The sequence below is a fragment of the Equus asinus genome, chromosome 1 (genome assembly GCF_041296235.1).
Source record: "Equus asinus isolate D_3611 breed Donkey chromosome 1, EquAss-T2T_v2, whole genome shotgun sequence".
Classification (NCBI taxonomy): domain Eukaryota; kingdom Metazoa; phylum Chordata; class Mammalia; order Perissodactyla; family Equidae; genus Equus; species Equus asinus.
The window spans coordinates 101509402-101618484 of NC_091790.1; the positions used below are offsets into that span (position 1 = coordinate 101509402).

Consider the following 109083-nt stretch of genomic DNA (forward strand, 5'->3'; position numbering starts at 1 on the left):
TTCAAAATATTTAGAATTTTCCCAGATAGCTTTCTGTTACTTATTTCTAATTTAATTATATTGTGATAAGATAACATATTGTGTATGATTTCAACCTATTTAAATGTATTGAGATTAGTTTTGTGAACTAGCATAAAGCTGAATATTCTGTACACTTAAAAAAGGTACATTTTGCTTTTTACAGTGTGTTCTGTAAATATCGATAGGTCAAGTTGGTTGATAATGTTGTTCCAATCTTCTATCCACTTACTGATGTTTTTGTCTAGTTGTTCTAACAACTGCTGAGATGAATGTTAAAATCACCCACCACAATTGCTGAGTTTTCTAATTCTCCTTTCAGTTTTTGTTTCATGTATATTGAACTTCTGCTATAAGTTGCATACAAATTTAGGATGGTTATATCTTCTTGATGACCTAACCTCTTTATCATTATAACTGTCCCTATTTTTTACAACCAGCATATTTGAACAGATACAATTTCCTATAACAAAACTATAGTAGATCCATGAAATTTCTTATGACAAACATAGAGCAAGCATAGACTTTGGATTAAAGATGACATTTTGTAAGAGATAATAAAAAGCATTCCCAGGGTAAAAAATCAGGATATCACAGAGGAATTTCTTGTAAACAAACTAGTCAGGACTCAATTTCATGATGATAGTATATAAGATAAGTAAGAAAGAACATTCACCCCAACCTAGTTAATTTTATTAGTGTCCTTGAGGCAAATATTGTCTGGTTTGCGTTTACTTTTATGACAAGATGTAATGGCATGCTCAATGCTTTGTTTTCTTAAAGGCTCTGTGTTCAATTATTCCCTATTCTCTCAATAGCTGGATACGTCCTTAACATGATGATAGATATCTACCTCAGTCCCCTAAAGTAGCAGCATGCTTAATGGGAAAATTCTAGAGATATCCCATTAAAGACAGGAATAAGACAAGGAAGCCCACTGTCTTCACTATTATTAAATATTTTTACTGAAAATACTAGAAATGCAATTAGATATGAGAAATTAGAGGTAAAGTCATGCAATGTATAATGAGGTTTTGGTCAACGACGGACTGCATATGTGACGGGGGGCCCATAAGATTGGTGCCATATAGCCTAGGTGTGTAGTAGGCTATACTATTTGGGTTTGTGTAAGTACACTCTATGATGTCCGCACAACGACGAAATTGCTTAACGACGCATTTCTCAGAATGTATACCTGTCGGTAAGCGATCTATGACTGTATAAAATTTGGAAAGGATTAGGTAAAACTCTCACTGTTTCAATGATATGACTGCAATCCTAGAAAATATAAAAGAATAAACTCCAAACAATAGGGCAACTTAGTAAGGTGGCAGAGTAAAATATTACTATGCAGAAAATGATATGCCCACGTACATAAAAAACTACCATGTATAGTAACTCCATTCAGATTTGATAGTTCCACGCTGCTGCCAAAAGACTGGATATGCTGGATTGGCTCCTGCTGTTACTGAGTGCATTTCTCAAAGTGACCATCTCACCACTTAATAGTACCCCTCATAGCCAACCCTCCTCCACTTTCCACCTCCTACCCTTGCCCTGGCTCCTTAGAAGTTAAGAGGGAGGTAGAGAAATAGATTCTTTCCTTAAATATACAGAAAAGAGAGTATGAATCAGACAGGATATTCTTGGCTATAAGAAATAGAATCGTTGTCTCAAGCTTACTTAACAGTAATAACTAACATTTTTGATACTTAAAACATTACCTGCACTATTTTAACTCATTTCATCTTACTATCTCTATCAGAAAACAATAAGGAGACACTAGATATCCCTACAAGAAGTTCACAAAGAGGTTGAGCTCCAGGCTTAGGATAATATTTCTATCACTTTGTTCAGTTGTCCTCAGAATCAGCTTTATTCCCTTGTGGCAGGCAAGACAGCTGCAGTAGCAGTGTAGGCTAGATGTTTCCATGTCAAGAGGAGAATGTGTTAGAAACTTTCTCCTAAGCATGAAATGGAAGTCCTTCTCCTTCATTGTGATTGAGCCAACTAACACCACTTGCTCATCCCTTAACCAATAACTATTCCTAAAGGAATTCTGTATGGTGATTGGTTAGATTTAATCAGCATCATTTTCTAGTGCTGGGAATAGGGTGGCTATCTGAACAAAATGTGAGTTTTGTTACAAAGGACTAAGAGGGGAATAAATATCGGATACATACGAACATTATTCACTATAGAGTATTAAACCATATTAAAACCATATTTAAAATTTAGATAAAAACTTTAGTGGATGTAAGTCCAGTTATAGACATGTAAAATTCTGACTTTTCAAGCAAATGGTCAGAAAAGTCTATTTTATGCTTTCTTTTTACAAAGTAAACACGTTTCTCTTTCTGGTATGGTATAGGAGCTAAGTGATCCAGGGTTCATTTTGAATATTGTACGAAACACATATACACAAAACCTCATTAGCTTTTTGTTACTTGATTTATTCTATGAAATCTCCAGCTTGGTGTAAGACATTGCAATCAGTCTCTTTATTTGGATTTTAAGAAGTCAATAATCAATGTCAGATCAATGAAGATTACTTAATGGATGCCTTTTTTTTTTTTTTTTTTTGACGAGGATTAGCCCTGAGCTAACATCTGCTACCAATCCTCCTCTTTTTGCTGAGGAAGACTGGTCCTGAGCTAACATCCATGCCCATCTTCCTCCACTTTATATGTGGGACGCATACCACAGCATGGCTTGCCAAGTGGTGCCATGTCTGCACCTGGGATCTGAACCAGAGAACCGTGGGCAGCCGAAGCGGAACGTGGGGAACTTAACCGCTGCGCCACCAGGCCAGCCCCTGGGTGCCTATTTTATTTCTTCATTTCCTCTGATGTAAGAAACCATCCAAATAGTCCTTATAGTTCAAACACCTCAACATCTGATTAGTTTCCATTAAATTTTATAAAAGAGCTATTCTGGGGATCCATAATTTAATGACAGGCCGCTTTGATAATGTGCTGTTTTAGCCAGTCGACTCCAAAGTGATGGAATGTATGCATGGCAACCTATTTGTTGCATGGGTAGAAAATAATAGAACTTCTATTAATATTTTTATTTCACCTTTTTGAAGTTCTATTTCTTGCGAAAACCTTACAGTATGCATAATATATATCAATATCATACATAGTACACGTATATAATCTTTTCTCATAGGGATGTGTGATCAAGAGTTTGAAGACCACTGCCTTGTATTAAACCTGATTAGTCTGGTTATGGAGCACATCAAATTTAGGTAAGCCAGCAATCGTGTGACTCATTGCTTTGTGGAAGAAAGGTACTTGGACTTTGTTTAACATTAAAAATGTAAATGATGATGATAATAGTGGTGATGATGGCAATGGAATTAGCAAGATGAAAATAATAGCTAACGCTTATTGAATACTTACAAAGTGCCAGACTATTCTAAATGCTTTACATTCTCGTGACAAATCTGTGAGGTAAATACTATTATTATCCATCTCACTACTAAGCTCCATAAAAACAGAGACCATTAGTTTTTTCTTACCCCTGCATTCCCTGGAGCACAGCAGGCATTTCATAACTACTTGGTGAATAAAATAAAATTTAGTGTTTCCAAACTTCTCAGCCGAATAGGGCAAGATGGACTTCAGTGCCAGAACGGGGCTCAGATGGACCATGGTTTCCCGTCCTTGGAGGTTGGCCGAACCGTCAGATACTTGCGAGGAGCAATAAGCCAGCGGGTTAAACTTGCTCAGCAAGCCCTCCCAGACTGAATGTATATGTTGGGGGCTAACGGGACGCATAAACACAAAACGTGGGGATTTGAGGAGACGAACCGCTTCCCAAGGAGAGTCCGAACGTCCCGGAACCTGAAGCCAGGCCGCCCAGACGATCTCAGCCTGGGAGCAGCCGCTCGCAGACCCTCGCTCGGCCCTCCGCCATCAGCTGGAGAGTTCCGACGCTCTAGCCCGCGAGGTGAAGACACCGGAAGTCTCGACTGCTCCGCGCTGGGCGGGCCCGCCGCGGGCTTTTCCCACGCACTGGCCACGTCCGGAAGGAACTGTCACGCCTTCTGCAGCGTGGGGCTTCTGTCCCTGACAGGTTAGATTTCCCCCGCTCGCCCCGGGAGACTGAGCCCCGTTTCTCCTATCACCAGAAGCGCTTGTTCCCGCACTCCGGGCGGTCGCGTTTGCGCTCCGGGTGAGCGGCTGCGAGGGGAGTCCCCTCAGGGGTCACCTCCCGGCGGCTCGCGACCTCCCTCTGCTGCATGGTTGGCGCCTGCGGCCGGTGGTGGGCTCCGCGCCTGGGGAGGCTACAAGGTGCCCCTTGACCCCGGAGTTAGGAGGCCGTGTGTAGCTGACGGTGCCCGCGCCCTGCAGTCCCTCCTGAGCGTTCACAGCAGCCCATTTATGAAGAGTTGGGTCCTCCCGCAGAGGTGAAACTGGCACTTTGTTGGTACCAGGTCCTGAATTACAACACTAAGAAGGACCCTGCCCAGAGGGTTGTACAAAAGAAGTTTTTGGCTCAGTGGTCATTATAATTTTTGTCTCCATCACACCTGAGCTCCATACAGGCTGATTCTTTATTTTCAGTGTGGGGCGCGGGGCGCGTGTCTGTGTATGTATGAGTGTCAGTCTTTCTGTGTGTGTGCGCGCGCCCCGTGCTGTGTGTAATTTTAAAAATCCATAAAGATTCTTAGATTTTGTTATTTGCGTCTCCTCATATCTCCCCCCAACTCCTCCCCGTTCTCACCTGGGGAGCATTGCTCTGCTTCACCTGTGGACAGAATAGCAACACTACTTACACTTTGCACATTGAAAACGCAGATCTGATTGTTTTATTCTCAGAATCTCACTGATCTTCCCATTGATTCAGGATAATACAAATTCCTTAGTCTGGCATCAAGAGCCTTCAAGATCTTGCTTCTGCTGACTTTTTCAGTCTCATCTCCTTTTATGAGAAACACACCCATACATACACTCTGTATGCTCCCGCCGTGCCAGCCTGCAGCAATTTCATCACTTTGACTATGATAAAGTTTTATAATGGTTTACCCACGTTTTGAAATTTATTTTTCCATTTAGTCAGAATTTGTTGAATTCCTAATATTGCTAGGCAGTGTTTTAGGAACTGGGGTTATAATGGGAAAAAAGATACAATCTATAGTCCTTTTAAAAAATAGCTTGAGATGTAGTTCACATACCATAGAATTTACTCATTTAAAGCACATATTGACTTTTAGTAATTCACAAAGTTGTATAGCTATCACCACAATCAATTTTAAAACATTTTCGCCACCCCCAAAAGCAAGCCCTGTGCCCGTTAGCAATCTGTTCTTATTTCCCCATCCCACCCTACTTCTACCCCCGTGCAACTACTGTACTAATCTACTGTCTATATATTTGCATATTCTGGACAATTCATATCAATGAAATCATATAATATGTGGTCTTTTTTGGTGGTTTTCTTTCACTTAACATTCATGTTCATTCATTTTGTAGTATCACGACTTCATTCCTTTTTTTTTGCTAGGTGGTATTTCATTATATGAACATACCACCATTTATTTATCTATTGGTCAGTTGATGGACATTTGGGTTGTTTTGGCTACTATGAATAATGCTGCTGTGAGCATTCATGTACAAGTTTTTGCGCAAACGTCGTTTTCATTTCTTTTGAGTATGTACCTGAGAGTAGAATTGCTGGGTCATCTGATAACTCTGTGTTGAACATTTTGAGGAACTATCAGACTGTTTTCAAAAGCAGCTACACCATTTTATATTCCCGTCAACAGTATATGAAGGTTCTGATTTCTTCACATCCTTGCCAACACTTATCTGTTTTTTTAAATTCTAGCCATTCTAATGGGTGTGAAGTGTGTCTCATTGTGGTTTTGATTTGCATTTCCCTGATGGCTAATGCTATGGAGCATCTTTTCATGTGCTGTTAGCCATTTGTATATCTTCTTTGGAGAAATGTCTATTCATATCCTTTGCCAATTTTTAAATTAGGTTATCTGTCTTTTCACTGTTGAGTTATGTGTTCTTTATATATTCTAGATACAAGTCCCCTATCAGATATGTGACAGTCTTGTAGATTATGCTGTAGTTCCTTTCAATGAAAAGCACGTGAGGTTAGTATTTACTCTTCCTGGAGACCATATTATAGGTCTTTGAGGGTAATTCAGAGACTGAGTTGAATATAACTTCTATCTCTGGAAGACCGGGCCCAGGAAAAAATGCTGTGAAGAACTTGTGAGCAGCACTTTAAGATTTGAAAAGTGAAGCAGGGGGAAATAGTTTATAGTCTATTCCCTATTGAGTTTTGTCTTTTCTTTATTGATCTGTAGGAGTTCTTTGTGTAGAGATATTAACCCATTGACTGTTACGTATGTGGCAGATATTTTCAGCCTATTTGCCTGTTAACTTTGTTTTATATCTTTTACTATACTAATGTTTTGAATTTTTGTGTAGTCAGGACTGATCGTATTTTCCTTTAAAAGACTTCTGGGTGGTAGTTTGGGGTATTAGGGTAAGATACTGGATATCTTAAATTGCAGGAATTACAGAAATTGACACAGTAGTTCCCTGGTTAGTATGATGTCTGAGTCCCTGGTACCATATTTAACTTTATAGCGTTCATTATTTCAGACACTGGTGGCTTCCTCTCTGCCTTGAAAAATATGCTATAACCTGCCTCAGCTTTGTTGGTTCATTTAATTTTCTATGTCAAACAGACTCCTAGAAGTTATTCCCTTATTCATCTTTAGTATAGTGCATTAGATTTGTGAGAGCCATACTGGACAGTGGTCATCAAGTAGTAGGCACTTATTTCATGCTAACAGAAGGTTATTGGAAGACTTTGTGTGTGCGGAGCTTGAATGTAACTGTACTGGTTCTATATTGATTGGGGCAAGCTTGGAATACTAGTTTTATAAAATCCTGTTAACATTATCTTGCTATTTGTTTTTCTCATTTCATTGGTTTAATGGTAGTAGTAATTCAGATGTTTTTAGGATCTCTGAACATTTTGAGAAACTGAGGAAAGCTGTACCATAGCTCTCTAGAAAAAGTTGCATCTCTACTTTACATACAATGTGCGAGGCTTCATTATTTCCTTATGGCCTGATTTGTTAGGAAGACCCTGTTTCTTGCTTCAATATTTGTTTGTTTAAATTGTGGTAAAATATAGGCTGGCCCGGTGGCTCAGTGGTTAAGTTCAGACATTCTGCTTTGGTGGCCCGGGGTTTGCTGGTTTGGATACCGGGTGCGGACATGGCACTGCTTGGCAAAAGCCATGCTGTGGTAGGCATCCCACATATAAAGTAGAGGAAGATGGGCACGGATGTTAGCTCAGGGCCAGTCTTCCTCAGCAAAAAGAGGAGGATTGGCAGCAGATGTTAGCTCAGGGCTAATCTTCCTCAAAAAAAAGAAAAAATTGTGGTAAAATATATATAACGTGAAATTTAGCATTCTAACTATTTTCAAGTGTACACTTCAGTGACATTAAGTACCTTCACATTGTTGTGCAACTATCACCACCATTTTCTTCAGAACTTTCCTCTTCCCAAACTGAAACTCTGTACCCGTTAAATAATATCTCCACATTCCCCCCACCCCCGTCCCAGCCCCTGGCAACCACCATTAAATTTTTTGTCTCTGAGTTTGACTATTCTAGATACCTCATATAAATGGAATCATACACTATTTGTCCTTTCATATCTATTTCACTTAGCATAATGTCTTTAAGGTTCATCCATGCTGTAGCATATTGCAGAATTTCCTTCCTTTTTAAGGCTGAATAATATTCCATTGTATGGATATATAACATTTTGCTTTTCCATTCATTAGTTGATAGACATTTGAGTTGTTTCTATCTTGTGGCTGTTGTGAACAGTGCTGCTATGAACACTGGTACACATATCTGTTTGAGTTCTTTTGGGCGTACATCCAGAAGTAGAATTGCTGGATCACAGGATAATTCTGTTTAATTTTTGAGGAGCTGCCCATATGCTTCAGTGTTTTTTGACATTCACATAAAATATGAGATTTAAAAGACTCTGTAATTTAGGCATGTATTACCACATTTACTTTTCTGAAAATATAAATTCAGAGAGCCATCTCATAACTGAAGGGATGTAGAGGTTTTTGTCTTAGGACTTGGAGATCTTTGTTTAAAATTATTAGAATTCAGACTAAATAAAAGGTTTACCTGGATCATTTACCAAACCCTAAACTTCTTTATGATTCAAGCTCTTGGTTTTTTTGTATGTTTTTTCTTAATTCTCCCTATGTTTTTAGTCTGTTTGGGCAAATTACCCGTGATGGCAGAGGGGATTTTGCACACTTGTGTAGTTCCAAAGGTTGGGATTGCTCTGTATCATTCTGCTGCTTTAGTTGGATACTTTGGCAGTTACTCTGGTTTTCTGTGAATACTGCTCCTTCTGATAGGCAAATTCCACCCCCCACCTCCCCCACCCCCCGCCGTGCAAAGATAGCCATCTTATTAATTAGTGAACAGTGGGAAATGACCAACATTATTCTTTTTTATTACTGTACCATTACTTCTCAACTATGTCTAATGTTGGAACTCTTAAGTTGTGGTACTGGGGTCCTTCTCAACTGTGGCCTTCTTGAGATCCGTGGGGAAATGCAGAAAACAGACAACAGTATGGCTCAACCAAATCTTAGAAAACTGACATCTCATGCTGCCTGCCAGACTCTCCGTACCCACCCCTCGACCCCTCCAATTGCAACATAATCTTTCATAAACTCCCTGTTTAATATTCCCTCTTCACATGCCCATGCCCCATAGTACACAGCAAGTGTGTTACCAGGAGAGATGGGAGGAACAAGTGTGGTTAATGTGACTTTTGCTCTCAGTTTGGGTCCATTTGTCATCTGTGCTCTCACCTGGTCATCTCTCTTCTTGTGGACTCTTGGCACCTTATGGCATTTGGCATCTACAGATGGACTAGAAACCTCCCCAGAAGGATTTGGATGCTCCAGACTCTTGGAACTTTAATATAGCTTATATTTATATATTACTTCCCCAGCATCCAGCAAATACCAAGATTACGTAGATGCTGAGCACCCAGCTTAGCCTGTTCATGCCTCAGCTTTTTGAGGGAGACAAAACACAATCACATAAAAATAACTTTACAAAACTTCTTTGGAGGTTACCAGAGTTGGAGATGAATATTGATTCCTAGTTTTTGGTAATAGATTACCTTTCATCAGACCTGTCAATGCTAGAGACAAAGTGATTTATGTCTAGTGTACATTGGTAGCCTTTAGAAACACTTCCAGGTCTATATTTAAATATTTCAACATGCTTGTGTCAGATTTGGACCTTTCTCATTTTATTTGGGCCTCAGACTTTGGGTTATAAATGGCAAAACTGTTGAATTTTATGTGAATACTTTTGCATTCTAACTTTTTATGATTTTTCTCCTTTCTATAAACAGGTGGCACTATCTTTATCCTCTTATTCTGTAATTGTCTTTAAAAAATTATCATGTAGTAAAATTGACTGTTTTGCCTTTTGGTTTACTGTTCTATGAATTTCAACACATGTATAGATTGTGTAACCACCACTATAATCAGGATACACCTCACCTCAAAAACTCTCTTATTCTGTCTCTTCTTCATCACACCTTTCCCTCATCGAAGTGACCACAACGGAAAAGTAAATGTCATTTGTGCTTTTTATTGTGGGAAGCAGAATGGTTGCATCCCTGCCTTTTCTCTTTGTTAATGGTTTTTTATCCAAGTGTGATAGACTAGAAAGGATAAAATCAATATAGTCCCTTTTCGTTTTCTTTCAGAAACTCACAAACTTTCTCACCAACTTGGTTGGGAATAAAAACATTTTGCTAGTGATGTCTTCCAGCAGGTGGCAGTGTTGTGTTATAATAGGACATATTAATAAAGATTGTGATGCTTCTTGTCAGCTGGAAAATAATTGCTTTGTTTTTAATTCAGAAAAACATTAATTGAGAATTAACATTTAACGCTCGAATCTATTTTCTTGAATCTATTCCAAAATCTGTCTTACTCTTGTAATGTTCCTAACAAAGCAATCTGTGGATAAAAGTATCCTGTCCTTAATACTTTCGTATGTGTTTTCCAATGGTTTTAGATGTTTGCACACTTAGAAGTTTAGCTCTTTCCTTATGGTTAACCTTTGTGGCAAGAATACCTCCAGTGTTATGGATGAATCTGTGAGTCAGAGAATCTTATCAGAGAGACTTGAGGTGTTTTCTGTTCCAGTCTTCTCTAGCACTTGTAGAAACCCCAACTATAGCATCCTTCACAATTGGTGGCGTTAATTCATCAGCAAATGGAGCAGATGCAGAAGAAAGATACAGATTTTGATTGCCAGCATCCTGAGTTTGAGGCTTTAATAGAGATACTCAGTGAGAAATGATGAAGTGGAGCTTGTGAGGCGTTCACACTTAGATGATTCATATGTTTTCAAACCTAACCCACCCAAAAAATGTTTCCCTTTTTCCTTATATTTCTAGCAACTTACATCTGGCACTATATACTTTCCTGGGACCTGGGGCCACCATTTATCCAGATGCTCATGCAAGATATCTGGGATCGTCTTTAAGGCCTCTCAGCATTCTCTTGATTCTACCTTTTAGGTAGAATTTCTCAAATGTGGTCACTTCATCTCTACCTCTATTGTCCTAGTCCAAACAACAGTTATCTCTCACTTGGGTACTGCTTCCTAATTGGTCTACCAAAGTGTGTTAATGCCTCCATTTTATTTTTCACACAAAAGCCATTTAAAAAAATATAAAATCTGATCATGTCTATCTCCTGCTTGAAACTTTTCTATTATTTACCGTTATACTTAAAATAAACCTGAAATGTTTAACTTGACCCACAACGTTCCTCCCTCCTGTTCCCACCCTGGGATCTGACCTCTGCTCACTGCTACGACTTCCTGTCATGCCACTTTTCCCTTGTTCAGTGTGCTCCATCCTCTCTGGTGTCCTCTTTGTTCCTTGGTTGGAGGAGGTGAGGAGAATAGAGGCAGGGAAATGTGTTTTTAAGCCAACATGCATTTGAGGTAAAGAAAAAATGCTTACTAATATATTAAAGTTTGTGATTTATAGGAACATTTTCATAATATCGGGAACCCATCACTGGTCACTTTTCAAGTTCTCAAATTAAATCTAGGGATAAATGCACATCTGAGTGCACATTCTGTGTGGGGAAAATATATATATTCTAACTGAGAAAAGGAAATTTGGGACAAGGGAGCCATTACCTGTTATATTCCAAGTGTGGATAATCCTTTACATTTGGTAGCTTTCATTCAGTGTGCCTAAAATGACTTTATTGTTGTAATTTGATCTTTCTAGCATTTAATTATGCATTAACTTGGCTTTTCATGTGGGTTAACCTTGCCTCACCAACAGTTGGACCACACACCCATCTAGGGCTTAAATGCTCTTAGTGGCATCCCCAGGAAGCGATAGTTGTGCAGCCTGTTCTTGAGTTTCTTATTTCTGGAGGCAGTTCATACCTTCTTGGGAGAGTTTTGTCTGTTGAGGAATTCTTCTCTATCTCGTGCCCAATCTCTCGCCTGCAGTTTTTCCATACTGGTTCTAGTTTTCCTTGGAGGCATAGGGAACGAGCCTCACTTCCCTTCCCCCAAGCCTAACTTCTTTTCTAATGCCCGTTAGCTACTGAAGTAGCTGTTGTAGCTCCCAGAGTATTCTTCTTGACAAATATCCTCACCCTCAACTATTTCTGTTTGTATTCCCTATTCTGGACACTTTTCTACTGATTGTCCTCTAGTCCAGTGTTTGAAAGTGTGATTTTGGGGCTACCTACATTGGAATCAACTGAGATACTTGTTAAAAATGAAGATTCCTGTGGGATTAAGATAGTGAACTGAGTCTTCTAATTTTGCTCCCTGTGGAAGCCCACTAAAACTATAATAAAGATCCAAAGGACAAGAACATCAGGAAAGGAGACCATACAATTTGGAAAACTGAAAGCTTAAGAATGAATGGAAATTAACTTAGATATCCAAGACTCATGAATCTTAAATGGCAGAGGGAAAAACTGAAACGAATCATATTTACCCTGTAAATCCTCAAAACCTCAAGAACTGGCATTACCAATATCTCTGGAAATTGGGATACAAGGGAGTTAAAATAAGAAAGATTGGAATATTGCCGGGGAGTAACTCTCCCAATGGGTCCTCTTCACCTTGGGTCAAATTCTGGAGGTTCAAAGCAGATGATTTCTGGATAAAGTATCATTTCCATATAGGCAGGCATTCCTAGCGTTTCTTAGGAAATTTATATGTTTATTCAAATCCCAAATCCTAAGTAAAGTCATTACAAAGTCAGGAAAACAGAAAAAATTAAAGTTTTCCTGAGAATTAAAGCTCAACTATCAGTCATTGGTTCTAAGAGCTCCATTGACATCAGGAGGAAAGCAAGAGCAGGACATGCTGACACACTGAGTAGAAAGTAAAGGTGCGTGTTTCTGGGAACTGAAACAGGAGCATCCAGGAGAGAAGCATCATGATGTAATCAGTCAGTCAGTCTTGTAGTTGTTGCCATCTTATAAAAACGTTTCCATGCTCTATCTGCTGCTAACAGTGAGTTATTCTTACATATAAAATAAGTATTAAGAAGTTTATATGCATAATATACTTCATATAAATCTATGAGCAGTGTTCCAAGAAGTTTGGGAGCAAAATAAATCTGTAAATTGGCAGTTACAACATGTTATTCTGTGTACTACTGTTAACCTTGCTATGAGATCTCAATGTTGTGTATGTAAATACTACCCTATAATGTTTACTGGTGTTTTCGACTTCTGAATGTTCAATATTGACTATAGTTTTCTGTAAATACTTTACAGAGGAATTGCAAAGAGAAGAAGGTATGAATGTTTTTGTGGAATATTCCAACATGAAATGAGAACTTAATTTAAAATCTGAATTAGCAAAAGTGATATTGATTTTAAAGGCAAAACCAAAATCAGAGTAAGCAGATAAAATAGTTTATCATTAAAAAGTAAAGGAGCTTATACAAAGCAACGTGTACCCTAACACTCAAAGATGCTTTTTGGTACACTCTGGGTTTGACCAACGTCAAGACAAAATGAGTGGAATTTTTCTACATCTGGAATATTTAGCATGAAAGACTATTGAACAGGATACTAATGATATGTTTTAAAATTTCACTTTAAGAATGATAACTTCTAAATATAGTATTACCTTTCCATTTTTACATGGATTTTTATTTGGCATTTTATGTTAATGTTCCTTTTTTAAGGTCTTTTATTTTTTCTCTCAAGTTTATTGAGATATAATTGACATATAGCATTGTGTAAGTTTAAGATATACAATGTGATGATTTGATACACAGATAAATTTCAAGATGATTACTCTGGTAGGGTTAGTTAATACCTCCATCACCTCATGTAGTTACCATTTGTATGTGTGTGTGGGGTGAGAACATTTAGTATTTACTCTCTTAGCAACTTTCAAGTATATAATACAGTGTTGTTAACTATAGTTACTATTCTGTACATGAGATCCCCACAATTTATTCCCCTTAAAACTGGAAATTTATACCCCTTGACCAATATCTCCCCATTCCCCCCACTTCCCGCCCCTTTGCAAACACCATTCTACTCTCTGTTTCTATGAGTTTGGCTTTTTTAGATCCCACATATAAGTAATATCATACAGTCAGTGTTTTCCTCTAGCTCATTTCACTTCATATTGCTCTCATGGTCCGTTGGTATTGTCCCAAAAAGCAGGATTTCCTTCTTTTTTAATGACCAAATAATATTCTTCTGTGTGTGTGTGTGTGTGTGTGTATGTATGTATGTGTGTGTATATCACATTTTCCTTATCCATTCATCCATCGATGGACACTTAGGTTATTTCCATGTCTTGGCTATTGTGAATAATGCTGTAATGAAAATAGGAGTGTGGATATCTCTTTGATGTAGTGATTTCATTTCTTTTTGATGTACACCCAGGACTGTATAATAGTGATAATTATGATAACTATAATTATTGATATTTAGTGATATTACTGATAATTAGTGATGTTGAGTATCTTTTCATGTACCTTTGGGCCATTAGTATATCTTCTTTGGAAAAATGTCTCTTCAGATCCTCTGGCCATTTTTTAATCAGATTATTTGGTTTTTGCTATTGAGTTGTATGAGTTCTTTATATATTTTGGATATTGGCCCTTATCAGATACATGATTTGCAAATATTTTCTTCTGTTCTATAGATTGCCTTTTCATTTTGTTGATTATTTCTTTTGCTCTGCAGAAGCTTTTTACTTTGATGATGTCCCATTTGTTGCTTTTTCCTTTTGTTGCTTGTGCTTTTGGTGTCATATCTAAAAAATCATTGCCAAGACTAATGTCAGATGTCAAGGAGCTTTTCCTTTATGTTTTCTTCTAGGAGTTTTGTGGTTTAAGGTCTTATATTTAAGTCTTTAATCTACTTCTAAATTAATTTTTGTGAGTAGTATACGATAGGGTTTCAATTTCATTCTTTTGCATGTGAATATTCAGTTTTCCCAACATTTATTGAAGAGTCTTTTCCTCATTGAGAATTTTGGCTCCTTGTCAAATATTTGTTGACTGTATATGCATGGGTTTATTTCTGGCTCTCTCTTAGGCTCCATTGGTCTGTGTGTCTGTTTTTATGCCAGTACCATATTGTTTTGGTTACTATAGCTTTGAATATAGTTAGAAATCTGGAAGTGTTTTGCCTCCAGATTTGCTCTTCTTTCTCAGGATTGCTTTGGCTCTTCAGGTCTTTTGTGGTCCCATGTGAATTTTAGAATTTTATTTCTATTTCTGTAAAAAAATGCCATTGGAATTTTCATTGGGATTCCATTAAATCTATAGATGGCTTTGGGTGGTATGGCCATTTTAACAATAATAAGTCTTCCAATTCATGAACATGGGATGTATTTCCATTTATTTGTATTTTCAATTTCTTTCATTACAATTTCACTTATTTCAGTTTTCATTACAAAAACTGTAAGACACTATTATGGTTTTTTCAGAGTACAGATCTTTTACCTCCTTAGTTAAATATATTCTTAATTACTTTATTGTTTTAGGTGCTATTATAAAGGGGATTGTTTTCTTTGTTTCTTTTTCAGATATTTCATTGTGAGTATACAGAAACGCAATTGATTTCTGTATGTTGATTTTGTATCCTGTAACTTTACTGAATTCATTGATTAGTTTTAACAGATTTTTGGTGTAGTCTTTAAGATTTCCTATATATAAGATCATGTCATCTGCAAAAAGAGACAATTTTCTTCTTCCTTTCTGATTTGGATGCCTGTTATTTCTTTTTCTTGCCTGATTGCTCTGGCTGGGACTACCAGTACTATGTTGAGTAGGAGTGGTGAGAGTGGGCATCCTTGTCTTGTTCCTGATCTGAGAGGAAAAGATTTCAGCATTTCAGGTTGAGTATGATATTAGCTGTTGTCTGGTCATATATGGCCTTTCTTATGTTGATGTACATTTCTTCTATACAGTATTCGTTGAGAGTTTTTATCGTGAAAGGATGTAGAATTTTTGTCAAATGCTTTTTCTGTATCTGTTGAGATGATTGTATGATTTTAAACTTTCATTCTGTTAAATCACATTTATCAATTTGCAGATGTTGAACCAACCTTGTATCCTAGGTCTAAATCCTACTTGATTGTGGTATATGACCTTTTAATGTGCTGTTGAATTGGCTTTGCTAGTATTTTCTTGAGAATTTTTGCATACGTGTTCATCAGTTACATTGGTCTGTAGTTTTCTTTTCTTGTAGTGTCTTATCTGGCTTTGGTATCAGGATAATGCAGGCCTCATAAAATGAGTTTGTATGTGTTCCTTCCTCTTCAACTGTTTGCAAGAATTTAAGAAGGATTAGTGTTAATTCTTTTTCAAATGTTTGGTGGAATTCCCTAATGCAATTAACTGGTCCTGGTTTTTGTTGTTGTTAGGAGTTTTTTGATTACTGATTTAACCTCCTTACTTATTATTGGGCTATTCAGATTTTCTGTTTCTTTTTTTTTTTATTTTTATTTTTTAAAGATTGACACCTGAGGGGGCCGGCCCTCTGGCCGAGTGGTTAAGTTCATGTGCTCCGCTGCGGCCCAGGGTTTTGCCAGTTCGGATCCTGGACGCGGACATGGCACTGCTCATCAGGCCACAACTAGAAGGACTGGCAACTAGGATATACAGCTACGTCTGGGGGGGATTTGGGGAGATAAAGCAGGAAAAAAAAAAAAGATTTGGCACCTGAGCTAATAACTGTTGCCAATTCTTTTTTTTCCCTGCTTTTTCTCTCCAAATCCTCCCAGTACATAGTTGAATATTTTTTAGTTGTGGGTCCTTCTAGTTGTGGCATGTGGGATGTTGCCTCAGCATGGCCTGATGAGCGGTGCCATGTCCGCCCCCAGGATCCGAACCGGCGAAACCCTGGGCCGCTGAAGCAGAGTGCACGAACTTAACCACTTGGCCCTGGTGCAGGCCCCAGATTTTCTGTTTCTTCATGATTCAGTCTTGGTAGATTGTATGTTTCTAGGAATTTGTCCATTTCATATAGGTTATCCAATTTGTTGGTGTATGATTGTAGTCTCTTCTGATCAGTTGTGTCTGTATGGTATCTGATTAATGTCTCCTCTTTTATTTCTGATTTTATTTGCCTCTTTTCTCTTTTTTTCTTAGTCTGGCTAAAGGATTATGAATCTTGTTTATCTAAAATCAGCTCTTAGTTTTGTTGATCTTTCTGTTTTTCTGGCCTCAATTTCATTTATTTCTGCTCTCATCTGTGTTATTTCTTTCCTTCTGCTAACTTTGGGCTTAGTTTGATCTTCTCTTTCTAGTTCCTTGAGGTATAAAGTTAGGCTGTTTATTTGAGATCTTTCGTTTTTCTTATGTAGGCATTTATTGCTATAAACCTCCGTCTTAAAACTGCGTTTGTTGCATCCCATGAATTTTGCTATGTTGTACTTCCTTTTTCTTTTGTGTCACGATTTTTAAAAAATTTCCCTTTTGATTATTTCTTTGGCCCATTGGTTGTTCAGGAATGTGTTGTTTCATTTCCACATATTTGTGAATTTTCCGGTTTTCCTCCTGTTACTGATTACTTGTTCCATACCATTTTGGTCAGAAAAGGTACTTGCTATGATTTTATTCTTCTTAAATTTGCTAAGACTTGTTTTGTGACCAAACATATGATCTGTCTTGGAGTATGTTTTGTGTGTGTTTGAGAAGAATGTATATTCTCCTGCTTTGGATGGAATGTTCTGTGTATGTCTCTTAGGTTCATTTGGTCCAAAATATAGTTCAAGTCCAAGGTTTTCTTATTGATTTTTTGTCCGAGTGACCTATCCATTGTTGAAAGTGGGGTATTGAAGTCCCTTACTATTATTGTATTGTTGTCTACTTTGCCCTTCATATCTATTAGTATTTGCTTAGTATATACAGGTGCTTTATTTTTGGGTGCCTAGATATTTATGATCAATATATCCTTTTGATGAATTAATCCCTTTATCGTTATAAAATAACCTTCTTTGTCTCTTGTTTCAGCTTTTGAGTTAAAACCTATCTTCTCTGAAATAAATATAGCTATTTGTCCTTTCTTTTGGTTTTCATTTTCATGAACTATCTTTTCTGTCCTTCATTTTGAGCCTATATGTGTACCTAAAGCAGAAGTTTGGCTGTTGTATGCATGACATAGTTGGGTCTTGTTTTTTAACCAAGCAGTCACTCTGTGCCTTATGATTGGAGAATTTAATCCATTTACATTTAAAGTAATAATTATTGATAGATAAGGACTTATTAATGCCATCTAATAAATTGTTTTCTGGCTGTTTTGTGGTTTCCTCATTCCTGTCTTCTTCTCTTGCTGTCTTCCTTTGTGAATTGATGAATTTCTGTAGCTTTGATTCCCTTCTCTTTATCTTTTATCAAATGCAAGTTTTTGCTTCTTAGTTACCATGAGGCTTCCATAAAATGTCTTGTAGATATGAGTCTATTTTATGCTGATAACGATTTAACTTCCAATGCATACAAAAACTCTACTGTTTCATCCACCCCACCATTTTTTTTTTTTTTTAAGATTTTGTTTTTCCTTTTTCTCCCAAAGCCCCCCAGTACAAAGTTGTGTATTTTTAGTTGTGGGTCCTTCTAGTTGTGGCACATGGGATGCCGCCTCAGCATGGCTTGATGAGCAGTGCCATGTCCACGCCCAGGATGCAAACCAGTGAAACTCTGGGCTGCCAAAGCAGAGTGCGTGAACTCAACCACTCGGCCATGGGGCTGGCCCCCCATTTTTGTTTTTTTATGTCACAATTTATAAGTAATTTACAAATTATTGTAGCTATAGTTATTTTTCATACTTTTATCCTTTAACTTTTATATTGGAGTTAAGTTGTTAATACACCAACATATTACAGTATTAGAATATTCTAAATTTGACTGTATACTTACCTTTACCTGTGTGTTGTATGCTTTCATGTTGCTAATTGGCATCTTTTCATTTCAGCTGTTAGAACTCCTTTTGGCATTTCTTGTAAGGCAAGTGTGGCGGTGATGAACTCTCTCAGCTTTTGGTTGTCTGGGAACATCTTTATCTCTCTTCGTTTCTGAAGGTCAACTTTGTTGGGTAACGTATTCTAATTGGAAATTTTTTTCTTTTGGCACTTTGGATATATCATACTGTTCTTTCCTGGCCTATATGGTTTCTGCTGAGAAATCTGCTGATGGCCTTATGTGGGTTCCCTTGTAAGTAAGGATTTTTTTCCTCTTACTCCTTTTAAAATTCTCTCTTTGTCTTTGATGTTAGACAGTTTTGTTTTAATGTGTCTTGGAGAAGGTCATTTAGGATTAAATCTCTTTGGGGAACAATATATTGGCTTCATGAACTTGGATGTCTAAACCTCTTCCCAGATATGGGAAATTCTCAGTTACTTTTTAAATAAGCTTTCTGCCCTGTCTCCCTTTCTTCTGGGACTGTAATAATACTTAGATTATTTTTCTTAATGGGGTCCCATAATTCACATAGGCTTTCTTCATGTTTTTCCATTCTTTTTTTCTTTGGTCTCCTCTGACTGGGTAATTTCAAAAGTCCTGCTTTCTATTTCACAGATTCTTTCTTCTGCTTGATCCATTCTCCTATTGATGTGTTCTATTGTATTTTTCATTTCGTTCATTGTATTCTTCAACCCTTGAATTTCTGAGAAATCTTGTGTGATTTCTCTCTGTTAAATGTCTCATTTTTTTTGTCTGTTGTTTCCTGATTTCATGGAATTGTCTATGTTTTCTTGTAGCTCACTTAGTTTCCTTAAAACAACTATTTTGAATTCTTACTGGGTAAATTACTGATCTCCATTCTTTGGGTTTAGTTACTGGAAAATTATTGTATTCCTTTTGTGTTGTTATATTTCCTTAATTTTTCATGTTCCTTGATGTCTTGCGTTGCTGTCTTCATATTTGAAGAAGCAGTCACCTCCTCCAGTCTTTACTGACTAGCTTTGGGAGAGAAATACTTTCTGTCAGCCCTGTTAGGGATTCTGAGGCTTTCTCAGACCTCTTCTATGGGTACGCTTTCTCCACACTTCTTGCTTCCTCTTGTGGCAGAATTCTTAAGCTTGTGTGCCTTCTCTCAGTCCTGCAAAGCTAGACTGGGTGTGACAGCCTCCCTTTTGCTTTCCCTAGGGCAGTGCTGAATATTCAAGATTGTAGTTTCTCCTGGACTGGCTTTCTAGTCACACTCACTAGCCATCTGCAAAATCTTGCTGTCACGGCCATGGGGGGCACACGGAGCTGTCCACGGGTGGTGGTGTGTGTGGGTGAGGCATGCAGAGTGCTGAGGGTGCCCATGGGCCAGTTGTGAGAATCTGCAGGTGAGGCATACGCAGTTGCTCATGGGCAGGACCCTTGATGGAATCCATGTAGTAGTTAGTAGGATCTGTGTCCCTTTGATATGTTCCCTTCTGAGCCCTGGCTGTTTTTCCCTTAGCCACTTACTGCCCCCGTTGTGCAGCTCACAGCTCAGTATTCTGGATGGGGCCTGAGAAATGGGCCTCTTTGGCAGCATCCAGCACAGCCAGGGAGGCCGAGTGCTAATTTACACACACTCACTTTCTCCGGCAGGAGAAATCACTGGCAAGTAAGGGTTTTCTTGGTACTGCGCTGTGTCCTCTTGTGGGAGGGGTGACACATTAAGTCAGACATTTCCTCTTACCCTCTTCAATGCGTGCAATCTCGGACTTTTTGTTTCAACGATTTCTGGAATTTCTTTGCTGGACTCCTGGACTTCCACAAAGGCGCTCTTGTCTGTGAGGGGTTATCATAATTGGTGTTCTTTGGGGAGATGACAGTCAAAAACTCTATTCTGCCATTTTGATGATTTCACTCTCTCCTAAAACTTTTTATCATCAAACTATAATCAAAGTTTCTTTTTAAAGAAAACTCTTGAAACTTTTATGATAACTGTATCACAGAAAAATGATTCACTGTATATTTTTATGGTCGCTCATTATTATTTAAGAATCCGTAAGTGAAGTCTTATGAAAGGTACACAATAACTTGTGATTTGGGAAATTCCAGTTTCTTGTTCCCAAATCTCAATTATTAATGTCTGTCTGGAATTTGGAAATAACATTGGGAAATATAATCATTACCATACTGAAAAGAGAAGAATACATGATTTTACACATACTGAATCTGAGAGCAGAGTTACCTCACCCCTACCCCCGTCCCCCATTTCTCCTCTAGGTTCACCTAATGCTGGTAGCCAGATATGAGGTTGAAGTATTAGTGTCAGGGCTTTCTGAGTAGCCCTAGAGAAAAAACCTGACACGGGTTTCCTTGAAGATCTAGGTCATAAGCCCCACCCACAAGTTCAGGATAAACATTTTAGTCCCCTACTGTTAATCATAAGCAAACACCCTAGTATTACTAGTTATTTGAGGAAAGCCTCTTACGTTGAAGGTGGGAGATGGGAACTAAAACAAATAAACAGAGAAAAGCCACTTGGATGAGACTTTGCAAAGAGAAAAAAACTACCAACAATTCTCTGCCCCCAATTATTAATATATTAAGAGAGACAAGCGATGAGGGTGAAATAAAAACCGTATGCTATAAAGACATAATTAGAAAACAACAAAAGAATTTAAAACATGATGGTAGAAATGAAACCTTAGGAGGATTGTAAGGGGAAATTTCCCAGAAAGTAGAGCAAAAAGACACGTAGAAAATAAAAGAGAGAACACTTAGCAGACTCTTCTGGAATTTAAGTGTCCATATGATTAAGTTCCAGATAGAGTGGCCCGCCCTGTGGCCAAGTGGTTAAGTTTGTGTACTCCTCTTTGGCGGCCTGGGGTTCACTGGTTCAGATCCTGGGCACGGACCTACACACCGCTCATCAAGCCATGCTGTGGAGGCATCCCACATAGAAGAACTAGAATGACTTACAAGTGGGATATACAACTGTGTTCTCGGGCTTTGGGGAGGAAAAAAAAGAGGAAGATTGGCAACAGATGTTAACTCAGGGCCAGTCTTCCTCAAAAAAAAAAAAAAGTTCCAGATAGAGAAAAAAGGGGGACATGAAAAGGAGAAAATAATAAATAACTCAAGAAAGTGACCCGTAATTGAAGGTTAGACTTTTCAGATTGAAGGTACCCACTGAGAGCCCAACCTAATAGATGAAAATGTACCTGTGCTAAGGCACATCATTAGGAAATTTCAAAATAATGGGAAGCAAAGAGATGAGTCTAGGGTGCAAAAAACAGGTCACGTATATAGAATCAGGAATCAAAATGGCTTTGGATTTCTCTGCAGCAACCTGGAAATGAGAAAACAGTGGAGCAGTGCCTTCAAAATTCTGAGGGAAAATGATTTTGAACTTTGAAGTACAGTCATGCACCGCATAATGACATTTTGGTCAACCACATATACGACCGACCACATATACGACAGTGGTCCTGTAAGATTATAATGGAGCTGAAAAATTCTTATCACCCACTGACATTGTAGCTGTTGTAATGGCATAGCCCAGTGCATTACTTATGTGTTTGTGGTGATGCTGATGTGGACAAACCTACTGCTCTGCCAGTCGCGTGAAAGTATAGCGCATACAATTATGCATAGCGCATAATACTTGATAGCGATAAATGACTGGTACTGTTTTATGTATTTACTATACTGTTTATTGTTATTTTAGAGTGTACTCTTTCCACTTATAAAAACAAGTTGATTGTGAAACAGTATGCTATGTTGCACTAGCAGCAGCCTCATGCATCTCACATTAACCGCATCTTTAGATCGCATCATTTTCTCCTGTGCTTGATTTACTCTCATGTTGTTTTGTTCATCTTGGCCCCTGAGAGTACAAAATCCACTGCTAACGTCACCAGTAAGAGGCCACATCAAGTGATTGACATGGAAGCAAAATTAAAAGTGATGAAGGACTGCAAAGGTAAAAAGTCAGTGATAGTTATTGCTCGCCAGTCAGGGGTGTCCCACTCCATCATAGCTACGATCTTGACGAACGAGAGCCAAAGGATGGAAGCTGTTAAAGGATCTGCTTCATTAAAGACAATGAGACTCACAAAAAAATTCAAGAAAGGCCTATATCAGACATGAAGAAACTTCTAATGACCTGGATTGAGGGCTAGACACAGAAGCATGTCCTTCTCAGCACCATGACGCTCACAGCCAAAGCAAAAAGTTTGTTTGCGATGTTGAAAGAAAAGGCTGGTTGAGTTTACTGCTAGCTCTGAGTGATTTAAATGATTCAAAAATTGTTATTCATTACATAACGTGAAAGTGAGTGGTGAGTCTGAGCGCTGATGTGAAGGCAGCTGAAGGATTTTTGGAAACTCTAGGTAAGCTGATTGTGGAGGAAAATTACTTGCCGGGGCAAATATTTAATATGAATTAAACCTTCCTGTTCTGGAAACAGATGCCTGAAAGGACTTTTATCCATAAGGAGGCAAGTCAATGCCAGGTTTTAAAGCTTTTAAGGACAGGATAAAAGTCTTGCTTGGGGGCAGTATTGCAGGCTACAAATTGAAACTCTTTGTGATCTGGCACAATGAGAATCCTAGGGCCTTCAAGAATGTCAGTAAGCATGCATTGCCTGTGAACTACAGGAGCAATAAGAGGTCATGGATGACCTAGTTCGTCTTCCAAGACACCCTCCTGAATAGCTCTGCCAGTGAAATGGAGAAGTACTGTTTGGATACTAACATACCTCTCAAGACTTTGCTTATTGTTGATAATGCTCTGGACATCCTCCTTATTTTGGTGATCTTCATCCCAATATCAAAGTCATGTTTCTCCCTCCAAACACAACCTCTTTGATCCAGCCAGTGGATCAAGGAGTTATAGCAGATTTTAAGGCCTAATGCCTGAGGAGGACCTTTGCACAGGCTGTTGCTGCAAATGAGGAAGACGCTGAGAAGACACTGATGCAATTCTGGAAGGATTACAACATCTCTGACTGCATCAAGAACTTTACTTGGGTTTGGGGTGATGTCACCAAGGAGTGTAGGAATGGCACCTGGAAGAAGACATGCAAGAGCTTCGTCCCTGACAGCAAGGATGAAAAGGTTGCAAAAATCAACAAGCCTGTGGTTGAGATGGCAAATAACTGTAACCTGGTTGTGGGTATGGATGACACCGAGGAGCTCCCAGAGGTGGTTCCTGAGGAATTGACTAATGAGGAGTTGTTGGAACTAGAAGAGGAACCCATGGCTGAAGAAGCAGCAAGAGCAAAAGGAACTGCAGGAGAAGAAAAAGAACCCCCAAGGAAGTTCACAGTTGAAGAGTTTAGCAGAAGCTTTTGCAGACCTCAGCGAGCTCCTTAAAAAGTTTGAAAACATGGATCCCAATATTGAAAGGTTTTCATTAATAGAGAGGAACGTTTATGGTGCTCTATCTGCTTACAAGCAAATCTATGATAAAAAAAAAAAATAAACCAAGGAAACCACCACGGACATATTTCTGAAGAGAGTAATACCTCCTCAAGAAGAGCCTCAGGCAGGCCCTTCAGGACGCATTCCAGAAGAAGCATTGTTATCATAGAAGATGACGGCTCCATGTGTGTCATTGCCCTTGAAGACTTTCCAATGAGACAAGATGTGGAGATAGAGGACAGTGACATTGATGATCCTGATGACTGAGGTCAAGGCTGATGTGTGTGTTTGTGTCTGAGTTTCTAACAAAAAAGTTTAAAATAAAAAATTTTAAAAATAGAAAAAAGTTTATGGGATAAGCATATAAAGTAAAAATATTTTTGTACAGCTATACATGTTGTTTGTGTTTTAAGCTAAGTGTTACTACAAAAGAGTCAAAAAGTTAAAAAGTTTATAAAGTAAAAAAGTTACAGTAAGCTAAGGTTAATTTATTATTGAAGAAATAAAATATTCTTTAATAAATTAACTGTAGCCTAAGTGTCCAGTGTTTGTAACGTCTATAGTAGTGTCCAGTGTTTGTAACGTCTACAGTAGTGTCCAGTGTTTGTAACGTCTATGGTAGTGTCCAGTGTTTGTACCGTCTATGGTAGTGTCCAGTGTTTGTACCGTCTATGGTAGTGTCCAGTGTTTGTAACGTCTATGGTAGTGTCCAGTGTTTGTAACGTCTATGGTAGTGTCCAGTGTTTGCAACGTCTACAGTAGTGTCCAGGAAAGGCCTTGGCCTTCACGTTCACTCACCACTCAGTCACTGACTCACCCAGAGCAACTTGCGGTCCTGCAAGCTTGATTCTTGGTAAGTGCCCTATATAGGTGTACCCTTTTTGATCTTTTATACCCTATCTTTACCTTTTCTATGTTTAGTTATGTCTAGATACCCAATACTTACCAGGGTGTTACAGTTTCTTACAGTATTCAGTACAGTAACATGCTGTACAGGTGTGTAGCTTAGGAGCAATAAACTATACCATATAGACTAGGTGTGTAATAGGCTATACCATCTGGGCTTGTGTGAGTACACTGTGATGTTCACACAGTGATGAAGTCACCTACTAGTGCATTTCTCAGAATGTATCCCATTGTTAAGCAATGCATGACTGTATGTACTCCGCCAAATTATGGCCAGTTGGAATAAAGCTATTGTCAGACAGGCAGTGTCTCAAAATAGTTACCTCCCTTGTCCCCTTCATTAAAAATTATTGGAGGATGAGGAACACCAAATCGAGAGTAAACTAAGAAAAAGGACGACTTGGGATATAGGAAACAAGAGATTCAACAAAGAAGGGAGATGAGCGGAATCCCCAGAATGATGACTAGGCGATTGCAAGGTGCCAGCTGTGTGTTATATGTAGAGGTCACCCACTCTAGTTTGGAGGGCTGTGAATCAAGACAGAAATGTTAAGACAGTAATTACCAAGATGCTTGCTGTCACTGGTAGACCTTTTAAACCCGAGCACAGAATTCCCTGGTGAGCTTGACCCAGGTTTGTCTGTTCTTAGCTTGTTTTGACCATGTGCTACAGAAGTTCTTGCTCTCCCCTCATGCCCTGCCGCCCGGCTCAGCTGAGGATGCTTGTTTCACCTCTCAGATGTATTTGCTTTGACCTACTCCTAGGTCCTGGTGGATAGCCGTGGTGAGCTTAGAAACAATGATGCGCAGGAGCCTGCTCTCTCGCCTGTGTTCTTGCTGTAAGTTCAATACTAACCTACACTACCCTGGTAGAAGCCTTGACTGAGCTTGACCTTTGTGTTTTTCAGGATTCATTTCTTTGCCTGCTAACTTTTCCAGAGAGGAATTCTGTTAACTTTTTGGACAACTGAAACTGGACAGTGATGCAGAGACTGTTCAGTTTATCTTTCCCTATCCTTCTTTACTTACCTTCGTTTTTAAGGACACCGTGCTCTTGTGTATCTGGGTTTATGATTTCTCATCAGGTTTTCAAAACTGAAAATACATTGTTCAGAGGAATATGTATTCGTATGTATTAGGGGTAAAACTAATCAGAAAAGCAAGGGAATGATTAACAGAGAATCGGGATAATGGTTCCCTTCGGGGAGGGAAGGAGGTGGGATCAGGGGGCTTCTAAAGTCTTGTTGAAGATCTTTTTAAAACAGGGCTGTGGATCTATGGGGGTTTGTTGAATTAATTTCTCTTCATATGCATGTATATTTCGTATATTCTTATATGGTTGAAGCACATCAAAATATCTTTTTATTGAGATATGATTGACATAATATTGTTACTTTAATTTATTTATTTTTATGTTACTTTTAGGTGCACAACATAATGATTCAATATTTATATATATTTTGAAATGATTACCACAGTAAGTCTAGTTACAACTGTCGCCATATGTAAATTTTTTTTCTTATGAGAACTTTTTATTTTTAATTTATATATATTCCTGTTTTTTTTTTAAAGATTTTATTTTTTTCCTTTTTACTTCCCAAAGCCCCCCAGTACATAGTTGTATATTCTTCGTTGTGGGTCCTTCTAGTTGTGGCATGTGGGACGCTGCCTCAGCATGGTCTGATGAGTAGTGCCATGTCCGTGCCCAGGATTCAAACCAACGAAACACTGGGCTGCCTGCAGCAGAGCACACGAACTTAACCACTCGGCCACGGGGCCAGCCCCTTGTTATGAGAACTTTTAACTCTCTTAGCAACTTTCAAACATGCAGTACCGTATTGCTAACTGTAGTCCCCATGCTGTACATTACATCCCCATGACTTATTTATTTTATAACTGGAATTTTGTATCTTTTGACCCCCTTCACCTATTCTGCCCCCACCCTCTGCCCCTGGCAACCACCAATCTGTTCTCTCTGTCTATGAGCTCAGGTTTCTTTTTTCAGATTCCCTATGTAAATGAGATTATATGATATTTGTCTTTTTCTGACTTATTTCATTTAGCACATTGCCCTCAAGGTCCATCCATGTTACCACAAATGGCAAGATTTCCTTCTTTTTTATGGTTGAATAATATTCCCTTGTATATATACACCACCTTTTCTCTATGCATTTGTTCATTGATGGACATTTAGGTTGTTTCCATATCTTGGCTTTGGTAAATAATGCTGCACTGAACATAGTGGTGCATGTATCTTTTCAAGTTAGTGTTTTTGTTATCATTTAATAAATACCCAGAAGTGGAATTACTGGATCATATGGTAGTCTATTTTACCACCTATGTTTTTTTCTAGGAACTTTATGATTTCAGATCTTACTTTGAAGTGTGTAATCCATTTTGGTTCATTTTTGTGTATGGTGTAGGATAGAGGTTTGGTTTCGTTCTTTTGTATTTAACTCTCTGATTTCCCAGGACCATTTATTGAAGAGACTATCCTGTCACCATAGTATATTCTTGCCTCCCTTGCTGTAAATTAATTGACTGTATATGCATGGGTTTATTTGTGGGCTGTCTATTCAGTTCCACTGATGTCTTTGTCTGTTTTTATGCAATACCATACTGTTTTGATTACTATAGCTTTGTAATATGATTTGAAATCAGGGAGCATGATGCCTCCAACTTTGTTCTTCTTTCTCAAAATTGCTTGCCTATTTGGGGTCTTGTGTGGTTCCATACGAATTTTTGGCTTGTTTGTTCTAGTTCTATGAAAAATGCCATTAGAATTTTGGTAGGGATTACATTGAATCTGTAGATTGCTTTGGGTAGTATGGCCATTTTAACAATATTAATTATTCCAGTTCATGAGCATGGAATGTCTTTCCATTTATTTGTGTCTTCTTCTGTTTCTTTCATCAATGTCTTATAGTTTTCAGTGTATAGGTATTTTACCTCCTTGGTTAATTTATCCTTAGGTATTTTATTCTTTTTGATGTAATTGTAAATGGGATTTTTTCCTGAATTTTCCTGTCTTTAGTTCCTTATGAGTGTATAGAAACTCAAGAGATTTTTGTATATTGATTTTGTATCCTGCAGCTTTACTGAATTAGTTGATTAGTTCTAACAGTTTTTTGGCAGAGTCTTTAGGGTTTTTTATATATAAGATCATGTTATCTTCAAATAGTGACAGTTTTACTACTTCCCTTTTTTATTTGAATACATTTATTTCTTTTTTTTTTTTTGCCTAATTGCTCTGGCTAGAACTTCCAATACTATGTTGAATAAAAGTGGGGAGAGTGAGCATCTTTGTCTTGTTTCTGATCTTCGAGGAAAAGCTTTCAGCATTTCACCATTGACTGTGATGTCAGCTGTGAGCTTGTCATCAATGGCCTTTATTATGTTGAGGTACATTTTCTCTATACCCACTTCATTGAAAGTTTTTCTCATAAATGGATATTGAATTTTGTCAGATGCTTTTTGTGCATCTGTTGAGATGATCATATGATTTTTATCCTTCATTTTGTTAATGTGGTACATCACATTGATTCATTTGCAGAGTTGAACTATTCTTGCATCTCTGGAGTAAATCCCACATGATTCTTTAAATGTATTGTTGAATTCAGTTTGCTAATATTTTGTTGAGGATTTTTGCATTTAATTTGCAAAATATAGATAGTGCATCTATAAGGGAAATTGGCCTGTTACTTTCTTTTCTTGTGGCATGCTTGTCTGGTTTTGGTATCTGGGTGATTCTGGCTTGGAATAAAAGGGTTTGGAAGTGGTCTCTCCTCTTCTGTTTTTTGGAAGAATTTGAGAAGAATTGGTATTAATTCTTCTTAAATGTTTTGTAGAATTTACCAGTGAAGCCTTCTGGTCCTGTACTTTCATTTCTTGGGAGTTTTTAAATTATTGATTCAATTTCCTTAGTAGTTATTGGTCTGTTCAGATTTCCTATTTCTTCATGATTCAGTTGGTAGGTTGTATCTTTCTAGGAATTTATCCATTTTTTCTAGGTTGTCCAGTTTGTTGGCATGTAATTGTTCATTGTGGTATCTTATGATCCTTTGTATTTCTATGCTATCAATTGTAATGTCTCTTATTTCATTTCTGATTTTGTTTGAGTCCCCTCTCTCTCTCTTTTTTGTTTTTTGATGAGTCTAGCATAAGGTTTATCAATTTTGTTTGTCTTTTCAAAAAATCAGCTCTTAGTTTCATTGATCTTTTATTGTCTTTTTAGTCTCTGTTTGATTTATTTCCACTCTGATCTTTGTTATTTCCTTCATGCTACTAACTGAGCTTCATTTGTTCTTTGTTTTTTTAGTTCCTTGAGGTGTAAAGTTAGGTTGTATATTTGAGATTTTCCCTGTTTCTTAGTGTAAGCGTTTATCACTATGAACTTCTCTCTTAGAACTACTTTTGCTGCAACCCATATGTTTTGGTATGTTGTATTTCCATTTTCGTTTGTCGCAGGTATTTTTTTAATTCTCTTTGATTTCTTCTTTGACCTATAGGTTGTTCAGTAGCATGTTGTTTGTGAATTTTCCAGTTGTCTTCTTGTAATTGATTTCTAGTTTCATAACATAGTGGTTGGAAAAGATGCTGATATGATTTCAATTTTCTTAAAGTTATTAAAACTTGTTTTGTGGGCTAATATTTCTATCCTGGAAAATGTCCCATGTGTACTTGAGTAGAATGTGTATTCTGTTGCTTTTGAATGGAATATTCTGTATATGTCTGTTAACTCCATATGGTCAGTGTGTCATTTAAGTCCAATGTTTCCTTATTGATCTTCTGTCTGGATGATCTGTCCATTGTTGAAAGTGCAATATTAATTATTATTATCATATTGCTGTCTGTTTCTCGCTTTAGGTCTGTTAATGGTTGCTTTATATATTTAGCTGCTGCTATGTTGGGTGCATAAATATCAATGTTATGTCCTCTTGTTGGATTGATCCTTTTATCATTATGTAATGACCTTGTCTCTTATTATAGTCTTTGTCTTAATGCCTATATTGTTTGATTTAAGTATTCCCAGCTACCTCAGCTTTCTTTTGGTTTCCATTTGCATAGAATATCTTTTTCCATCCCTTCACTTTCAGTCTGTATCCTTACATCTGAAGTGAGTCTTTTGTAGGCAGCATATAGATAGGTCTTTTTAAAATCTATTCAGCTGCTCTGTGTCTTTTGATTGGAGAATTTAGTCCATTTACATTTAAAGTAATTATTGATAGGTATGTCATTATTCCCATTTTGTTAATTGTTTTCTGGGTGTTTTGTAGAAACTTTTTAAAAAGTAGATTCCGAGGCCTCACCTTCAGACCCATTGAATCAGAAACTCTCTAAATACTTTCCAGGAATCTGCATTGTAAATTTTACTGTTGGGTAAGAATTATTACTCTGGTTGATCTGTTGTCCTTATTAAGCGTGTTGCCCAGTATTACTGATGTGGTCTGAAGAGTACAGATTGAAGTGGGGCCATTTCTTTCCTACATGTAGTTCCTATGCTGTCATGTATATGAGGAAGTTGTTCCCTTCTACCCACTTACACCAAGGTCTATCATAGGGATCCCTTATCTTTTCATGAGCCTGTATTACCTCATTTTAATTTATGTTAGAATATGTTAAAAACCAAATTACAAGATTTCTGCTGTCACTGCAGTGGGGTTGTAAAAAGTGTAGAGTGAGATATTACATGGTCTCTAATGTGTATTAAAGATGTAAACTTTTTTTTAAGTTTAAGGTGCCAAAGTTTTTTTTAAAAGGAAAGAAATAAAAACCCAAACAAACAAACGCAGTATTGTTTTCAAAGGTGACTTTGCTAGGGGCAGTAATGTCAAAAGGCTCCCATGTGACTTACTACATTTGGACACAGTGAAATCCTGACAGCTGCCTGGCTGTTGTTTTCGTGTTACTTGTATATTTCCTGGTGGAAAATCTAGTCTTTCAGGTCAGTTGTGAAACAGATATCACATGGATATTAGCAGTTTGCTGTGGTGGAAAGGGCTTAGCAACTGAATATTTCATTTAAGATCTGATATCCAGTGCTTTCTTTCTCATCCTATTTTTTTTCGTTTGTAATTTGGGGCAGCGATAATACCTGCTCGGTTGGGAAACTTGGGAGAATGAAATGACATAATTTATGTCAAGCAGTTACCACACTGCCTAGAAGAAATATTAGTTCATAAATATTAGTTCTGTGGGCACCCTTTGCTCAAGCCAGACATCTGGAATTGTCCATGAATTTTTTCAGTCCTTCACCTATCAAAAATCTATCCATTTCATCTCCTTAATAGCTCCAGAATGGGAGTGAGGCATGACCCACATTTTATAACAATTGGGCTTTAAGCTGGCAGTAACTAAACCAATCTTTCAGGACATCAAGTTCCCTTGCACTTTTATTAGTAGTAGTTACTATTAGTTTTCTAAAACTCTAAAAGGATTGTTGTGATTTTCACTTCTACTGGCAAAATGGTATTGTTAGTACCAATTTCATTATAAATTTGCCAGCATTGTCAGAATTAATTATCTTAAAGTTACCCATGATACGTTGAACAGGTATTAAAATAATACCTTTTTTTTTTTTAAACATCGGCACCTGAGCTAACAACCATTGCCAATCTTCTTTTTTTTTTTTCTGCTTTATCTCCCCAAACCCCCCTGTACGTAGTTGTATATCTTAGTTGCAGGTCCTTCTAGTTGTGGGATGTGGGACGCCACCTCAACGTGGTCTGACGAGCGGTGCCATGTCCGCGCCCAGGATCCGAACCCTGGGCCGCTGCAGCAGAGCGCTCAAACTTAACCACTCGGCCACGGAGCTGGCCCCTAAAATAATACTTGATTGTTATTGTTACTTGTGGGTCTTTTTACATTTAAGGTTAACATTTTCACATGTGAATTTATAGGCATGCAGGATATTGTAGTGTAAAAAGTGTACGCTTTGCACAAAGACACTCCCAGGTTCAAATCTAGCCTCTATGGTTTTATGACCTTAGGCAAGTTATATACTTTTTCTAGACTTCCTTTATTACATTTTTAAAGTAGATTAATAAGATTTGGTTACATACAGGATTGTCACAATCATTAAAAGAGATAAATTTATATGAAAATGCAAAAGACTAAAAAGAAGAGCCAAGATGCTTTTCAAGTACAGAGTAGAACAATTTGTTTGATCAGATGTCAGGATTTTTAATGAAACTAGATTAATAAAGACAGTGTTGTATTGGTGCAAGGTTGCACAGTATTCTTGGTTCAGTAGATGAATGGAACAGAATAAGGAATGCACAAAAAACCACATGCATATGTAGACATGATTTATTGGAAAGGTGGCACGCAGAACAGCAGAAATATGATGTTTCAGTAAGTGGTGCTGAGACGTCATGTATGTTCATATGGAACAAAGTGAATCAAGACCCTGCCGCACCACACCCATAATAAATTCCCTGTGGATTGTGGACCTACTTGTGGAAGGCAAAACAATAAATATTTTGGGAGACAGTACAGGAAAATATCTAGGTGAACTTTTATGAAAATTTTTCTTGAATAGGACACAAAAAGCATTAACCAGAAAGGAAAAAAAACGATAAATTGGATTTTATGAAGAGTAAGAACTTCTGTTCATCAAAAATCACCTTCAAGAGAGTGCAAGGCAAGCCATGGAGTAGAAGATATTTGCAGTACTGTGACAAAGGGCTCATGGATAGGATATAGGTGGAACTACAGATCTGTGAGAAAAAGACATCCTAATAGAGAAATGGGTGAGAGACTTGAACAGACAGTTAAACAAAAGGATATCGAAACGTCCAGTAAAAATAAGAAAAGGTGCTCAAAACCACAAGTCTTTAGAAATGCAGATTAAAACCATAATGGCATACAACTACTACACACTCACCAGAACATTAAAATGGATTAACGATAGAGAGTTTGTGGGAATATGGAGCAAAGAAATTCTCATACACTGTTGGTGGAATATATGTTGGTACAAACACTTTGGTAAATTGGTTGGCAGTGTAGAAGCTGAATATATGCATATTCTGTGAACCTGCAGTTCCACTCCCCACAGAAATGGTGTGCATGTGTGCAACCAAGTGGTGTGTGTATGAATGTTTATAGCAGCGGTATTTGTTCTAGCTCCATAATGAGTTGGGGGATTGTGCATCAACAGTATAGTAGGTGAATAAATTGTTGTGTGTTCCTACCTTGGAATACTATACTGTAATGAAAACGAACAAACTGACCTCATACAACAACATGGATGTATCTCAAAAACAGTGTTGAGCAAAAGAACCCACACGTAAAAGAATAGTTGCTGTATGATTCCGGTGTTTAGAAGTCGTGATAGTTACCCTTGGAGGGGGAAGGCTTAGTGATTGGGAGGGGACAGGAAGGGACTGCCAGCTACTGGCAGTGCTCCATGGTAGTTACATGGGTGCTTGCTGTGTTATAATTTATTGAGCTGAACATATATGTTTTTGTGCTTTTCTTTGTGTGTTAAACTTCAATAGAAAAATAAGAACCACCCAGCTTTATAACACCCAGTAAATATTCAATACAAGATTTTCTTTCTTACCTCTCCATCTAATTTGTGAGCATTTGTGTATGTCCTTTGATTAATGATTAATTTGGAGCTTGATATTATAAATTTGAACCCCTTAAAGATTAGATAGGGACAGTTTTAGCCAGCACACTTACAGAAAGTAACTTTGCCCTTGAAAATTCAGAGCTCCAGCTTTTTGTGTGACCCACAAACAGTATAATTTTTTTGAATATGACAGAGGTGTAATGAGACTCTCTTATGACACATTTGTTGTTTCTTTAAATTTTCATTGTAGAAAAGTCTTAATTGTAAGTAGTTGAAACTGTCACTTTTTTGGGTACTTTTTTCTATTGTTCCAAACCTTATTTTTGACCCAAGAGTTCTGTGGCTTTATAAATGTTACATACGTTCCCTGTTGAATTTAAAAGTTTTTATATATATATTTTTCTAGTTACAAATGGAATATTGTTTTGAAATTTATATGTTCTAATTGTTGAGTATTTACAAGAACATTGTTGGTTTTTATGGGTGTCGTTTACATCACGCTTGATTAAACTCATCGATTCTATGGTAATGGTTTTGAGTTGTTCCTTTGTATTGTCTTCCGATACAGTCATATCATTTATATCAACCAGAATTAATAATGGAGATTTTTTAAAACTTTAAAAAAAATATCCTGTTGCACATCAGTATTCTTAATACAGTAAATGGTAATTGAAGTCAGCTTTATTTAGTCCTATCTCTCTCCCTTTTTTAAATAAGTAAAATTTCTCTGTATTTTCTCCACTAAATTTAAGTGGCGTTCTTTTCTAGATTATGCATTCACTCCTGAATACCTAGGAAGGCTCATGGAGTAAATCAGGGGCTCAAACCAGAATTGAAACAGGTTCCAGGCCTAAACCAGGAAGGAGGATCACCCGAGATCCTCAGAGTGCAGACAGTTTTTGCTTTTGACTCAAAATACTCTAAGCATTCGTGTAAAAGAGGTTTTCTTTTCGGTAATGTAAAAGACAAATTCTTTTCTCTACTTTTATTTGTTACTGAAAGAGTTTTATACTTTATTCTTTAAAAATAATTTAGTAGTAAAGAAGTGTCTTAACTTATGAAAGAGATTCTTTAAAGTAATATTATTGCTCTAAGTCTGCATAAACTTGTCGGGTTTTGTAGCTTGCTTTGCTTTGTAGGAATGAAAACAGGTAAGATAGGCAGGATATATCAGCATAGACTCATTAGTGCTGCTGACAGAATGTTATGTTAGTGCATACTATAATTTCTGCGAGGCAAGGGACCCCTTTGAGCCTCCAACGGCCTGAGAAGTTCTTACTTCTTTACAGAGCACCTAGGAGAGAGGTGTGTGTGTTCTGGGTGCAGAGGCCAGCGTTGCTATGGGTTCATTTTCTTAACTCTCTACATTTGTAAACTGTGAAGAATATTTACCATTCCATTTTTTTTTTAATGAAACTGTTGTGATAAAATGCAGTAAGGTCAGTGTGAACATTGAGAATTAAACTATAAATTTAAGGTTTTTTCCCCTCATAAATGTACAGGGATCTTCCTACAGTTTTAGAAAGCTGATCAGGGTTTTTCTACCAGTTTTTTGTCTGTCATGTTACCAGAAATTGTATTTGCAGTCTGAGTCCAGAATGAATTAGAATGTGGGTCTGAAGAAAGTTTCCATGACACAAATCAGGCTGCTTTCAGAGGCTTGCGGTTTTTGTTCTTTTATTATGGGAAATTTCACACATACACAAAATTAAAGAGCATGGGATAACTACACCCACGTATCTATGATCCAAGTTGAACAATTACCTAAAGCTTTAATTTGCACTGATGTTGGAATATTATTATTGATTTGAGGGTTTACATTACTTGTTGTGGTCTATGCTTTTTTCTCCAATTTAAAGAATAAATTTGCCATCAGATGATGCTAAATATTTAGAGCCTAATTTGGACAAGATCCATCAGAAATCATGGAGCATCCTGAGTTTGCTGGGGCAGGTTTGCTTTTTGTTTAGTGGAGGACGCTAAAGAGGTAGAAGTTACCCTTAAAGTGCTTACAAAGTGATGTAAGTATACAAATATACTTAAGTATACTTACATACTTAACATAGATCTACCAGATGAAGAGGCGAAAGGCAGACCAAAAATCTGTCTAAAATGGCCCCTAGTTCTGGCATTTGTATACTGTCATGCGTGGCTTAACAATAGGCATATGTTCTGATAAATGTGTCATTAGGTGATTTTGTCATTATGTGAACATCATAGAGTGTACTAATATGGAACAAAATTTGCCACCCCAAAATGTGTCTCTGTAACATGAAGATTATTTTAGGCTGGTTATTTATTTTTTTTGAGGAAGATTAGCCCTGAGCTAACATCTGCTGCCAATCCTCCTCTCTTTGCTGAGGAAGACTGTCTCTGAGCTAACATCCATGCCCATCTTACTATACTTTCTATGTGGGACATCTACCACAGCATGGCTTGCCAAGCAGCACCGTGTCCACACCTGGGATCTGAACCTGCAAACCCCGGGCTGCCAAAGTAGAACGTGTGCACTTAACCGCTGCGCCACTGGGCCAGCCCCTAGGCTGGTTATTTTTAAGAAACAAAAGACTCAGAAGGGCCAGCCAGGTGGTGTAGTGGTTAAGGTTGCACACTCTGCTTTGGTGGACCAGGGTTCGAGGGTTCAGATCCCAAGTGTGGACCTATACATTGCTCATCAAGCCAGGCTATGGTGGAGACTCACATAGAAAATAGAGGAAGATTGGCACAGATGTTAGCTCAGGGACAATCATCCTCACCCCCCCAAAAAAAAAAGACTCAGAAGGTTTTTCCTGTTACCTTTTCCTTAACTGCCTAAAAGAATTCAGATTCAAAAACTTTTCTCAGGAAGGGAGCTCTCACCTCAGCATACCATGAACTAGGTGGTAGACAAGGAGGAACCTCGAAAAGGCTGTTTGTTGGGCTCCTCTCTGTGTTCTTCTGTTTCTTTGTGCCCAAACACTTGTTTTACAAATGTTTGCTCCTTTTCACCTACCTGTGAATTGCCTTCCTTCCCTTTGAGGCCCCTGACTCTCCCCACCCCCAACATCTTCTTTTGTCTTTAGCTCAGGATGGTTTTTAATGTGAGGGCTTCAGCCATTTTGGCCAGTTACTTGGTTTTCCTGGGTTTCTTCCCTGTATAGGTGTTACTAAACTTTAGCTTTTCTCCTGTTAATCTTCTCATCTCAATTTAATTCTTACATCAGCCAGAAGAACCTAGAAGGGTAGAGGAAAATTTCTTTCTCACCTGCAGTACTTACACAAACCTAGATAGTATAGCTTTCTACATATCTAGCTTATATGGTACTCATCTTATGGGGCCATTGTCGTATATTTGGTCCATTATTGTCCGAAACTTCATTGTGCAGCCCATTACTGTATTTGAAAAGTTAGGCTGACTCTAATCATGCCCCAAGGATTCCCCACCTCCTCCTAATTTCTGTTTCAATATATTTGTCAAATGCCTCTGGCCATAATTTCTAAGATAGATCTCGTTCTGCAATGATAGTGTCTATGATATGCTAATTAGATGTTGGGATGTTAACAACATCCTAAATATGCGTGGTATTACTTGTAAGACATCAATAAACTCTATCTAGGACGTATTGAATCAATTGAAACATTCCCTAACAGAATTGTTTCATATTTCCTTTTTGTGGCGTGTGACAGTGGTGCTGTCTGTGGTAAACAGAGTCAAGTGGAAATCTAGGCAGTCTTTCTAGACTCGAAACTGTGTTAGGAGCAAATATGAAACACTCTCATGCTAATTAGTACTTAGAGGAAAAAACCTTCACTTTTTTTTTTCTTTACAAATAATAAGTTTACTCTGCAAGTCCCACAGTTCACTTTAAACAGATATAATTAACTCTGTAATTAATAAAGTGAATAAGAACTTTAATTAAATCATAATAACTACCTTGGGTGCAGCCAGAAAGGTGCATGAATTTCTCCTTTCAGGGACCTATGAACTATGCGCCCCTCGTTGTATTTCCTGTGAAACTCACCAAGTGAGGGGGTAGATATGACTTTTTTCTGCATTTGATCCTAGTGTATCAGAGTGTAACATTCACCTTTAAGGGTTGTTCTTTTATGAGTCTCTCAATTAATGTCTTTACCTCCCACTCCTATAATTGGATGAGAGCAGTCAAGATATAATTGTAGCTCTCCTAACCCACCCTGTTCTGAGTTTTCCCAGGCCCTAGATGTCTCTTCAGTGCTAAAATAAAGACCTGGGGAATTTGAAACTTTCTGGCTGACAATTGCAAGAACGTTTATGCTAACATAAGGTAGACCACTTATGCTGGTCTTTCAAATGTGGTGGTGACTTTCAAATGTGCAGGCGCTTTTCAGAATGGATGTATCAGACCTTATGCAGATGGATCCTTTGTGTGGTGGAAAAGTGTGTGCTTGGTGTGTCCTCCAAGCAATATCTAATTGTAAAGGTTAGTTATTTAATCAGTAACAACTGATAATGGGCTTTTAAAGCACATTGTAGCTTAGATTACTGTCCTTGGAATTAAGTACTCAAGATCATGCGCAAGTATGGCAAGCTACTGATGATTCACACCTCAGAGCCACTAACACAATTTATACAAATCATTAGCCTAATAGAGTTGTTCTCCTGCTAACTGGCTGTCGTCATTTTTGACTCATGGCTGCCTGGTGCATCAACTCTAAACCTTCACTATGGTTGTAAAGCAGGTTTCGCATTGCCTTTTGTCCTGCGATTCTCAGAGGTTCTGTATAAATAATAGTGGGTGGCAAGTATTCAGTGTCTTTACAGTGCAAAGAAACCACGGACTTGAGAGGTGTGTTATTTAACCGGTCAGCTGGCTTTATGCCTCTGCATCTGCGAACTGTGTAGCAGTTTTCAATGTTCAAGATTTTTAAAAACAATCTTATAAAAGTTGGTTGTATTGGTGTCACTGAAATTTAACCTGTCTGATTTATCTATGGGCTAAAATTTGTTTTTCGTGTTGTATGTGATTCCATAACTTTTGTTTTGATCTTGCAAAAGTCAGTCTTCCTGAAGATTATGCTTTAGTGTTCTTGGAGTTTCATCCTGCATTAATTTAATTAATAAGTGATTGTAAGGGGAATTTTTCTACTGAGTTCAAGTTACACGGACACTTTCTGGATTGGGTACGAGATCTGAGAAGACAGAAGAGATATCACTGGTCCTGCTGTATGTGGTTCAGAAACTAAATGAAAGAGCAGTTGTCTACTTTTGCATTAGTCATTTTACCAACTGATGATTTCAGCAGCTCACGAGAGTCTTGGGGCCTTTTGCTATGTCTGCTTCAAATTGCGTTTCCACTTCACAGCCCTCACCTAGGGCAGTGTATTTATGTGGTAGTGTTTACAGATGATTAATATTTAAATAGAAATGTGCCGCTTAAAGATCTTTTTAAAGAAGGGAAGCTGAGGTGGAATAGTGAGTGGGATGACAGTCAGCCCTTTTCTTCTGGGATTCCAGAATTTTCAGAAAAGCCCTGGCTGTCTTGCCACTCATTTCAATTAGAAGAGGCTTGCCATTGTTATTTATGAGGTTTGGAAAGTGTAACATTTTAATCATCTAAGTTTCTTAGAATGTAATATGCTTGATTAAAATTAAGAATATTTTAAGCGTAAGAAGAATTTAGAGGGGCTGGCCTAGTGGCGCAGTGGTTGAGTTCGCACGTTCCACTTCTGCGGCCCGGGGTTTGCCGGTTTGGATCCCTGGTGCGGACATGGTACTGCTTGGCAAGCCATGCTGTGGTAGGTGTCCCACATATAGGGTAGGGGAGGATGGGCATGGATGTTAGCTCAGGGCCAGTCTTCTTTAGCAAAAAGAGGAAGATTGGCGGCAGATGTTAGCTCAGGGCTAATCTGCTTCAATCAATCAATCAATCAATAAAAATTTAAAAAGTTAAAAATTTTAAAAAAAGAAGAATTTAGAGAATAACATAACAAATACCCATGTATCTGATCTACTTCTATCAAATCTTGTTATTTTCTCATACTTGCCAGGCTTTTTCTTTTTTTAAGAAATAAAACCAAATGGTTACAGTTGTAACACCCTGCCTAATCCTCCCTGAATCTCTTTTTCTCTGTTCTTTCTCAGAAGTAACCACTGTCCTGATACATATTATTATATATAAATGTAGCTGTACACAACATAACTTCATTTTCCATGTTTTCAATAATGTATATACATAGCATCATACTTTAATACATATCATTTTGCAGCTTGCTTTTCATTAATTCAGCATGGTGGTTTTTAGCTGCAGACATGTTGATATTTGCAGGTTGGTCATTCATTTTAGTGTTATATAGCATTCCATTAAATGTATCCATTATAATGGGTACATTTCCTGTTGGTAGGTATTTAGGTTTTTGGTTGGTTTGCTTTAACAAAGAATGTGGCAGTGAGTATTCTTGCTGGGGTCTCTTTGTCTACTTGTGAGAGTTGCTCTAGGCCCTAGAGTCTAGGACATATATGCAGAAGTGCACTTGCTAGGCTGAAGTGTATATGCATCTTCAGCTTTACTAGATATTGCCAGATTGTTCTCTAAAGTATTTGCATTAATTTATACTCCCACCAGTAGTGTAAAAAGTTTCTGTTCCATATTCTGATCATTCTTGGTTTTATCAGGCTTAAATTTTTGGCATATGATTGGTATGTAATGGCTTTTCATATTGCTCTAATTTGCATTTCCCTAATTATTAATGAGCATAAGCACCATTCATTCTTTCAGTGGATGAATTGATACTGCTAAATGACAGGCAAAGTCCCATGTGCTTATGTTCTAGTAATGGGAGATGAGAAATGAATAAACAAGAAAATGCATAGCATTGTCAACCTTAAAAATAAAACAGCCAAGGGGCTGGCCCCGTGGCCGAGTGGTTAAGTTCGCACGCTCCGCTGCAGGCGGCCCAGTGTTTCGTCAGTTCGAATCCTGGGCGGGGACATGGCACTGCTCATCAAACCACGCTGAGGCAGCGTCCCACATGCCACAACTAGAAGGACCCACAACGAAGAACATACAACTATGTACTGGGGGGCTTTGGGGAGAAAAAGGAGAAAAATAAAATCTTTAAAAAAAAATAAATAAATAAAACAGCCAATTATTTTACCAGCAAAAGGAGTTTATTCAGAAATAGCCAAAGAATTGCCGTTTGGGTTGTGTGTGCTATGGTGGACCATAGGCAAATCCAACAAACAAGGGAGAAGAACGTAATTTTTATAGAGGAAAAAGGAGGAAATTGGAAGAGGTGGTTTTGAACAAACATCCGTTGGAGAAAAGCAAGACTTCAGAGTGGTGATGGTTTCTCATTGGCTGACTTGCTGGCGTAGTCACTTTCTGTTTGGGATGCAATATACATTTCTTCCAGTAATTGACAATTCTTTCCTGTTGAGACTTCTTTCTCTGGGGTCTGTAATTGACTATCTTTCCTATAATTGAGCTCAGTGGTACTACATGGGAGCTCCTCCTTCAGGCCTCCTGACTCCATTTTTAAATAGGGTTTCCCTTTATTAATTTTCACAGTATCTTAGATGGCAATAAGTGCTATGAAGAGAGAGAGAGAAGAGAGCAAATACCATGTGGAAAACTGAAGGAAGAACATTCCAGACAGAGGGAATAACAAATGGGAAGGCCCTCACGTGTAACATGTTCACAGAACTACAAGGAGGCCAGGGCAGCTGGAGTAGAGTAAGTAAAAAGGATAGAAGGAAATGAGGTGAGAGAATTAATAGGGAGCCTTATAGACTATTGTAAAGACTTTGTCTTTTACCTTGAGTGTGATGATTACGATGTGTTATTTGAGGGTTTTGAAAAGAGGGGTGACATAATTTCATTTAGGCTTTAACAAGATAACTCTAGTTGCTTTGTTAAGGGGACACTGTAAGAGAGGCTAAAGGAGGAAATAAGGAGACTAATTAAGAGACTGTGGTTATAATCCAGGCAAGAGATGATGGTGATTTAGGCCTGAGTGGAGATGAAGGTGGTGAAGTGTTCATAGTCTGGATGTGTTTTGAAAGTAGTGTCCATGAGATGTGCTGATGTGAAAGAAAAAGTACAAAGACTTTGGTCTGAACAACTGGAAGCCTAGAGTTGCCATTCATTGAAAGGGATCTGTGGGAGAAACAAATTTGAGGAGGAGAAAGAAATCAGGAGTGTGATTTTGAACAAGCAAGTTCTAGATGCCTCCTCAGTATTGAGATTACGATGTTGACCCCGCGGGTAAATACATGAGTCTGCAATACAAAGAGGCTGAACTAGAGGTTTGGATGTCAACATAGAGGAGTGGTTTAAAGCCATGAGACTGGGTGAAGGAATGAGTGTAGAGATAGAAAAGAAGTCTAAGAAGAGCCCTGGGCCAATCCAGTGATTAGAGGTCAGGAGGACAAGGCTTACCAACAAGAGAGACTGAAAACGAGTGCTTAACAAGGAGAAGGAGAACCAGGAGCAAATAGTGTCCTAGAAGCTTAATCTAGAAACTGTTTCAAAGGAGTGGTTGGTGGTATCGAATAAGCTCTGATGGATCAAGTACGATGGGTGCTGAGATTTGACCTTTGGTTTTAGCAATATGGATGCCTTTGAAGACTTTCACAGGAGCATTTCTGTCGAGTAGTGAGGAGACAAAGGCTAGGTTGGTGTTCCCTCAAGAGAGAATGGGGACACAGGAATTGGAGACAGCAAAAATAGATATCTCTTTTGAGGAATTTCTCTCAGAAAGGGAGTAGAGAAATGGGACTGTTGCTGGAATAAGATATGGGATTAAGAGAATTTTTTTCAAAGATAGGAGCTATTATAGTGTGTTTGATGCTGATATGAATAATACAGTAAAGAGGGGAGACTTGCTGGAATGAGCTTGAGTAAAGGAAAGGAGATGGAGGGATTGGTTTTAGTGGGAGCACAGACTGTTCATCCACAGTGGCAAAGGGAAGGCAAGAGGACTTTGGCACAAATACGGGTAAACTGATAGATTCTCATTGCTTTTATTTTCTCAGTGAATTAGGAAGCAAGATCACCTGCTGAGCCTGAGGAGGGGGAAGGAGATACAAAGTGAGAAGAGAGGAGAAAGTGTGACCTACTCATCCAGGAACCTAGAGAAATGGCCTGTGATTACAAGTGTGATTACACTTGCAGTCAGTGGTCATAGGTATATAGTGAGGTCGGTCAGCAGAGTTTTCCTCCAGCCAGATTCACCTGTGCAGATAAGGTAGAGAGTAGGATTGACCTAGGATTTATCTATGATTGGGGTTTGCCTGGTGATAATGATAGAGGAAGAGGGGGCAAGATAGTTGGAGTGGTGTTCAAAAGAGGGGGATTATAATGATGGACCATGGACTCTAAGCTGGGTGAAGGACAGTGAAAAGATCAATGGATTCTAGAACTGGGGATTAAAAATATTGGAGTAAAGATATTTGAGGAGGTGAGTTGAAAAGATAGGGGGTGGCTGGAGAGTGGGATGCTAAAAATTGAGACTGTGGAGGGGTTCAAGTTATTGGTAATGACAAGTTCTAGGGTATGACTGGGAAAGAGTAGCTGTGGTCAAGTGAAGGACTGGATTCTGAGAAGAGAGGAGGATGTCAAGGATCATCTTTGCAGATATTTAAATCATTACACATTTCGTTTCTAGGAATTTATCCATTTCTTCCAGCTTGTCAAATTTGTTGGCATATAATTGTTTATAGTGGTCTCTTCTGATGCTTTGTATTTCTTTGGTATCAGTTGTGATGTGTCCTCTTTCAATTCTGATTTTATTTATTGAGTCCTCTTTTTCTTGGTGAGTGTAGCTAAAGATCTGTCAATTTTGCTTATCTTTTCAAAGAATCAGCTCTTAATTTCATTGATCTCTCCTGTTGTCTTTAGTTTTCTATTTAATTTATTTCTACTATGGTCTTTCTTATTTCCTTCCTTCTGTGAACTTTGAGCTTCATTTGTTCTTTTTCCTAGTTCCTTGAGGTATAATTTTAGGTTGTTTGTTTGAGATTTTTCTTTTTTCTTGATGTGGGCATTTATCTCTATGAACTTCCCTCTTAGAACTGCTTTTGCTGCAGTCCAAAAGTTTTGGTATGGTGTATTTTCATTTTCATCTGTCTCAGCTATTTTTTTTTGATTTTTAAAATCATTATGCATTTTGATAAGAACAGTGTTGGAGAGAGTATCATGGCCAGGAGCTAAAATCTTTAAGGAATGAGGTTGGAGGTGTCATGTTAATGACTGCCACAAGGAGAGTTAGGGATTGTGTGGTCTGATAATGTGAGATTGAAAGATGCAATTTTAGAGAGGTAGGTGAGACCATAGTTTGGAAGTGGCAACAAGAAATGAGAACACCTACTCTGTCTCCAGGCCTGATGGAAGGAGGAGTGAGAATGAAGACAGCCAGGACTGAAGAGGGCTGCAGAGAGAGCCAGGTTTCAGTTGGCAGTGGCTTTCAACCTTGGCTGCATGTTAAAATCACCAGAGAGGCCTTGTAAACATACCATTTCCTGGGTCCCTGCACCCTCTGAGATTCTGACTCAGATAGTCTGGGGTGGGGCTCAGGCTTAGGTAATTTTTTTAACTCCCAGGTGATTGAGTGTGCCGCCAGGGTTGTGTCCCAAGCAGGAATGTTCTGAGAGAAGGCTGAGTAATTGGGGATGATAGGATGTGTTTCTGAGGGCCTAGAGAAAGGGTTCTGGAGTTTGAGATGGGTGGGGCATCTTTTCAAAGTTTACTGGCCCTTCAAATTTCTGTGAATTGCCTATTCATTGCATGACTCTTTTTTTCTATTGGTAAATATTTGATTTTTTTTTTTTTTTTGGTTTGAGCTTTTTATTGAAGTATTACATGGATATTGAAGTACACCTGCACACATCGTGTAATGAGCACCCAAATCAACAAACAGAATATTACTCTTACCAGTTTCACCTCACTCCAGCGGGACTCCCACCCACACTTGGAGGAGCTCTGAGGAGGGGCCCACGGGTGGCCGTGTACCCACAATCCATCTCTTTTTCAGAGGGTTCTTTCCTGTTCTGTGTCTCGAATTTGAAACAAAACCGAATCTGAGCCTTCTACAGTGCAAGCTTTATTCAATGGCCAGAGAATGGAGAAGTGGGAACTTAAGTTCACAAATCAACTTCTCAGCTCCTGGGGTGATTAAGCAATTGTTGTAAGGGGTCTCGGTAATGAAGGGGAGGAATATTCATAGTTATTTGGGGAAATGGACAGGCTTTTCAGGGGAACAAGGGTGCCACCTCTTTTCTTTTTTTATTTGGTTATATCCTGCTGTTGCCATGGCAGCTGTAAATTATAGCACCTGTGGGTGTGTTGTGTAGCATGGTAATATATGACAATGAGTGTATGATAAGCTGTAGGGTCTATGTCAGGTCAAGTCAGGCTGCCATGTTGCCTTCAGCTGGTTTTAACTGGTTTCAACTATATGTCTCAGTCATCTCCTTCCTCTCTTTGTGGTTTCCTGTAAGCTGAAGAGAATGTGTTAGGCTTGTTCTGAGCAGGGCTGTGGTTAAAGTCTTATGGGGTTGGTGGGCTGGGTAACATTACTAGCACCCAGAAGCCACACTTGCACCGCCCCCCCCACCCCCCCCAACACTTCTATTCACTATCCCCTCTACTTGGGAAAATTTGATTTTTAAAAAGGATCTTATGCTGCCTACCTTGAACAACAAGATAGATTTCGTATCAAACTGTACTGGCCTTAGGTTATATGGTAAACCATATATATTTCTCTTTTGCTGTTAAGGTACATAGGATACATACAAAAGGGCTTGAAAAAATTTAAGATAATGTTTTTTCATCTGAAAACTTGCCTCTTGGCAGTGCAGTGGAGTTGGAGACACATAAGAGACCCTGTCCTTTTCTGCCTGGTCTTTCATTAGCTCTACCCCTGCCTGATCGGAATGAGCTAAAACTTCTGGCAGGTGGAAACGTGCTCTGAGTGGTAGGGCCTCACCCAGTTGGCCAGGACAGTTTGGGTCTTCCACGCCTGCCTGACTGTGGTTCTGAGTCTAGGGTTAGGGCTTGCAGAACAACTGTAAGCCACGTTTGAGTCAGAGAAGAGCTCTGAGGAATAGTTACCACCGTTTTTCTTAACTATGAAATATATTGAATAAATGTAAATTGTCAGATTCTGCTTTTGGCATTGGTACCTATTAATTTCCAGTATTTTGACCACGCTGTTAAAAAAAAAAAAAAGCTAGATTTTTTTTTTTGATTTGTGATGCAGCTTTTTTTCTCCCCAAATCTCCCCAGTACACAGTTGTATATTTTAGTTGTGAGTCCTTCTAGTTGTGGCATGTGGGATGCTGCCTCAACATGGCCTGATGAGCAGTGCCATGTCCGTGCCCAGGATCCGAACTGGCCAAACCCTGGGCTGCCGAAGCAGAGCGTGCGAACTTAACCACTCGGCCATGGGGCTGGCCCCCAAAAGCTAGATTTTTGATCTGTAAAATGACCAACACAATGAACTTAATTTTTCATTTCTTGACAGAAAGCTGGGAAGCAAAAGCTGGTAGGCCATTATGATGAAGACTTTTTGCTACTGTCAGGAGCAGGGAATAACAGTTTCTTTTATTTTAGCTATACCTTTAGCATCTGCTGAAGAATAAACCTGATTGAAAATAACACTGTAAATATTAAAGACAATTGGAAAAAATGGTAAGGACAAAAATACTGCTTGCTTGCTTTTAAATAGTCACTTTGTACCACATTCTCTACAATTCTTTGAAGTTTAGATGAGTACGATATCAGAATATTGTTATAAATAAATGTATCAATAACTTATCAAGTTTCTTGAGTGAAGTATTTTCATCTTCATGTCCGTCTCCTTACCTGTTATAATAGTGACATAGCTCCGGTGCTTTGTGAGGTTGTATGATAGTGAGTAAAGACAGCTTAGTATGTTAAATGGTCACATACCAAGTCTTCCGAGGTCTGGTGCAGGATGTGGATAGTGGGGGAGGCTGTGTATCTGTGTGTGGGGCGAGGGGCAGGGAACATGCGGGAGCTCTCTGTACGTGCTGCTCAATTTCTCTGTGAACCTAAAACTGCTCTAAAGATAAAGTTTACTATTAAACAAACGAAAAAGTAATTTTCAGCCTTTGTTGATGGAATGTTGCAATCTTTAACAATACTTTGTAACATAAAGTTATTTCCTTATCCATCATAAGGCTTTCATTTGACAGTATACGGCTGTTTCTTAATATTTGCTGTCAGTGAATATGAAAAATAACTAGCCGTCATCCTCTCAGATATTCGAATCTTGTTATTTTACAGGTGAGCAAACCTAGGCCTTTAGAGATTGTGGGGACTAGGGCTCAGGTTTCCGAAGTTTTAATTCATTGTCACCAGAACCACGAATTTCATTCCATGATCCTTCCGTAAATACTCTATTCCTAAATCTAGCTGATGTCCTTAAAAATGTTGCCTCCATATAGTTTTCTTTTGTACATTCACTTTTTAGAACAGGCAATCATTTATAAAAAAATAAAACTGTAGCTGTCTTCTCTCTGTGTAAGTTACCTGGGTAAATTTATTTCTCAATTTTCAAAGACTACCTTACTAATATTTATATATGTTAATTGAGGCCAAAAAGTGGACATCTGGATTATTATATTGGAGGGGATTTCCCTTTACTTTTAGGTTGACTGTAATTCTCCCTACTTTTTAGTGTTCCTCTGGTAAATTTGGGTAGGATGTTAATAACCATAATCAGTTCTTTCCAGGAAAAAGAGCCTAGGTAGTGTTTCTAGGGGTTTAGTTGTATTGAATACCTGAGAATTGCTACAGTCAGTAAGTATTTACATATCATGGATAATGTTCTTGTGTAATAGGGATTAACTACATAATATATTTCAATACTTTACTTTTAAAAATTAATATTCTGAGATCATGTAGAATGGCCATTCATTTGATTAATTTTTCCTTTTAAGGTTGTGTTCTAGGTGTTTATTAATCTGCTGGTTAGCAGTTTCATAACTCATAAATTATTCATCCTGAATGATACTTTCTACTCCCTGGGAACTGGTTCTTTCACCTTTCCCAGTCCTTCCTCCTGAACGCAAAGATTGGTTAACCTTCTAAAATTTTATTTCTTTTCTAATAGTACAATATCATCATTTTATATATTTTAATTATTGGAATCATCAAATATGTCATCTATTGGCTGTTTTTTACTTAAATGGATTAATTTGAAAATTGAAGTGATGAAGATGCTATAGTCCGATGTTTCCACACACTTACTGTTTTCAAGGTATTATTTGTTTGGCTTCAAAATTAAAAAGTCTATTTTTCTGTTCTTCATTGCCCTGGGAGGATGAAATGCTGAGCCCTGGTTTCAAATATAAGGAAAGTAAACTTCTGGTCTCTCTTTCTTTCTCCTCTGTATTACATCATGGCATTTTGACTTGGAAGAGACTTTCAAGGATGATTTGGATCAACTTTTTCAATTTAAAATGAGGAAAGTAAGACCCAGAAGTTAGGCGACTTGCTTGAGTAAGACCTTATTGCTGGTCTCAGATCTTGGACTCTGGTATCAAACCCTGACCCTCACCCCCTTTTTTTGCCTTTTGTGGCCCTGATGTTTCCCAGCCACTCTATTCTGGGCCAGTCTAATTTGCAGTACTGTTGTTGTTTTCTTGGCAGCCTTGTCCACACTTCTTCCTGAAGACCTATAAAAGCATAGACTTGGAACCACAATGGTTACCCATATTTCCCCCAATCTGTGCTGTTTTCCCCCCTATATACAACATTGCTTTATCCATGCCAACCAGCGGAGAAAGCCCTATGGAAGCTGCTAGGGGCACTGTGGTGCCCCCTCCACCCTTTCCTCTGCCCCACCAAGATGTTCACATCCTCATCCTTGGAACCTCTGAATGTTTTAGGATACATGGCAAATAAGGTTGCTAGTCAGCTGGCCTTAAAATATGGATGTTATCCTGGATTAATGTAGTGATCCCAGTGTAATCACAGGGTCCCTAAAAGTGGTGGAGGGAATTGGAAGACAGAACCAGAGAGATAGCAGCATGAGAAGGACTAGGCCTGCTAGCTTTGAAGATGAAGGAAGGGGCTACGAGTTAGGGAAAGTGATGACCTGTACAAGCTGGAAAAGACAGAAAAACAGATTTTCCCATAGGGCCCCCAGAAAAGAATGAATCCTACTGACACCTTGATCTTGGCCCAGTGAGATCTGTTAGACTTCTGATTAACAGAACTGTAAGATGATAAATTTGTGTTGTTTTAAGCCACTAAATTTGTGGTGATTTGTTAAAGTAGCCATAGAAAACTAATACAAGCACTTATACTGCTCCTCAGAAAAAGTCACCCACTTTGCTTCTCCCCCTTCCCTTATCATCTGGTGATTTCCTTGGCTACCTTGATTTCCCTTACATATCCTGGCTCCATGTTTCTCATCTAGATGCTTGGATAAAACAACCCACTGTAAGACTGTTGACTCTAAATGAGCTGTGACTGTCCTTAGGACACCTCAGTATTCGCTCATTGACTTTACAAAACATAACCAATGTTAAGAGGATACATAAAATTTCAAAACTGTTCTGCTGTTGGCTGCCACTTTCCAGGAATTCAAGGTCAGATACTGATCCATACTCCTAATTGCCCTGCCCTAATCCTCAAGAAATTATTTTTGTCATCTTGTGATGTTTATCAGGGAAACTACCTGTTTGGTTACAAATGCAGCTGCTCATGGCGTTGTTATTCATGATGGAGACTGAGCGAGACACGTATCTTGTTTCTTACCTGACAGAGGGAGAAAATGCTGGGCCGTTCCCTGGTTACCTATTTTATTGGGCTGACTTGCTCAGCAGGCTAAAGTGCATGTTTGACAGCTCAACTTGCCCAATGTGGCCAACACTTCTATTAGCTCCTGCAAATGATATGTTCCTTGACCTGATGCAGCACCAAGTTTTTTCTCATTGCCCAATGGCTGTTGTTGAGTTAATTGGTTTTGGTGGCTCAATTTTTAGAAGCCTCAGTGGGTCAGTGTGGATGAAATAGGTCAACTGACTTTCCCATCCCTTTTCAAACGAATGTAATTCTTTCTGTGGCTGAAGGCTTGAATTCACCCAAAGTTTCTGTCTTCTCAGCAGATTCTATGTTAGGGCTACCAGAAAGGCAGAATCCATAATTCTGAGTTTCTGCTCTTGCTTACTTCCTGGCAGGGAAATTTTTTTTAATTGATGTCATAATAGTTTATAACATTGTGAAATTTCAGTTGTACGTTATTATTTGTCCGTCACCATATGTATGTGCCCCTTTACCCCTTATGCCCACCTCCTAACTCCCAACCTCCTTCCCCTCTGGTAACTACTAATCTGTTTTCTCTGTCCATGTATTTGTTTATCTTCCACGTATGAGTGAAATCATACGGTGTTTGTCTTTCTCTGTCTGGCTCTATCTCAATTAACATGATACCCTCAAGTTCCATCCATGTTGTTGCAAATGGGATGATTTTGTCTTTTTTTATGGCTGAGTAGTATTCCATTGTATATATATATACACACATCACTTTTTCTTTATTCATTCATCCGTTGCTTCCACGTCTTGGCTGTTGTGAATAATGCTGTAGTGAACATAGGGGTGTGTAAATCTCTTTGAATGGTTGATTTCAAGTTCTTTGGATAAATACCCAATAGTGGAATGACTGGGTGCTGTGGTATTTCTATTTTCAACTTTTTGAGAAATCTCCATACTCTTTTCCACAGTGGCTGCACCAATTTGCGTTCCCACCAGCAGCGTATGAGGGTTCCCTTTTCTCCATATCCTCTCCAACGTTTTTTTTTGTCTTGGTAATTATAGCCATTCTAACAGCTGTAAGGTGATATCTCATTGTAGTGTTGATTTGCATTTCTCTAATGATTAGTGATGTTGAACATCTTTTCATGTGGTTGTTGGCTATCTGTATATCTTCTTTGGAAAAACATCTATCCTCTGTCCATTTTTTTATCGGGTTGGTTGTTCTTTTGTTGAGTTGTATGAGTTCTTTATATAGTTTGGAAATTAACCCCTTGTTGGAAATATGATTTGCAAATATTTTCTCCCAGTTAGTGGGTCTTTTTGGTTTGTCTGTGGTTTCCTTTGCCTTGCAGAAGCTCTTTAGTCTGGTGAAGTCCCATTTGTTTGTTTTTTCTTTCATTTCCCTTGCCTGAGTAGACATGGTATTCAAAAAGATCCTTCTAAGACCAATGTCAAAGAGTGTACTGCCTGTATTTTCTTCTAGGAGTTTTATGGTTTCAGGTCTTACCTTCAAGCATTAATCCATTTTGAGTTAATTTTTGTGTATGGCAAAAGATAATGGTCTACTTTCATTCTTTGCGTGTCACTGTCTAGTTATCCCAGCACCATTTATTGAAGACACTTTCCTTTCTTCCATTGTATGTTCTTAGCTCCTATGTCAATTAGCTGTCCATGTGCGTGTGGTTTTATTTCTGGCCTTTCACTTCCGTCCCATTGATCTGTGTGTCTGTTTTTGTACCGGTAACATGCTGGTTTGTTTTTTTGGGTTTTTTTTTTGAGGAAGATTAGCCCTGAGCTAACACACCCCCCCCCCCAATCCTCTTTTTTCTGAGGAAGATTGGCCCTGAACTAACATCTGTGCCCATCTTCCTCTATTTTTATGTGGGATGCCTGCCGCAGCGTGGCTTGATAAGTGATGTGTAGGTCTGTACCTGGGATCTGAACCAGTGAACCGCAAGCCACTGAAGTGGAGCACTCAAACTTAACAGCTACACCACTGGGCTGGCCCACTGTGCTGTTTTGATTACTGTAGCTTTGTAGTACATTTGAAGTCAGGGATTGTGATGCCTCCAGCTTTGTTCTTTTTTATCAGGATTGCTTTAGCTATTTGGGGTCTTCTGTTGCCTCATGAATTTTAGGATTCTTTGTTCTGTTTCTGTGAAGAATGTCATTGAGATTCTAATTGGGGTTGCACTGAATCTGTAGATTGCTTTAGTTATAATGGACATTTTAACTATATTTATTTTTCCAATCCATGTGCATAGAATATCTTTCCATTTCTTTATGTCATCATCAATTTCTTTCAATAATGTCTTAGAGTTTTCATTGTATAGGTCTTTCAGGTCCTTGGTTACATTTATTCCTAGATATTTTATTCTTTTTGCTGCAGTTGCAAATGGGATTGTATTCTTGAATTCTCTTTCTGTTAGTTTGTTATTAAAGTATAGAAGTACCACTGATTTTTGCAAGTTGATTTTGTACCCTGCAACTTTACTGTAGTTGTTGATTATTTCTAATAGTTTTCCGATGGCTTCTTTAGGGTTTTCTATATATAAAATCGTGTCACCTGCAAACAGCAAGAGTTTCACTTCTTTCTGGCAGGGAAATTTTTTATTGATGAAAAATTTCTTGATCGACTGTGAAGTGAGGACCTTGCTGGGCCCTCCTTCCTGCACTATCCAGGAATTTCCCAGTTAAAGGGAAGAGGATATTCCATATCTTTGTAGACCTGAGGGACGTTAGTCAGTGTCACAAACCAATGAATTCACAGAGACAGTGTATCGTTGAGTCCTGCTTTTTTCTTTTATCCATTATGATAATCTCTGTCTTTTAATCATAGTGTTTAGACAACTTACATTTAATTATCCGTATGATCAAGTTTGAATTTGCCATCTTGTTCTTTGTTTTCTGTGTGTCTCATCTGTCTTTGTTCCCCTTTTTTTCATGTTTTCCTGCTTTCTTTTGGATTAATATTGTTTTGTGATTCCATTTATTTTTTTTTAAAGATTTTATTTATTTCCTTTTTTCTCAGCAAAGCCCCCTGGTACATAGTTGTGTATTTTTGGTTGTGGGTCCCTCTAGTTGTGGCACGTGGGATGCTGCCTCAGCGTGGCCTGACGTTTGCACCATGTCCGAGCCCAGGATCTCAACCAGAGAAACCCTGGGCCGCCGGAGCGGAGCCTGTGAACTTAACCACTCGGCCCCTTGTGATTCCATTTTATCTCCATTATTGGCTTATTAGCTATACCTTTGTTTATTTTTTAATGGTTATTCTAGGGTTTATAATATATATCTAACTTTATGAGTTTACCTTTAAGTAATATTCCCTTTCCTTTAAGTAACATACCATTTCACACCAGAACCTTACAACAGTATACTACCATTATACTCCTCCTTTGTGCTATTTTTGTCATATTTTACTTCTACATGTTATAAACCCATATACTTTGTTATTAAGTTTGATTTAAACAATTAAGTTTTTTTCCTGCTTTATTGAGGTATGGGGGAAAATATAATTCATTCATTAACTGTTAAAGAACCTTTATCAGGTATTTTGAATTTTCATGTCAAAATTATTGTTGAGCACACCTAGGGAAAATTAAATTCAATTTACATTTTTGGCTTTATTTATTATAAAACTTTCAAGTGATAGTAATTTTGGAGTATAGATTTCACTTGGCTTTTTTATTCTTCAAGCTATTCAAAGAATTTTTAGGATGCCGGTATATTTTTAATCTATTTTCTCTCTCTGATCTTTCTCCCTCAGGACAAGTATGATGGATTTGTGGTTGTAGTTTTAAGTTTGAAGCCATCAAGGAAGCATTTAAAATGTCTTTAGGCAAGCTTGTTTTCCCTGTCTTCTTGTCTTGTAGTGATGAAAGCTAAGTGTCTCTTTTTATGCCTTTTTTAAAAATATGTCATCTCTAGATGCTGGCAAACAAGTTGGAATTTGAATGACCTGTGAAATCTTTCACAACAGTGACTGCAATGAGGGAAAAGGAAACGCTAGGGCAGATTCCGAGCTAGAGCCGATGTAATGCATCCCTGGGAGGCAGTGCTGGAACTCAGTTAGCTTTGAGCAGGTGAGTTAATAGCAGAGGGTATTTGCGAGAAACAAGTGTGGATAACAGAAGAAAAGAAATGGAAACAGTAAGACCATTGATAATAAAATACAGGCAGGAGTAGGATTTGGGGCCTCTGTGGAAATCTTTAGAGGCCAAAGACTCTAAAAACCAAGACTGCTTCATTTTTCTTTTGATGTAACAGTCATTAAAAAATAATAATAAAGCTCAGGCCTGTATCAAAATGGAAACTCACCTATATTATCTCAATGTTGTTTTTTAATCTTTGTATTATAGCATAGAGCAGCGTCATATACACAAGGCCTTGTGCATTTCATTGAAAACAAAGGCAGGCATACTTGGAACTGAATCGACCGTTGTGGCTGTGAAGATAAATATAGCACTTTTCAGGTAGTGAACTCATGAATAATCAATGATCCAGCAGAGGACAAAAAGTGACATATGGCAGCCTGGTGTGGATTAAGTGTGATTGTCACATTCCCCTCCCCACCTTTTCCCTTCTCTAATTTACTGAAAGAAACAAAGCCAGCCTCACACAGCCAGAACACAGAACCTCTGGAAAATCTACTTAGGGAAAGTGTTAACAGAGGAGTTTATTCATTAAATATCTCCTCTACTGTTTGGTTGTTTTAACAGTCCAGCCCGTTGTTTGTGTTAATTGAAATTTTATTCAAAATGAAAATTTGACTTGAATTCTTCAAATAAAGTTAAACTGGTAAAGTAGTTTTTTTTTTTTTTAATTACCACTACATCAGTATCTCCAAATACATAACACTCAACCAGTTTGCTAATTTTGTTGAATGGTTCTCTGTAAATAAACCACAAATGCATTGTAGCTGTGTATAAACAAAAATAGAAGGCCGCCTTGATTTTTCCCTTTGTGTCAACCAACACTTCCTTGAAGATACTGATTTTATTATTTTTCACAAAAAATAACCAGATTTAATGGAAATTCCTTGGTAACACTGATGTTTTTAGAACAGTGTTCTGAGGAGCGGTTAATGGGGAGGTGTTTGTTCACAGCCCAGACAGTAACTCTGCTGCTTTAAAACATCAGTCTGCCGTGGTGGCTACTGAAGGCTCGAGTGTTTAGTCCAATAAGTCAGTTCCCACCTTGGATTTGCCTGGCTTTGTACCACGAATTTGATTCTGAAAGATTTAACGTTGGAGATTCTCTAAATAGCCCAATTCTCCAGTTCTCTAAATTCCACTCTAGTCTTTCCAAACCCTTGGAAATTGGCAGAGGAATTAACAGTAAGTTTTGATTATGTACATGTGATATGAAGTCATATAAAGAATTACTTTTTGTTCTGAATGGCTCCTCCGACTCTCCCACAACCCCAAACAAGGTTCAGGAAACTCGCTGTTAGAATTGTAGATTCCCATCTGAATGTGAAATATTTGTTGATTTGTTTGTAAATAATGTGTATCTTATGTTGTGGAAGTTTTAATGAGAACTCAGAAATGAAGGTCTGATTTGGGTTAGAGCTGTAATATTGGACACCAGGTGATGGTGAGTGGGCCAGAATTCAAGTCTGTGAGAGTAGGATGTCCATGGCGCATCTCTGTCCCTCTTTCAGAAGCACTTAGACAGTGATTTCTGTGATACAGTTGGCCACCACTGGGAGCTGCCATAGTGGAGAGATTACTAGAGACACGCTTTTTTTTTTTTTCTTGGTGGCTTAGAGAATCCTCTGACTGTCTTCACTGATGGCTTCCAGAGGGAGTAAACATGAAGGGAATATAGTCTAAAGTTTCTTCAGAACTCATTCTCCCCTTGGTCCTTTTGCCCATTCCAGATGCTGAATGGTGTTGCAGGCTACACTAAAGCTTTTGGATTAGATCAAGAGCATGGTCATTAGCACTAGAAAGAGTGCCACTTTTTGAGCTAGTAGTCAGGTATGGTAGTTAAGAACATGCACTGTGAATCTCTGCTGAAAGATGGTGGTGATATATTGTATTTTTCAAAGATGGCTGTACTTCTAACCGCCTGCTCTTTATAGTCTGTCACCTTGGCACTGCTCCATTGAGAGGAGGGGGTCTCTGTCCTCTCCTCTTGAATCTCTACAGGCTTGTGATTTGCTTACGACTGATAGAATGTGGCAAAAGTGCTCATGATGTCCGGGGCTAGGTCAGAAGAGGCAATTCAGCCTCCACCTTGTTTTCTGGGGCACTTGCATTTGGATCCCTGTGCTGCCATGTAAGGTGTCCTGCTATTTCTGAAATTGCCATGCTGTGACAAAAGCCCAGGCCACAAGAGAGGCCATATGTAGGTGCTCCAGTTGACAGCTCCCGCGGAGATTCTAGCTGATGGTAGCATTAATAATCATACATGTAAGTGAAGATTTCCCCAGTTGATTCCAACCCCCAGCCATCAAGTCATCCCTAGCTGTTCAGTCTTCTTAATTGTAGCCTCAGACGTCGTGTGGTACCTTTGTGCCCTGTCCACATTCCTGACCCACAGAATTTGTGTGTGCTAAAATTGTTTCTCAAACCACTATATTTTGCTATAATTTGTTATACAGCAATAGTAACTGGAATAAAAACCTTGGCAAATTACTTGACTTCTTTGTCCCTTAACTTCCTGTCTTTAAAGGCTGATGATAATAATAGCATTCCCTCAGAGAAATGAGTTAATACACGTAAAGCACTTATAAAAGTAACTGGAACGTAGTGAGGATTTATTAAATCTTAGCTATTAACTAAGAGAAATCCAGTAGATTACTAAATGTTTTGGGGAGACTAGTCATGTTAGAAATAGTGATTCAGCTTGACTTTATTAATGAAATGTTCATTATGATATGTAAAAAGGAAAAAAATGACGTAATTTTTCTTAATTTGGAATCTTTTCCATCCATTGAGGAGATGGGGTTCTGGTAATTGTCCTTAAGAATATCAATGGGTATGGTTTGGATGTGTCCTCAAAATAGCCATGGCTTTCCTTAATTGTCTATTTAGAGATACCATCTGTGAATTAAACTGAATGCTTTTGAAACCTCTTTGTATCATTGCCTTTGATCACATTCTGGAATAACAAATTCTCTATGTTTACTGGGTAGAGTGGTTAGAGTAGAACTTTAAAAAATCATCCTAAAATGATCTCTTTCAAATTTTAAAGTGATATGGAGAAGAAATGTGTTTACATCACCATGTATAAAATCATTATCGTAAGCCATTTTAAATGTGTACGGTCATTACAGTAAGTCCTGATCTTCATCTTTCTGGTGTGAAAGAATTCTAATTATTTCACTCTGTGTGTCACTTCCTGTCACCATGACATTTTGGTTGACTATCTTTTTAAACATGGAGAATAAAATATCAGTTTCTTTGTTTAAAAAAACTGTACTTCATGGGGATGGCCCAGTGGCGTAGTGGTTGGGTTTGCATGCTCTGCTTCAGCAGTCTGGGGTTCATGGGTTTGGATCCTGGGTGCAGACCTACACACCGCTCATCAAGCCATGCTGTGGTGGCGTCCCACTAGAAAATAGAGAAAGATTGGCACAGATGTTAGCTCAGGGCCAATCTTCCTCACCAAAAAACAAAAAAAACCCCCAAAAACTGTACTTTAAAAAATATTTACTTTAAGCTATCTATGTGTGGTATGCCTTCTTCCATCTTCCCATTAGAATACTCATATAGTCCTGTAATAGCACTGAAGAGTAAAGTAGCAGTCAGCCATTTCTTAGTTTTAGAGGCATTTCCACTAACTACTTGCTATGTTGAATTTGGAGCAGACTGAGAAGGCCTTAGTGGTCTGTTGATGCTTTGACTTCTAAAACAGGATAATAAAATTAGATGGGAAGATCAAAGAGGCTTTGATCTATTTCCATTGTTTATTTATACCTTTGAGACACAGGTTAGCATGAATGAGCATTGGAAACCTGTACTATTTCCTTCATATTATGTATTTCATGATATATCACAGGTTAATTAACCTGACTAGAGATTCCTCTGTCTAACCCCCACTTCCCCACTCCCAACCCCTCCAAACGCCTCCAAACCCACCTTCAACACCATGCTTCATACATCCATTCATAGACTAAATTGCCAGTATGCAGTATGGAAGAGAATGAAAAGAAACTGTTAGAATATTGCGTTCCAGGGCTGTGATGCAGCTGTAGAGGTGTTCAGAGGAACCCTGAGAGAGTTGTGTTCTTAGCATTTCGTATTAGCATTTATTTTTTCTGTTAAAAGACAAATTACAGCATATTCCTAATAATATAGGAATGAATTCTCCTCATAATATGAGAAGAGGGAGTGATAGAAGATCCCAAATCAGTCCAGCACGATTGTGCTGTCTGCACTGTGCTGTTTGTACTGTAAATTCAGCCATGGCCTGTGTACATCAGGCTGTACACATTAAACTTGATCAAATTAAAATGTGAGGAAAATTTCACCATCCTATAGATAGTGATGAGAATCAAGGGTAGTCTGCATACTCTGCCATTTTAAACATTGTATATTTTCTTTTTGCAAAGATAATAATCTTCATGGAGATTAAGAAAGAAATATGTAGCATAAAAGAAGAGAACCATTACCAAAAGATGAGGAAAGACTTAAAAGTAATTCTGAATATGTTTTATGGTATACAGAAGATATTTATGGAAAATCTCAGGTTTTATTCTTAGCAACAGAGCAAAAAATATGACCTCCAGGAAACCAAAATGGAAAGGCATAAGGAAAAATCAGAATGAGATTTTAGGAGTCAGAATGAAGAACAACAAAATAAAGTGAAAATGCAATAGCAAAATAAAAATCTGCAATGACAATTGTAAATAGCAGGGCTGATCCTGCAGAAAATGGGATCAATCCTATATAGAGTGTTTGAGATTGTCTAGAATGAAGGAGAAAATGGTGACAGGGAAATGAAGCGATGAGGGTGAAGATAACAGATACTGAGGACAGAGAGAGAACCTACTGATGAATAATAAGGTGTTCCTAAAGGGGAAGTCAGAGTGAGTGTAAGAGAGGCAAAAAATAAAAGCAGAAGAAAACTTTCTTAAACTGAAAAGATTCTGAATCTGCAGGTCCAAAGTGTAGGCTTCATTGTATTCTAGGCAAAATGAATGAAGATAAATCCCAGTCTTTCTGAATTCTGGTAACATTTATAATTCTTAAAGAAAAAAACTCAAAGATTCAGAAACAAATAGTTTACTCTAATAGTATAGAAGTCAGTCTTACTTTACAGAAGATTTTTATTTATTCTTTAATGGATTCATTGGGCTTCTGAAATCTATGATTTGATGATTTCATTAGTTCTAGAAGAACTTTAGCCATTATCTCATCAAATGTTTTTTACTTTTGCCATTCTGTCTTTCTTCAATTTGTTTTGAAACTCCTATTAAATGTATTTTGGACCTTCTCACGTATCCTGTGCATTTTTTATCCTCTCTTCTGCATTTATCATCTTTTTGTCCACCTGTCCTGAATCTTGTATGGTTACTTCCAGTGATATGCTGATAAACTGGCTCACCAGAGAAAAATAAGCCCAAATTTGTGGCATTTGTTGATTTCCGTAGTGTAAATATTCTCAAGGGCAGTTTCAGGCAGCCAAATGACTTCACTGAGGCAGAGTCAGAAGGAGCCACATAACTGGCCCTCACAGTGTGGCTCACGCAGGCTCCAGCGTACCTCTAGGCTTTTCTCCTGTCCTCCTGTCATTAAGTATCTCTTAAACTGCATCAAATCTGCTTTTAAACCTCTCCATTCAGTTCTTAATTTGGGTTATTATATTTTATTTTTAGTTCTAGAGTTTCTAGGGTTTTTTTTCCTTTTTTCAAATGTGTCACTACTTATAGTTTTCAGTTCTCTGCTAAAAATTACAACTTTTATTTATCCTATCATAGAAAACACAGTTGTTTTTTAGTCTGCATCTAATAATTCCAGTTTCTAAGGTTTTTTCCTGATCGTTTTTTCCTGCCTGCTGTTTCTGCTTTTTTTTCATTCTTGTTTAGTTTCCTTGTGTACTCCATTATTCTTGACTGGGGTCTGGACATTGCATTTGAAAAATTATTTATGAATATTTTTAGGCCCACAGGGTAGGTATTTAGACAATTTGCATTTGCTTCCGATAAACACTTGGGAGTATTCCAGTCCAGACGGGTTATAAACCAAGTTCAAAGTATGGTAAAAGCAATCTGCTCCTAGGCTGTAATCTTCTTCCGGTTATTCTCACCCTAAGGATGTAGCCCTTTGGGATTCCAGCTTATTGTGAGGAGGGTCTTAGGTTAGATGTCCCTCAGCTTTATTTCTATATTGATCACCCCTGAGAGTTAGTGAAAGCAAAGGTTCTAATTTTTCAAGATCAGCAAAGACCTCTTAGAGGAAATATGGCTTCAGAACTTGCTTTCCATGCTGAATTGTCATTCCTCTTTCACTTTTTTTTGATTGTGGTAAAATATACATAACATAAAATTTACCATTTTAACTGTTTTTAAGTATACAGTTCAGTTGCCTTAAGTGCATTCACACTGTTGTGCAAACATCATCACTCTCCATCTCCACAACTTTTTCGTCATCCCAGACTGAAATGTACCATTAAACAATACCCCCCTTTTCCCCCTCCCCCCTGGTAATCACTTTTTCTACTTTCTGTATGAATTTGACTGTTCTAGGTGCCTCATATTAGTAGAATCGTGTATTATCTTTTTATGTCTGGCTTATTTCGCTTAGCATAATGTCTTCAAGATTCATCTATGTTGTAACATGTATAAAAATTTCACTCCTTTTTAAGGCTGAATAATATTCCTCTGTGTGTGTGTGTGTGTGTGTGTGTGTGTGTGTATAAATATATATACCATATTTTGTTTATCCACTCTTCAGTTGATTAGGCACTTGAGTCGCTTCTATCCTTTGGCTATTGTTTATAATGCTGCTGTGAACATGAGTGTACAAATAGCTGTTCCAGTCCCTGCTTTCATTTCTTTTGGGTACATACCATGAGTGGAAGTGCTGGATCATGTAGTAATTCTATTTTTAGTTTTTTCAGGAACCACCATACTGTTTTGCACAGCAGCTGCACCATTTTACATTTCTACTAGTAATGCACAAGGGTTCCAATTTCTTCACATCTTCATCAACATTTGTTATTTTCTGTTTTGTTTTTTTTAATAATAACCATTTTAGTGGGTGTGAAGTGATATCTCATTGTGGTTTTGATTTGCATTTCCCCAGTGATTAGTGATGTTGAACATCTTTTCATTGGCCATTTGTGTATCTTCTTTGGAGAAATGTCTATTCATGTCCTTAGCCCATTTTTGAATTTGCACATTTTTGTTGTTGTTGAGTATTAGGAGTTCTTTATATATTCTGGATATTAATTCCTTATCAGATATGCGATTTGCAAATATCTCCAATTCTATGGTTTGCCTTTTTACTCTGTTGTTAGTGTTCTTTCGTGCACAAAAGTTTTAAATTTTGAGATAGCCCAGTATATCTATTTTTTTTTTCTTTTGTTGGCTTTGTTTTTAGTGTCACATACAAGAAATTATTGCCAAATCCAGTGTCATAAGCCTTCCCCCTATGTTTTCTTTGGAGAGTTTCATAGTTTTAGCTCTTCTGTTTAGGCCTTGGATCCATTTTGAGTTAATTTTTGTATATGGTATAGGATAAGGGTCCAACCTCCTTCCTTTGCATGGAGATATTTCGTTTCCCGGCACCACTTGTTGAAATCCCCTTTTACTTTTGACTTGATAATTTCTTAATATCTTGTTGTTTTTTGGTGCTTTTGAAAAGATGTTTTTAAACAATTTATACTGATCATTAAGTTGTTTTCAACAGGAAGGTGATGTGTAAAACCTAGGCCACTATTATTGGTAATAGGAAATTGCAGTAATGTTTTAAATCAACTTGAATGAGAGTACAAGTGATGACCTAAGTCCTATGAAATCTGTGGAGGGATATAGCTCCTATCATTAGCTTTTAAATACTGTTTGGTTGCAATTTTGCAATTTTCATGGAAAAAAGATACAGCTCATCGGCATAATTTTTTTTTGTATAATCAAATAATTCAGTAGTCTAAATCGCATCTTCTTAGGTTGTAAATGTCATTAAGAATTAAGTTACTAGTGAGAGAAACAAAGATGTAATTTTCTACCAAAAATATGGGAATCATGAAAGCATTCCCATCCCTTTTTAGTGGCTGTGTTTTTCCCCAATAGTAAATCAATAAGGATTAGGTCTCAAATTTAAAATGTCACCTATTTAATCATGTTTAATTAGGTGGATGGAGGGGCAGCCTCCCTATTTTAAAATTTTCGGTGACAAAGTGTGTACTAATCGTGCTGTCTGCAAATGATATGTGGTAATGTTTCATTTTATTTCTGTTAGAAATTTCTTCTTTGACTATCAGTTACCACTTTGTTCAGGAGTCGGCAAGGAAGGGATTCCCAAAAGCTGAGGGTTGGAAGCAGCCAGTATTGATGAATAGTGATTTTTAGAAATCCGTTGAGGGGCCCTTCATGTTAAAGGAGTCAGCAGAGCAGTACATTAATTGTTTTATTCAGATGCTACAAGTGAACTCCTGTGTAACATCTGGCTTTGTTCAAATTCATTATAGGATTCTTTGATAAGATTTTTCATGTAAATTCTCTTGAACTGTGTACCAGTAGCACTTTTTTCCCCTGAAAATGTAATCCGACTTTCTCAGTGTGACATTATCCTCCTATAATTCAGAGTAATGAACGGTCATGAGGAATATAGCAGGTAATTTGTTACATTTAAGAACTGAATTTGTGTGTAATTAATTTACTTATACCATATAAATTAGAGTGGATTTGCACTTAATCTTGTAATAGTTTTTGACTTATTTCCTTGCGCAGAGGAGAAAGAGATGATGTTACAGTGAATACACTTATTTATTCTATAGCCTGGCAGGGTATTTGTGTGTGTAAATGTCATGTATCATGTGTGTTGGGGAAGAAAAAAACATGAAGGGCTATTCTTGTTTAGGGATTATCTAAGAAAAATACAAAGTGTAATATCTGTGGAAAAATAAACTTGGCCAATGACCTTTAACCTTTAAAATTACCTTCAACCAAGCAATTCTATCACTTTATCAGCAGTTTTGGGAATACCTAATACTTATGCCATGGTTCAGCTATGGAGAGCACAGACTGGGTTGGAATGAGAGTGGTCATGGGAAGTCTGCCCTTTGAAGTCCCGAACAGAAGCCCTGATACTGAGTTGTGCATATTTACTCCCTCTGTGACTAATTCAATAAAGTCTATTCATCAAGGAAATCTTGTCCTTGACTCAGGTCCATTTGTCACAAATCACACTCTCCAACTTTAGGATTACATCAGGCTGAAGTTATGGAGAAAAGCATGTTGCTATGTTGATTCTTTTATAACACAAGGTGTGGCTTATTACAAAGTCCCCATAGTAATATCACCAGCAGTTTCATATGGTTAGGGTAGTTTCTCCAGCTCTTCTTCAAAGCTATGGAGCTTTATAAAGCCCTTTCACTTTTGAAACAAGAAAGAAATAATCTTTGTTGTGTATTAAATGCTTACCATTTGCCAAACATTCTATTATATTGAACCCAAGACGAGTAACACAATTTCTACTTCCAGGTAAACGTAGAGTCTTGTTAGGAAGATAGAACACATGAAACATAAGAAAAGTTTACTTAGAGCTGAATTTTTTTTTTTTTTTTAAAGATTTTATTTTCTCCTTTTTCTCCCCAAAGCCCCCCGGTACATAGTTGTATATTTCGTTGTGGGTCCTTCTAGTTGTGGCATGTGGGACGCTGCCTCAGCGTGGTCTGATGAGCGGTGCCATGTCCGCGCCCAGGATTCGAACCGACGAAACACTGGGCCGCCTGCAGCGGAGCGCGCGAACTTAACCACTCGGCCATGGGGCCAGCCCTACTTAGAGCTGAATTTTAAGAATAATTCTGATTTTTATCAAAGACCGTCTTAGTTCATTGAAGATTTATAATCTATAAACAGAAGTGTTAGAGCTATTATTGGGTGGGGGAGGAGTAAGACATACTTAAAAATTCTATTTAAGAAGCTATTATTGAGCTCCTTTTTTATTTCAGAAACTCTCATAGTTACTGGAGTTACAAAGAGCTGATTATGCCCCCAAGATATTCACAGCATAGGAGGATAAGAGCAACTCACAACTGCCTTGCTCTTTACAGACTACAAAATTGCTTCCATGGTATTATCTCCGTCAGTCTTCGTAACAGTACTGTTTGGGGTTTACAGCTGGAATAATAAGGCCCAGAGAGATTAAATAAAGAATGGACTAAATATTTAGCCTCACTCCTGTGTTTCTGCAGTCTTTGTGAAATGCTAACTGAATGGTGAGTTAGATAATCTATCCAGAGTAGCCCAAGAACTGTGTGGAACCTTTAGAATATATCCTGTATTGGTCTTTGAGTCACTTTGCTAGGATAAAATGGCAAAGAAAGCCATTTAGTAGTTTGATAATATGGTAGAAATGAGATATTTACATTTCTTTATTATTGTGACAGGTATTTTTTAAGTGCATAATATGCGTCAGGTGTTATACTCATTGGCCATTCCATTTGGTAGGGCTGTCACTCTTAGTAGTTTAAGCATGCTTAATGCAGAAGATTTGTAAGTACAGGGAAGTATGAAGATCCAGAAAAAATTAATTTACTCTGCCTCTCATCCCCCAGAAGTAGTCGTTGTTAGCATTTTGGTCTATTTCCTCAAATTCTTTTTTATCCTTAAAAAATAAGTCCCATTTTATTGAGAACATGCAGCTTATACTTGATTGAATTCTATTGTTTTATGTAAGTGCTTACTCCTCTCAATAAAAATAGTTAACCTTTCTTGAGCATCTACTATATGTTTGGCACAGAGCTAATGTATTATTATTTTATATTTTTAAAATTTTTTTATATTTAAAAAATATGTACTATTTAATACATGCAAAAGACTCTATGTATCACATATATAAGTTATGGCTTTCTGTGAACCGGTCACTCAATGTAAGAACAATTTGAGAATCAATACTCTTGAAGAGTGGCAGAACACGCCACCTCAAAATATGCCACTTTGGCATAAGGATTACTTTGAGCTAAGGCACTTGAAAAACAGAAGGTGGAAGAAGGATGCTCTGACCTCCCGTTTTTTTTCTGAAAGCAAGAGATAAAACTGCCATGTGAAAGATGCCCTCCCTATACCAGGAGGAAAGAAACATTCTTATCACCAGACACAGGAGTTGAGACTGAGTATTCTGTACAAACAGACCTTGTTAAAATAACGCCTATCTTTCTTTTTTGGTCTTGCCATATATTTGAGTTACTTTCCCACAATTGCCTCTCCTTGTTCAACCTGATATATAAGCACTTAGGTTTTGCCCATTCTTTGAGTCTTCATTTTCTTGTGGAGACTTCCATGTGCGTGTAAAAATAAAATTTGTGCCCGTTTCACCTGTTAATCTTTCTTAAGTCAATTTAATTCTCAGGCCCAGCTGAAGACCGTGGGGGCCACTATTTGTCTACCTGTGTGTTCCTTCCTGTCCTCCCCTCTAACCTTCCCGTCAGAAACACTGCTATCCTGTTTTGTTTATCATTTCCTTGCCTTTTTAAAATCACAAACTTAAGTATCCCTAAGCAATATATAGTTTAGTTTTGCTTATTTTTGAAGTTTTACAAAAATGTTATGTATTCTTGCTATTTTTTTTTAATACTCATGTTGTGTTTCTATATGTTGTTGCCTTTAGTGGCAGTTCATTCATTTTTGTTGCTGGTATTCCTTTGTGTAAATACATCACCATATATTTATTTGTAAGCATTTGAATTGTTTCCAGTTTTTTGCTATTTTGAGCAATGCTACTATAAACAATATTTTGTACGTTTCCTCCTGCATATGTACCCAAATATATGCCCTCTAGGGCCTATATCTAGGAGTGGAATTATTGGGTTTTAGGATATGTGAATGCTAAATTTCACAAGATATCCAAAATTGGGATTCACAGTGGTTGTACCAGTTTCTATTCGATCAGTGGTGTATGAGTATTCCCAGTGATCTGCATCTTTGCCGACATTTGGCATTGTCATATTTCTTAATTTTTGCCATTCTGATGGATATACAGTTATTCTATGGTCTTAAGTTACATTTCCCTGAACATTAATGAGATTAAACACTTTTTTGTTTTTAAAAGATTAAACACCTTTTTTTCACCTTTACTGACATAAGTCTTCTGTTAAATGTCTGTTTGTGTTTCTTGCTCTTTTTGTCTTTTGGGTTGTTTATTCTTATTGGTTTGTAGGACTTACTTATATGTTCTGGATACTATTTCTTGGGTGGTTATAGGTATAAGAATTATTTTCTCCCAGTTTGAAAATTCTTGTGTAAGTTTTGTTTGAACATCTGTTGTCAGGTCTTTTTGGTATATACCTGTGAGTGTAGTTGCTGAGTCATATTTTAAAATCTTTATGTTGAACATTTGAAGGAACTTCAAAACTGTTTTGGGATGCGAGGGCAATCTGGCTGCAACATCTGTCACCTCATTGATTGTCAGGGTGGATTCAGCTGATCTGGCTGGCTAGGAAGGTGTCCCCTTCCTCCCTCACCACTCCATAGGTGTCCCTCCCGAAGCTGTGCGCTCAGTCGAAGAGGATGACTTTCCCCGATAGAGGAGGACCGTTCCTCGGTCAAGGGTATATGGTAGCTATGCTTCCCTGCTACAACCTGCCAACAAACTACCAAGGTCCATTTGTAGGAGAACGTACGGAGTCAAGCTTCTCAGACTCCAGGCACATCCAAATGAGGCACGGCATATGGCTCTCTGCCTTTCTTTTAAAAAAAAGTGCAATAAACTGTTTTCCACAGCAGCTTTACCATTTTACCTTCCCACCATCAATGTAGAAGAGTTTGTTTCTCCACATTCTTACCAACACTTGTCGTTATCTGTCTTTTTTTGTTTATTGAAATATACGTGTAACATTCTGTAAATTTAAGGTGTACAACATGTTGATTTGATACATTTATATATTATAATATGATTGCCATTGTAGCAATGATTAGCACCTCTGTCACATCACATAATTATCCTTTCTTTATGTGGTTGGAATAATTAAGATCTAATGTCTTACCAAGTTTGTGGTTATGAGACAACATTGTTGTCTATAGTCACCATACTGTGCATTAGATCTCTAGGACTCATTTGCTACTCGTTGGGAGTTCGTACCCTTAAGCAACGTCTGTCCTGTTCCCCCACCCTCCGTCCCCTGGTAATCACAAGTTACTCTCTGTTTTTATGAGTTTGGCTTTTTTAGATTCCATAAATTCCAAAAAGATTTATATCTTTTTTAGGTATAAGTGATATCATACAGTATTTATCTTTCTCTGTCTGACTTATCTCACTTAGCATAATGTCCTCAAGGTTCATCCATGTTGTTGCAAATGGCAGGTTGTCCTTATTTCTCATGGCTGAATAATATTCCATTGTGTATAAATGTGTATATATGTGTGTGTGTATATATATACACACACCATGTCTTCTTTATCCATTCATCCATTGATGAGCACTTGGGTTGTTTCTGTATCTTGGCTATAATGAATAGTGCTGCAATAAACATGGAAGTGTAGATATTTCTTCAATAACCTGTTTTCATTTCCTTTGGGTATATACCCAGAAGTGGCATTTTTGGATCTTATGGTAGTTCTAATTTTAATTTTTTGAGGAACTTCTATATTTTTTCCGTAGTGGCTAAAGCAATTTACGTTTCTACCAACGGTGTACAAGGGTTCCCATTTTTCCACATTCTCACTAACGTGTGTTCTCTCGTCTTCTCGATGATAGCCATTCTAAGAGATGTAAGGTAATATCTCATTGTGGTTTTAATTTGCATTTCTCTGATTATTAGTGATGTTGAACATCTTTTTATGTACCTCTTGGCCATTTGCATGTCTTCTTTGGAAAAATGTCTAGTTCCTCTGCCCATTTTTTAATCAGATTTTTTTTGTTTTTGAATTGTATAAGTTTGTTATATATTTTGACTATTAACCCTTTATCTGATATGTGTTTGCAAAAATTTTCTCCCATTCTGCAGGTTACCTTTTCATTTTGTTGAGGATTTCTTTTGTTGTACAGAAGCTTTTAAGTTTGGTGTAGTCCCACTTATTGAGTTTTGGTTTTGTTGTTGTGCTTTTGGTATCATATCCAAAAAATCATTGCCAAGACTCATGTTGAGGAGCTTCTTCCCTATGTTTTCATGTAGGAGTTGTATGGTATCAAGTCTTGTGTTTAAGTCTTTGAAAATCCATTTTGAGTTAATTTTTGTGAGTGGTATAATATAGGGGTCCAATTTCATTGTTCTGTATGTATTTATGCAGTTTTCCAGCACCATTTGTTAAAGAGAGTATTCTTTCCCCACTGGGTGTTCTTGGCTCCCTTATTGAATATTAATTGACTCTATATGTTGGAGTTTAATTCTGGGCTCTCTGTTCTGTTCGACTGGTATATGCGTCTATTTTTATGCCAAACCATACTGTTTTAATTGCTTCGATTTGTGGTATAGTTTTAAATCAGGAAGTGTGATGCCTCTGGCCTTGTTCTTCTCTCTCAGGATTGCTTTGCCTATTCAGGGTCTTTTGTGTTTGCCCAAAATTTTAGGATTGTTTTTTCTATTTCTGTGAAGAATACCAGGTAGATTTTGGTAGAAATTGCGTTGAACATATAGATGGCTTTGGGTAATATGGACATTTAACAAGATTAATTCTTCTGATCCATGAACACGGGATATCTTTCCATTTGTTTGTTTCTTCTCCAACTTCTTTCAGCAAAGTCTTGTAGTTTTTCTTGTACAGATCTTTCACTTGCTTGGTTATTAAATTTATTCCTAGGTATTTTATTGTTTTTGATTCTGTTGGGAATGGGATAGTTTCCTTTGTTTCTTTTTCAGATGTTTTATTATTAGTATATAGAAATGCAGCTGATTTTGTATGTTAATTTTATACCCTGCAACTTTATTGAATTCATTGATTAGTTCCAGCAGTCTTTGGGTTGAGTCTTTGGGATTTCTATATAAAAAATCATATCATCTGCAAACAACAACAATTTTACTTCTTCCTTTTTGATTTGAATGCCTTTTTATTTCTTTTTCTTGCCTAATTGGTCTGGCTGGGTCTCCCAGTACAATTGGAATAGGACTGGTAAGAGTGGACATCCTTGTCTTGTTCTTAATCTTAGAGGAAAAGCTTTCAGGTTTTCACTGTTGAGTACGATGTTAGCTGTGAGTTTATTGTATATGGCCTTTATTATGTTGAGGTATGTTTCTTCTGTACCCAATCTGTTGAGGATTTTTATCATGAAAGGATATTGTATTTTGTCAAATGCTTTTTTTGTATCTATTGAGGTGATCCTGTGATTTTTTTATCTTTCATCTTTTAATGTGATATATTACACTTATTGATGTGCTTATGGTGAAGCATCCTTGCATCCCAGGGATAAATCCCACTTGGTCATGGTGTATAATCCTTTTAATGTGTTCTTAAATGCGTTTTTTTAATATTTTGTTGAGGATTTTTGCATCTATATTCATCAGAGATATTCATCTATAGTTTTCTTTTCTTGTAGTCTTATCTGGCTTTGGAATCAAGGTAGTGCTGGCCTCATAGAATGAATTTTGAAGTGTTCTCTCTTCTTCAATTTTTTGAAGAGTTTGAGAAGTATTAGTGTTAATTTTCCTTTAAATGTTTGGTAGAATTCACCAGTGAAGCTATCTGATCCTGGGCATTTCTGTGTTGGGAGGTTTTTGATTACCAGTTCAAGCTCTTAACTCATTATGCATCTGTTCGGATTTTCTATTTCTTCCTTATTCATTCTTGGTAGATTGTGTGTTTCTAGGAAATTTTATTTCTTCTAGGTTATCTAATTTTTCGACATATAATTGTTCATAGTAGTCTTCATGATCCTATGTACTTCTGTAGTATCAATTGTAATGTCTCTTTCATTTCTAATTTTATTTATTTGAGTCATCTCTCTTCTTAGTCTAGCTAAAGGTTTGTCAATTTTATCTTTTCAAGAAACTTGTTCTTAGTTTCACTGAGCCTTTCTATTGTTTTTCTGATCTCACTTTTATTTATTTCTTCTCTGGTTTTTGTTATTTCTTTCCTTCTGCTAGCGTTGGGCTTAGTGTGTTCTTTTTGTAATTCCTTAAGGTATAAAGTTAGGTGTTTTTTTTGAGATCTTTATTTTTTTTTAATATTGGCATTTATCATTATAAATCTCCTATTAGAACTGCTTTTGCTACATCCTATAAATTTGGTATGTTATGTTTCCTTTTTTGTTTGTGTCAAGATAATTTTTTATTTCTTTTTTGACCTGTTGGTTGTGTAGGAGTGTGTTGTTTAATTTTCACATATTCATGAATTTTTCAGGTTTCCTCCTTTTATTGACTTCTAGTTTCATAGCATTGTAGTCAGATTGGTATGACTTCAGTCTTTTTAAATATAGTAAGACTTGTTTTTTGACCTGTCATTTGACAGAACATATAATCTGTCCTTGAGCATGTTTTGTGCATACATGAGAAGAAGGTGTATTCTGCTGCTTTTGAATGGGATGTTCTGTATATGTCTGTTAGGTCCATTTTGGTCTGAAGCATATTTCAAGTCCCATGTTTCCAAATTAATTTACTGTTTGGATCATCTATCCATTGGAAAGTGGGACAATAAAGTCCCCTGCTATTATTGTATTGTTATCTACTTACTCCTTTGTTGCTTTGTATACTGGATGCTCCAATGTTGGGTGCAATATATTTACAATTGTTATGTTCTCTTGATTAAATGGCCCTTTTATCATTATATAATGATCTTCTTTGTTTCTTATTACAATTTTGATTTAAAGTCTATTTTGTGTGATATAAGTATAGCTATCTTTATTCTCTTTTGGTCTCCATTTGTGTGAAATATCTTTTTACATTCCTTCTCATTGAACCTATATGTATTCTTAAAGCTTAAGTGAGTCTCTTGTAGGCAGCAAATAGTTGGGTCTTGTTTTTTTTTAATGCATACAGCCACTCTATTCCTTTGGTTGGAGAATTTAATCCATTTACATTTAAAGTAATTATTTGTAGGTAATTACTTATTAATGCTTTCTTATTAGTTTTTTTTTTTTTTGGCTGTTTTGTAGTTCCTTTGTTCTTTTCTTCCTCTCATACTGCCTTCCTTTCTGAATTGATAATTTTCCATAGTGGTATGCTTTGGCTCCCTTTGTGTGTGTGTGTGTGTGATATGTGTGTAGGTTTTTGCCCTGTGGTTTCCATGAGGCATTGATAATATATCTTATAAGTGTAACAGTCTGTTTTAAACTTATTGCAACTTAACTTCAATCACATACAGAAATCTCTTACTCTCCATATATTTCATGTTTCTGTTGTCACAATTTATATCTTTTCATGTTGTATATCCATTAACAAATTATTATAGCTATAGTTCTTTTTAATAATTCTATCCTTTAACCTTTATGCTAGAGTTAAGTGATTAACACACCACTATATTGCAGTATTCGTGTTTTCTGAATTTGACTACTTAACTTTACCAGTGTGTTTCATACTTTCATGTTACTACTTAGCATCCTTACTTTTTAGGTTAACGATATTCTTTCAACATTTTTGGTAAGGCAGGTCTAGTGATAACGAACTCTCTCAGCTTTTTTTGGTGTTGGAACGTTACCTCTTTTTTATTCTGAAGGACAGCTTTGCCAGATAAAGTATTCTTGGTTGGTAGGTTTTTTCTTTCAGCATTTTGAATATATCATACTCTCTCCCAGCCTGTAAAGTTTCTGCTTAGAAATCCACTGATAGCCTTTGGGGGTTCCCTTGTAAGTGAAAAGAAAAGCTTCTTTTCTCTTGCTGCTCTTGAGATTCTCTTTGTCTCCTAATTTTGAAAGTTTTATTATAATGTATCTGGGAGAAGATATCTTTGGATTGAATTGTCTAGAGATCTCGAGCTTCAAGAACTTACATGTCCAAATCTCTCCTCATTTTGGAAAGTTCTCAGCCACCATATCTTTAAAAAATCTTTCTGCCTTTCCTCCCTCTCTTCTTCCTCTTCTGGGACTCCCATAATACATCATTTGTTTCTTTTAATGGTGTCCCAGAAGTTCCATGGGCTTTCATCATTTCTTTTTTTCTTTTTTCCTTTTGTTCCTCTGAGTGGATAGTTTCAAATGTCCTGTCTTTGAGTTCACTGATTATTTCTTCTGTTTGATTGAGTCTGCTGTTGAAGCTTTCTATTAACTTCTTCAATTCTGTGATTGTATTCTTCATCTCCAAAATTTATGTTTGGTTCTTTTTTTATGATTTCTGTCCCTTTGTGTATGTCTCATTTTGTTCCTGTGTTGTTTTCCTGATTTTGTTAAATTGTTTATCAGTGTTCTCTTACAGCTCTCTGATCGTCTTTATAACGATTTTTAAAAATTCAGTGTCAGGCACTTCATGTATCTCCATGTTTAGGGGGTTGGTTACTGAAAGCTTACTGTGATTCTTTTGTGATGTCATTTTTTCTTGTTTCTTTGTGATCACTATAGTCTTGCATAGGTATCTGTGTATTTGAAGAAGTGATCTCTTCTTCCAGGCTTTATAGACTGACTTCAGTAAGGAAAGACCTTCACCTGCAGGTGGGGGCACACTGGAGTGTGCTGTGAACCTGGGTCTCATGGTGCAGAGGCGCCAAGTGCAGGGGCGTGGGGCAGCTCTGGGCCTCGGGGTACATGGTGTCTTGTCAGCTCAAGCAGCAGGAGTCTACTACATTGACAACTCTTTGATCCTTGGGGAGGGCTGGAGAGGGTCCACAGTGGCTGCAAGGCCTGTTGAAGTCTTCAGTGGTGCTTCTAGGTCCAGTGGCTAGGTACCAGGGCAGGCAGTGGTAGAGGCTGGAGTTGGTGGTATAGACACAGTTGGCTGCAGGGGCCAGCTGCAGGTGCCTGTGTGGGCAGGGTCAGCTGCAGTTACATGTGCAGTGGTGAGACCAGGGGTTCAGCAGCAGAGTCTCAGGCCAACTCTAGGAGACTTGGCTGTTGGCGTTTATTTGTGAGTCTGCGGGGGCTAGCCACAGGGCTTTGTATGGTTTGGGAGCTGGTATTGGGAATCAAGGCAGGCGGGTGTAGGGATGTGGCTGCTGGGGCTATCTTGGGCACATGTGGTGGTACAGGCCAGTGACAGGAGTTGGGGCCTGCTCTGGATGCCCAAGTAGCTGTGGGGACCTGGGCTGTCACCATACACTTGTGTGGCTTCAGGGGCTTGCTGCAGGCATGCACATGACATTGGAGGCCTGTGATGGGAGTCAGAGCCAGCAGTCTAAAGGTGCACTGTAGGGCTTAGGTCCTGGTTTGCACAGCTTTGCAGGCCAGTGACGGGGGTCAGAACCTTATCCGGGCCCAGTAGCAGCTGTGGGGGCCTTAGCTATTGGTGTGCATGTGTGTGGCTGCAAGGGCTAGCCAGAGGTGAACGCACGGCGGTGAGGGTTGGCCACAGGAGTCTAGGCTGGCGTCTTGCTTGTGTGCCGCTACAGGAGCCAGAGCTGGCTGCTGGTGCGGATCCTAAGCTCTAGTGGGAAGGAGGGGAGGGAGTGGGAGGGACTTAGGCAGCTGTTGTCTGTGAACATGAAAACCTGTGGCTGAAAATTTCAGTAGTGAAATCTGCAGGGGGTACGTAGCAGCTGTGCTGGCTGTTGGTTTCCTGAGTGGTGAAAGCTCCTGGGGTCCTCTGTGGAGCAGTCTGCTGGGGTCTACAGTGAGGTCCTCGGTGATGAAAGCTGCTGATATCTGCAGTGTCCACAAGGCTTGTGGTCGTCCTCAGTGGTGAAGGCTGCTGGGTTCCTCTGAGGAACAGGCCCAGGCCCCTGGGAACCGTGTTACTCCTGCCGCGTGGCTGATATTGGTAGCCCTGCCCTTCCTTCTTGTTCCTAGGTCTCTCTATACATGTCAGCTTTGTTGGTATCTGGGTGGGGTGACATCGGAGCAGGTCCTCTATGCAGTGCCCTGAAAGGCTGGGAAAGCTAGTCTCTCACCCTGCTTTTCTTTTCCTGCAAGGAGAACTCTGTTCCCCTGGGGAATTCCCTCTTGATGCTAAGATGGGCTGATGCAGGAAAAAGGAAACTTTCTTCTTACCGTTTTTATTTGGTGAGGAAGATTGGCCCTGAGCTAACATCTGTTGCCAAGCTTCCTCTATTTTGTATGTGGGATGCTGCCACAGCATGGCTTGATGAGCAGTGTGTAGGTCTGCAGTGGGAATCCGAACTCTGGGCTGCCAAAGTGGAGCACACAAACTTAACCACTATGCCACTGGGCCAGCCCCTCCTCTTCCCCTTTTTGTGCAGTTATTTTCAGGCTTTTTTGTCTTCTGTGTTGCTGAAGCTTCCTAGATGGACTCCTGAGGTCTCCCAGGCTCCTTTTGTTCATGAAAAACTGTCTAATTGGTATTCTTTGCTGGGGGACAGAGGCTGGGGTCTCTCACTTTTGCCCTCTTGGTGATAGCACTCTATGTTATGTGTTTTTTACCACAATTAAAAAAAAGAGAGACAACTTTGGAGAGGAAAAAATTTTATGCATGGAAAATTATTCACTGTGCAATATTTGGGATCCAGACTTCTCTTGCCCAGTATTGTGTTTCTGAGGTTTCCTCTCACTTGTTCATTTTCATTGCTGTATTTTGTGCCATTGTATGAATATATGACAGTTGTTTTTGTTGTCCATTCTGTCATTTTCATTTGGGGCCTATTATAAATAACACGGCTATTAACATTCTTGTGTGTGCTTTTTGATGCATGTATGTTTTTCTCTTATACAAATATCTTGGGGTGGGATTGCTGGGTGATTGGATATGTGCGTGAGCTTTAATAGATACTGTCAAACAATTTCCATGGTCCTTTTACTAACTTCCACTCCACCAGCAGTATCTGAGAGTTCTAGTTGTTTTGAGAAGATGCATATAAAGCTTGTACATGTTTAGCAAATATATGGTAGCTATTTTTGTTTTTATGAAGATGACTCCTGGGTATCTTACTTAGGCAGCTGGGTTGGTTCCATCCACCACAGGAAGGAGTGCAGGAAGGGGAGAGCGGGCATGGGGTAGAGGAGAGTAGAGGAAGGAGCTCCCCTGCGGACATGTGTAAGTGTTTATTCGAGACTCAGTTTAAAGCGCAGAAGGGATGCCTTGCCTAGATACAGAGATTGGGGAATCATCTTAGTAGACTGAAGCTAAGTCATCGAATAAGATCTTAGCTGAAGGTTGGGCTGGGGACGGAAGGAGGGGCAGAAGAGGGTACACAGAGTGCATTAGTTTGTCAGGGCTGTCATAACAAAATACAACAGACTGGGTGGCTTAAACAACAAATTTATTCCTCACAGTTCTGGAGAGTGGAAGCCCACGGTCAAGGTGTTGTCAGGGTTGGTTCCATCTGAGGCCTGTCTGCTTGCAGGTGTCCGCCTTCTCCCTTGGTGTTCACATGGTCCCTCAGTTGACCTGCATGTCTCTGTCCAGATTTCCTCTAATAAGGACACCGGTTGTAATTGGATTAGGGCCTGCCCTAAAGACCTTATTTTAACTTAATTAGCTCTTTAAAGACCTTATCTCCAAATACAGTTACATTCTGAGGTACTGGGCATTAGGGCCTCAACATAAGAATTTTGTGGCAGGTGAGGGGACACAGTTCAGCCCATGGCACAGGATGAGGGAGAAATGGAACGGACCGAGGAGTGGAGATTGCAGGGAGCAGCTTAGGAGGACTGGCCTGAGGGGAAGGACAGCAGGTTGGAGAGCTGTCTGTGAGAATAAAGGAGAGTTTCAGGGAGGGTAGGGTCAACCACAAACCTCCCAGATTCCGCTTCTAATCACTGATAACAAATCATTTTATTTTTCTAAATACTTTTTCTAAAATGGAGGCTTTTAATAGAAATGCTGAAGTAAATGTTTAATAGGGTTTGCCTTACTCATACTCACTTGCAAAATGGTTATGAATCAGAGTCTCTTACATGAAATTTTGATTCATAGCCATTTTGCAAGTGACTATGAGTAAGGCAAACCCTTACTGAATATTGTACAAATGCTGAATATCTTCCTACTATGTTTTCAAGTCTATAAGAGAATGGCCTTGAAATATATTTTGTTCAAACAGATGAGACATCGTGAGTAATCAGATTTAAAAATTGCGGTTTACTATTTAAAGCTTTCTACCAAGACTGTATCATTTCTATTCTAACTGGATGGTAGTTTTGAATGCTCAAAATATTTGCAAGCAGGTTTAAGGATAATAATGATAAACTTTGTGAAATCACTCTGCCACGGGCCTTGTCCTTCACCCTTCCTCCAATATCCAATTCATCAGCAAATCCTGGTAGTTCTGCTTCATATGGCACGTTTGTTCACTTTTTTGCCTCTCCACCGCTGCCAGCTACTCCAGCTGCCATCATCTTTGGTGTGGAATACCACAGCAGCCTTCTAACTGGACTTCCTGCTTTTATTCTTGCCCCTTCTAGAGAAATCTTTAAGAAAAAAAAAAACAAAGCCAGACTATTTCATCCTCTGATTAAACCTTCAGCAGCTTTTTATTACATTTGGAATAAAATCCAAACTCCCTACCACACCCTAAAAAGATCTGCCTGATAAGACGCTGCCCACCTGCCCGCCCTCATCTGCCGCACTGGCCTCCTTTCTGCTGCTTGATACCAAGTTAATGGCCGCCTTAGCCTTAGCCTTAGCCTACCTTCCTGCCCCTCCCCTTGTTTTCAAGTTACTCCTTCAATCTCAACTCAAATGTCACCTTGGCAGAAAGGCCTTCCCTCACACCACAGCTAAAATTGCTCTTTCCTCTTTTTGTATTCTAGCATGTCACATTTATTTACTTATTTATCTATGTATTTATTTAGGTAGGTAGGTTAGCTTTGTAAGCAGCTGTCAGACTGTCTAACAAGTGCATGTACCATTTTGCGCTCGCACCAGCAGTGGTTGCTCCACATCCAGCATTTGGTGTTGTCAGTGTTTTGGATTTTAGCAGTTCTAATGGGTACATAATGGTATCTCATTGTTTTAATTTGCAATTCTCTAATGACATATTTCACTGAGTATCTTTTCATATGCTTTGATGCCATCAGTATATCTTCTTTGGTGAGATGTTCAGATTTTTTGTCCATTTTTGAATTAGGTTGTTCATTTTCTTATTGTTGAGTTTTATGAGTTCTTTGTATATTTTGGCTAACAGTCCTTTATCAGATGTCTTTTGTAAATATTTTCTCCCAGTCTGTGGCTTGTCTTCTTATTCTCTGGACACTGTTATTTTTTCCAGAGTATTTATCGCTAACTAAAATAATCTTATTGTTTATTGTTTGTCTCCTTCCACTACAGTGTAAAGTCCACAGGCAACCTGTCTGTTTTGTTCTGTGCCGTATTCCCAGTGCATAGCATGGTGCCTGGTATTTTGGATGCACTTGACAAATATTTCTTTATTGAGTGAATGGATAACAACTGTTAACATTTTTAGTTTGTTGTATTTTTATTGAAAATTGCATTCAGCTGACTTAAGTTCTTCAGTCTTCTTATTTAAAACTCAAGTTCAAATTTTTGCCATTTTAATCTTCAAAATTAAGGATAATAGCCACTCGCGATAGTGTGAGATGAGTTTCCACTCTGGTTCAGGTGAATTGGTTTAAGATGTCATTGCTGAGCTACACTTGCTCTGCCCTCTCAAGAGTCGTACAGATTTCTTCTCCAGGAAGTCATTTCAGGACTGGGCAGCGGGAGCAGGAGGACTTCTCTGTCAGTCCCACAAAGGCTCATGGGATAAGTGCCACCTGCTAGACACTGGAGAGTCTCAGTGTGTTCAAAGATGTGTCCACAGATAAACACACGCACACACGTACACACACTGAGCCTTGCAAGGTAAAAAATTATTCAGATTCTCTGTTCTTGATTGCTTTTTTGTTATTGGATTTGTTAAAGATGGAAAATGACATGTTAGTCTCCTACTATAGTTTTCCTTTTTTAAAAAAATATCTTTAGTAGTCTTTGGCTTTATATATTTGTTTTATGTTGTTTGCTACTAGTGTTCATAAGTATTATATTTTTGTCTATCTTTGTCCCAATTAAATGCTTTTTGCCTTGAATTCTACTCTTTGAAGGTGTCTGCCCTGCTTTGTTTTTGTTTGGGTATGCCAAGTCTTCTATTTTTAAGTCTTAAAAATAACCTCTATAAGAGATTTTTAAAAATGCAAGTCTTCTATTTTAAGCCTTAAAAGTAACATATGTAAGAGATTTTTAAAAATACTTTCAGAAAAGCTTTTAAAAGATGTTTTGGTTTTCTATTGCTTCGTAACAAACCATCTCAAAACTTAGTGGCTTCAAACTAGAACCATTTTATTCTCTCCCGTGATTCATGGCTGGATGGTTCTTCTGCTCCATGGATATTCTGCTGGTCCCGCGGTCATCTAGTGGCCCACCTAGACTAGCACGTGCACGATGGCTCATTCACATGGCTAGTGCCTTGGTGGAGATGGCTGGGCTCAAGTGGGATGTTGACAGTGTAGCATCCATATCTGTTGAACTCTCTATCTACCTATCTTGCTGTCTGCTGTCTAATCTCAGCCGTCTCCCTCGCCAAGTGGCCTCTTCACATGATCTTTTTATGTGGTCCCTCCAGCAGGGTGACCATACTTCTTATATGGCAGATTAGGGCTCTCAAGTGTGTTGAGGTTGAAGCTGTCAGGCCTCCTTAAAGCTGAGGCATGGAACTCCCACAGTGTCACTTCTGCCTCATTCTGTTGGTTGAAGACAGTCATAGAGCCAGCCCAGATTCATGTAAATACAAGGAGGTATGGTCCATTGAGGGCCATCTTTGGAGGCTACCTCGCACAAAATGAGAATCTAAACCCTTCACATTTATTATTTTAATTGATGTGAATATTGTCCCTACGGTTGAGGCTTGTTCGCTTTTATTTCCTTTGGTGAATTTGCCTCGTGCTTTTAATTCTATTCATTTCTCTATCAGCATCAAGACAAAAGACAGTGCTTTTACTTCAATTATGATAATGGAGGCCTTCAGCATGATTTTACTCACATTTTATATTTAGTTATTATCTGGAATTTTAGGCCATAATTTAAATTTAAATATTGTATATATTCTTTTTAAAAAGTAGTACATGTTTTCATTCATTTTATAACTATATAAATAATTATTTCGATTTAATTGGTTTCAGTGCATGCTGTCAGTCCTAATATACCATTATTTCTAGGGAACTTGGATTTATTTTTTGGTAAGATGTAATATATCTTCAACTCATGTTTCAGGAATCTGATGTAGATTCGATAATATCTGATTTCTTTCCAAATTTATAATGCCTTCCTCTTCATCCTGTTGGGTTGGTTATAGAGTTCTTGGATCACACTCTTTGCTTCTCAGGAATTTATTGTTATTGTTCCATTGTCTTTGGGAATTCATTGTCCTTTATAGGTTCTTCTTTTTGGGGAACTGGATTCTTTTTTTCTTCCCTGTAATATAAAATTTTTGCCACTAAGTGTTGGTGAATGGAACTGGAACATGGTGTGCATTTTTGTCTTTTTTTCAACTCTGTCAGGTTTTCTTCTAGTATAATTTTTGTTTTATCTCATCGTCCATTTAACTGCAAGTATAATGATTTGTTTGATAGATCTTAGTTCTGAAAGCTACATTTGTCATCTTCTCACTCTGCATTTTCATATTTTTGGTCGTTCTACATTATGGGAAAACTTCTTGAATGTAACTTCCTCATTATGAATTCAGCTTTTCTGCCATGTTAGTTCTGCTATTTTTCTCCCTTGCTAATGTTAGTTCTGCTGTTGCATTTTCGTTTCCTTGAAATCTATCCTAATCTGAGTTTCTTCCATTTCCTTCTCTGCATAATGCCTCTTTATTCCCACTACGCTTGGTTCTTAGAGGCAGTGCCAGCCCCGCCTCTACTTACTGCGGGGTGGTACTTACTAGGACTGGAGTCTCTGAATGGATATAGGAAAAGAGCTGCTGGGTGGGAAAGGGAGAGTGGCTGTCAGACTCACCCAATGTGGGCTGGCCAGCCTGTTTCCTGATTGCTACAAACCCAGAAACTGTGCTAGTGGTGGAGAGAGGTGAAGGGCTGAACCCTCTTCGCGTGTCCTTGCTTGCAGCTGTGCTGTTCCCCTTCGGAGGCAAGGGTGCAGCCTGCGTGGATGTTTCTCTGTCTTCATTCACACTAGAGTTAGTGAAAATTTCTCCCAGACTTTACCAAGTTGTTATTGTTCAAGGCACACTCTACTTTCTGCCTTTTCTTTTTTTTTTTTTAAAGATTGGCACCTAGGCTAACTGTTGCCAATCTTCCTTTTTTTTTTTAAGGATTGACACCTGGGCTAACAACTGTTGCCAATCATTTTTTTTTTTAAACCCCCCCTCCCCCGCTCCACCCCGTACATAGTTGTATATCTTAGTTGCAGGTCCTTCTAGTTGTGGGATGTGGGACGCCGCCTCAACATGGCCTGACGAGAAGTGCCGTGTCCGCGCCCAGGATCTGAACCCTGGGCCGCCGCAGCGGAACGTGCGAACTTAACCACTCGCGCGGAGCCAGCCCCCTGCCTTTTCTTATGTGTATCTTTATAGGTGTTTTAAATGGGATTTGTAAATTCCATCAGTAGGTGGTAGCCTGGTGCCCTCTTAAACTAGATGTTGTCTTTTTTTATCTTACATTTTATTAATCTTTAAGAAATGTTAATTCTTTTTATTGGCACCGGGACCCTCTCTCCAGGTAGTCATGGTCTCCCTGGGATCACTAACATACTTTTGATAAAAAGAACATTGGACAACCCTTTATTAACCTTCTTAACTCAGCTTAACCAAGGGGGGGAGTCACTCGTGCCAGGTGCTGGCCTCGTGATTAGCCTGAGTTAAGAGGAAAAGGTCACACGAAGTTTCTCCTCTAGGAGTATTCAGTTATGCTAAGACTCCAGAGCCAAAACTCGGTTAAAAAGCTGGCACTAACGTTTTTATGCTTAATATTTAAACTGCTTAACTTCTTAGTCTTTTAGTTGTTTGGGTGCAGGGGGCGGTGTGCTTAAACAACAGCGATTTACTTGCTCCCACTTCTGGAGGCTGGAAGTTCAAGATCGAGGTGTGGGCAGGTTTGCTTTCTTCTGAGGCCTCTCTCCTTGGCTTGTTGATGGTCTCCCTGTTGCTGCCTCTTCTCATGGTTTTCTCTGTGCACCCCTGGTGTCTCTTCTTATAAGGACCCCAGTCGTACTGGATTAGAGCTTCACCCTAACGGCCTCATTTTAACATAATCACCATTTTTTTTTTCATTTTTATCCAAGTATAATTGACAAATAAAATTGTAAGATATTTGAAATGTACACTGTGATGATTTGATATACATACATACTGTGAAAGGATTCCTCCCGTCTAGTTCATTAGCAAATCCAGCACCTCACATGTTTATTTATTTTATTGTGTTTGGTGAGAACATTTAAGTTCTTTAAATTCTGTCTTAATCTTTTATCATGTTTACTTACATGCTTTTATCTTTTTGTTTTTTGGTGTTAGCCTTTTTGACTCCCTTATCTCAAATATAATGCATTTCATTCTTTTAAAGTTTAGCCCTCTTTTATTTCTTTATTTTGCTATTCTTTTTTTCTTTAATTCTGAGTTTTTCCTCTATGTTTGGTCTTTTTGGTTTTTATGTTCCTTATCATTCATTCATTCTAATTTTAATTCTGACTGCCTTAACTTTTTCGTGTCTGTGTTCTTAAGCGTGACTCCCTCTCCTCCCCGTCCTGGTTAGATTTTGTAAAGGCCGGAAGGATGTATAGTCAGTCCTCAGCGGGGTAGTAGCAGTGGGCAGTGTCAGTCGACAACCAGGGGAGACCGCTTCTCTCCTTCTCCTCCTAGTGGTCGCTAAGTAGATTTTATATCTCTTTGTTTTGTCTTGACCCCTGAAATTATAACTTGGGGATATACTGATTAAAACAATTTCACAGAGTAGTGGAGATGTGCTCCCGGCAGATGGCTCCTGTGAACTTTTGGCGTGGCTTTGGACAGCACTTACCACCTGTATGAGGCGCTGATTGTTCTGAAATCCGTGGTCTGTAACGTGGGTTTTGTCACTCTGTGGAAAGACTGAGTCAGACAGGTGCATTTAAGCTCTCCTGTGGAATAGCTGCGTGACCATGAGCAAGTTTCAGATCCTTTCTTGAGGCTTTCTGCCTAGCTCTAAAAAGGCAAAAATAATATCTACCTTTCAGTTATTGTAAGAAATAGTAGTAGTGCCTATAGAATACCCTGCATTGTCCCTGGCCCATAGTCGTCACTCAAATGTGGGACAAGCCAGGCCAGCCATATGTCACCCAGAGGAAATGAAGCGAGTGGGTAGATTATGCCTGGAGTGGGTCTGCCCTAGCAAAGCTCAGAATGAGAGAGAACCATGGGATGTTAACAGGCCTGCCGGGAGGTCACTGGTCCTGGGGTCATGGACAGGCTTCTGGCCTTGCTCCTACTTCAGCTTCTTATCATGCCCACTTCTAGCATATTAAGATGAACCTCAGTTTTACCAATTTGGATGTGGTAGCGTAGAGAAAAGAGTCACTTTAATAAATAGTCTCAGCTTGTAAGACATATCCCAATTTCAAAAATATTACAGTGTGAGAAAAATGCCTCTTAAAAATCAAGGATTTTTGTCTGTAGTTTGGTCCATCTGTCTCAGCTGGGCTTTGGGATGATTGTCTTGCTGTGACAGTCTCCTGAGCCCACCTCTTATTAAGCTCAGGGATTTTATCTCGAGGCTTGGCAGATCTCTACTTGAGGCTCCCACCATCTCACCTGGCCCGAGGGTAGTCTGTCTCCTGTCCAGTACCGGAATCCCTGGGAAGAGGAGTCTGTTCCGTTTATTGCCACAGGCTCTGTATGTCTCAAGATGCGGTGGGGAGGTAGTGTGTGTGGCGTGGATAGAGCAATAGCTGTTTCTATTCTCTAACTTCCCAGGAGCCCCTAAAGGATCACCTGACCTGCCTTTGAAACTCAGGCCGTGTGCTGACTCTCTGTGCTTTGCTCCCGTAGACTGCTGGTTCCTAAGCTTGGCTGCATGTTAGGATCACCTGAGGAGGTTAAAAAACACGATTGCCTGGATCCCACCCCCAGTCTATTTTAATCTATCTGGGGTCTGGCCTGGACATCTGGTTTCTTTCTTAAACTGTAATGTGCAGCGAAGTTGAGATTGGACCACCTGACTCCTTTCACCCTTCCCTGGTCAGCTGCTGCCTGTGGCTGGAACCCTTTGGCTGCCCAGAGCATCTGTCTGACAGATTGCACTTTGGCTCCAGAAAGAGGTTCTGTACTTCAAAGAAATTTTGTTAACCATTGGCCTTTGAGAGCCTAAGTCACCCTTTGTGTGTCTGAGCAGAGCTACAGGACTGCTTTCTGGAGAGACGCTGCCTGGACTTCGTTCCCCCACTTCCGTGGTTAACCAGCCCCTTAATTTTCAAAGCAGGTCTCAACCCTTTCCCCTTGGTTGACTGTAAAGCAAAAAGATCTTCCCTTAATTGGCTGCCTAGCAGACTGAGTTTGAGTTTTTTGCAGATTTTCACATCAAATTTTAAATATTTCAATTCTTATAGGAAGCTTAGATCTAAAACGTTCCTGGAGGTGGCCTAAAATCTTTCTCGTTGTCTTTTTGATTTTGTGTGTGTGTGTGTGTGAGGTTAGGGGTCTACTGAACACTCTCTTCAAAAAGACAGCTGATGGTGCAGGTGAACTGCAGCTGGTTAAGAAGGGGCCGGGGCTGAGCCCCTGTTCTGCCTTCTGCTCCCAAAGCCCTCACCCCTCTGATGCACAGAGCGGCTCCCTGGAGACCAGATGGATTGTCACTGCCTTCTCTCTCCACTGAATCAAGGTGGCCCCTCAGAGTCCCACTGAGTCCTCACTGTTATGGCCACTTGTGAAATTCTGTGTACGTTTTTTCTTGGATTGTGATTGTGGCTTTCATTATGGGATGTTATAAAAATAGTCATTTGAAAATTGTGAACTTAAAAAAAAGACTAGGGATGTTGTGTGCAACACCAGCCGCTTCAGAGAATCCCTTTCTGAGCATGCGTGGGAGAGAGCTTTCCCGGGCTTCTTGTGCTATTAGGAAATGTTGTTTTCCTCCTTGGCTGCTGATTCATGTGACCCCATGGACACCCTGGGCCCTGTAGCTGCTCAGGCTTCCCTTTCTCCTGAGCAGGTTGGCAGCTCAGTGTCAAGTCTGTGGCTGCCTTGAGGAAGTACCTGTTGCATCAGAGTGTGGTTTTGTGCACTAACTTTACCCCAGCTGTATTTCTCTTTTTAAAATTATTTTCCATTTGTCTTCATTTCCTCATCCATTTATTTCCTTCTCTTCTGAAGTGTGTATCCTTGTTAGCCCCATCATCCTTTTTCGAATGAGCTGGTGTACAAATTAGCACATAAATAAGAATTATTCTAAATATTTTAAGAAATCATCCTTTTGATCCACTCTGGCTACTTCAGTCTTAGCTCTTGGTTCTGCTGTCTGCTGCAAGGGTCTCTTGGCTGTCCTGCTCTATCCCTTCTCCTCCCCATCTGCCCACCTCTGTGTCCCAGAGATCTTTCTGCAGCCCCTCAGCAGCAGAGTGGAGCCCAGCAGCCCAGGGTAGATGGCCTTTCTTAGCAGTAACTCCCTCCATTTCCAGACCGATTTCCTGTGGCTCCCCACCGGCTCCCCATACTTTTGCACCTCTTGTTTCTGCCTCTCTGCCACTGCTTGCCATTTCCACTGATCTGAAGCCCTTCTCCCACTTCTTCCCCTTTCTCTTTTCAGAGTCAGTTTCCTCTGTGAAACCTCTTCTGATCCCCTCCGGGCAGGGCTGACCGCTTCCCGGATGTTGCTTCCTCTCCTGGTGCCCACACCTGGGTCTGGTGGCACTAACCAGGCTGCTGCTCGCCCACAGGTGCCTTTGTGCAAATTTGAAAAAGACTGCTCCCCCTCAGCTTTTTTGAGACACTTTATAGAACTTCCAACTGTTGGAAAACGGTCTTAATGTATGAGTCTAGGATATTTACCCTGTGAGTGGCGCCCTGCTAGGGCTGTGCTGTGCCCAACCGCACAGCTGTACTCTATGGCTCTAATTATTGTGAATTGTCTGTATTCTCTGCAGCACTGTCTGTCTGAGCAGCGCAGGCCCTCAACAACCATTTGCTAAGTGAAAGAAAGAACGAAGGTACAAATACATGCCATGCTCTCGTCTGGAGAAATAGTAGGGAAGGCATACCTGACAAGGCCTGTTGCACCAAACGTTATGAATATATTGTAATTCAGAGACATTTGCTTTTCACATTTCAGTATTTATGAAGTCAGCAGAAATCTTAAAGTTGGCGTATCACAGAGGTTGAGAGCACAGACCCCGGAGCTAGACTGCCTGGGTCTGAATCCCAGTTCTGTCACTTATGTACTTCTTTGTGTGACTTCAGGCACCTTTCCTAACCCCTCTGTGCCTCAGTTTGCTCATCTGTAAAATGGGGATGATAGCAGTAGTTCCTCCTTCATGGGGTTGTTGTGAGAATTAAATGAATTATTATATGTACAGTCCTTGGAATAGTACCAGGCACATCATAGTAAGAGATGATGTGTTCTCTGTTATCATCAGTATTATTAAAGGCTATGTCTACATTTAGTATACCATTGTTTCTGTTTAACCTTGAGAAGCTGTTTTAATCCATGGTATACATCTTGTATTGAGAGCATCTTGTGTGGGCGGGGGCTGACTGGCCCCTGATTGTGTGCGCTGCAGTCACACACCTGCGCCGCCCCCGCCCACACGATTTTCTGGTTGCTGCAACGAAAGATACACTGCATAGACAGGAAACCAAGAGGCTGTGTTTTTCTTCTTAATATGGCCAAAGAGAAAGGGGAGAAAACAAGGGCCTTTTACAGACAAGGCTAGTTTTAGAATTTAAACTTAACTTCTTGCTCCTGTTCTGAAGCTTGGATTAATAATACATCTTGGCTGTATAAAAGTAGAAACCAGAGAGAATTGCGTTTGAAAAAGTGATTTTAATGTAAAATCTTTATCTGATTGCAGGACAACTTTCCTTTGATTTTCAAGAAAGCTGTGCTACGAAGTAGCAAAAGGTAATGAATGTTCCCAAACCAAGTGCCCCATTAGAACCCACGAGGGTGTCCTCAAGTTGAACAGTAGGTGACAGTTGCTCTCTGACTGGTGGTGGGCTTCTCCTGGCCTTCGGTGGCACTTGTGGCTGTGACATCACATGAGGGCTGGGTGCTGTTCTTTGCGTTGTTCAGGATGCTTCTTCCCTTGCATCGCAACGCTGCCTTTAGAAACTACAGCCTGTGGGAGGCTCTGCGTAACTCGCGCTCACTGCCCCACCCTGCTGAGCTCCCCTTCACATTAAGCAAGATCTGACTAATGCATTCTTTGCAGATGCTCTGACCCTTTTCATTATGAGACTAAATGGCTTTTCCCAGATCACATTATTGTAATTGACTTTACACTCCACTCTGATAAATACTCTTATGTACTATACAGCAGCGGCCGAAACTTTCACAGCAGATGCAGTACGTTTGTCTGGGGTTTCGGCAGCCTTTTCTTAGTTGAGCAAAACAGTATATGTAAGTAAATAAGACAAAAATGATCTAAAACTTCACCTCCCTAGTTAGATAAGTTGATCAAAACCCTTTATATACATAAATCTGGATTCAGTATTATTCTGGTCAACTTTAGCCCTATCCAAGGACGTGTTTAATTATCAGTTCTTAGAAAGAATAATCCACGTGAAGAGCTTTCTCCAACAGGCTTTCTTATGGATTCATTTGCCTCAGGTTTCAGAAATGATAGGTAGACAGTTGTTGTTACTCTCCGTATTCTAGAAGGTGGCGAAGCGGATAGTGAGAGTGTGTTTATCTGGACTCACAGGTCTGGCTGGTGGAGGAACTAGCTTTCTACCCAGTTCTTTTGCACAGCAATGCCTCAGACCCCTTTAGGTCACATTAAAGCCTTTATTTTCTAAAGAAGCACATAAAATCTAAGGTTAAATCTTCAAATGGGGACATAAACACTTATAGTCATCTTTTCCTTTACTAAAGCTGAAATTTCCGTCTCTGCCCCAAATCTCATTTCTTTTTGGAGAAATGGCTTCAAAGACAGACAAAGAGGAATTTACCTAAATCTCACCTCGGGTGAGGACACCCTGATGCAGCTTGGGTGGTCACAGCAGACTGGAAGTCCTCAGGAAGACTGACTCACAAATGTATTTTGTTAGGTTTTTTTTGTTTTTAATTGGGGCGGTTGTCAACATTTAGAACTCGGGCAATTTCACATAAAAGACCTCTTGAAAAACTGGAAGATCCTTCCAGACTTGGCCCACATGGCCGCAGTTAGCTGGAGCCGGGTGAAGCTGCCCCTTGGCTGGGCTGTGTGTGCCTCACTTTTCAAGGTCAGCTCTCATTGATGTGACTTGTCTGGCCCTCTGGGCATTTGACTTGTGACCCCCGATCCCAGCCACTGTCCTACTCTGTTTTATGGCCGAGTATCTTACAGCCTTCCAGAGAGGCCCAGGCCGGGAGTGAGCAGTGGTAAATGGCCACCAGGAAGGAGGATAATTGGCTCCATCGAGGCCCACATGCTGCTCCTAGCCCCACCCGGGCTTTCAGGGGACAGGAGTTAAGGCCAGGGTGGTATGGGTGTGCTGAATTTGCTGAGCTGGCTCCTCTCCATCTCTTCATTCAGCCTGAAAGTCATGACCACAGTTTCCTCATCCAGGGGGTGGGACATCTTTCAAAATATGAAAGAAAGCAGCCAGTGACCACTCTGGCCCATTCGTAGGCTTACAAGACCAGCTATTGCAGCAAAAGGATAAGCTTCCTGTTTACCAGCCGGCCTGAGACAAAGTGGTTGTGCTTCCTGGCAGTGAGGGACTTGGCACACAGGCTGGGTTCTGTCTGTCAGGACGGCAGGGCTGAATGCTTGCTCTGTGCTCGGCCGTCACCCCCATGGCCTGGGTCCTGGATGCAGGCCACCCTCGGGAGGGCACTTTTGCTTTGGCTCCAGAACCGGCCCTGGTGTTCTGCAAGGAAGCAAATGAGGGAAGGTGGCCTCACCTCCTTGCTCACTTCCTCCTTAGCTTTCCTTTCCCTGTGGGGCCCAATCCAGGCACAAACCTGAATCTAACGAGAAATTCGCCTCTTTTTTTTTAAGTCTCCAGGAAGCAGGATGTCAATGCCTCTGCAGAAACTGGTCCTTTTTGGCAGCATGGTGGCTGGTGGGAGCTGCACCCTGATATATTACCTTATACAGAGTGAGTGTCCAGTGAGCCGCCTGAGGCGTGGCTGCCTCCTGGTTCTCCTGTCCCTGTTTCTCCATCAAAGGAAATGCTTCCGATGCTTTAAGCAGATCAGAGAAAGGAGGGGAGGGCTGTATTTAGAAGCTGGTACACCATTCCATTGGCTATAGCTTCCCCCTTATCCTGTAATCCCAGTTTTTCCAGGAGCCCCAGATGCAGATAAAAGACCAGGATTCATTTGTGTAAGAAGTCTTGCAAAAAGCAAGGAGATCTGTCAAGATTTCCAAGATTACACGAAGAACAGAGGGAAGGGACAGACCAGATGGTTCCCAGGTGGAGAACACTGGCTGTTTCTCAAGTGTCGTCAGCCTGTTTGCCCTCCCATTCTCTGCTGCTGATTGAGTAGAGGAGGAGACCTTGAGCAAGGGACCCTGGCGAAAGCACAAAATAAAAGCTGTCCAGGATGGGAAAACCCTGACAGATGCTGCTTCCAGCCCCACTGTACCCAAATTTGAATTTGTAAAGACAGGCCACAATCATTGTGAGCAGCCAAGACATTTAAGGTCATTTCAATGCTACTGGTTGCGAAGCAGCCAGCAGTTTTTCTAGACTGACTTCTTTGAAGCTCCTTTCTGCCCGCCCAGCTTGGCTTCTCACGCTGACTCTGCAGCGTTTTCACTTCCTGCCAGGGTGTTTCACCAGCAGACAGGCAAACAGAGCGCTGTGTCCTCTCCGCACCTTCCTTCAGAGTTGGCCCAGAGGGCCCTGGGTCTAGAGGTGGCCCAGGAGGAGCATTCCCAGGGATAATGCAGACTGGGATAGCTCAGCCTCCGCTCCCCTCTGCCAAAGGGACAGAGGCAGGATACGAAAGGAATGGGCGCATTTCATGGGCAGGGGACTGACAGCCTTTTCCCCTTAGGAGGCTGGAGTCGGCTCTGCAGCCTCTACCTGCATTGAGTCCCAGCTCCAGCTCTTGACAAGCTATGTGGCCTTGTCGGGGAGTCCATCACCTTCCTGGGCCTCGGTCAGCTTATCTGTGCGATGAGGGATAATATTAGTGCCTATGCAGAAAGTTGTGAAAATTAAATAAATCTGACAACCTGTGAGATATTGAGAATTGTGAGGTATATGAAATACTGAGAACCATGCCCAGCCTTGGAAATCACTCAGTGAAGGTTAGCTGTCTGGACCCAGCACCTGCTTCTCCTTTGCCTGTCATGGCTGGCACCTCATTTACACCCGCAGCATCCGCTGCCACCTGCCCCAGTCCCGGGAAGCTGCACAGGATGGCCTTCTCCCTGTCCTCTCCAGGCTCAAGCCCTTTCCCTTCCATAGCTATGACTGGGCCGTGGAGGGGAGCTCCTCTTGTTGCCGAACCAAAAACTCTACTTGGGAAGCCTGCTTTTGCTCTCTCCCTGGGGCAGCTGGTCATACCTTACACGTCAGGGAGGTGCTTCCTGGAGTTCCTAGATGCCATCGGGCCAGGAGCGTTCCTGAAACTGAGAGTAGTTTATTAGCTTTATCTACATAAATGTTGGCTTAAATCTATAAACTTGACAAATTACCATCTTTATGTCCTGTTTCTTGGCCCATGCGTTTTGTTGTTATGGATATTGTGGTCTATTTTATGCTGGTTTATCAGGACCGTCATCTTAGTGGAAGGAGCAGTGTTTAGAAGTCAAGAGTCATAGATGCAGGCCCCAGCTCTGCTGTGGACTACCTGTATCACTTTGAGCAAGTCATGGAATTGTGGACCTTAAATAGCCAGTTATTTCTCCAGAAAAATTGAGTTTATTCAGGATCAGCAAAGAATTGCAATTAAGGGTCTGCAACCATAGCAAACCACATGCAAGTCCTGAGCAGCAAGGGGAAGAGAAACTTTTCAAGATGGGAAGAGGAAGTTGGGAGGGCTATTGTAAGCAGAGTGCCTTGGAGGAGACTGAGAGTTCCAAGTGTAGTGGCCTTTCATTGGCTGAGTTGTGACCATCTCTCATTGGCTGAGCTTCTTGCCAATCAAGAAGAGGAAGTCTTTCTTCTTCCTGTTGGTCTCTGCTACCAACTTAGGGCAGGAAAGCTCTCCCTTTTCCCTCCTGACCTCAGTTTAATGAGGTTTCTGTTTATTAATTTCCACAGGATCATAGGACTTTAGAACTGTAAGCAAAGTTAGAGAAGATCTGATAGACCCCTCAGATGAAGAAATGAGGCAGTGAAGAAGGCGAGGAAGTGAGGGATGGAGAAGTTGAGGCACAGACGGGTCAAGGACCTTGCCCAGGATCATCTGCCACATCCCCACAGACACTGACTTTCTGCACTTTGGTTTTGGAGTCTCAAAAATGGCCAGTTTAGAGTAGATGGTTCCTAATTGTTCTCCCACCCATAAACTGCACATCAGTTTGTTTCCACGCTGTACCTGAATTGTATCGTTTAACTTTCTGCAGAGAGTCCACCTGACCAAGTTCAATAAAGAAAAGTAAATGAACAACTGTCTTTCCCCCAGAAGCTTTTTCCAGGGCTTCCTATTACCAGTCAGCGCTGGAGCAGCTGCACAGCCGCCCCGAGGCTCTGGAAGCTCTGGGCCCTCCCCTCAGCGTGCACTATCTCCACCTCACCGACAGGTACAACTTCGTGGACATTGCCGATGCCCAGGTAACGTGCTCCCTGGGAACTGCAGGCCAGGGTCCTGCGGAAGTCGAGGGTGGGAAAATCCACTTTGTAAACTGCCACTAGGTATTACGTAGCACCTTTTTCAAAAGCACCGTGGATTAATTTATTTTCATACATTTTTCCTCCTTTCCGGGGAATGGATGTGGAGGGAATGCAGTGTTTGTACTCATGTCCCCGTCCTGAACCGACAGTCATGGAGGAGTGGCCAGTGGTACTTTGCCTTCGCTTCCACTTTGAACTTGAAGTACATCCACAGCCCGTCAACGCTCATTCCAACATAAGCAACTCTTTACACTCCAGTTTTAAAGCTTAGTTATTGACATTGCTTCCATGGAGTGCCAGTCCATTTTATCAGCTGTAGCTTACCCTCTTTTATAGTTCAGCTGATAAAGCTCACCTGAATGTAAAATGCATTAGTTCTTCTGTGTAACAAGTGTGTGGAGCACGTGCTGCGGTAGAGAGAGGATTCCAGGCTGGATGGGGCGTGCAGGGACGTGGAGGCTGTCAGGGAGTTCACAGTTTAGAACTCCTGAATAAGAGAGGCTGAAACAACCGCTGTGGTGGAGGCCCAGAGGCGGGGAGCACTGGGAGATTGCTGTGGAGAAGAGGCAGGCCAGGCTGAGCAGCAGCATGCACGAGATGGCACGTCGCTGTGCTCCCTGCCAGGGCACCTCAGCCGAGGTGCAGGCTGCCGAGGGTGTGGGCAGGTGGGATGGGCTGGGGCATCTCGAGGCCATGACATCATTCTGTGAGGCGAGCGTGCTTGAGTTAGTGGCCAGCAGAAGCCCTGGAGTATTTTGAGGATAAGGGTGAGATGATCTGACCTAGTTTATATTTTGCTAGTATTGTTTTTATTATTTTTAATGGCAATAGTTTTATTGGGATTTTTTTCTAACTACAAAAGCAATTCATGCTCAAGTATTGTGATAAAAATATTTGATCTGGTTTTAAAAGAAGGAAAATTGAGGCAGATTAGCAGTGTGCAGGGACTGGATTCAGGGAACCACCTTTGGGAGAGCACTGTGGCCAGGAGGTATGCAGTGGTGAGAGCGTCAGCCAGTGCTGTGCCCTGGAGAAACGAGAAATGGCTGAGGAGGCTGTCCTGGTGGCCCGGTGACAACTGTGGCCAGGTGCTGGGACTGGTAACAGTTTTGTATCAGCAGAGGGATGAGGCAAAGGCGATGCTCTGATGTTCAACGTGAGTGAGTGGGAAGATGGCAGTGCCGCTGAGTGAGACAGGAACCCAGGAGGGAAAAGGGAAGGGGGGATATGTGTTTAGTGCCCGCCCTGTGCCAGATGGCCTTATGTGCTTTGTCACCAAATCCCTCACAGTGTGGTGTGGCTCCTCTGTACTTCCCCATCTCTGGTCACCTGGCTGGATCCTTGCAAGCATGAGAACTCGGAAGGCCAGGGTTTGGGTCCAGTTGTTCACTGTCTCTCAGCACAGAGCACAGGGCCCGGCTTAGGTGCTCAGGAAGCCTGATGGTGCCTTTGCTAAGGGCAGGTTGATGCAGGATCAGTTCCATGATCCAGTGCCCCCTTGCGTGGTTGACGCCATGGTGGTTTTGATGGGGAACCTCCTCTGGTCAGATCTGGCTTTCACTTTGGCCCAGTCTTCTAGCACATTCCAGCTGTGTGGAGAGGGCTTCTCCCTGGGCTTCCCTGCAGCCCAGGGCCCTTGGCAGCACCGGGATGGTATTGGCTGTGGTGCTGGGTCTGGGCCTCTGCTGCTACCAAACACTGTGACTCCATGGTGGCAGGAGTTCACGGTCTGCTGCCCCAGCCCTTTCTCTTCCAGTGTATAGAGTATGGTTGACATTCTCTCAGGTTTTTCACTTCCTTCCTTCACAATCAGCTGTTTGTAAGGATGCCTGTATACAACGCATGCTGTCTTATCCCAAAGTCCACTATTTGTAGTTCCTGTATTTTGTCCAGGGTGAGAGGATTTGGTTGTTCATGAGGTAGTTGTCATGTGGAAGGATTTTTCCCCAAGCGTATATGTGAAATGGTCACTCTTCACGAACACTTTGGTGGCAGACACTCCTGCTTACTCTTTGGCACCATCTGGCCTGTGACGTGCCTTGTCCACTCGCAGAGATGCGCTGCCCAAAGTTCAGATGTTGACCCCTCAGTGTTTGCTGTTCTTCAAAATCCGACTTACTTGTGCCCTTTTCTTTCCCTTTGTTTTTGGTTTTCCTTTAGCATGCAGAGATGCTAGGGTGTGCTCTGTTGCTTAATTTTATAACCCCCTGAGAAGAGCTACAGCTTGATTCCAAAAGTGGAACCCTGAAGAGTTGTTTGAGTGTGACTAGGTGACTGTGGAGCCACCATCCCAAAGCCTGTGTCTTCTTTAGAATGTGTTTAAATAAGTGAAAGAGAGAATTTTGGAAAACACAAATGTGTGTGTACCAAAGCAGTTTTTTCTCTAGGTGCCATGTTGGAATGGGTGAAATATGCCAGCTCAGCCCATGGAAGTTCCTTTGGCCGTCACCTGTGGCACAGGAGGGCCCTGGGAGGCGCCCGAGGACAGGCTTCCTGGTTACCACATTGTGGCCCGTTCTCAAGGCTCAAACCATCTTTAGTTTTCACTCAGAAACCAAAAATACTACATTCAGTGTTTTTCTAAATAGGAGCATTAGCAAGCAGCAGCTCACTCTGAGGCCCCGGGCCCACTCCCCTGGCTCAGGGCGTGGTGGCGTCTGCGCCGTGTCCCCAGAGGGATGAGTGCCATCCACGCTGGCTGGGGACACAGACCTAACCCAGAACTCCTTGTCGTCTCTCCCAAATGAGCCTTCACGTACTTTCCGGAGAGCCTGTTCTTTGTAGTCCAGACCAAAGTGTGTACCAATTTGCCAATAATTTCCCCTTTTAAACAGTGGACTTTTTTTTTTTTTCCTGTTTTATTATGAAAAGTTTCAAACATACAGAAAAGAGGAAAGAATTTATGCTGTGGTGCCCATATAGCTGCTCCCTGGATCCTACAGTTAGTAATTTGCTCAGTTTACTTTATTCCACACCTCTTCTTCTAGCCATATCTCTGTTTGTCCGTGAACCCATCTCATTTTCAAACACCCTTATGCTCATGAATTTTAGCAAATGTATCCACCTGTGTAACTGATCCCCTGTCTAGATGGAGACTATTCCCCTCACCCTGGAGGCCCCTCCTGCTCTTCCCAGTTGGTCCCCTCAATCCCCCAGCTCCTCCAAAGGCAGTCGCTCTTCTGACATTTTTTTCCAGCGTAGTTTAGCCTGTTCTAGAACATGGAATCATGCATTATATACTCTTGGGTAAGGCTCTTTCACTCAGCGTGTTTTTGATAATTTGTGTTGTTGCATGTATCAGTAGTTTGTTCTATTTTAACAGTGGATTTTTGAATAATTGTTGTTAAGTACTAAGAGCATTGAGTTTTGTGCATAAGTCCTCATTGCCAGACAGGAGGCCCTCCTCAATGGCGATCAGTGGTCGATGGCAGTCCTGCCATTGACCTCCTCAAACCATCCAAAGAGGGGGGGACATTTGGAGGGAGACAGAAGGAAAAATCAGGTGAATTCTCCAGCAAGGCTCAAGTTAGAAAACAACCAGATTCTGTGGATAATCACTGAATTTTATAGGGTTAGCTCTAGAAAGCATCAGTTTGTCATCTCTTGAGAGGACAACACCATATCCAATTATATCTCTCCTTTTACACCCCCAGTTGAAGATTCCTGTGTCTGGATCCAAGTCAGAGGGCCATCTCTATGTCAGCTCATCCAGAGATGCCCCCTTTAAGAGGTATTATGGGAAGGTGGGTGGGAATGGAGAACAGGAGGAGAACCTTTTGATGGAAACAATCTTGATTCCCATTTTCGTTTGTAATTGTATGATTACAGTAATAAGAATTAGTTTTTCAAAGACTGCAAAGTTTCATGGCCTGGGCACCAAGCCCGGGCTTTGGCTCCTGGCTCCGTCCTGACATTTCATCCAGGACAGTCTTCTGACGCGTCCTCTCCTGCTGCTGCTCAGTTTGAAGAACTTTACAGCTACGGTGGTCCAGGTCAACAATAATTTGATGCCATGTTACAGCTTCTGACACTGCTGCCTCAGTCGTTACCAGTGAATGAAGGCATGGGTTTCTGTTCCAGAATTATTCATCACATTCTTTGTATAAGCTCTCCACCCTGTTAATTGGCCTTTCTTGTCTGGTTGCCAATAGCTGCATTCACTCACTTCCCCCGGGAAGCCTCGCTCAGAGATGTTTGCTGTTTAGCCAGGATGTGTTTTAATTCCCGAGGACAAAAGGAGCAGGCAGCTCTTAGGCAGCCCCCACCTGGCTTCCCCTGGGCTCCTTGACCCCTGAGCCTGGGCTTAGTGGAGGAGCTGGCCAAGTTCCAGCCAAGAGTGAAAGGTCGACATGCATTCTGAGACGGGGACTAAACTGCTCCTTCTCTTTCCTGCCGGCCTTTCCATTGACCGGGGCTCATTCATTGTTGAACTTGCTTGACAGTGATGCTGGTTAAGTAACAAGAGCCCGTAATAAAATCTTAAAATGTTAATAAGGCAGCTCTAACATGAAATACTATTTAAAACATTTTAAGACATTATTCCAAACAACTGCTTCTTTTCCTTTTTGAGCATATCTTTTGCCTCAGTGTTCCATTGATTAGAGACTATACATTTTTTTTTTTACTGATTTGAATAATTTTAAATATATTTTCTTTTTTTTTCTTGGTCAGTCTGGCTAATGGTTTGTTAATTTGTAAACAACTTTTGGTTTCGTTGATTGCATGTATTCTCTCTCACTTATTTCTGTTCCAAACTATATTATTTCCTTCCTGCTTCTTGCTTTGACTGCATTTGTTAGTTTTAGTATCTTGTGTTTTCATTTGCATTCATCATCAAATATTTAAAACTTTTCCTTGTAAGTTTTTCTTTGATTCATTGGTTGTTTGGAAGAATATTGTTTGTTACAATTATTTGTTAATTTCCCAAATCTCCTTCTTTTTTTAAAAAATATTTTGTTTATTTAAACTAAAAAAAAAGCTGACATTTCTCCCACTCCGCCTCTGGCACCCACCCATCTGTTCTGTGTGTCTCTGAGCTTGGTTTTGGTTTCTATCCTTTTGATTTCTTTCTGTCAGGTGGCACCTTCAGGAGGTCTTCTTACAGCTCAAGGATGGTCAGCAGATTCCTGTGTTCAAGCGCAGTGCGGAGAATGGTGATGAAGGGAAAAAGGACTGAAGGTGATCAGAAAGACCCGGCTTTCTCCAAGCATGGCCTTCCCTCATCACCATGTACCCTCCAGGGCCGCGAGCCAGTTTTCCAGCCACCAGGGGCATGATTGTGTGTGCTGGCATATGGTGATTCTGCTGTAATTCTAATTTGACCACAATGAACACTATTGTGGTTTTTTTATTTAATCAGAAAGAAACTCACTCTGTTTATAAGAATTTATTTGAAAGTTCTGTGTATAAAAGCAAAGCACAGGATAAAAGGAATCAGTGTGAATAATAAAATGCTTGTTGACTTTTTCTAGTTCTCATCTTTCTTTTCTTTTCCTCTCCCCACACCCTCCCCATCGTTTTCAGCCCCATCAGTGAGAAGACCCGAGGTTTGCTAGCAGTGAAGAGGTTTTTAATTGTTCACATTAGAATGCTGAGGAGGAACTCTACCCTGAATTCATGTTGTTAAGTAGCTTGTGGACATTCTCAGTCATTTTGGAATATTGTTTTTGCTTCATTGTTGTTTTATCTTCTTATTTCTGTTTTAGTCACCAACTGCCTGCCCAGTTGAAGATTTGCGAAATAACTCCTTTAATCCAAACATTTTGAAACCTTAAAATATTCTCTGTGTACGTGAGCACGTGTAAACTAACAGAGGAAAGTCAGTTTAAGGCTGACAGGTCCTTATCCTCCTGCTTTCCAAACGACTGTGCCATGTACTCGAGATTCACCCCTGTGGGTTTCACTCGTCCTCTAAGGGGCCAGTATTGTGGAGCCAGAAATCGTCCCTGCCTCTGAGCACCAGAGCCTACAAAACCCAGAAATCTGGTACCTTTGCTTTGACAAGGCCAGTGTCACCCTCAGAATTGCCTGCAATCCAGGACGTTCATGAGCTCTTTTCCTACATTCTTAATATTCATTGGAGAGAAGCCTCTTGGAAAATATTAAGCTTAAACACGCTGGTAGAGTACGAGACCTTCAATTGTTGGAAGTTATTTCTATTCTGGAATTTGCTTCTTTAAAAATATATCTTTTTTGAATAGATTATACAGTGAAAACTCTCTTTCCCTGAAGCCCTTTCGCCCGTGTGTTTACTGATAAGTATCGCAGGCTCTACAGTCTTGTAAAATAAATAGTAGATCACTGTAGACAGTTTGGTGCTGCTTTATTCTTTAACAGTTATGTGCTGCTCTGCTGTGTGGCAGTCTCTGCATTGCTTCCTGTCTGACTGTTCTCTGACAACTATCACTTCCTTTCAGTCTTGGCCAGTTTTCTTCTTGCTATGGCCAAATCATAGAAAGCCAGGGCCTGGCTGGGCCCTCTGTTCTGAAGTAAAAGTAAGTAACAATTTTTGTTTGTGTAGAATTTGAATGAACTAAGAGGCTTTTCTAACCCAGCTAACAGGAAACAGTATTATGTAGTGAAAAGATCCTTGATTTCTATTTCAAAGTCACCATCTTGGGTATTTTTTCCAGTTAAGTTTACTTCATGTGTGTACATATTAATGCCTTCATGGGTGACTATGAACAGGCCAGAGCCTGGTCATCGCAGTCGACGTTATCTTTCCTTTTCTTCAAGTGCAGCAATGACGTGTATTTGCAGCCCACTACTTCCTGTATCTCCGGTAATCACTTTGACTCAGCTGTTGCCTCCCATTGAAGACATCCTGGATAATGCAGTGTCATCAGAGGAAAAGGCGACTTTTCACCATGAGCAGAGCCGGAGCAAGTGCCCCTGGCACACCCCATAATAGAGACAGGACAGCCCAGTGACTGGAGAAAGGGCTTCACTAGAATTGTAAGAATTATAGATTTATAAAGACTGCGCAAGAGAGATCACAGCTGACAAATGGTAATCTGAGTCCCATGTGCCTCCACTATAACGATGGGCATGGCCACCACTCACAAGTTGTTTACCAGATGGTGTGCTGAGAGGATGAGGAGGGGCTGGTCAGTAACAGAGTGTTATTCCACTGTTCCAAGAGTTTCGAGCAATGGTGCTAAAATGGTGCAGAAGAGAGAGAAAGCTATTAGGAGAAATCCAAGAGGCTGCATGGAGAGTGCCTTGCAAGTAGGAAGAACATGAAACAAGGCCGCAGCAGGGGGAAATGTGAGCTCTCTCCCAGAAATAAGATCCAATTTGGCCAATATATTGTTTAGCTGAAGATAGAGTAAAAGAAAGCTCTGGAAGGGTAAGTTGGCCATAGTGTCAAAGCCAGCGTTAGCATTTTGCATGTAGCTTGTGGCCATCATAGATTTTGAAGTAAGTATATAATTCTACTGTTCAAAGAGGTCTAAGAGCCTGTGCTGAATGTATACTGACAAGACCTTTATGACTTTCAAATAAATCACAAATTTCACTGTCATTTATTCCATTTTTCTAGAACTGGCTTCCTCCTACCTCTCTTCTCTCCAACCATCCCCATTCACCAGTCCAGGGATTTAATAATACCTGATAAGACAAGGTTTTATTACTCCCAGTTTTGGTAAAGTTGCCTACAGCAAGATGAAGCTGAAATAAATTACATACACAAGAAACAGCCAGAACTTGACAGATAGTGGCCTCTGTCCTCTGCATAGTGGAAAGGTCCGGGAAATGCTCAATAGACAGCAGCTCTCGAGCGTTTTCTGAAGGCAAGCAGCCTTAGGCCACTTGACTATTTGCTGTTTTCAGTTTTTCCATATGAAAAATATGAGTAAATATTGACCGGTCGCCTGTTTTACAGGTGAGGCAATGTTTATACTGCTCGTTGGGATGCTTGGGCAAAAGACGTCGTACACACAGGCGGCCTGATGACTGGGAGGGTCAAGAACGAGGTGGAGGGTGATAGGAAAACCTCCAGGCTCCACCCACAGGAAGATTCTTGTCTCCTTAGTAACCAGTTCATAGTCCAGGCTTGTCTTTCGGCTGACTTCAGCAGCGTTGCTCAGTTGAAAGTATTGTCAGGAATGTGTACAGAAAAACTGTGGCATTTTATGATCCAGGGTAGAAAAGTAGGAGATGAAAGTATTAAAAACATGGCGCTCTGGGGCCAGCCCGTGGCACAGTGGTTAAGTTCCGCGCTTTGCTTCCGCAGTCCGGGTTTGCAGGTTTGGTTCCCAGGCATGGACCAGTATATTAAAGGCCTTTTATTATCAAATAATAAGTCTTCAAGGCAGGGATTATTTTTCTTCCATATAACAATAATGCTTATCTTTTAAATTTAGCTACCATGTTACTGTCAGTCACCTTCCAGTCTTAATAAGAAAGTAATTTTTTACTTCCAAATTATTTTTATAAAGTGAGAAAGAAACTATAGACCAATCTCTCTTATGAATGTTGTTGCAAAATACTAAATATTAGCAAACTGAATCCAATGACATATAGTAAGTGGTATACTGTATTATTTTTCACAGAATATTTTGGTACCTCTCCCTGGCGGTGCTGTTCTCTATGGGGAGATTATACATTCCTGCCTGTTGAACTTAGGTGGGACCGTGTGAACTGAGTGGAAGTGATAGGCAAGACATCTGAGTAAAAGTTTGAAGTGCCAGCCCTTGGTTCACCACGTTCTCTCTTCTCTCTTCCCTAAGGTCAGTACTGTTCCAGGTGGCGGCTACTCCAAGGACTTGGGTTCTGGAATGGAGATGATGTGTAGCAGAGCTATAGCCAACCCACAATGGGACATGTGGCATGAGTGAGAAATAAGCCCTTATAAGCCCCTAAGATTGGCAGCCATTTGTTACTCCAGCTTATTCTGGCCTACCCTATTAACAATGACTCAGAGAAGTTATTCCAGGAATGCAAGGGTGGTTCAATATTAGGAAATCCTCTATATAGTTCATCATATTAATAGAACTAAGGAGGAAAAATTATATGATAGTTTTTGTGGATACTGAAAGGCATTTGACAAAAATTCATTAAATATCCATATTAAAAACAATCAAATGAGAATGGATAATTCTTCTCAAAAGGTGTGTGTGTGTGTATACATACACATACACGTATTCCCAAAGCCAGCATCATACTCAGTTGGGAAACTACTAGAGGTTTTTCCATTCAAGTCAAAAACAAGATAAGGATGTACTTCAGTCATGTGTCACATAATGTTTTGGTCAATGATGGACCGCGTATATGATGGTGGTCCCATTAGATTAGTACCGTACAGCCTAAGTGTCTGTAGGCTGTACCTTCTAGGTTTGTGTAAGTACACTCTATGATGTTCGCACAACGAAATCGCCTAATGACGTATTTCTCAGAGTATCCCTGTTGTTAAGCGATGTATGACTGTATATCCACTATTATTTAACATTGTATTGTATACAACACAATTAGGCAAAAAGTAAAAAATGATAAAAGCAAGAGGCCTAAAAATTAAAAAGGAAGAGTAAAGCAATTACTATTTAGTTAGGTGATGTGATTATATATCTGCAAATCCCAAAAGAATCTGTGGAAAGCTAGAGTATTTAGTAAAGTAGAGGACATGGATTAATATATAGACATAATATTTTTCATATATACAAATAATAACCGATTAGAAGAAGTAATAGAGAACAGATTCTATTTACAAGCTAAAAACAAACCAAAACAGAAACTACTTAGGAAAAAACTGAGCAAGAAATCTGCAAAACTTATATAAGTGCTAAAATACAACAGAAAGCTATAAAAGTAGAACTAGACCAATGGAAGGACATACCATGTTCTTGGACAGCAAGATTCTTCATCATAAAGATGTCAGTTCTGCCCGAGGTACATTTAATGCAATACCAATAAAAATGCCATTTGGGATTTTTTAAAGTTAGACAAGCTAATTAATTATAAATTCATTTGGAAGAATAAATAAGCAAAGGTAGCCAGGAAACCCCTGCAAAGGAAGAGGAGGAGGCAGGGCTGGTTTTACCAGAATAAAACAATGAATACTGACACCTGAAGAGTGCAATGCCACAGGATGGAAAACAGAAGTATACCCAAGTGCACGTGGACATTTGGTTATGATAAAGGCAGCATCTAAATCGGGGAGGGAGGGGAAGACATTTGAAAATCATGTTGGAACAACTTGATAGCTAAATGCAAAAAGATAAAATTGGATCCACTGCTCACCATACGAATTCCAAATGGATCAAAGATCTAAATGTAAAAATGAAACCATCTCAGTACTGGCAGAAAATTATGGGTGAATTCTTTTATCACCCGGAAGCAGAGAAACCTTCCTAACCATGATTCATTATGTAGAATAAATAAGGGAAATTGATAAAATTGTATAAGAACAAATTTCTGTGTGTCTAAAGATGCCAAAAGCAAATGATAAACTGGGGAAAATATTTACAATTTCAATCACCAAAGTTAATATCCCTAATTTGTAAAGAGCAAAAATTGAGAAAAACAATAAGCCAATAGAAAAATGGACAAAAGAGACTAATGAATTCACAGAAAAGAAATGCAAGTGACTCTTAGACAGTTAAAAATGCTCAACTTCACTCTTAAAAAGAATGCAAATTAAAACTACAGGGAGACTCCATTTTTCTTCTTCAAATTGGCAGTAATTCCTACATTTGGGAACTTATTTTCTTGGCAGGCTCTGGGGAAACAGGCACTCTTAAATTGCTGGTGGGAACACAAAATAATAGAATTCCTGCGGAGGGGAATTTGACAATATCTAGAAGAATTTCATGAACATTTACCATTAGACCCAGCAGTCCCACATCTCAGACTCTACTGCAAAGATACGCTGGCAAAAATATAAAATGCATTTACATAAGATTATTCAATGCAAAATATTTGTAATAGCAAGAACCTGGAAACAACCCAAATATAACCCAATTGTCCATCAATAGAGAACTGGTTGAATACACTTTGATACCTCTGCACAATTGAGGAGTCTGTACTTGTGAAAAGGAATTTTACATATACGTAAATATATATCTATGTATACACATGTGAACATTAGCTTGTCTTTTCAAAAAGAAATAATGGAAGAACAACTAAAATCAGTAAAAGTACAGTTACGTGTCGCTTAATGACTGGGATACATTCTGAGAAATGCGATGTCAGATGAGTTTGTCGTATGAATATCAAAGCGTGTTCTCACCCAAACCTAGAGGGCGTAGCCTACTACACACCAAGACTGCATGGCGCCAGTCTCACGGGGCCACTGTCGTATATGCGGTTCGTCCTTGACAGAAACGTTGTTATGTGACGCTTGACTGTAGTTACCTTAGAGGAAGCAGACAGACAGCAAGAGGATACAGGGCGGGAATGGTGATGGAAGCAGCAGTTCCCTGATGTCCCTTATTTTACAGTTTTGACTTTGAAACCATGTTGTTTTGTTTTTCCATAATTTAAAAATAAAATCACTGAAAAATCTTTAAAGTATTTTTTAAAATATTGAAACAAATGAAACATACAGAGAAGAAATATTTCAGGTTTCTCAACATCCTCGCTGAGATCTTGCCTGAGGGCAAAAAGAAACCCCAGGAAATCTTAAACTACGGTAAGTGGCCTAGGTTAGCACACAACACACACACACACACACACACACACACACACAGACATTCAGGACTTCCTCCTGTCCGCAACTGTAACTCCCTTCACCAGAGAGAAACTTGGCGCTCATTATTTTAGGTATATTTACCAATTTGCTCAAGTCTAGAATATTACTAAAGGGAGTTCCGGAATTGTTAACGGTATAAAGAAAAAACTAACTAGAGTTCAAGATTTTTTTACATTTTTGAAGGTAAATTTTACTACAGTGAGATGCACAGATCTTAAAGTGTACAATTCCATGTATTTTTACAAATGTTTGTACCCATGTAATCGGTACTCTATTAAGATAGCGATCATTTCCATCGGCCCAGAAAATTCCCTCGGGCTCCTCTAGTCAAGTGTCTGATCCTGCTCTGCCCCAGAGGGAACCATGTATTGATTTTTTTCACCATAAATTTATTTTTGGTGCTTGAGATTTGCTTTAAAATACTCTACACATTGATGAATCTACATGACAAAACTGTAATGTTGAAACTGGTTGATGGGTACATGGAGGTGTATCTTACTGTTTTCTCTTCTTCTGTGAAGTTTTGAAATTGTTTATTTTCTATGATAAGTAATTTTTCGGTGTTAGTTCAGGCGTAGTCTACTGAGTAAGGCCACCAGAACTCTCTTTACCTTCCTTCGTGAATTGTTATCAGAGACCTTGAGTTTTTTCAAAGTAAGAGAGAAATTAGACAAGTACCAGGACATCTCAGGCAAAAGCTCTTTCTCCCCAAAATCCACACCGCCTCCCCCTCCCCAGACTTTTCTCAGAAAGCAAGTGATTTCCTCGAAGTCAGGGAGGAAACTGTGGCAGGGATTTGCTTTAATGTGGTGTCTTGACAAAATAGTTGAGAAATTACATCAGCAAGATTTACTCAACAGCTCAAAGAAGGCGGCTTTTAATATTAAGCATTTTTAATATACAATTAATAATAAATGCAAACTACTTGTCACAAAAGTCTCCACTTGTTTACCCAATAATCCTTTATCAAGGTGGGTGGTAGATTACTTACATAGGATGGTTTATTCTTCCCAGTTTCAGCTGGGTGATTTAAATGAGGATAAGATAGCATCAGGAAGGATACTTTTAAAAGAAAAACGTCTAAGGGAATTTATGCGACTCACTGACAAGATACTTAAAGGCCGCGAGCATCTCACAGGGAGAGACAGTGTTGCTCTCTGCTTCCCTGAAGCACGGGATGAGGGCGACAGCTCAGTGCACCGCAAAATGACAAGAGCCCCAAAAAGGACAGGGAATAAAGCACGGTGAATTTGGGAGTCACTGAAACGTTAACGTTGAAGATGATCCTACTGCGTGTTGGGTTTCTTTGTCTATAAAATAGAGAGAATTCCCTGCCTGTGGGGAAACTGAGCCAGGAGCTAAAGCTCTGCGAATGCATCCGGGTTCCGTGTTCTGGACGCTTGTCCCAGGCAGTCCGGGGGCCTCACTCGGAGACCACCTGGAGAGGCCCAGTTGTTGATGACCTCACCCAGGGCTGGGTTCAGACCACCCTGGTGGTAAAAGTCTTGTGGACCACGTTTTCAGAAAATTCACTATTCAAAACAAAGTAGGAGGGACAAGATGGAGTAGACACACTTCTCCCCATTCTTCCCACTAAGTACAGCTACAAACCCTGGACATACATAAACATAAGACAACTGAAAATGAAGAGAAGGGAGATTGGCTAAGGACCTCGGGACCCAAGTAATAACACAACAGTGAGTTCTCTGGATTTTCCTTTGCCTTGTATTTCTCAGACTGGGTGCTGGCGAAACCAGCAACCCAGAAACACCAACGGGAGCAGAGAACAAAAGCCAAGAAAAGCCCGCTCTCACAAGCCAGAGGACCAGAAAAGAGACAGCCTAGAAAGGCAAACAACTTTTACCCAGTAATTGCCCCACTCTAGCCAAACACCGTGGACAAACACATGGCCCCAACCCACTCGGTCAGCAAAGGCCAAGTGGAGCACCCAGACTTCCTCCCTTACTTGGCTGTAATGAGGCCTCCCCCAGGTCGCTGCTGGGGTGGTGGCAGAGAAGGCCTGGGGGGAGCTGGAACTTTCATCCCTGCCTGATGGCACAGCCACCCCGTCGTGTCAGTGGAGGCCACATGGGGAGCCTACACTTCACCCCCATTCAGTAGGAATGAGCCCTCCCAAGCCCCATGGTATTAATGGAGCCCACGTTCTCCTGGGGGAAGCAGTAATGAGGTCCCCCTAGCCCTGCCTGGGTGTCAAAGGAGGCTGAGGGATGAGCCTGAACCTTCACCCCCACCTGGCAGTAGTGAAGAAGCACCGTACAGACCCCCACTTCGCCTGCCAGCATGATGTCAGACGCGGCCTGCTAAAGCAGAAGGTTTGAGTAAGACCCAGCGTCTCGTAACAGAAAACGTCCAGTATGTGACAGAAAGTCATGCTTTCATACCAAGAACCAGGGAAATCTCCACCTGAGTGAGAAAGGACAATCAACAGACACGGATGTTGGAATTATCTGACAAGGATTTTAAAGCAGCCATCGTGAAAATTTTTAAAAAGCTTCAGTGAGCAATTATGAGCATGCTTGAAACAAATGAAAAAATAGAAAGTCTCAGCAAAGAAATAGGAGATAGAAGAATCAAATGGAAATTTTAGAACTGAAAAATATTACAAATGAAATAAAAATCTCACTGGATGGGCTGAACAGCAGTGTGGAGAATAAGGAACTTGAAGATAAAATAGAAATGACCCTGAACAGAGACAAAACAGACCAAAAATAGTGCTTGTGGGTCTACAACAAAGAGGTCTAACATTCCCAGAAATAGAAGAGAGAGAAAGTGGAGATGAAATCGTATTTGAAAAAAATAATGGCTGAAAAGTTTCCAAATTTGGCAAAAGACATAAACTAATATATTCAAGCTGAGTGAACCCCAACAGCATAAACCCAAAGAAAACGATGATAAGACAAACTTCTGAAAACTGGACAAAGAAAAAAGCTTGAAAGCAGTGAGACAGAAACCACACCTTACTACCCAAGGGAAAAAGATAATTCAGATGATAGCTTTCTCCTTGGAAAGCACGCAGGCCAGAGAAGTGGCACAAACTTTTTCAAAAAGTGCTAAAGGAAGTGTCAACTCTGACTTCTGTACCTGGTGCAATTAACCTTCAGGAATGCAGGGGAAATAAAGACCTTCTCAGACAACGGGAAACTAAGAGAAGTTATTGCTTAAATAGACCTACCCTAAAGGAATGACTAAAGGAAGTTCTTGAAACAGAAAGGAAATGTTTAATGAACAAGAAAGGAGTCTTGGAACATGAGGAAGGAAGAAACAATGGAAACGCAAAAATACGGGTGAATGTAATAGACTTCCCTCGAGTTTTCTGAATCGTTTGATGGTGGAAACAAAATGTATAACATTGTCTGATGTAATACTTTACTCAAACTGGTAAAATGTTGACATCAACTGATCTTGGCTGCGATGAAACAGCCCCGTATCTTAATTGTGGTGGTTACAGGAATCAACACGTGATAAAATGGCAGAGAACTACGCACACCCGTTGTCCTAATGTCAACTTCCTCTTTGTGATACGGCACTACAGTTACGTAAGACCTATCTGACCTATCTTCCCAACTCCCTGTAAGTCTGTAATTATTTCAAAATACAAAGTTTCAAAGCTGTAGGACAAGATATGAACGTGCTGCTTTCAAAGGGGCAGGGATGGGGGACAGTCCCCCCCATGAATGTTCCCAGCTCTCTCAGGATTAAACATCTCTCTTCCCAAATATCTTGATTTATTTTCTTCTAGGTACATTTCCCTCACAATTTATTAGAAAGTTATCATTTTAATAATAGACATAACTAAAGAGAGACTAATTTTCATGAAAACTCATCGTCTATTGAAACTGAGAGAACGTTTTTATGTAAAAAGGTTATGCTACTAGTAACATAATTAGTAAAAATAGTTTAATTTTAGAAAATAAATCCCTTATTTTAATAAAAACTGTAAGGCACGCAATCAAAGTTGTAAGATTATTCTGCCATGTAAAGTAAACTGCTCCCCGAAGAACTGTGTCAATATTGGTTTTAAATAGGAAACATCTCCTAAATATTTCAAATATGTTTAGATTACAGGAGCCTGGGGGTTGGCAAGCTTTTTCTGCAAAGGGCCGGATGGTGACTATTTTAGGCTGTACAGGCCCGAAGACCTCTGTTGCACTGACGGAAGCCTGCAGTTTTAGTTTGAAGCAGCCATGGGCAGAAGTCAATGAGTGGGCATAGCTGTGTTCCAGTAAACTCTCATCTACCAAACAGGCAACGAGGGCCAGCATGTGCTGATCTCTGCACTAGCCTAACCTGACGTTACTTATCCTCCAGTGATTAAAAAAAAAAAAATCCACCCAAAATCGTTACACAAAAATAACTTAAAAATTATCGTTACGGAAATTAACTAAAATACAGCCACAGGTAGAGCCAGTGAGGTGAAAGCCCTTCCTAGCAGTGAGGAAAGCTCAACCATCCTGTGCTTTGCTCTGCCGGCAGCTGTAGGATCTCGGGCAAATCGCGCACTCCTCCTGAGACCCGTTCCCTCACCTCTGCTTGCAGAGAACGAGAGCAGAGTATGCGCTATCCCTCCCCAACTCTGTAACCAGGACTGTGAGTTCAGCAGACTTCCTCTCACTCTTAACAGAACTTGAGACTAAGGCTTTAAATGAAGTTTCAAAAGAAAGGTAGACTAGTTTTTTTCTAAATAATTTATGACATAGGTCTGATTAAGCACAACGAGCTAAAAATGACCACTGGAAGATTTGGAGTATCCGAAAACAAAACTGAAGAACCAAGACTACACAAAACAGCAGCATCAGATAACAAGATACATAGGGATCAAGTGAACGAAGGATGAGCAAGGCCTCTCTCCACTGAAAAACAGAAAACAGCGCTGAGAAAAAGTTACCATGAAATACATGGAAACATAATGTGTTTATGGACTGGAAGACTCATTAAGATGTCAAATTAATCCACAGATTCAATGAATCTCAATCACAATCTCTTGAAGCATTTCCAGGGGGTCATTTTGGTAGAAATTGACAAGCCAACTCTCAAACTTATTTGGAAATGCAAAGAACCTAGAACAGACAACATAATCTTGAAAAAGAAGGAACTGAAAGTCCTATTTTACTTGACATCAAGACTTTTAAAGTTCTGACAAAAGGCTAAGCAAATATACTATTGGAACAGAAGAGTGTCCAGAAGGAGACCCACAAATATACGGTCAAATGACTTGAGACAAGGACACCAAAACAATTCAACGGGGAAAGGAAAATCTCTTTGACAAATGGTGCTGGAACAACTGAATATTCATATGGAAACCAAAGATACTTGACCCCTACCTAACACCAAAAACCCCCCAAACACATTTAACTCAAAGGGGATCACAGACCGAAACACAAAAGCTAAAACTATAAAGCTAAGAAAAGAGAAAATATCTTCAGGACGTGGGACAGGTAAGGACTTCTTAAAGAGAATACAGAAAGTATTCACGAAATAGAAACTGATAAAGTAGACTTCATCAAAATTTAAACAACCTTCTCCTCAAATGATACTGTTGAGAAAATATGTAGAAAAGCCACAGAGTGGGGAAAAAATGTTTATAACACATAAATTTGACAAAGGACTTGTATTCAGAATACAGAAGGCCTACCACAACTCACTATCCAATTAAAAAGAAAAAAGGACAGAAGAATAGTTCAACAAGCACATGAAACAGTCATCAGGGAAAATGCAAATTAAACCACCATGAGACACCACCACATACCCAACAAGGGATAAAATGAAAAAGATGTTTCCTTCTAAACGTTGGCAAGAATGTGAAGCAAGCAGAACTCTCATATATTGCTGACAGGAATGGAAAATGCTACAATCCCTTTGGAAAATTTGTTAGGCAGTTTCTTAAAAAGTTAGATACACATCTATCCTATGATCTCGCAATTCTACTCCTATTTAAGAGAAATGAAAATGTGTCCACAAAAAAAACCCTGGCCAATAATATCTATTCCAGCTTAATTCCTAGCAGCCCAAACCTGAAACAGCCCAGGGGTCCGGGAACAGAAATGTGGATACACAGAACACAGCATAATCAAACAGAACTGACACAGCAATGAAAGAAACAAAGCACTGATGCCGGCGCCAACGTGCATGGGCTCTACAAGCAGCACGCTGAGGGGACACGCCGTGTGATTCCATCCACGTCAATTTAATCAGGGAAACTAATGCAGACAGAAGTAGGGAAGGAGTGTGTGCATTTGTCACTCTTGATACCGTCTAATATGGACTTAGACCTGTATATTTCATTGTTTGTAAATTATACCTCCCCTCCCCCAACAAAGTAGTTGGAGATTAAGGCTCTTGAGGTTAAGATTCAGATTTTCACTCTAGTTCTTTTAACTCTGCAACAAACTGAAGGTACTAGGTGGCAAGTGATCTTGAACAATTTTGACTTTTATTTTTATCATTCTAATTCAAATTTCTACAAATGTGACCTTAAAATGTATTTGGGATTAGTCTGTGATACCGTGGCTAATCACTTTCCCCCTACATAAAATGACCTATGCTGGTGTCCAAGGGTCAGCGTTGCTCAGGCCTCCTCCATGCACTGAGCCACGCGCCACCCCATGACATGTTAGGGCTGTAATTCACCTCTTGTCCAATGTTCTCTAAGCCACCTTTATAACCTTTTCTGTAGTCAATTTTCTTCCAAACTGAGGTCAGTTGGAAAAGTTTGAGATACCACAATTAGTATCTGATCTTCCTCTGTAACTACAGACAAAGGGATTTTTTTCCTACTTTTCACATGAAAACAACAAACAACATTAAAACAATTTCCCAATGGGCTAAAACCACATAAATTTCGCACATTTCATAAACAACTTCTCATCAAGCTGAAATATTATGTTGAATTTTATTATAATTAAAACTGGATGTATAAACTGTATGAATAAATTCAATAGCACGGTTCAGTCCCTGTGAACTTGGTAAAAGAAAAAATTAACACAGCTTTAGGTAAGTGTAGAGCTAGTGGGTAAGTCATTAATGGAAAAGTGAAGGCTCTTCATGCTCTATTTATGTTATATAAACCAAAAACAATACACCTTTACAAGTATAAGTGCTTCTAAATAAGCACTGTACCACTCTGAATTCAGGGTATGAAAGCAGCTGCGGATACTGCACACTGCAA

At 39.6% G+C, this 109083-nt stretch overlaps 1 protein-coding gene and 1 long non-coding RNA gene across 22 annotated transcripts; one reads left to right on the forward strand and one right to left on the reverse strand.

Moving 5' to 3' along the window:
* Positions 1 to 2607: 2607 nt before the first annotated feature.
* COA1 (cytochrome c oxidase assembly factor 1) lies at positions 2608 to 95677 on the forward strand. 21 transcript variants are annotated; one of them, XM_070504387.1, is made up of 8 exons: positions 4040 to 4098; positions 18561 to 18680; positions 53089 to 53243; positions 85288 to 85337; positions 87421 to 87520; positions 90003 to 90151; positions 93865 to 93941; positions 95288 to 95677. In XM_070504387.1, the coding sequence occupies exons 5-8, from the start codon at positions 87436 to 87438 to the stop codon at positions 95385 to 95387; spliced, it is 411 nt and encodes a 136-aa protein (XP_070360488.1). In that variant the 5' UTR covers positions 4040 to 4098; positions 18561 to 18680; positions 53089 to 53243; positions 85288 to 85337; positions 87421 to 87435; the 3' UTR covers positions 95388 to 95677. The 21 variants fall into 21 exon arrangements, with proteins under 21 accessions (XP_070360445.1, XP_070360449.1, XP_070360460.1 ...); XM_070504377.1 differs by lacking the exon at positions 53089 to 53243 and adding an exon at positions 84364 to 84426 and having other exon boundaries at positions 4044 to 4098; XM_070504372.1 differs by lacking the exons at positions 18561 to 18680; positions 53089 to 53243 and adding an exon at positions 84364 to 84426 and having other exon boundaries at positions 4007 to 4098.
* On the reverse strand, positions 87511 to 89362 carry LOC139044573 (uncharacterized). Its single transcript, XR_011501632.1, has 4 exons — positions 89071 to 89362; positions 88940 to 89004; positions 88454 to 88539; positions 87511 to 87605 (listed from the first exon to the last, which is right to left on the reverse strand). It is a non-coding gene; the product is annotated as an uncharacterized lncRNA (long non-coding RNA).
* Positions 95678 to 109083: the final 13406 nt, after the last annotated feature.

Coding starts and splice junctions, on each gene's coding strand:
- COA1 (XM_070504341.1), top strand. CDS start 3,771: ATGTATATGTTGGGGGCTAACGGGACGCATAAACACAAAACGTGGGGA. Junction 4,099..90,002: donor GGGGCTTCTGTCCCTGACAG/GTTAGATTTCCC, acceptor TCTTTCCCCCAG/AAGCTTTTTCCAGGGCTTCC. Junction 90,152..93,864: donor TGGACATTGCCGATGCCCAG/GTAACGTGCTCC, acceptor TTACACCCCCAG/TTGAAGATTCCTGTGTCTGG.